Raw genomic sequence first — 144,179 nt, 5'->3', positions numbered from 1 at the left:
AAACGAATTTTATCTTTTTTTATTTTTTCTGTATATCCTCATAAATTATTCGAAATCATAGGGAAATCCCGAGCATAGCTCTCTTCAAACAATTCACGTAAAAAGGCGTGTTAGGATGTAACACATGTATAACATATTTAACAAAGCAATAAAAATGGAGTCCCATTATAGTCTTTCATAAAACAAAGGAATTATTTATGTAAGTAATAGTATTTTATTATATATTATTAAAATAATAATTTAGTTAATAAAATGATAATATGGAAATATATTTGATTCATTTATTATTCTAATGGATTGTAAAAGGTCAATAAATAAATAACATATTTCCAGGAGTTAATTTTTAATCATTTTTCTCTCGTTAAAACTCACTTCCATGGAACAGAAGTGGTGTGGAGATATTCGATATAAAAAAATTATTATTCTCAAAGGAATATGGAGCCGGTATTAAACCTTTCTAAATAACCGTCCAATTTCATTACGAATTCAGGAACTTTTTCACTACTTTCATAACAATGTCGATTGTGAAAAGTTTCAGCGCAGGTTGAAACCGCTCCGGCGAACGCTGAGGTGACCAAACATTTGCGTTGGCAAGTTTTATAACTGCCGATGCATGCATGAATTAAATTCTGGCAATATGCGCACAGTGGCCGACGTTAACTGTAATTTTATGGTCGACCTATTAGCCAGACTTCTTAAGGGGAATACCCGAACCTGAAAATGCCTGTAAAATTTATTATAAATATTTCTTATGAATTATAAAAAATATTCATTATATAAGATTTAAAATTAGAATTACACATTTATTTGACTCGATAAATTTCTTCACCAATATATGTATATATATAATTATTTTCAATTCACGTTATTACTATATATGTATGTATGTATGTATGTATTTATGTTTGTACTAAGTAATTGTGTTGTCAATCAATATATGGTAAACGGTATTCATAAATAAATAGTTTTAGAAATAATATATAACTTTTAAACTTATAAATAATTTAAATCTAAAATAATATCATTAAATATATCTTATTATAGCGTATAAGAATTTTTATTTGATTGAAATGTGTGGAACTTGGTTTATCGACTCATTTACACGATTGATATTATAATGTATACGTGAAAAACTGTTATTTTTCATTTAAAAGTGTTTATGTTCAATTTTTCGCCGGCTCTTCTTACCAGATCATTTCGAGTCGGTGGTAGCTTATTACTCATAATGTTAAAATAATCGACATTTCAAAAAGGCGTGTAATTGCCTATTTGCTTTTTGCAGATAAATAAGTTATATATATATTTTATATATACATATTTATCTCTTAAAAGTTTTAACGGTTATAATCCATCATCCTGTATGTAACAATATTGTTACTACTTTGATTAATATACGGATTATTATAATGTTACACGTTTATTAAACAAGTTCAAAAGTGTATTGGTTCATTTAACTGAATTCCCGTTAAAAGGTAACGCCCGGGTAGATTCGAATGGACGGCGTCGCCGGCGCTCCCTGGCGGATCGGGCATGATAATTTAACGAACGTCTACCACTGTCGACCACGTCTACCTCAGAGGTAGACTGCATCTTAAACTTATTTCTTTAATCGCCAAGGAGAAAAAAAAATGAAAATTTTCTAAATACTAAAAGTGTATTTTATGTGAAATATTTCTATTAACTTCCTCGCATGCAAACCTACAATCTCTATCATTATCGTTGTAGTCAAAGGGCGTCCATAACTAGATAAAGCTGTGATGACATTTTCAAAAGGATGGGTTGAAATACCTGCGTTCAGTGTCTTTCAACGACCTTTCCAAAGCCTCTCTAGAATCTTAAGCCTCCAGTGGTCATCTATCAGCGTTATGTTACCTGCCCTTGTCATACCATATGCAATTGGTCATATAGATAAAGATAAAAGATATAATTCATTTATTGAACTTTTACAGGACTTAATTTGATCGTCACCTTTTTTAACTCTAATTTACTTCTCAAAGGTTAGTTGTAAATAAGAAGCAGGAAGAAACACCACAACAACACATGTTTTAAAATAGTTTAACAATATAGATTTATACACATACATTTTGTTAGATATAACCTAATTGTAATCAAAATAATCGAAATCATTGTCAAGGATACTTGTCATTTAAATATTAGCATTATTGAATAATACGCCGTTTATTTAGTTCGACCCGTACGGAATTTATTAGTTTGGGTCAAAATTAGAAAATGAAATTTAAGCACCTTCCCGTTGTCAGATTGATCTGAAATTTGGTACAAACATTTAATTTAGACGACAATACAATATAATAAAATCAATAATATTATAAATCTAAGATGGCCGCCGATACAAAATGGCGGATTACATATTTTTCCTTCACCCCCTCAAAATGGGTATCAAATGAAAGGGCTACACTAGTAAAACACGATGATTATGTCAAAATTAAAAATTCAAGATGGACGCCGTTCCAATATGGCGGACAAGGTACATATTTTTCCACAACCACCAAAATTTGGGTATCAAAAAACCGTTTAACTTAAAAGTTTTTTAAATGTATTTATTATAGGTAATAATTTCAAGTAAATAGTAAAGTGAATAAAATTAAATAAATATTATAAAGAATTCGCGATTTAAATGTGACAGTTCATATTTCAAAATATTAAAAAGAAAGTATTTTTTACGCCTTTCTAGATTATAAAACAGTTTTAATTATAGAAAGTAAAGCATTATTTTATAAAATATCTTTTGAAACAATTATTGCAGACCCTGGGGTCGGTTTTAATAAGTTCCTGCATCATCCGGACGACGATTTCCTAACTACATTTGGCTTCAAATCTAATATTTTCCACTCGAACGAAAATCGAGGGTGCATACCCTTCTGCACGTAACCCTTGCGTCGTTACTAAAGCGAAGATTCATTTTAAAATTTTATTAACGTTCATAAATAAATCTAAACAAGTTCAATATGTTTTAAATCATTTTATAATTTTCTTTATTGATATACATCCAAACAATTTGATTAGATTATTGATTATTTATCTTTTAATTTAAATAATGAAATTTAAGCCTTTGATTGCAAGCCTGTATGTATAGCAGTGAACTAAAAGATCCTAATGATGAACTAAACACTTGGTCATTTCGTTACATTTCCCTAAGTGAAAAAAATTATTAATGGTTATTCATTCTTTAACTCATTATTCTTTCTATGTTTCTTTATTCTTTTTCCTTAAGAAGGAACTAACTTGGATCCCACTTACCTTTAAGTGAGATCCAAGTTAGTTTAATATTTTTATTTATATTTGTAATCATATGTATGTATTATACTATATTTATTATAAGTATATTTGAATAAATGTATGCTATATAAGTATGTTTGTTTGTATGTATGTTTTATTTATATGTACACGTTAACTACTTATTATTTATCCTTTTACTGTTTCAATAATTTGAAGTTAAAGTTGTCTGGAATAATTTGCATCATGAGATGAAACTATTGCTTGCACTTTTTTTACTCTTATACAACTATATGTATATATTTTCTAGCGTGTACAGTAAAGAGTATTACTTCATTTTAGTTTGTAATAGATACTTCATGAACTATCCTGTTTCGATAAAAGTATCTTCTGGATGTGTGAAGCTTATTGATCGCTTAGGCAGACGCTCTATGGAGTGACTAGGTGCATGGCCCCCTCCAGATCCTCCGCCAGCAAATATTATTACAACTTTAGAAAGCGTTAGCGCTAGAGATTTCCTGTGTTTGCAAGAAATAAATGGTAGTGGGAGGTGGAGTTGAAGGTAAAGATAGAAGTAACACCATCGCCAAAAAAATAAAGAAAGCCGCCACAATTTAAAAAATATTGTTATAAAAAATAAATAAATTAATAAAAAAAAATTAAATTAGATATAAAATTAATTTGATATATAATTTAATTTTTGTTTATAAGGTTTATAATAAAAGGTTGAGCAATAAAATAATTGTTTAATAAGAAACAACAATAAAAGAAATAAAGATAAAAATTAAAAATCAGATCTAAATCGTGATACTAAAAGAATGCGGCAAAAGAAGAGAGGCGATGTCTGTAAGGATTGTGAGCAAACAAGAATATTATTCAAGAAAATGTAAAGAAGTAAAGTAGATATAGTAAAAAATCTTGTAAAGTATGACATAAGAGAACACTAATAAAAAGGATACTAAAAAAATATTTAAAAGAAAAGTTTTTCTCATACATTTCAGATAGAGGAACGAGAAGTCCCAAAAAAGTAGAAAAAAAAGAAAAAAAGCGTTAACGCTAGAAGAAGTTGCAGAAGAAACTAAACGGTATGATAGCTCGTTTTTGGCGAGAGTCGCCAAGATTTGGAACGACCTGCCTGGGTTTATTTTTCCTGACAAGTTGAACTCTGGAGTCTTCAAGAGTAGAGTGAACAGGTTTCTTTTGGATGGACATACACCACCTTAGTGTTTCTCTTGTCATCTACACTTTCTATCAGGTGATATGGAAGACAAACGTCTATTCCATGATATTAAGAATAAAAAAAGAAACTAGAAATATATAATTACATTGTATTACTTGGTGTTGTTTTATTTTTAAAAGCTTATTTATTTATAACTCGTTTATATATGTGATATTTCGTATAAATACTCATCAAAGAGATAAAATTGAAATGACAGCCAGTGTAACTAATTCAAGACGAAACTTCTTTAGCGTCTAAAGGTCTTTGTACGGAAAATCATACATTTGATTGCAGTTTCGTGCACCGCCCTCTCCCTAAAGGGACGTATATGGGTCACCTAAATAGGGCCCTACTTGTAGGGTGACAACACCATTAGTCGGATAAACATTTTTGATATATACGCACAGATAAAAATAAAACAATATAAATAAACATTATTTTTTATTTTTGTTTTAATTATTGATGATTAACATATAATTATAAAATAATGTAAAAGTGTTAATTTTTGCCATTTGTATAAAGATCAAAAATTAATTGTAATTTTGAATAAAATTTTTGTAAATATATTTCGTAAATAGAGATAGCGTTGAACTCGTGGTGGCGTTAATTGACTTCTGATTGGACTAATGACATAGATAGCCAAAGTCGCGGTAAATCGTTGTATGTGGTAAATTTATAGTGACGATCTACGGAAGAGGCCTCAAATAAAAATATTAAATCGAATCATTCATATTAATGTAATACATCTACCTTGCTAGTACAAAAGATCACCTAAGAAGACACGTCAAAATTTATAACCTTTACTTAAATTGATAGTTCAGTTATTTCATTATCGGTCTCTCTTATAGGCTAGCATGAAGTCTTAGAAAAAAAGAATCTAAATCAATTAGTTGCAAGAGTAGAAGAATAAAGGGATACAATAGAGTTTATATTCCTTCGCGTAGCAGCATGCTACAATTTTATAATTCGTAGCCATGTCTACGGCGTAGGCCTAAAGTTGTGTTTATGTTATTTTTGACATATATTAGGGAACCCGGCAAGTAATGTGGTTTTTTCAACATACTTTACAGAAAAACTGATTGATTTTTTTGCTACGGCATTGAAAATTTTACTGATGGCAAAAGATTATTGATAACGAAGGTGAATATTTTGTTTATTCGAAATAAAAACTAGCTAAAAATGTAGTCGTGTGAATTTAACTTAAGAATGCAACTTAACTTTCGAGTCCGCCTGGTATATTAAACAGCTTGTTAAGACGATTTTAAGCAGATACATCTCATTTGACATAGTGAAAGTAAACCTTATCATTCATGGACTAAGGTTCAAAATCAAGTAAATTATTTAAAAAAAATTAAGGAAATAATTGAAGTGATTTTCACTTGTTTGAGTACGCACAAGAATGATTTTAAAAAAAGTATTGTAGTCGTAGTGGCCAGCAATAGGACGCGTTCTTACGTGAACGTCACAAATTCAGGACTTATATGTAAATAAACACGTGTGTTTACCCTACTCTACATACAGATATACTTGTAAACCACTGCAGGGGTTTAGAAAACTGCGCAATTGCAGGCGCCATGTGGGTCCCCAGTTCGTCGACCCCCATTTTCGTAGCACATCAACTGTGCCATACTCGACCTTATCTCGTTCATGCGACGGTCTCGGATGACGGCATTTTTAATTTATGGGCACATCCCATAGATATACTCTCGTGGTTTACGTACAGATTTTCTATTTTCAACTCTAACCCATCTACATAAGGATGTAAACATAAGCAAACTCAACGGTTGTTGTCCTCATATTCGCAATTTAGTTTTGACATTTAAAATTATACCGTATGTTTTAGTTTTAAGGTTGAAATTGCAAAGACAGGAGCGTTCGCTTTCAATTACTACGCAATTGATATGAACCGGAGTTGAAAATGTACGCATTATATAATGATAAGTGACACGGCAATGTTTACGAGTTGCCGCATGTGTGAACGCGCCCTTATTACGCGTGCACTTCCGTATACGTGTATTACGAAAGAGTGGTGGAGTACTCTTAGGCAATATACATACATATAGTGCTCCTTGCCTATTTATTAGCAGAGGGGCTAGCATGATTTTATTTAAGTGTCCAAAGGATAAAAGTTACTTTCAATATACTGTATTATCTGTTTATTAGCCTTCCGTCCAATTTATTCTTATCTCTTCATCTACCTACATTCGCCAATTGTTCTGAAGTTGATATCTTCGTGGAATCTCTCGTTAATTTTAGATTTGTAAAACGATAAAAAATATCAGAGGAAAATAAGCGATACACTTTCTTAAGTTAAATTCATACGACTACATTTATATCAAGTTTTTATTTCTAATCAACAATGTAATCACATCCGTTATCAACAACTTTTTGCCATCTAATATACAAATATCGTAAACATCGCAAAAAATCTTGCTAGAAGAGGAATTTTCATTTTTATATATATATGTAGATTCCTCAAGTTAATATATTCTATATAAAGAGTGTTCGAAATTAGCTATTGGCTGATAAATGAGCACCACAATTCACTCTTTTAAACCTGTATCAAACATGTAACTAATCTGAATAAACTGAGTCATAAACACTTTATTTATTATATCGTTGTAAAATTTATAGTTTTAACATCATCCTGTATTTATAGAGAGATTATTTGATTTGTCAATTCGTATCACAAAAGAACAATGTATGTGACACGGGATACAATGTAGAAAGCTTCAGTTGCAACCTCGACAGACAGGCAAATACTTAAGGCGCATCCAAACGCGAGCCTCTCTAATATTGACACTGTGGAAAAAGCACTCTAGTTCGCTCAAATATTGGCGTGTTTGCTTGCGCTTGCGCAGCTGCGATTCGATTTTGTAACGTTCGAATTCACCTGCACAAATATTTGTTGTTTGTATATTTTTCTACCGATTTTCACGCGCCATCTGTGGGAATGTAATAAAACCGTAACGTAATATGTTTACAACGTTTTTTTTTTAAATGTTTTTGTTAAAATAAATGGTCTAACATACAGGATGATTCATTATAGGTATAAAAACTCTAAAGTTGTTAATGTAACATATTGATTACTAATCAGTAAAAATATTTAAAAAAATTATACATATTTATAATCACTCTGTATAATTTATTACTATGAAATTTTATAACTTGAAGGAGATGTATAATTATAACATGTATTAATGCAAGGTTACCGATGTAGCTTGAAGACCACTCGTCTGAAGTCGCAGTAAATGGACCACATTGTACCGATGGCCGTTGGAACCGAAAGGTTCTTGAGTATCTACCACGAGTAGACGCGGCAGGTTGTAGGTTGCAGGAAGCGCAGGACCGAGGTTGCAGTGGGAGTGTTTCGAATAAAAAGAAGAAGAATTAGAAATGACTGAGAGAATAAGCTGATATAATGACTCGCCGGATGCAGCGCTAGACCAGTTATTGTATCGAACTTTGATGCGTGGTCAGTAAATCGACAGTATATGCATTAATTAATGTGTGGATATATATTCTACGTTATATAAATAAATGTTGGGGCCATAAAGTTCTCGATAAGCGACAACGACAACGTAGTCGCGGCATGGATAGGCCCATCATTCTGAATTATAAATTTTTGGACAGGTTGTACAACATATTGACGGCAAACAAGCTATACGATCACTCCTTTAAAGATTTTACACCTACAAACAAACACCCTGTATGTATTGACTATGTATTATTATTATTTCACCAGAGTTTTTAATAAAGGTTTTCATAGTTATAAACCAAAAAAATTTAAACACCAATTTAAAAAAAATAACTATTGGCAAAGTATGGAACATACGTTAAAATTTAATGAACTCAGCCGTCACTGCCTGTGAAACTTGCATACACCAATATTTGGGTACAGAAGCGCATGTTAACAAAGCTGGCATATTATATTAAACCGTGCTAAACTTTCAAATTTATGACAAAAGATCCCGGCGTGCTTTTACTCATATCACTGTTGATTGACACGATAGTATTAATAATACACTGTACATTAACGGTTACAAGTCGAAGCATTACAGGAGTTTTAGTACCAGCGCATCAATGTATGTTGAAGTAGAATAAGGTTCGTAAAATTTGTTAGTTGATTGAGTTGAGTGGTAGGGACAATGTTTTTGAGGCGACGTAAACTTTGGACAGCATTTCCAAGACATGAAGGCGAATGTAAACGCGATGGCTCGGCGCATCGCTTTTAGGTTACTCGTTAATGCATGAGAATGCCTTTTTTGTTATAGTTTTTTTTTAAAAAAGAACTCCGGCGTTGAACAGCGTTTCGTGTAGAAATACATTAGCAGTTTTTTTCCTAAAGGTATTTTAAATATAGAACTCTAATGCAGAACATGGTTTCGTAGAGTAATAAATTTAAATTGTTTTTTTTAAAAAGTTTTCAATAAAAGAACACGAATGTCCAACTCTTTTACATTAAGAAAATTGTATGTGTACTTATAACGTGGTCAAATAAATTGATGTTGTTTTTAACTGGTATTTTAATAAACTCGAGTTTTTAACTATGTTTTTCAAGTCAATTGATTTACATGCTTTTTTGAGGAAAATTTTCTTATATCAATCATAACAGTGAATAGGAATCTGCTTATTTAGCCTTTTTTTTTACATTAATTTTAACAAGTACACGAGTATTTGCCTCTGTTTTGCATAGCATATCCTATATCTTTTCCCGTTTTTTTTTAAAAAAAGTGTTTAAATGTAAAAAGTCGGAACGTAAAGATAAATATTAACAGGTTTTTGAAAAAAGAACTTGAATGTTGAAAATCTTTTTTTAAATAAATATATTATCAGGTTTTTAAATAAAAGAACTTGAATATTGAAAGTCGATTCGTAAAGAAATATATTAACAGGTTTTTTTTTTCAAAAAATTGAATGTTAAAAGTCGTTCCGTAAAGAAATAAATTAACAGGTTTTGAAAAAAAAAACTTGAATGTTGAAAGTCGTTCCATAAATAAATATATTAATAGGATTTTAAAAAAAGAACTCGAATGTTGCAAGTCGTTCCGTAAAAATAAATTAAGTTTGTTTTAAAAAAAAAAGAACTTTTATATTGAAAGTTGTCCTGTAAAGAAACAAATTATCAGGTATTTAAATAAAAGAACTTGTATGTTGAAAGTAGTTCCGTAAAGAAATTAATTATCAGGTTTTTAAATAAAGGACCATGAATGTTGAAAATCGTTTCGTAAAGAAATAAATTAACAGTTTTTTTTTAAAAAAGGAACTTGAACGTTGAAAATCGTTCCGTAAAGATATATTAACAGGTTTTTTTATAAACACAAACACTTGAATGTCAAAAATCGTTTCGTTAAGAAATAAATTGAAAGTATTTTCCATAGTTTTAAAAAAAGAATTATGGTAATAATATTATTTTATATAGTAAACATTATAAATAGATTTTTGTTAGTCTATGTTATGTTTATGTTGATGACGGGTTTTAAAAAAGGAACTAGACGCATCACCACAGTTAATTCAAACCACATGTGGGATCGTTTTATTATAAGTCATTTCTCACGACGACATCTCTGAACCTCGGGCATGTAAGACCCCTAGGGAGCGAATAATGCCCGTCATATACCCTAAAGCTTTGGCGTTTCCGCTTTTAAAGAGAAGAGAAGGGGTAAAATGACGTCACTGATTGCTACGAAAGTGCTACGAATCTCTACGTTGATACATTTTTTGTCGATTTTCCTTAATTCATTAGGTGAAAAACTTTATGGACTCCGATTATTGATTGAGACAATTGATATCTTATACAGGTTGATTGGTTTTAGGTTTCATACCTAAATCTTTGCTTCTAAATAAACGTATAGTCAATTTGTCAGCGAAAGGCAATATAGCTTTTACACTTAAAATGAATCATCATGTATAATATTAATTCGATGTAAATTATTCAAGAAGCTTTTTACTTAATTTAAACAATGAAAGGATTTTTAAAAATTCTCATGATTAATTTATTACACATATGACTCATTATTATCCATAGACAACTGCAAGGCAAAGGCCTCACGTGACTCTGCATACAGTGACTTTCCACTATGTAGTCGGTTCGCCTAATAAGGGGATTACCTTCGTCTCTTTTACCGGCTCTTGGTCGCCACTCAAGGACTTTATGGCCCCAATGGTCATATATATAACGTAGAATATATATCCACATACTAATTAATGCATATATTGTCGATTTACTGACTACGCATCATAGGTCGAACCAATAACCGGTCATGCGCTGCCCCCATAAGGCGACTTCCCGCGACCATAACTAAGGTAAGAAAAGGACCAATATATAGCCACTTCCGCACATGCAGTCGTAGTCGTGCAACAAAGTGCACCGCCCGCTAGCCCGCTGACAAATGCGTATGCGGCAAACAATGCGAATTACACAACTACCACCGTCAAATCACTCAACACGTGTTACACCATCCACAGGGTATCTTCTAGAGCTATGTTACACCGATTAGTGCTATAAATTGGTCTTTTTCTTACTTAGGATGGACTTCCGCAAAATAACGCCTGATTCCATTAAATAACTGATGTGTCGATCCACCTAATTAAAGGGGCTCCTTTCACCACTTCTACCGGCTTGTGGTCGCCACTCGAGAACCTTATGGCCCCAACGGTCATATATGTGACGTAGAATATATATCTATATACTAATTAATGCATATATTATCTATTTACTGACTACGCATCAAAGGTCGAACCAATAATCGGTCATGCGCTGCCCACATCCGGCGACTTCTCGCAACCATAACTAAGGTAAGAAAAGGCCCAATATATCGAATTACTGACTACGCATTAAAGGTCGAACCATTAACCGGTCATGCGCTGTCCGCATCCAGCGAAAGTGGAGCATATCCATGCCGCATCTACTGACTCGTGGTCGCTACTCAAGAACCTTACTGAATCATAATATCCATATAGTAATTATTTCATATATTGTGGAATTACTGACTACGCATCAAATGTCGAACCAATAACCGCTCATGCGCTGTCCGTTTCCAGCGAATGTGGAGCCTATCCATGCCGCGTCTACCGACTCGTGGTCGATACTCGAGAACCTTACGGTCCCACGGTCATATATATATAATGCATAATATATATACATATAGTAATTATTTCATATATTGTCTAGTTACTGACTACGCATCAAAGGTCGAACCAATAACCGGTCATGCGCTGCCCACATCCAGCGAATGTGGAGCCTATCCATGCCGCGTCTACCGACTCGTGGTCGATACTCGAGAACCTTACGGTCCCACGGTCATATATATATAATGCATAATATATATACATATAGTAATTAATTCATATATTGTCGAATTACTGACTACGCATCAAAGGTCGAACCAATAACCGGTCTTGCGCTGTCCGCATCCAGCGAATGTGGAGCCTATCCATGCCGCGTCTACCGACTCGTGGTCGATACTCGAGAACCTTACGGTCCCAACGGTCATATATATATAATGCATAATATATATACATATAGTAATTAATTCATATATTGTCGAATTACTGACTACGCATCAAAGGTCGAACCAATAACCGGTCTTGCGCTGTCCGCATCCAGCGAATGTGGAGCCTATCCATGCCGCGTCTACCGACTCGTAGTAGCTACTCGAGAACCTTACGGTCCCACGGTCATATATATATACACATATTAATTATTTCATATATTGTCTATTTACTGACTACGCATCAAAGGTCGAACCAATAACCGCTCATGCGCTGTCCGCTTCCAGCGAATGTGGAGCCTATCCATGCCGCTTCTACCGACTCGTGGTGGATACTCGAGAACCTTACGGTCCCACGGTCATATATATATATATATATAATGCATAATATATATATATACATATAGTAATTATTTCATATATTGTCGAATTACTCACTACGCATTAAATATTGCTAAAGTAACTGGTCTTGCCCATATTATGTCAACAGTCCGCGCAGGACTAAGAAATCCATACTCAAAGAACTGAAGATAACAAACCAACCAATATTTGCCTGTGGAGGAACTTCAAATTTTTCGTACCCGGAAAACCTGGTGACAATTTCCAAAAAACTCCAGCACCGTTGTCGCCAGCAAAGTTTAAGTTAAGACACCACTAACTTGTATGTTTCTGAGGCCGTACACGTCTAGAAAAACTGTCGCATATAATTGCAACATAGGAATACACGACGTAAGGAAATATAGTAAATATTAAAACACATTCAGATTCATACAGTGAGCATTCTCCTTTATTTTGTTTTCGGACGACCAAATCTGCATTACTGCAACGAGTCCGTTTAAATTTCACGCCTGTTTTACTAAAATAATTTGTACTAGTAGCTACACCAAATATCAACTAATTATCACTAATTATTGTAAACAACCCTTTACATTAACATAACAAATATATATTTAATGGATTCAGGCGTTACATTGCGGAAGTCCATCCTAAATAAGAAAGGACCAATATCTAGCCACCTCCGCACATGCAGTGGTGGTCGTGCAACAAAGTGCACCGCCTGCCAACCCGCTGATAAATGCGCATGCGCATGCGGAGTCATCACTCTGTGTTTGGCACTAATCGGTTTAACATAACTCCTGAAGATGCCCCGTGGAGGGGTGAAACATGTGTCGAGTGATTTAACGGCGGTAGTTGTGCAATTCGCATTGTTTGCCGTATGCGCATTTATGCATTTATGCGAGGTATTTACATATAACAAATTATTCGGTATTACTTAGGTGGAACGATTTGATTGTTAGGGGGGGCAATTTGAAAATGAACTCAACCAAGCTTACACTTTAACTTTAATAAATAAAAATTATGTATTTTATATAGGGGAACGTAAGTTTCAGAAAGGCTTAGGGTGCGGCATCGCAAAAAGGTTGAGGACCCCTTATAAGACCGTCATTGGTCTTTATATTAGAATGTCTGACTTTATATTAGATTGTTATTGGTCATATTAGAATTATAATAAAATTTATATTATAAACAATATAGGCAGTACTGTTACAGGCATTAAAGTTTTAAGGTTTTCCATCGTAGCGAATAAATTACTGCAGTTGCACCTGATAATTATATAAATTGGTAGTTGGATATACGAAGCGATATCACAGAGTTTACTTCAACTGCTTCAATTATAATAAATTAATAAATAAATCTTTGAACCGTAGTAACTCAGTGGTTGAAGACTGAGAAGATCGAAGGTCATATGTTTGATTACCGGGATACAGTTTCGTATAATTCAGAATTTATTTGGATTACACTGTTAATAAAGAAGTTTCCAGAGGATGGTCAGCAGCGTATTTTGCGTACCGTGATATAGCCTGCCAAGAGTTTCAATTATGGTATATATAAATATATATATATAATGTCGTTATAACTTATTATAGTATATCATATTTTTCAATTGTTCGATATATAAACCTGTTATCTACATATATGAGCAATTCAAAGAATAAACTTAAATCCAAACAACGTTAAATGGTCGTTATATATAAAAAGTGAAAGCCTTAAAAATGCCTTTATAAATTGAAAAATAAAATATTTCACTCGCGGAAAATATTTAAAAGAAAAACTTCCGCATTAACTTTGTAAAGTCGCAATGGTAAAAGCTTATCCGTCGGTTGGATCGATCTTTTCAATTCAGGTAGCGTCAGCATAGACCACTTCTCGTAGTACGGTCCGAAAAAAAAGATTGTGAAAAATTTAAAAGGAAGCTCTCGCGGCGCGAGGGAAAGTCTTTTTAACATCGTTGCCATGGCATACAAGATCTTTCACGCAAATATCTTTCGACATCCTTTGATTTGAATCTTTATAGGATTCATTCACATTTTGAAATGTATTTTTATAAAAGAAACTCATTGAAACTTAAACACACTTTCAAACAAAACTAGATAACCCTTTATAAGATTTTTTAATCATTATATAGCTTGGTATCACAGTGGTTGAAGATTTTTTTTATGGTCCTCGTTATTGGGGACGTCTCTTTCCCCTATCTCGTGTGGGACAAGGACTTTTAATTTTTTATTAATATATTCACACACTTTTATTTATTTTCATCCTCTTCTTTCATATTTCTTATTATCTCTCTTTCTTCTTCATTCTTTCTACAGTTTTTCCAGTCTTTCACTTCCATTCCGTTATCCTTACATCCAATCTCAGCCATTACATGCTAATTCTAGTTTACAATTTTATTTTATTTATTATTTATTACAAATTCGCACCTTTTTATTTATTACCCATTTTTATTTTACAAATTAATTAATTCTACTACTATTTTTACTATTTTGGTGCTTTCTTTACAATATAATTTCTTGCAATATCTGAATCATCTATATCGTTTTATTTTTATTTATAGCATTTTTAATTACCTCTTGGCAGTAGCTGATGAAGCATCCTCTCTCTTCTTCATTTTGCATTATGGCAGCATTGTTATCTTCTTGTATCCTTTTGCATATCCGGCATTCGGAATCTGCGCGCAGTCTTCCGAACGCCGGACAGTGGGCCACAAGGTGGACCACGGTCTGGCCCACGCCCGGTTCACAGAAGCGTGGTTGAAGATTTAGACTTGCTATAGTAGATCACAGGTTCGATTCCTGATGATACAACCTTATAAAATTCACATTTTGTGTATTAATTATATGGGATTGCCTCTGATCACAAACACGTTTTCATTTGATGGGCAGCAACGTTCTTTTCGTAACATAATACCACATTGCAATCGCCAACCCGTCTACCAAGCGTGGCGATTATGTCTTATCCCTTTATATGTATTATTGGGGAAGACATATGCTCTCAATACTGTGTTAAAGACATGTGATCATAAATAATATCGGACTGAATTTGTAATTGGTTCTCTTTTGATAGACCTGTTTACTACAGGCCTCCATCAAAGATCTCCCAAGCAGCCTTCATTATTTATTGCAAATAAAAATATATTTGTATTCATATATACAAACATTAAATGTAAGCTCTTTAATGTTATTACATTTAGAACGAATCATCCTGTATATATATACAAAGATTTTTACCATATATAAACATTATATATGTAAATAAAGTGACAAACTATTCACCAAGTAAACTGGGGATAAATAAGAAACAAAAAAAGTTCAGTTCTATTCACTTAAATATGTATTTATTAAGTGGGTTCCAAAAGAACGCCCACGCTGACGCAAGTCTAGACAGGGGCTAGGAAAACTCAATATGAAATTATGATCCCAATGCACCTACCAAACTTTATTATATTGACTCGATTATTGTTACTTGTTAATACAATTTTAATTTATTTTTAATTGCCATTCTCATTACAGTACCCGGCGATAAATATCGCACATCGACCTTTGGAAAGAGACAATCGGCTAATTTCTTCGTAGAGCACTATCTCTGTCCCACACTACCTATGTGACGTTTTGGCAGTCGTTGTATTTCGTGCGACAGAGATAACGCTCTACAAAGCCGAAATTAGCCGATTGTCTCTTTCCAAAGGTCAATGTGCAATATTTATCTATAGTGGTGAGGTGAGCTATCGCACGACCAAGTTGGCGAGGAAGATGATAACAAAGTGTGATGAAAATATATTTACATATATTCAATGAGTATTTACAATTTATACGACCTCACTGCAACAGCAGCGACCTCATCACTCATGGCGCCCGAAATCAAATCGGCATTTGAATTTGAATTCAAATGCCCATAAATTATTTTACATAAAAGTATTTTAGCCGTAGTACCCAGCACATGACATTGTGACTTACCACTTTTGTGAGGTAGACGTTTCTTCTAGGTAATATAAAAAACCCTTTTATATAGCATTTTTAAGTGCTAATAACGCTTAGGATCTAATACAGTTTAAAGACGAAGGTCAAAGACCAATGTGTGTTTTCGGTGATGAATTGTGGATCCGAGACGTGATCACTTACGACTGATCTCATAAGACGGTTCCAGGCTACCCAGAGAGCAATGGAGAGGGCTATGCTAGGAGTTTCGCTGCGAGATCTAATCTGAAATAAACATATCCGTAAAAGAACTAAGATCACCGACGTAGCTCGAAAAATTGCTCATGCAACTCATAGCCGATAGGTGATGGGTGATGGGAACTGATGATATAGATAAGGATGCGAGAAGTCGCTAGGTGCGGACAGCGCAGGACTGGTGGTAGTGGTGATCTTAGAGGAAAACGTAAGCCTTGCATCCATCAGCTGAAAAGAAAGAAAAAGAAAGAATGTGGCCACCAATGCGGAGAGTGAACGCTACAAATTGTTATTGATATAATTTACAACTTATTTTATTGTTTCATAAATTTACATAGCACGTAGCATAGACAGCGGTCGAAGACGGACCGGTCGATGATAATGCCTCTAACACTATGTTGACTGCCCATTTCCCACGATATTTGCGAGCGCAATAAACCTAACGTGTTCTCTAATTGGTTTTAACGGGAATTATTAAAAATTTATGGAGGACGCCTATGTGCAGTGGAACGTACGGCTAAAATAATGATGAAGGAATAATTATTTTTTTATTCAAGCTTATTCTGCTGTCTACGTGGCTTTTGCAGATTTCGCGTGTTCGAGGAAACATATCGCAGAGGAAGCTTAGTATAAAACCTCTTTGAAGTTGGTGAAGTTTGAAGGCTCCTTGAGGAATACAGAGCTGGGTTACATACTATAATTTTATTAGATTTTGAGACAGTTGAGCTCATGGATACCTTGGTGTGGACGCTCTGGAAGCCCTTAAAAGAGTACCTTGGCTTAGACTGTCATAGGCCGATATTTTTTTACTAAAACACAGCTATCTGTGATATGCATACAGCTATTCTGGTAGGATAGAGTCAATTCCGGATTTGAGGTATCAGTCAAAAAAAAAAAGAAGAAAGTGAAGACATAGCCAGAAGAAAGAGTAACTAATTGTGTTCTGTCATTTACTGTCTAATCCGGTTTCCTGTATATTTCGCTTTGCTTTCTTTTCGTTGCCATGTGTTAGCATTCTCATCTGATAATTTCTGCTATGTCAAGTAATCTGCTGTTTCACGTTATGGATCTTTATATACTTGTATTATACATAAATATGTTATGTTATAGATATATATTTACGAACATATCCCTTTAGTATTCAGACTCAAGGGCGTTCGACAAGGCTGAATTTCGATATGGTCAGTTGCTAATTGAAATTACAGAAATTTTACATTACCCTCACCATGGCTATAGCATCATGGTTACAGCCTTGCCAATGAGGTTCGTAGTGGGAAACCAAATTTTGGTTTACAATACTGAACAAAAATCTGAATATCGGTTTTTGATATTTGCAATTTGAAATATCGGGATACCGGTATTAAAATCGGTATTATTAATTAAAAAAAATACTAGCTATATATTTACTTACCTCTGTTGTTAATATTGACTTGTTAAAAAATAATATATGAAATCCAATAAATATTGTTCTGAAATGAGTAGATATTATTTATTTTATTACATAGAGAGTAGGAGTAGATAGATACAAAAACAACTTGCATATAAAAAAGTGCATATTAAATTCTATGTTACATTTTACATATTTTAGGCTTGTGTTAAAAATGTGGCAAAAAATATAATTAAAATAAAGGTATTTATAAAATAATATTAATAACTTGCTTTTTGTATGTATAATGTAATACCAAAATACCCGTATTTTTACATAAATACCGGTTTTTAATACCGGAAAAAATTCGTCCGGGATTCCGGAATCTCGGTATTTTAAGAGAGATATTTGTAGAGAAGATATTTGGTAGTTCCCCGAAAGCTGCCCATCTGAGTATGGATAAAAATCATTACATGTGATGCAAATGAAAAACAAAAATATTATTCAAAAAACCCTCCCATTCAAGTGATAACCGCACGTCTGTTCTTCCACACCCCACTAAGTGATTCACGATAACGTGTTAGCGCGTGAATAGCCGACTTTCGCGCCCCATATGGATATGAAGGGCGTTATTCAAACCGCGGGCGGTCCCCGTACACGACAGGGTAGCTATCTGAAAGATATTTGCCTACGTAACGGCTTTCGTATTTAAGATTTAGGTCAGTTGGTGCCGATGTTTTTTTTATGGGCCAACGGTTGACGTGTTTATGACGCAACTCAAAGAAAAAAACTCACATATATAATTTGTGCAAAAGTAATCCAGGAGTTTCACTGCAAGGTCGAATCGGATATGAAGACATCGATATCCAAGAATTGGTCGTTTATGTGTAGAGAGTTGCAATCGAAGCCGCACTTCGTTCGTGCAACCAATGTGGCAGAAAGGTTCTGGATTTAACTGATGCTATAGTTAAGTTCGCAAGAGGTCGAAAGAGGTTTTTACTTTGCAGTGGGCATCCTTCGGCTGAAAATAAGAAGTAGAAGCCCAGCGGTCAGGACAGAGACTTGTGACCGCAAGTCGGGAGTTCGATTCCTAGGATATAATCTTATATAATTCATACTTTGTGCATGTATATACGATTTATATTGAGCACAAGCAAGTTTGTATAAGAAAGACTATAGCATCCTCTGAGTACCATACTACCACACTGTAATCGCAAATCCGTTTGCCAAGCATTCCGTCTATTGTATATGCCCCTTTAGATATCTTTGGGGATGGCTTATGGAATATGGCCTTACAATGGACGTCTAACAACACTACGTAGCCTGCCAACTGCTATTAAAGGAGTTAAAATATTTTTAACTAAGAAAAGAATTAATATATAGCTACTTCCGCTATGCAGCAGTAGTCATGCAATAAAGTGCACCGCCCGCCAGCCCGCTGATAAATGCGCGTGGGGTAACAATGCGAAACACAACTACCACCGTTAATTTACACTACACGTGTTTCATCCCTCCACGGGGAATCCTCATGAGATGTTACACCGACCAGTACTAAACAGCGAATGAGCGGGTTGATAGGCGGTGTACTTCATTGCACGACTACTGCTGTATAGCGGAAGTAGCTATATATTAGTCCCTTTCTTAGTTAGCATGGACTTACGCGAGGTAAATCCTGATTATATTAGTTAAACTATTTTTGTCAATTCTTTTCAGTTTCTTGATGTATCTATATATGAAATGGTAATGAAACATTTTACAAAATGGCGCATATAAAATATAATATTAAAAAATAAAATATTAATAAAAATTTTCAACACGAAGAAATCTTTCATTGAACTTTATTACTTTTACATGTAAAATGCAGTCAATTGTAAACTTATATTAGAATTCTTGTTGAATTCCTATCCGACAATTTGCAAAGCACTGAATCAATCTCACCGACGCAGTCTGCGACGGATACGAATGGTTTAGGATGTGTACACGGTACGCGAAATAGTATTGTAGCGATATTTAATAATGTCTCCTTGAAAAAGATCCAATTATAAATAAATTGAATCATGCTGTAGGTTTCAAATAAGGATTACTTGCGATATATAATGATCAGTTTAACTGCATGACGTCTACAGCTGTATGTAGCCTCACCTTTCTAAAAATTAGAAGATCTGATCTAAGATCCGAAGATCTTAAACAAGTTATCTGCTCAAATTACTAATGGACGTCCTAGGCTACGACAGCAGGGTCGTGATCTCCACTCCAGAACCTTAAATCCCAAGTGGCAGTATATTCCACACACTATGCTCCTATCTCCTGCCACTTCAACCCGTCAATTTTTGGGCTGTGTCGGTAAAATTTATTCATCTACGTATTTCCTCATTCCTTGCCAAGGTTCGTTTAATTTTGGACTTATTGACAAACTCACAGTTTTCAAAGTCCAAAGTGAAAGACCATGTTTTATTACCGAAAGTAATTACTAGTGACTCGTAGAGGCAGTAGACCAGGGTTTGATTCACGGGATACAATCTGTTATACAGTAATACCCCGCTTTACGCGACCCCGTTATACGCGGTTTCACTATAACGCGAATTGCAAATTTCGCGCTCAAATGCCTCGAATTACGCGAAAGAGTGCGTATAAATATAATGTAGTCATCAATTTCTCTATGGTGTCTTGACCATCTGTCAAACAATTAAAAACAGTGTTGAGTGTTATGAACGTATTTTACAAGAACGTAAACAAAAAGACAATAGATGTATTTTTCCGTAAAAAATAAGAGTATGTATTGCATAAAGTGTTCCTAGAATTAAAGTGATTGATTAATATGATTTGTATTTTTTGTAATAATTTTTGACTATGTTTAATCATAAACCTCGTTACACGCGAATTTCAGTTAACGCGATTTTTTTGGAACGTATCCCCCGCGTAAAGCGGGGTATTACTGTAATTCGTTTTTAAGGCATTAATTGTATAGGATTGCTATTTACAATCAAGCTTCTAAATGATACCACACTGCGATCGCCGACCCGCTAGGTAGGCGTGGTGACCATGGTATATCCCCTACAGATGTCTTTGGTCTACCGGTCTATGTCTTCCAGTGGGCATCCATGACTTGAAACGATGATCACTAGTAACAAACAATTAATTGATCAAAAAATATCTAGTTATATTGGGTCGGGGCCCAAAGCTCTTACAACTAACGCAGCATGGATAGAATAAATCGTTTATTTATTTCAATAATTCAAATAATTAATTTAAAACAAAATAAAAAAATATATCATGTATTTCGAACGCAATGCAGAAATCAATTTATTTGATTAACAAATTGTTGTCAGCCACAAAATGAGCAGGAAAATATTTTGAATGCAACCAGCGTTCATTTAATTGAGATTCTGCGGTTTCATGTTGATTGTTTAAATACACTGTTCACGTGAAATACAGAAGTTTAACGTTGGATTTATAAAACAAACTATTTGATACTATAATATATACGGTTTTAAAAATAGTGTCAACCCTAATGCAAAGTAAAGATGTGTTTATACTGTAGTAATAATTTAATTTATAATATTATTAAGGCTTGAATACAATGCGTTTAATTTAAAAATACCAAATAGACGTATATTCGATAAATACGCAAACACTTCTATGTAACTCAACAAACACTTACTTCGACAACTAATAATGTCTCGACTATCGCTTCGCTGTCACCCTGAGAGGTCCCGACGTTAAGTACCTTAGGCAGGTAATTTCTAGACACTTCCACACCGGGTAGTAAGGTGTGGATACCTGAAGTATAAGCTTCTATTCCACAGTGAAATATGCAATGAATAAATGGACGCACAATAGAATACTCATAACTTTATTGCCTTAATTACTGTACCTGTACCTTTTCGATATCTCGCCGTCAGCCCCGATAGGCTCGATTGTGGAATACATAATAGTTCTTTATTCCCGGCGGTATCTTTTTTGTTATATATTTCGGGAGTCAATAACTCTCCAAATATTTTTCTAAGCTAGCTAGAGCATTACTCGACCAAACTAGTTCATTATTTATATTTCTTTAAGAAAGTAGGATATTACTTGTAAAGAGTATTTTTTTTTAATTTAAATTATTCATTTACATTTTTATGTATTTCCGTTAAAACACTAGGATCGTGCTTACAGAAACAAAATTTTGATAAAAATAGCAAAAAAAAACACATGGTTTCCCATACAAAGCATGTAGTGATATAAAATATGTTTATAGCTGTCCACTACGCCCTTTAAAGATTTAACATCTATAAATGCCCGATGTATATATATATATATATAAATCTCGTGTCACAATGTTTATACTCAATGGACTTCTAAACCATTTAACCGATTATAATAAAATTCGCACACCATGTGCAATTCGATCTAACTTGAGAGATAGGATAGTTTAAATCTCAAATTATAGTCGCAATTTTAATTTATTGCTAATTATTGTCTGTTATTATTTGACAGTCACAATTATCTGTTAACTCCAAATGATTCTAACAGATGTCGATACCTTTCGACTGGGTTGAGTAAGTAATCAATAGATGGCGCTGCTATGGTAAATCTACGAACGTGTCATATAAGCTACATTTTAACAGCATAATTACCACGTGTTGTTGACGCTATAAAATTAATTAAATTTATTTTGTAGTGAACGAAATACCGTATAATTCAATTATTTCCACTTTTTAAATTTTCACAGCAACGCGTGGTCGGGTTAGCAAGTATATATATATATATATATATATATATATGTTGGTATAGTTTTGAAGACATTGTCAAACATATATATATATATATATATATATATTTCTATGTCGAGAAAATTTGCCGTGAAGATTTTCGACAATATCTTCAAAACTATACCAACATTTTCGTAGTAATTATTTAAAAATTGCTACTACTCATGCCCACATCCTACGGTCGTAAAAAATCTATCGCTTATAGACGAATGTACCATTGCTCTTGTCGTTAGGAATGATTAATGTTTCGATTCCACTCTTTTTAACCGTCTAGACGCGCGTGCCCTCAGATGCCGGTTTAATGTGCCTTTTGAGAAGGTTTTTTACTCTACCAGTTACATGCAACTGTTGAATGTATGACCTATATAATCATACGACTAAGTTGTCTTACTTAAAATGCGGTGACGTCATTTCGATTGAACTTTTTTAATCTTTCGAAAAATTTGAATTGTACTCAAATTAAAATTTAAAATATATTTATTTATTCATCTAGTTATTTACACGTATACATTATGAATAAACAAATTGTTTATTTATATTGGTTACTAGATTTACATTCTATAACTTCCGTTTCTGTACTAACGTCGTAGATTTTAACATTTAAATAAATTTCAACATTATTTTTCTGAAATACAAATTCAAAATATCTTTATTCCTGTAGACATTAACAAGCGCTTTTGAATTGTCGATTTTTTTAACATTATAACTAGTAAGCCACCACGGGCTCAAAACGCCGATCTGTTGAGAAAAGTCGGAAAGAAAATCATTAGTTGCTAGCTGCTTGCTGTTTTTCTAATGTATTTAATGGAATCAGGCGTTACCTTGCGGAAGTCCATCCTAAGTAAGAAAAGGACCAATATTTAGCCACTTCCGCACATGTATGCTGGCGGGCGGTGCACTTTGTTGCACGACTACCACTGCATGTGCGGAAGTGGCTAAATATTCGTTCTTTTCTTACTTTTCTAATGTTATTTAATAATGTATGATGTATAAATTATAATTTCAACTATAAAAATTTGGCAAACCAAGTTCTATATAACAACAATAAAAAATTCTTGAATGCTATAATAGAATTTAATTAATAGTATACTTTTGTTTATAAATTCAAAGCTAAAAAGGCCAAAGATATATTGTGGAACTTTATTATAAATGCATATATTTGGACCCTTAAAGGGATTTGTTAATATAATACTAAACGTGAGCGGTGAACAAGATTTACTTGTAACGGAATTGAACTGTCCAGTATTAGGTGTAATGGCTGTATATGCAGGTTGTACCCACGTACTACAGAAGGTATAAGTGCAGATAGTGGAAGTGAAAGAAATGGTTTATGTTCATGAGGAATAAATAACCCAAACTAAATCATAAAACTAACCTAACTAGATACGCTAAGGTCAGCTGGTCAGGATATAACAGATTACAGCATACTCTTGATAGATGGCTATGGGATATATCACAATCGCCACGCTTTTGCACGAGCGCGTTGGTGATTGTAGTGTGGTATTGTGGTACGCAGAAAACGCTGTTGCCTATCCCCTAGAAAATTGTCTATATAGTGAAAATCTAATGGATTCAGGCGTTATTTAGCGGAAGTCTTTAGTAAGAAAAGGACCAATATATAGCTACTTCCACCATGCAGCAGTAGTCGTGCAATAAAGTGCACCGCCCGCCAGCCCGCTGATAAATGCGCATGCGGCAAACAATGCGAAACACAACTACCACCGTTTAATCACTCAACACGTGTTTCATCCCTCCACGGGGCATCCTTAGGAGTAATGTTACACCGATTAGTGCAAAACACAGACTCACATGCTCACTCTGCATTGGCGAAAGTGGTTATATATTGGTCCTTTTCTTAAAAAGAGAAAATCATATATAATTAATGTACAATGTAAATTATATAAGATTGAATCCTGGACCTCGAACCTGTGACATAAGATCGTAAGTTGAAGTCCTCAACCACAGAGCTACCACTGCTCAAATACAAGAAATAAAAGAAAATAAAACTGGTGATGTATTGCGGGAGCAACTAAGTTATTTCTCACAAGATATTTTATTTTAATATTTCAATGCACTTTATTTGCATTTCTCCTAGAAACATTTTAAATTGTTACAAAAAAGGGTTTTAATTTTTTAATATTTTACTGTACAGCTATAAGACACGCGAGACTTTTCTTCTGAAAATTCTTCTGAGATATACCACTGCGTAATTTTTTTGTAATATCAGATAGCTAATTAATTATAATGTTAAAATAAACTTTAATATCGACGATTTAATATTGCGTGTTGATGCGTACTTAAATAGAAATATATTGAATTTGAATCTAGATCGAGATTGCGCTCAACATGCGTTTCATCTCGGAAATAATCTCAGCTTGAAGTTAGAGCTGAATTTTCTCGCTCTTTGAGGAGTATAATTTAAAACGTTATATGAAAAATAGTGACAGGCACATGATAAATGCAAGAAATAAAAATAAACTCATAATGCTTACATTTTCTCTTCAACTTGTTAACAAATTCTTCATGGGACTGAGTGTACACATATATAATAAAGTTTTACAAGGAATTTTAGATATAACATTTCTTAGTTTTAAATCTTATTATAGAATTTAAGAGTTTTTAGTTAATATAAATGTGTGGTCCTTGGTTTTTTGACTCATTTATAAGATTGATAATATAATGTATCCATAAAAAATTGTTAAGTGTCATTTAATATAGAACTATTAAGTTCCTGGCTGGCTCTTCTGAACGTATCAGCGTTTCGAGCCGGGGGTAGCTTATTGCTTTTCGGTTGCAGGAAAGAATAGAAGAGAGGAATATCACCATGCTGAAAGAAGACGAAGAAAGACGTGACATCTTAGAGTACTGCAAAAAGGTTTTAAGTGACGTAAATAAAAGGAAAAGTTTCTAGTCGGGTAAGAGAAGAATGAGATATAAATTGAGAGATTATGGGATATAGAACTAAACAAAATAAAATAAGAATAAATGTGAGATAAAAACTGAAATACAAAAATAAACAAAAATCAGTATTATGAAGATGAAGGTGATGTACGAAAGGAAAGTAAAAACGTGTTAAAGATATAGAGAAAGACAGAAGATGAGGAATGCAAAGACGCATGTTGTAAAAAAAGAATTTGAATTTTATTTTGAAGTGATCGTCAATATGTCTTAGCTATGAACGGTAAGATGCTGTATCTTGGCTACAAAAATAACAAAGCCTGCAGATGATGTAGTTACCGCAAGTAAGTATAAGTAAATTAAAGTTTAGTACTTAAGACAAAGATATGAAGTTACATCCAGTAATATATTACAATATTAACAAATATACGTATGTATATATAATTTTAAAAGTAAGTGTTATATTTCAAAATGCAATGAAATGATTCAGTCGTATAATCGTAGAGAATTTCAAAGTTCCAAAAAAAATGGTTAAAATTCCATACTTAACATAACGTCACACTGAATAAGTTAAAGACACTATGTTCAAGTTAAACTTTTCTCTTACGTCTACATTTAAGTTATAAATTGCTTGTTTTTTGTGGATATATGCTTATATATATTTATGTCAATATAAAAATTTTGCAAAATATTCAACGTATATATGTAAGAGACCATTATAAAAAGGAATAAAACTGAGGCGAATGAATAATAAAACAAAACAAATGTAAATAAAACACTAAATGATAGAATAATTTAAGTAAAAATATTATACATTTTGAACAATAAAATAAACCTGAACTGTGGAACTGAGGATAGGATGTAAGGTGATGAATAAAAGGAATAAAGATATATGAATAATGTATATAGTAAAAGAGCAAAAGAAGAGAAAGAAACTGTACAAAGATAGAAAGAGAACTCCTCGACTAAACTCTGTTCCCAACAAAATAGGGGGTGGAACAAGAGGTCACCCAATAGATTAGTAAAAAAAACGTATAAATATTATTTAAAAGCGAAAAATACAATGTTTTATATGCTTGTTTCCTATATAAGATATTTTCAATTTATAAAACATTTCCTATTCACGTATCGCACGTAGACGGTACGTTATTGGAAATACGTAATAATAAAATTATTATTTAAAACGTTAACAATGAATGGACGCGTGGGCGGCGGAAACGAGACCGTGGGGGAGGTAGACACAGTGAAATTATTGATTGTACACCCGTAGCGAAACCGTAGAAATGTCTGTGCATCGAAATATATTATCATAATAACGTTACAAATTGAATACAAAAGGTATGGAGTCGAACGGTTTTAATAGTTTCCGCTTGTAATAACGATAAAGACAGAAATACCAGGAGAGCACAATTTTATAGTGACAGGAATCAGATTTAAGTCCCTTTAATGGCAATATATAAATATATATACACACGAATGTATATTTAAATTTCTTAACATTTACTAATAGTATAAATAACCATTGTAAAATCGTATATTAGTTGCTGTTTGGTTAATGTAGGGTAGACATAATGAGAAGTGATAATGAGAAAACAAGAAAAGTAATAACACAACTAAAACTTGCGATCTAATGATGTGGCTTCTATTCCCTGGATATAATCAAATATAATTCAGCTTTTGTTCTTTAATTATATAGAATTAGTGTGTTTTTTATTAGTGTTTATCGGCCATATACGCGCACTAATGCTCACAGTAAAACGAAGGAAAATCGCTTACTTGGGACACGTTCTTCGACACCAACGATACACTCTCCTTCAACTTATCATGATGGGAAAGGTCGCTGGTAAAAGGAAGGTTGGTAGGAGAAAGAAGTCGTGGCTTCGTAACATTAGAGAGTGGACCGGAATCGCCAGCGCTGCTGAGCTATTACGCAGAACCAAAAATAAGGAAGAGAGCAGGAAGCTGATAGCCAACCTCCACTAGTTGGAGAGGCACTTCAAGAAGAAGAAGAAGTGTTTTTTTGCTCTCCCTTTCTGTATATCTACACACATATATATATATATGTAATCAAAAAGTAAGATGAATTTTTTAATAAAATATCAATTCAGTATTTATTCTTCCAAACCAATTTCATCACCATCAAAGTAATCCCCGTCCAATAAAACGCACTTTTATCAACGCTTTTTCCACCTCGTATTTTCCACCATCTTCTTCGATGTCAATCGTGTTTTACTAGATAGCCAGAAGTTGCACAGAGCCACAAAGATACGGTTGTTGTGGAACGATATGAGTCGAGTTTTTGGCAAAGTCGCGAAGAATCAATGCAGTATGACATCCTTCAAAATGGTTTCAATTCCCGGGATACTATTTTAAATGATTCAAATTTTATTGATTATATAGAATTGCCACTGCTTACAAAGAAGTTTCCAGATGATGGACAGCATCCTCTGCATACCACACTATCACACTGGTATCTCCAACCCGCCTCCCAAGCGTGGTGATAATGGTATATCCCCTTATAAATATCTTTGGACTACGCCTTGTCTTGTCCTTGTCTTTGGGCTGAAATAACAAACTTCACTTTTATATTAATATGTAAGAGATTTCTTTGTTACAATCAAACTCGATAAACAGTTAAAAGTATATTAATATACATTGGATCGATTTTGTCATATATAAAATAAAGACGAAGGCGCTAATAAGTGTTTGGCTGGTGGTGCAGCTGACCGCGATTGAATGATGCTCGTTAGACATAATTTCTCGCTCAGCGAGACTACCTCGTCGCGCGGGTTTGTCTCTGATTTTTGATATTTATGCTTATGTTACTGTTGAAGTTTATAAGTGTATTACATACATTATTTATTTTTATAACACGCTGATGTCCAACGGTGGATGACACCTACATAATATAGATACTTTTAAAACCTTAATGGATGGTAAGGTTTTCATATTTTTTCGCACATGAGATATTAAATGCAGACGCGACCAGGGGTAAAGGCTAGCGAAAAATAATTCTCAATAAAAGTCAAAAACATCATTCACCCTCCACATTTCATGCCAACGACGTACCGTACCAAACGGTACGAAATTTACGTAATTTAAAATAAAATATAACATGTGCATGTTATTGTAATTCAGGCTTGTTTTCCAACTTTTGTTGATTTTTATATATATATATATATATATATATATATATATATATATATAAATCTATTTGAAGTAGGGATAAGCTTAAATAAAATTACTAACAAAATGGGTAAAATTTCAAAGAACTTTACATAACAAAATTGACATAATTTTCTAAGAGACAATGTTCCACGATCCCTTTTAAATTCCAAGCATTTTATTGTTGCGATGTCAATGGAGATATTCAGGGAGAGTAAGGTTTAATATAAAGTTTCTGAAGTCGTTTCGTTTCAGTTACTTAATGTCATTTGAACAAGGTTGAAGTTGTGTGTCGATGCATGTTTTTACGTAACAGAATTGTGAATTTCAATTTTAAATTATTATTAAGCTATTGTTGACAGTTGAATTCAAACGAAATTTCTACTCACTAATAGATTTAGGATAATCTTGCAATAATTTTATTTCAATTGTGGTCGTCACTCTTAAACCTACGTATGTTGTCAGCTTTTAAAAAGACGTTAAAAGTTCACTTCTTTGGCCTCTGATGTTTTGAAGCATTTGCACATACATATATATATATATATGTATATATATATATATATATATATATATATATATATATAAATATACACACACACACTATATGTATATAAATATGTGCCCAAGCAATACAAACCACCGAAAACTGGCAAAGATGGCGTAACAATTACACACAAATATTCCAAAAAGGATCATGATCTTAAGTGGTGAGGAAAAGGTCACAACAAGGACGATATGTAACCAATATGGAAATTGTGATACTATAGTAATAACAACGAAATTTTATCTGACGTATGTTTGTTCAAAAAATAGTATAAAACAAATTAGTGGCAAAGTACTTATAAATCTAAAATCTTTTATGAAAAATAGTGACAGGCACATGATAAACAAAATAAAAAAATGAACTGAAACACTTAACAAGTCCTTAATGGGTCTAAGTGTACGTATATAGTAAAGTTCCACGTGATATCTTTGACCTCCAGTTTCTTAGTTTAAAATCTAAAATTAAAAGTATATTATTCAATGAATCTTATTATAGCATTCAAGTGTTTTTAGTTGATTAAAATATATGAAACTTGGTTTGTTGACTCATTTACATGATTTATATTATAAAGTACACGTGAAATATTGTTAAATTTCTGTTAAAAGTGCAACTGTTGAGTTCCTGACCATATTTGTGTGTAATAGATGAGTGTTCCGAGTCGGTGGTAGCTAACTACTTATAATGTTAAAATAATCAACGATTTCAAAAACCGATGTAAATGCGTACTTGAATAGAGATATTTTGAAAACTGAAGAAGTTGAACCTAAAATTATTGAATAAAGCATAAATAGCCTTTCCTTTTTCTATCTTGTTTATGATATACTTCGAAAAAAGTACTTCTAAGATGAGAAGAGATAAGTGTATGTGATAAGAGAAGAAGAAGAGATAAGTGGGTGATGATATATATAAATAGATTTTTTTTAAAAATTAGAATTTTTATTTCACAGACATTGGCGTCCGTTCCTTTGTTTTACAATCTCATATATTTTCCACAGTTTTTATGACAGTGTTTACTAAGTCCCGTAAACTATGTACTAACTTAAATCGTAAACTGTTTAAAACTAAGTTGAAAGAAGCTTATTGTAATGATGATAAAAAAAAAAAACAAGTCACCAATCTTTATTTGTTTTTAATGACGCCCTAATAATATATATATATATATATATATATATATATATATATATATATATATATATATATATATATATATATATATATTTTGTCATACATGATCTTTAAATACTTGCAAAAATTGTTTGCTTAAACTAATTTCGATTGAATACATTGCGTCATCAAAAAGAAACGTAACGTGAGTAACGAATAAACCAGACTTTTTGGTATTGAAGTTTTTGAAAAAAGAATACACATGCTTGCATGTAATACATATATATATATATATAATACATATATATGTATATATATATATATATAATACATATACATATATATAAATAATGTAATAATTATATGTGTCTGTATGTATATATACACACACACACACACATATATAGCATAACAAAAATTTTCATTATTTTTTTATATAATTTTATTTCACTAATAAAATTTCATATAGATGTTTATGTATCAATGCTCTGTTTTAAAACAACTTGTTAAAAAAGTTGTAGTTGAAAAAAACTTTACATTATGATCGCTCGACTCGTGTACCGCGTTGTACAGAAGTAAAACACAATAGCCCTTTCATCAAAAGCATCATCCATATATTTTCACAAATCGTCAGTTTCACCGCAAGCATGGCCGCTCTGGAAACGCTTTTCACTTGTTAATATTTTCCAGGCTTCATTTTTGAAATGCGTTAATTAATAAATAATAATGAGTTCATTAATTATACTTTTAATTTTTTAAAATATATCTTTTTAATTCTACCAAAACCGCTATAGTGCGCCGTTGAGGACGACTCACTGTATAGAGCGGCTGATAATACCCCCCGCCTCGTCGCACACACCCAAGGCCCGGTAGAGCGGTTTCGGTTGCACTGATTTCATTTAAAGCTTGAGTGAGTTGTGGGTCTTGAATTTCTGTCTAATTCTTCTTTCATATATCTTTATCAATATTTGTGACATTTAGTCTTTATAGATATATATCATTCCGTCATTTTTAAAGCCTTCTGACATCCTTTCTCATAGTGTACTTCTTCAATTAACGAAGGTTTCAGATTTACTCTTGAAATCCAAAAAAAATTGAAATATGTTGCATCAATTGTTTTTTTTCTATTGAAATGTGACAGACTGATCATTTAAAGCTTGCAGAGAGAGATAGTGAATAAAAATGTGTATATATATATATATATATATATATATAATGAGACATACATATAGTTATCAATGTTTTTTATTATTTCTGAAACCAGTGACTTGAAAGACAGGGCGTATCATATACAAATTAACAGCCAATATGCTATATATTAATCCTTTTAAAGCTATTTTCAAACATCATATACTCTTGGATACATTTGTGAATTACAAAAAAAACTATTACAATTATATTGAATATAAAAATATACGAAATCGGTATAAATTATCACCCCATATATTGACTTTGTAACATCAGTATATTTTCTTGATTTTCACCGTTTAAAATATCTACATTCATAACCAATCATACTGTATAGATTTCGACGATTTTTATAAGATTTTTCAACAGTACAACTTTACTTTTAATACAAGAATCACATCTATCATCTGTATTAATTAACGGGGTAAAGAAAATTCAAATTACATGAAATATTTCATTTATGAGATTTTTGTTTACATAAATATCAAAACCCTTAGCCATAAGGCACTTAAAGTTGAGGATAACTAAATGACTCTAAAAATTGGTCTCACAGGGAAGTTCTACGACGTTCGTAGACCAAGTGCTACGCCTTCAGTAATTAGGTGCTTTAGATTCCCAGCGACGGATGCGCACAAATATCGCAGCGGGAAAGTTTCAGCGAAGCTCGCCTCTCTCGAATTTCCCAAGCGTACCGACAAATTTAACTTTTTATCATTCAACACCTTCATCACAACGCTGAATTTAAAACTTCCTGTAAATAAATCGTTTTACCGCACACAGGTTGATTGGTAAAAGCTTTAAAAGTGTCAATCTATACTTCATCTGCGATCGATTCGTTTATGGTGCAACCTATGCGAAAATCGGGTTTTCAGATATAATATTTAACCGTTTCATGCATAGGCCTCCCACAAAAATAGCTTCAGGCTACAGTGACTTTAGTTCTTATACGTATCTCCTTATTTTAACTCGATACGAGCATAGGTCTTACTTTTGCTCTCCGTGAGACTTTGAGTCTTGTTATAAAGCCCACCGTATTCATGTTATTTAATAATTTGTTTGATTTGATTCTTATTTCGAAATATATAATTATTTATTTACATTAAACTGATGCGTTGCAACCGTTTTTTTTTTGTTTTTAAATACTCGTTCCCTCTGCTCTGTTTGGAGCAAGGATGTTACAATGCGAGTGTGAATAATTTTGTTACTTATATTTTTATTGCTATTTCATCTTTCTTTCTTCACAAATTCTTTTATTTCTTTACGTTCTAATCTTTCAAACGTCGCCGTTCTTTTCTCGTCTAAATCAATATTGTTATGGTTACAATCGCTGTTGGGAGGGCTAAATCATGAATGATGATATCAATTGCCATTAATTAATAATAATTCGTGAACAACCTTCTTGTGGCGGACAGACTAACATGTTAAGTGTATCTAAGTACGCTGGATAGTAGTTTCTTTTTTAAATGCATACTTAAATGATAGTATAATTGCATCAAGTTGTAAATGTGTGGTATAATTACTTTTTATTTCCCAATTAAAATAAGCTGAAACATAACTTACCTCGATAGGCAGCTTAACTAACTTAAAAGTTAAAGGTACTAATAAATACTTGTTAATCCACAGTTTGTCGTCTTAATTACAGTAATAATACGAGTAAGGTAATGGGTAGTCTTGTCAAGCGGTGCTCCCTTTAATGTTGGTAATTATTCACTGTTTAAAATGCCAACCCTGTGTATAGGCTAATCTTCACACTGTATAAATCAGGCTGTTGAAAATTTTAAACGAATTTCTATTCTTAGGAATCGTTTTAAACCATTTTTTTTGATTTGTAGTGATTAAGTTCTGAAGCAAATACGATACAAGTCAGTTTGATGTTTTTATTCATAATTGTATTTATAATTATGTATTATACCGTATTCAATTTAAGTATATTTGCTATATACATATGTATATATGCTTTGTCTATGTGTACATGTTAACTACTCATTATTTATCCCTCTACTGTATCCATACTATGGTTGTCTAGAAAAAATTACTTCGTGTGATAAGACCGCCAATTGTGATTTTTTTATTATATTATTGTACAGTAAAGAGTATTTATTAATTAAAAGTCGATTAGTTCTATAATTTTCATTAATTAAAAATCAATAAATTAAAATAAATTATGTAATGTTAATTAATTAATTTAATCACAATTAATTTAAGCTTGATTAATTAATTGAAAATTAATTAATTTAATCTTAATGGATTAATTGAAAATTAATTAATTAAATTTAAAAATTAAAGTGATAAATGTATAGTTTATTTGCCGTCAATTATTGTTTGGTACATTTTATCCCTCATACGATCTTTGGGGGAGGTCTGTCCCCTACATTGGGCGTCTATTACCTGAAAAGAAGAAAAACATATTTTACATTTATAAGTGTTTCAGAAGTAATAAAAACCGTGCTGATTAAATAGTAAGAAAAAGCATTAGAAATTCCAATAAAAATATATTAAAATTTATTACGCAGTGGTAGCTTAGCGGTTGAGGACTGACTCTTGGTATGATAGCTGTCGGGTTCGAATTCAGGGATGTAATTTTATATGATTCAAACTTTATGCATTAATTATTCACAATTGACATTGCTTACAAGTTTTCAGAAGACTGGCAGCGACTTCCTCTGTCTACCATGGCATGACAATTATAATATATCCTCCTATAGATGTCTTTGAAAGAGGCCTATGCTCTTCAGTGAGCGTCAATAGGAAGTTTACTTCCTGTTCCTGCAAACTTTGTAATGCTAAAAGATATTGGCCTGTTGCATGTGTCGCATGTAATTTAAAAAAAATAATGTGTTGGTTTCTTTAGGAACCTATGTGGTCTTTAAATTTGAATAAAACCCAAGATAATGTTTAATTTTGTATTTCCCTTTAACGATTTTACAATAGGCCTTTAGTCGATGAGTGCCGGATGAGAAGTGGTGTTTACCCATGCGTTTTCAATAATATAAGTGGTTGCCACATAATGTAACATAGTTAAATAAGAAAAGGACCAATGTTTAGCCACTTCCGCACATGCAGTGGTAGTCGTGCAATGAAATGCACCGCCCGCCAGCACGTGTTTCACCCCTCCACGGGGCATCTACAGGAGTTATATTACATCGATTAGTGCCAAACACAGAGATGATATATGTTAAAGCTTCAAATGATTTATTTAAAATAGTTTTTAATAAAACAAAGTGTTTCAACAGTTTTTATAATATTGCAAATATGTATTGTATATCGGGCGCGTGTGTTTTCCCCCTCACCATCCATTTCCCGTTTAAAGTCAGGTGTTTTTGTTTATGTGCACCGAATCGCAAAGATTGATTTATTGTTTGTTTTTTAAAATGGATGAGCTTTTAGGGCGGGCGTGTACAGCGAGCTGGTGACATATCAAAGACATTTCTTTATTCGCATCTTAAACATTTACTTAGCGGAGCTTTTACTTAAAAGTATGTTTATATACGTTGACTTGTATAACAGAGTATGTGACGTTTTGATACATTTGTTTATTTTAAGTAAAATACTACATTTTTCTTGGCACTTTTATAAAATTAACTGATAGATTAAGCTAAAATATTCTATACTCCATAATAATAAGTCATTTAAAACTTGTTAACATAGAATTTAAACAAGTATACTTAATAATAAAACAACACAATATATTTACATAAAAAATCGAAATTGATAGTTCAAATGGAAATGTCAGGATGATTCATTAAAAGCGAAGCTGAATAGAAGAAGATTATTACAGAAAAATGCTCCAAAGAAGTGACGGAATAGTGACCTGGATGTAATAGGAGAAAACATTGTTGGTAGGTGGTGTCTTTACGACGTGTTATATATTTACAATTACAAAAAAAAGAAATGTGCTGTGAAGTGTCAATATTGTCGCAGAAGTTGAAACTGTTAACTCTATGAACAAACTTTCTTTCGTTTACCATTATTCGTAAACCTAGATACTAACTGCATCCACGTCGCGTATGTTTTACTATGGAACAGACAATCAACGATATAGAATATATGTATATATATATATATTTAAAAACTGTTTAACGAAAGTGTGTCGAATGATGCTACAACCAAGATCTAGATCCGCGCCGCTCTCAGGACTTTGAGGAGAAGGAATCGATGCTGATACGGTCAGTTCCTTGGCCCTTGGCTTCCTCTCTTTCTATTCTCTTTTCCTTTTATAACAAATTGACACTACGTAGTATTTCGTACCTATATACCGCGATAAATATTCTTAACCCGCATTCGACCATGGAGCGATAATTAAAAATTAAAATCAAAATATTCTTTATTTGACCCGTCTATTACAAGTAATTTTGAATAAATCAACATAGAACAATCGATCTTTACAAATATATTTCTAAATTGTAATATAAAAAGTGCTTTGTCGTGCGTGTGGACCGTATAAACAGATTAAATGAATAAAAAAGGTAAGTGGTAATTTCATTATTATTTTGCGAATCTAGGTAAAAGTTGAATAATACGTAATAATATACTACTAGAAATATGTCTAGGTTCGTTGAAAGGTTGTGAGCTTCAGGTTATTGAAGCAGAAGTAAAAAAACATGTTCAAAACAGTAACACAACGGCTAAACCGTTACCGACATAAATAAATACATTTAACACGTTCACTGCGACTTGAGGCCGATTCAGCCTCATGGTAGACTCTGCACTGGTGCGGCGCGTAAAACTCGTGTTTTCTCTCTAGTGCGGCGGCTGTTTACACTCAACCGAAACATGAGGCAGAAAAGGCCTCAACCGCACCACTAGGAAGTTCAGCTTGAGGCTGATTCGACCTCAGCCGCACCAGCTGAAAGTTCTTCAAAATTGGGCCCGCAGTGAACGTGTTAAAAAACTTTTAAATTAAACTGTTTTTTGATACCCAAATTTTGGTGGTTGTGGAAAATATGTACCTAGTCCGCCATATTGGAACGGCGTCCATCTTGAATTTTAAATTTTGACATATTCATCATGTTTTACTAGTGTAGCCCTTTCATTTGATACCCATATTGAGGGGGTTAAGGAAAAATATGTAATCCGCCATTTTGTATCGGCGGCCATCTTAGATTTATAATGTTATTGATTTTATTATATTGTATTGTCATCTAAATTAAATGTGTGTACTAAATTTCAACGGGAAGGTGCTTAAATATCAATTTCTAATTTTGAACATATAAATTCCGTACGGGTCGAACTAAATAAAAACGTTTAAAAACTACGATCTTCACTAGATGACGGTACAAACTTTGAGAACCTATGAACACCTTTATTATTCTCACGATGTCAATGTTGATTATGACGCAAATGTAACCGTTACATTACCTTTCCACTTTAGTTGTTACATATCACGTGAAAGTAGACGCGCAATGTATTGCCGTCATAGATAATAACTCCCCAATGCGATTCAACATGAGTCCCCCAATGGGAATTCCACGATTTTTATAAATAAATATATTACCGGCACTTCCGGTGCGCGCGCCCATAAATCCACAATGAACACGTGTCAATTATCATTTGTTGCCGGCATTGGCTGCGCTGAGCACTTCGCGTTGGCTTAGTATGGATACGACTTTTTCTTTTTATGTTACGGTAACTGCAATTTACTTTATACGGTACTTTTTTGTTCTCACCCCTTACAACCAGTGTTCGAAGGTCGACGTTTCTTTAAGGACATGAATAAAAAACTTTTTATAGTACGTGGAATTTTTTAAATGAAGGTCTTTGACCAATGTGTGTCTCCGGTGATGACATATGGATCCGAGATGTGGTTATGACGGGCTTCATAAAAAGGATCTAGATCACCCAGAGAGCAACGGAAAGGGATATTCTCGGAGTTTGTGTTGTGTATGATACGCAGAAAACGCTGCTGCATCTTCTAGAAAATTGTAAGCAGTGGAAATCCTATATGATTAATGCAAAACGTGTAATATTATATATCATGTACAAAACTCATGTAAACAAAACTATACGAACTATATAATATCATTATTAAATTCCACGTGAAGCAGGGGGCACGGCTAGTCAAAAATAAATTAAGAATTTAAATTCATTTTATAACGTTGTTATAAATTAAGGAATTTATTTTATTGATATATTTTATATGAAAGACTTTTATATATTTTAAAAATTATTTATATTACTATGTATTATTTTATAATTATCCTTCTATATTTAATTGAGAACTATATTACTGGATATTTGAAATAGTCTAGTAGATTGGCTAGTTGAAGTGACAATTCAGAAGCCTTATAGCGCGCAGCACAGATGGCTGTTGGACATGGCACGCCCACTGTTGGACTATGACCAACCCCATAGATATAAGAAGTTGAAAGCTGCACTTAGTGTTTTCATCTGTCCAACTTGTGATAATTGGAGAAACTGGCAACAGCGGTAGTCTGTTCTATGGTGAATTAAACTAATATTAATAGGGTATATCCACACTATTCTTACCTCAGTATTCGAAATGGCTTCAGATTTTCTTAAGATAAAAAGAGAAGTTGAGAGTCTGCCAGTTGAGGGGAGTATTGGTAATGGTTTCATCGCACTGTCTCTCCCCAGTCGACGATTTTCTATTGAAACAAATTGAATTCAACCAAAGCATATCAACAAACCACTTGCACAGAACAGACTGCCACTTGTGTTCTTCCGCAGAAATTACGTCCACTGATAGGTCAATAATTTCTTCGCCATATAATTCAAATTAAAATTATCTTTATTCAAGGGATTATAAATTGTAGTTTATTTTAACATTATAAGTAGTAATATACCAATGACTCGAAGCGAATCTGTTGAGAAGAAGCATAAATTCAACAGTTGCTCTTTTAAACGAAATTTAACAATTTTACATGTATAAATTATGACATCGATCAAGTAAATGGCTCAATAAACTAAGTTTAACATATATTTTCATTTTAGATTTAAAACTAAGATATTAAAGGTCTAAGATATCTTGTGCAACCTATTATATGTAGTTTATGCATACTATTTTACAAAATATTTGGTCCCAGACGTAAAATATGTAGTCTTATTCACTAACAATAGTGTGATTAATGTTTTATTAAGTAATTTTAGGTTCAAGTTTGGCAGTTTTTAAAATATCTATATTCAAATAGGCATTTACATGTGTCTTTGAATCATCGACTATTTTAACATTATAAGTAGTAAGAATTCATCGCCTTGGAACGCTAATATTTTGAGAAATTTTATAATTTTTCATGTGTATATTATTATATCAATCATGTAAATAAGTCAACAAAGCAAGTTACACACATTTCGATTAACTAAAAACTTTTGAATGCTATAATAAGATTTATTTAATAATATACTTTTAAATTTAGATTTACACTAAGAAACGGATTGTCTAAAATATAGCTTGAAACTTTATTATGTACATACACACACCCATGAAAAATTTCGTAACTTTTTTGAAGATGAAATTTAGTAGTTGCAAGTTTATTATTTCTTGTGTTTATGATTAGTCTGTAACTATTTTTAATATTAGATATTAAATTATGGTGCATAGATAATATATTTATAGAAATATATTGCGTAGCAACAGTTACAATAACAATTTATTTTAAAAAAATTCTCAGAGTATCTCCAGCTTAAATTATAAATAGTCCGTACAGCTTATTTCTGTAAAATAAATATAGAATTAATATCGGCGGCATTTTTAGGAATGTTTTGTATCATCAACGCGTGTGTCAAAAATGCACAATTTTTTGGGAAAAAAAGCGACAAAAACTAGACTCACACAGTTCCGCAACCTTCGTTTTCATTTGATTTAGCTCCGTGTGAATTCAGGCTATACAGAAAACTAAATAAGTCAACGTGGAGACTTCGTTATAACACGATTGAGAAGATGAAAAAAGAATAGAATTTCTTGAAGGCTATACCTGAAAAAGAATATTCCGGACGTTTCGAGAACTGAAAAAAGAGGTTTGTCAAAACTGCATTTTATTAAACACAGATTAATTTAAAGAGTATGAAATTGATTTGCAGGAATAAATTAAAAAATTTACATTTTGTAAACAAATTCATTAGTTTGTTCACAGTATTATATGTCTACCATACCATAATCACATCAAAAGCCTTCATTATGCCTACATACTTAAGTACTATAAATATATAAAGTATCGCGCGTTCAATAAACGACACAATTAGGCTATATCAAGTATTCTTATCCCTCCATTTTTCAAATTCAATTTGTTCCAATCGGAAAAGAGTTCGCGAATTAGGGGCATGTTAGAGCTGGTGCATTGAGAGCATCATCAATACACATCCCCGCAAACTCGGTGATACAGATTTATCCGATATATTTCCTTTTTACAGTATCCATATAACGAGCTATTTGTTGACCGTAAGAATAATGTGGATGTGATTTCTTTTTATAATTACTATATATGTTGGTAAGATCTTTTGTCAGCAAAATTTGTACATTCGGAAATATGCTACATTATTTAACTTTTATAATTAGAATATGACAGACCAATATCTTCTGGCAGTACAGTCTGCATGGATAGCTAGTAAACAATAGTATGATATTACATATATATTATCTCTAACAGATTGATTTTTGGGTGGGGTGTAGTATACATTGATTGGCTGCAAATGACCTATATATTAAATGCATTAAAGGTTTTATACCTAGAACTAATTTAACTATGTAGTGAATTTATTATTTTGTACGTTTACAATAATTATAATAAATTGAAAAAATAGGTGAATACCATAGTGTATCTACAAGGCATTGTGAAAAACTGACTGTACCTAAGTTTTACAGAAAAGAATCTAATTCATTTGTAATAAATAAACGGAATAATTTTATTATTATTATTATTTCGCAAATAAATATTGGATTACCATTTACAAAATAAAAAGTAAATTAAAGGAAAAGGCTTATTATACAAAACAGTAATGTTTAAATAACAAGAATCCTTGGCAGTGATGTCGCCTGATTATTTTAATTTAGGCTATACCTGATAGTGTATATGTATAAATCTGTATTGTTAAATTTTATTGAAAGATGTGCTATTGTGGAGTTTCAGCTATGAAACCTTGCGAAGCAGACAAGATTTAAGAAAAATATAAGTTGATTATAAATAAAAGTTCTGTAAAAAGTTTCAATGTTGTATAAATGAATTTTATCTTCATTTAGAAATCTCCGTGATATGTGAATATGAAAACAATTGATATAGTATAATAAAAGTCATATCTATGTGTTGACAACGTTCACTGGAGCAGACTGTGGTCGCGATATCGATAATTGACGCGAGCGTGCTGGTGATTTATAGCTTTCGACGGTAGCTCGAACAGCTTGCCATCTTGTAGCTACAACAACACTAGTGGTCACCTCTGACATCCTCTGTATTATGTCACAGTATTATTAGTAAGAAAATATATATTTTTTTAATATGAATTACCATAAAAGTTCAAATTAATAATCAATATTTACAAGTCATTGTACACCTAAACTCTATATATAAAAACGAAAAGGAAATGTAACAAAATAACATAGACTTTAAAAATTGAAAAAGAAACAGTTTATATAGAGGGTCTTATCGCTTAAGGCTGTATCTACGAGACAACCTTTGGATGGGGATGAGAGACACGATGGCGAGGGCATTTATGGTGTACATACAAACAAATACATACATTACTGTACACACATACTTATACACAAACATATTTATATATACATACATACAAATAAATACTTTATATATGTATATAAATAAATAAATAAGTAAACAAATATATTTATATATATATATATATATATATATATATATATATTATTACGTAGAAAAGGTATTGTTAAGTGTTGAAATTAGTCATTAAAATAATATATATATATATATTGTTAAGTGTAAAGAACTTATATATACACGCGGGACGTTGTTAGTAAGATACTCAAAAATAATATGTTTTTTAATATAATGTCTTCCTGAATAATAAATCATTACGCAATAATGTAAAAGTGCAAAGTACACTACAAATTTAGGTTAAATTAAAAAATAAATAGATGAGATAAAAAGATACCTATCGTTCATCGGAGACTATGCTAAAACTGCAGAATTAAAACGCCATTGGACTGATTTTTAGCTGTGTTAATCTCCCAGCATTTCCAGGTCGTTCTATTTCCAGGCGTCCGCGTCGCTTCCTATCGCACGGTGCTTCCGCCTTTTTATTACTCCAGCGCTACACTTCTAGATCTAAATTACACGCTTGTACCGGCTCCGTAGTGCGAAGAGTTCTCGTCGCATTAAGTGCGACTTAGTAAAGGAGCCAAGTGGCAGAAAAGGTGTTAAGAAGTAGTTTTCTCACAAGACTAAGGCTTTCACGGCCTTCACTTACTTTAATTACACACAATGCGAGCTGATTTCTTTTACAAAATGTGTGCCTTCATGTAAAATATATACCTTTTTATAAACAATTAGGTGTACTTTCTCACACGTTGTTATGTTATGCATATAATTAAAAACCTTAAAATAAGGCAGTATTGATACACGAAACATAAATTGATAAAAAATAGTTTTTAAAAACCTTCCCAGTGATATATTTAATTTTTTACCAAATTTGTGATTGGATGTATGTTTTTTAAATCTTTTGCGTACAGACACACATTCAATTAAATATAAAAAGGATTTTTGACAATGATGTCGTTTCATCTAGGCTGTACCTGTAAAAAATATTTGTGCATATGCATATATATTAATTTTTGCCTAAATATGATATGATGTAAAATTAAAAATTAAGTGAATAATGTTTCAATAATAAATATTTATAAATGTTATAAGAAAACCAAAAGGAAATCATTTTCATAACATATCTTTTGTAAAAACGAGAAATACGTAAGGGAAGCCATAGGGTGGCAGTGCCAGACGGGTCATAAGCCTTGCAGTGGAGGCTTACTGGCTGATATGATGATGACAAATGAACGAAAGGTAAATATAAAACAAAAGAGACATAGGAGATTGTTGGTAGGTCTCAGAGACTCTCTAATATGTGGAATTGGTAACGGCATAAAATAAGTAGAGTAGAGGTAAGAAGCAGAGAGTGAGGGGGCAAAAGAGAGAGTGAAGGAGAGAGTGAGAAGAGAAAAAAAGAAGGGAAGAGTAAGAGCGTTTCGATATTTAAATCCGCGCTAGAGAAAGACAGACAGTTGTTATATATTCAATAAAGTTTGATTGAATGATCTTACACATTAATATGTGTAATTTCAATTTCGGTATTTGACGAGCAGGGGGGCGAATGGTGGAGGCAGAGGGGGGCCTGTGTTTGCCGGGTGCATCATTTCTTCCCACAGACGCGCTTGAGACGTGTCGCCGATGTTTTGCACAGTCTGAAGCACTTCGGTTACTTAAGCCCTTGCGAATAATCGAGTAGCTGTCGTTTTATTACAAAATAATAGGCGAATTGGACTTATAAATACTAAATAAAAGATTATTTTTAATTAGAAACATTGTAAAATGATTAAAATATTCATATATGTTTCAATTGTTACTCTGTGATCAAAAAGTAAATTGAATTTTTCAAAACGTAAATTCTTTATTAATTCTTCTTAATAAATTTTATCTTTTCCAAAGTAAACCCTGTCAGATTAAACTGATTTTAGCCAAAGTATTATTCAGTCTTGAAAACAATACAATAAACCTTTATTAACAAACAAATTACAGAAAATTTATAGCATTATGCTAGACATCGGTGTATGGGTGTTGGTTTCGATCGTTGGTTCTCAGTCGAGGCCTGCTTTGTTTACTTCACATCTCATAATCATGCGCTTTTATATATAATATATAATTACGTAAAAACAAAGTGGAAGATATTTATTTCTTTATATATTTGCGATATTATAAAAGCTTTAAAGGCTATGTTTAGTTTACTATGCTTGAAAGGTTTTCTGTCTTGCGTAGTCCTTATTCAGGGACTCTGGCGACTTTGATTATATCCTTGGTATACATGGAATCTTTCGGCACCAAATGCTGTTAGTTGTACCAGTGATTTTAACTGCCTACTGCCATTTCAGACGGGTGATTTTTCCGGCTACATTGGTGACTTTGTTCTTCTGTAGATACCCTCATCATCAATCATCCTGTTTACAAATTAACAATAAAATATTTAATTATATTAAAATCTATCATTCGTGATTAATTTAATTTGGCGGAGTTCAGTGACGGTGTAGAACAGTTCATATCGCGGCTTTCAAAAGCCTCACCACGCTCCGCAAACGAGAGCTCAGCAAAGATATTCATTTCTTAAAGAATCTCCGTCTGTGCGGCGCTCGAAGCGAAATATTAAATCCTCGTTATAATGAGGGGCTTACAGGTATGCATTTCCTCCTTTAGTCATCCTTTCAAAAGCGGTTCCACGAGCACAAAGCTCCCGCCGCCTGGGGGCCGTCCTCAGAGCCGACTCGGGCTGAAGGCGATAACTGTTGCACGGTTACGAAACACGCTTTTCTAAGTACATGTGCTACGAGCTCTGGCTACGTAATATCGCTACGTACACATGCTACGAAAGTGCTACGCTTTTTTGCTACGAAAATTAATTGTAAATTATCTAAATAATTATATCATTATTTCTTTATATCTTTATTAGGAGAATTTTAAATGATAATTATATATTATCAAGAGGATCGTTTAAAATTATATCTATTTTTAAAAAGGAGAATACTTGAAACTAAAGGTTTACATGTTAGTAAACATAACGAGATATTTTGTTTTTAATATACATATTTATACGACTTCCATAACATAAAACAAACTACAATAAAGTTTATATAACAGTGAGAATGTGAATGATCCAGTCATGAACTTTAATATATATTAGAATTTTAAAATATTTAGCGATTTCTAAATACATCGATAAAAAGCAGTGCGAACTAAAAAATACATTTTTAATTTTTTTAATGACTTAAGAAGACACAAGTATTATATAGCAAATAACTTTTTATGACTTACATATATGAAAATATTATATTTATAAAGCGCGAAGAACCGATGGTTGCTATGTGGTCAATATAGCCCTGGAGTGGTGACCACAGACCGACAAGCGCAGCGAAGGATGTTCAGCCACGAGGTAGACAGACTCATTAAGGTCTGATCCTATAAGAAATTTACCTGGAAGGTCTATGTCCAACAGTGGACGTTCTGAACTCGACAGGCTTCGTACCTTCAGAAGTTATAAACCTTAAGTCGCCTGCTAAAATTAATTGTAAATTGTTTGTTTAAAAACAATATTTGTATTTTTAACCATAGTTATGTGAATCAAATAGAGAGATTGAATAGGAGAAGAGAAATAAAGATCACAATGGCTTAAATGAGAAAAAAAATTGATACAAGAAAAACCAAAAAATTAATTAAAAGAGATACATATACATCTTGCAAAGTACCATGGCCACTTATATACAATACTCTAATAAACTGAAAGGTTTTGGATTAGTCGTAATTACTCATTTGTAAGTTTTTCAAAGTTTTTCGAAACAAAATATTTCTGTGATCCTTCACCTATTGATGCCTAGTTTCACCGATAGATCGCGCTGAAATAAATTTAACGATAAACTTTTATAAGAAGAATTACGTATCATTGTTATCGTTTGTTGTAAAATTTTAACTGTTTATTAATTTATACATGTGGTTCAATGAATTTGTTTAGGCGTAAAATGGTAAAAATTAAACATCCAAACGTTCAACATAATATTTTATTTAATTAAAAAAAAACTTACTTCATTTTTATCTATTAAAGTAATCATGTAAATAGTTATTGGTTACAATTATAAAATCTTTAAAGGGGTGAAAGTATTGCTCATTATAAAACATATTAAAAATATGTATTAAAAATCACCTTCATAAAGTGATCACTTCGAAATATGATACATTAATTTATTTTATATTACAATGCATGCATGTTAAAAACTTCTGTCTGTATAAAGTCTGCAAAGACAGGTAGTTAACCATAATTGATTTTAATATGTAGTTATTTTTTTAACGTAAACGTTTTATCTTATTGTATTACCATTACATTATTTACCATGCGTTGGTTGCAAATGAGTGTAGTTGATACATTCACGCATTTAAAGCATTCACATTTATTCCCAACACCCTGCATATTTTGTAACAAACGAGGCATATATAATATTTAAATTAAAAATGGTTTAAATTTTCTTTTAGAAAGTTTCTTATTTATCGAAGCATAAAAGAAAAACGTGGCATTTGTGTAAGAGAAAAATATATTAGAAATGAAAATAAATATCTTTAAAATGTTTTTTGATTCAACTTCGCATTGCTGTATGACAATGTTGAAATAATAATTTTTTTAGACGCGTTCAAAATTAATATATTTTTTTAAATTATTTAAACTAAAGGTTCCCTGATGCTGGATTTTTATAAAAGATATTTCGTATATATTTTGATCCGTTTTTAAACGGTTTTATTTAGTTCGACCCGTACGGAATTTATTTGTATCAAAATTAGAAATTAAGCACCTTCCCGTTGTCAGATTGATCTGAAATTTGGTACACACATTTAATTTAGATGACAATACAATATAATAAAATCAATAACATTATAAATCTAAGATGGCCGCCGATACAAAATGGCGGATTACGTATTTTCCCTTAACCCCCTCAATATGGGTATCAAATGAAAGGGCTACACTAGTAAAAACGATGATTATGTCAAAATTTAAAATTCAAGATGGACGCCGTTCCAATATGGCGGACTAGGTACATATTTTTCCACAACCACCACAATATGGGTATCAAAAAACCGTTTAACTTAAAAGAAGCCAAGTAGGGGGGTCACTTACGAGGATATGTGTGAGTCCCGTAGGCTTTTTAAAAGTAAGCTGAAATGGTGCCAGGACCACGAGGAACAGATTAAAATGGACAGGTTGGCCGAGGCACATGACACCAAAAATTTCGGAAGGTTCTGGCACCAGACAAATAAATTAAATGTTCGGGCGAGCCTTCCTGTTGAGGTGGGAGGCACGAGTGGATGCCGAAATATAGCTAATATGTTTATGTCTCATCTTAAAGTTGAGTCACCGAGTACATCTCATCAATTCGAGGACGTAGCTCGGGACACCGTGGATGTAAGGGAGGATCGGGTACGCTTCTCAGCAAGCGAGGTTAGTAGTGCTGTAAAGCGTATGAAGCGTGGTAGATCTCCGGGACACGATGGCCTGAGTGTTGAGCATCTACGTTATGCTGGGGTGCACCTATCCGGGGTCCTAGCCATGCTCTACAATATCAGTATTGACCATAGTTACTTGCCGGAAGCAATGATGAAGACAGTGGTGGTACCTTTGGTAAAAAATAGGACGGGTGATGCAGCAGACAGATCCAATTACAGGCCCATATCCCTCGCGACGATAGTAGCTAAGGTTCTGGACAGTTTGCTTGATACGCAATTAAGTAAATCCGCGAATATCAATGACGCGCAATTTGGTTTTAAACCCGAGTTGTCAACTGAGAGCGCAATACAGTGTCTCAAGCAAACTGTCCGCTACTACACAGACAGAAAAACTCCGGTTTATGCGTGCTTTTTGGATCTGTCCAAAGCATTTGACTTGGTGTCATATAAAATTCTATGGCACAAGCTTAGAACCGAGACCAACTTAAGGCCGGAACTGCTATCACTTCTTCAGTACTGGTATGGCAATCAATTAAATGTAGTGAGGTGGGGAGACGCAATGAGCGACCCGTACAAACTGAATTGTGGAGTAAGGCAGGGAGGGCTGACGTCGCCGAGGCTTTTCAACCTCTACGTCAACCAGCTGATAGAGAGGCTCAGTAGGGCGGGTGTCGGATGCTCGATTGATGGAGTTTTTATAAACAACATCAGCTATGCTGATGACATGGTCCTGCTGAGCCCCTCAGTCAGTGGCCTCCGAAAACTGTTGAAAATATGTGAGGAGTATGCCGGGGTGAATGGACTCAGCTACAACGCGAAAAAGAGCGAGATCCTTGTTTTTAGGGGGAATAATAAACCTTCGAACTTTAAACCTACTTTCATGCTTTGTGGATCCCCCCTGAAACAGGTGGCTGAGTTCAGGTACCTCGGGCACATAGTTGACGAGCACCTCAAGGACGACGGCGACATAGAGAGGGAACGGCGGGCGTTGTCGGTCCGGGGCAATATGTTGGCTCGCAGATTTGCGCGATGTAATAAACAGGTAAAGTTGTCACTGTTTAGAGCATACTGTCAGACTTTTTACACGTGCAGTCTGTGGGCGGACTATGGGCAGCGGACCGTCAGAGCCCTTCGCGTGCAGTACAACAATGTGCTGAGGGCGGTGCTGGGCAAGCCGCGCTACTGTAGTGCATCTGCCATGTTTGCGGAGGCGAGGGTGGACGACTTCTACGCGATCATCCGCAAGCGTGTAGCGTCGATGATGAGACGGGCGGTGGAGAGCACTAACACCCTCCTCAGCACATTGGCGTATAAGTTAGACAGCCCTCTCTGGGCCTGCTGGAATGGTGCACATACACTCGCCAATAAGCGTATGTGTATTTAGTATGTAAGTTTTCTTTTATACTTAATTTTAATACTAACATAGGCTAAGTTTATCTTATTACTAACCCATGTGCTGTTCTGTATGTTTGTATGTTTGTAAACAACTAACATAGTGTAAGAATATTGTACTAACATAAATATGGACTGAAAATATGGTCTGAATTAAAGATTTATTATTATTATTATTATTATTAAAAGTTTTTTAAATGTATTTATTAATTAATAACATGCATAAATAGTACTGTGATGCTTTTTAACTATGTTAATGTTGTCGTAGCGCGTCGAGTCGGACTGCAATCTAGTGCAACCAGGTACAGGGTCATTTTCCTTACGCCTTCAACGATACTTACATCTATCTCTTACAGTAGAGTACTAAGAGTAGAGTGTTCTACATTGCTTAAATTAAAAAAAAAACTACGCTTCCAAACAATTTTTTTTTCATTATTTTTGAAACCATTGATATTGGGATACATTCTACCATAAAACAATTGAAACTAAATGTTCTTTAAAATCACCTCTTTAAAATTCTCATGTCTATAACTAATCATGCTGTATATTTATGTATTGAAATCTATATTAGAAATCTATATGTAATATATAGTTCATCATTTATACCTTATAATTTACAAAAAGTTAGTGTCATTTTTCATAATTAACAGTAGTACAAGCTTACTAAAAACCTTATATACTAAGTAGGCGCTTATTCCACGTATTGCAAAACATCAACACCTGTTTTAAATATCTTTAAATTTCGAATAGAATATATCTCAATAAGAACTAAAATTTATTATCTGCACATTTAATATTATACTATTTGTAATTTTGAAAAACAAATGCCAATTAAAATTTATAATTAGAATAAAAGAATAAAAGCCTTTTTATGTTATATTTAATCTAGCTATTAATATTGTTACATATAATAACACAATTCTTATTATGTGTAATGTTTATTATATTACTTTTATAGTATGTTTGTTTAATATATTTATACATAAAACCATTAAAGATATATAAAGCTTATTCGAAGTGATCTCGATTGGCTGCAATATAACCTTATAAACGTTGAGGTCAGTTGTAAATAGCAGCACAAACTTTTTCTATGGGAAAAGTTCTTCACTATCAATCATATGGATTGTTTTATGGGCTCTAAATTATTGTGGCCTTTTGAGCAAGCCTTACTTCATAAAACTGATCATAAATCATAATCCAGTGAATAAAGATCAAAATTAAATGATAGCCAGTCTTCAGTTCTGATGAAGAGACTTGACTAGTTTCAACAAGAAAAGTATCTTGATACACATGAGGTGATGTTTTCATACATTTTTCACAGAAATATGACTCAATCAATTCTTCATAGCTAGCACGCTACCAAACCATCAATGAAGTCAGATAGTACCCATGTTGTACTCTGTTGACTAATTGGAAAGCTTTTTAAAAGCTTTCAGCGTAAATATGGTCAATTTGTTAATTAAAATATAGCTTTGTTTTAAAAAATATTTCTGTGACCTCCCTTTGCGTAGCAGTTCAGTAGTTGTTTCAGTTTTACCGCCCTATTATTTTTCAAATTATCGGTTAAGAAATGATCAGTGCAACTCTTATGCTGCAAGTCCTAAGTCATCTTTTAACACGTTCACTGCGGCTTGAGGCCGATTCAGCCTCATGGTAGAATTTGCACAGGTGCGGCGCGTAAAACTCGTGTTTTCTCTCTAGTGCGGCGGCTGTTACAACTCAACCGTATGAGGTATGACAAAGACAAATATAGCTTTCTTTATGTCTGCGAAGCATTGACTCAATATTGTAAAAAAAATTATTGAAACATGAGGCAGAAAAGGCCTCAACCGCAGCTGAAAGTTCTTCAAAATTGGGCCCGCAGTGAACGTGTTAATATACGCGACACGGTTCTAGGTACTGTCTTCATCTTCCGAGTATATAATCTTTAGCCTTCAAGTAAAAAATTTCTTCGAATTCTTTACCTTACTGCTTTAGTAGCCTTTTTCGTATAAACACCACATGAACGGCCAGATCCTTTTCTGTCACAAACAGAGATGGTTTTATTGTATCTATCAATAGACTAGTACACAAACGTTGACTAATACTAAGCGTATGAAGGATTATAAATATAGATAAGAACCATACCTACATTACGTAATGCAATCACAGAGATTCATTATAATGATTTCATTGTAATGTCACAAAATGTTTGACAATATATTAGCACGAAAACAAAAAAAATGAACAATCATATACAAATGATATTCCAAATTCAAAATAAATATGTTTTTTATCTATAATTATTACAGTTTTTATAGCCAGACTAAGTATAGTTCGTCAGAGACGATCAAAACAGGAATAAGGAGAACTATGGACAAAGGAACACCCTGTAGGTTTGATTGTAGAAGTGGCAGCGAGCATGCCACACAGTGCAAAAAGGATAGTCACTTGAACCTTAAGATTATAAAGTTAAGACCACGGATCAGTTTGTGCAGCGTAGGATTCCCACACACTAAGTAGAAACAGTCAACAACAAGTCAAAGTGAAATAGCTTTATTATATAAGATCATTACAATCATTTAATAATCGTCAGCTTAAAACTAACGTTTACTTTAGTTCGTAACGCGTTACTTACTTAGAAGAACTTACAAAGAACTTTGTAGGGTTTGCATTTTTTTTATTCAACTGTTTTAACACCTTTTTGCAGACAGAACAGATGATTAAAACCGATCGTCGTACATTAAAATGGTACTTAAACATAAATTGTTTTAATACCTTAATTCAAAATTTAGCAGTCATTTATGTGTGAGTCAAAGTATTTTTAAACGGTAGTAAGTAAATCTAGATTCATAAAAACTAAGTAACTATTTCAGTCTAAGCCAAGATAAATATTTTTAAGTGCATATTTCGAAGTACGAGTTACACAACAGTTGCGCTAGGAATTTAAGTGTTAGCTAAGTTAAAAAATATTTTAACGCATTACTCTTACACTTTACAAACGTGCTACGAATTTCAGTTTTACTTACGCTGAATTTTTTTTTTCGTAGACACTTGCTACGCGCTACGAAGTATGCTCGTAGCATTCATGCGTTTCTGTATCAAAAAAAGCTCGCACAGCGCCGTCGTTCGGGCCGCGTCTCGCTGGCGACTCATTAAGGCTGCCGAGAGGGGACGAGCGTGCGGTTTATTTGCGCCTCACCCCCGAGACTCGGGGCATGTTTTCACCGTCTGAAGCACACGGGTTAACGACGCTGTTAATAATGGTCGTGTGTGACGCGGCCTTTGTACAACGCCCTATTGTTGGGCGGTGGGGCTTTTTTTTAATTCTTACGCGAGACGCCCTTTGCGGTGGCCCGGCTGTTTATTTGATGACGGTGAATTAATGCCAGCTACGTTGAACGTAGCACGTGGTAGAGAAGATTGACAGGAGGTTTAAGTCTGGTTTTTATTTAAATTATATATAGTAAGAATAATCTGTGGATAAACATAGATCGTAGATTAAATATATAAGTCTGTAAGAGAACGCTGATCAAATTTAAAAAATCAGATGACGTAAATCGGAGGTTTTAAATAGAGGACAGGAAGACCAACTCTCCTGTCTATCTTTTCAAATGGAAATCGCTACATAAGCAGGATATAGAGGGTGATGTGATATTACAAACTAGATGAAGGATAATAAAGGCTGACTCAGTTTTGGAAATCAACAACTATCAGGGATAGGAGTATAGAGTACTGAAAACTGTAAGAAGTAGATGTAAGACCAAAGGCAGAAGACCAGATTGAGGGCATTTCAGGTTGACTTCAAACGTGACTTGATATCGCAGTGGAGACCGTTTTAAAATTGGTTCTAGTTTTGAAAAACCTTGATTGTATATTTATGTATTTCACAGCAATAATTACAATGACATAAAAAAGCTTGATTATTTATTTATGTATTTGACAGCAATAATTACAATGACATAAATAAATAAAAATGAAATAATTTTTTTTTATAATTTTCAAGACAGTACATCAGCTCGAAGTTTCGCTGCTAGATAGAATCCGAAATGAGAAGATCCCGGAAGAATCAAAATCGTCGACGTAGCTCGGAGAATTTCCCGTTTGAAGTAACAGTGGGTGGAGCATATTGCTGGTGCAACCAATGGCACCCATGAACCGGTCGCAGCGTGGATAGATAGCTAAGTAGACATGGTAGACAGGTAAACAGAGGATATAGTTAAGGTTGCGGGCATCGCAGGACCAGTCATCTCTACCTATGCCTTCAGTAAACCTATCTTGGCTGAAAAGTATAAAAATTATATTAATTATTGTTTATTATCCGTCTTGCAGACTTTGTACAGCCAGAATTTATTTGCCTGTCGCATTCTAAAAAAAAAATAGCGTAACTTATTTCAGAATGGTCACTTAAAGCTTCACACCTTTAGAGCTTTTACACTAATAACCAGTCATCCTATATATCGTTATCTAATATATAAAATTCTCGTGTAGTAGTAGGTCTGAGAATCGTCTTCTATCTATTTTTCATACCACTAAGTGATAGGGGTTGTTCATCTTTAAATTTTTATTTTTTATTTTTTTCATACCCCTAAGTGATAAGGGTTGTTCACCCTTAAAATTTTTTTTTATTTTTTTGACGAAATTTTTTGTTTTTATTTTTTTATGATACAACATACAAGAATACATACAACCATAAATTTTCACCCCTCTACGATCAACCCTTATTTTTAAATTGAAAGTTAAAAATATTTTTTTTTGCAAAACAACGTTTGCGGGATCAGCTAGTATTTTTATAATATTATTACACCAGAGCGTAATTAAAAAAGCAACGTTCCGTTATTAATTAGCGTCAGTCCAATAGCATTATTATTAATGCCCCGCAGTAAAGCCTAGTATTAAATGTATCCTAATTTAGTACTAATTAGCGTCACATTAGTACGGCCCCCGGCGAAACGTCACACGTACAGTATTCATAATTGGTGGAGATGAATTAGCTTTCACTTTGCCATGCTATAGCATATAGCCGGAGACTGTTAAAAATAGCATTTAACATAGCATTTAATTTAATTTAATATTATTTATTGTATACGCTATAAAACATATAAATATTTTGATAATAATAAACAATAAAGTACAATAGCCTCTTATCACAGGAGACAATTTCTTTCAGACAACTATAGTATGTTTAACGGAATCAGGCGTTACCTTGCGGAAGTCCATCCTAAGTAAGAAAAGGACCAATATTTAGCCACTTCCGCACATGCAGTGGTAGTCGTGCAACAGTAGTAGTTAGTATATTGTAGATAGGCCAGCGGTGAACAGTGAGACTTGTAATCCTAGGTCACGGGTTCAATTCCCGGGATACATTCTTATATAACTCACACTTTGTGCATTAATTATATAGAATCGCTGCTGTTCACTAACAAGTTTCCACAGGATGGGCAGCAGTGTCTTTTACATACTATAATATCACACTGAGATCGACAAACCGCCTTACATATAAATATTTTTAAGGAAGACCTATACCTTGCAGTAGGTATCTATAAGCTGAAATAACATGATTGTAGATACGGGATCGGTAGGTTTTTACGCGTAGATAGAAAACAGTTAAGTTTGGCTAAGTCGCTGAAAAGTAGTTTTCTCACAAGACAGGCTTTCACGGCCTTCACTTACTTTATTAAATATGATGCGAGATGGTTTCTTTTACAAAATGAGTGTCTATATGTAAAATATATACGTATTAATATCTATTTATTAATAATTAGGTCGTTATGTTAGGCGTCTTATTAAAAATAAAGGCATTATTGATACTTCAAAAATAACCTGTTAAAAAAAAAACAATTTTTTTTTAACAGGTTATTTCTTCTCGGAGATGTATCTAATAATTTACCAACTTATCACTGTGACTTGATGTGTGTTTTATTAGAATCTATCACGAATGGACAGATTGATATACACACACACACACACACACACACACATATATATATATATGTATATATATAAAAAAATCGAAAGGAAATAACTAATGGGTAGCATAAGACCGTTCGTCGTTGCAATCTTTTTTGCCACAAACTTTGACTTGCTGGCGTTTATAGGCTGATAGGAAAACTGGTTGAATACGATAGATGAGAAGGAAATTATTTATAAACCATTGCTTACAAAGTACTTAAAATATTATAATTACTTATTTGCACTATAAAAGTAGCACTTAACACGATGACGTTGGTCAGTCATCTTTCAAAAGAGACAAACAGTTCCGTTCTTGATGGACGATTATGTAAAATGTATGTAGGTCCGTCGGGCCATAGCGGTGGCGTATTAAGCGAAAGTTAATCCGCCAACCCTCGTCTGCGTTGAAAAGATTTCCCCCGAGAGTGGCTCACGTGTGATGCCCCAGCTGTCCAAGTCACGGGAAACTCCCGAGGTTAGACCGACTGTACAACAAGTTACTTTTTTAAAAACTAACCATCTCCTGGGACGTGTTCGAACGAAAAGAGATACGGGGAATGGAAATAAACAACTGGGCTTTTTAAATATTTTTTTGGAATATAAAATAGGTACAAGGTGTTTTGACATCGTTTTAGAAGTTTGAAAAATGTCAAAATGTCTCTTATTTGTAAGCAAAAAACTTTATGACTTTTACACCTATTTCCATTTACCTTATTTAATGCGATCACTCTGAGATATGTTAAATAATTTTTAGTTTCTATCGAAATGTGACTGGTCTATAGACAAAAATGTAAACCTATAGTATTCTGGTGAAAAGGAGACAAAAGTGAGGTGATGAATGAAAGAATTTGTAAAGAAATAAGACGAACGGTTAAATGAAAACGAAAGAAGATGAGAATGCAAATAATAAAATATATGAAAATTTTTCCGAGACGGGGACCATAAAAAATAAATTTTAATATTCAGTAATTCGAATTTTGAAAACGATTTTTCTTACTATACTATCATTACATTATTTATTTTTTATAAATTTAGCTAATAGAGTATGAATAGAGTAACTTAAAAGAGTATATCAAAAATTAATTGATAGGAAGTAAACTATACATTTACGCATTTAAAGCCTATTTCCATTCGACATATACATATGTAATGTTATATACCTTTCTCTTGGCTACATAGGATTAGTATATCTTTTGTGGGTAACTATGTATAGTATTACAATACACTACAATGTAATATATATGCATTATCATGTTATACCATAAAACTATATTTGAACAGAGCATTATATATATATATATATATATATGACTTATATAATAGTTGACTTTCTCTTTGGTTCTTCTCAGCAGTACTGCCTTCCAAACCGGTGGTAGCTTCCTGTAGGGACATCAATGCCGGCATTTTATGTTAATTGACGATTCGAAAATATTTGTAGTCTATTTGAATGTAGAATATTCTGATTTTAATTTTAAATAAATGTAAAATATTTAAATGAAAAACAGTATAATATCGTGTTATGGTTAAGTAAGTCTTGTGTTTAAAACAATTTCGTATTTAAAGAAATATAAAAGAAAAACGAGGAAGCGAAGTATATCAAGAAATAAAAATAAATATCTTAAGAATGTAGTGTGATTTCGCACCGTTATTTTAAAATATAAAAATAATGCTATTTTTTAGATCTATAAATAACAGCTACATTTCTTTTATTCTTCTATTGCCATTTTAACGTTTCGCATGACCGCTCATCTTCGGAGTCACCTATATTTATAAAAATATCTCTAAGATGAAATAAATTTGTACATTAAACTAACATTTTTAGCATTCATTATTGAATGCATTTGTCAAAAGGTAAACATATAAACTTCGCCACAATGTATGAATGTAACGGTGAATATATCTGTTTCGCTCACACAACTCCGCCATATTTTCATTTATGTTGACGTAAACAAACGATGGTATCATCGAGCTAGTGAAACTGAAGCTTGCGATCGTAGGTCACGGGTTCGATTCTCTAGATATATTTTTGAATGGATATATATATATATGTGCGTAAAAAATTTATTAGCCTTTACCACTAACATAAATATAGTATATATTGTATAATCATGTATTAGTTGCTAATTAAGCAGTGATGGCTTAGCGGTAGAGGACTGAGCCTGCGATGGAAGTCCTGGGTTTGATTACCGAGATACAATCTTACATAATTAAACATTGTGCAATAATTATATAGGATTACCACTGCTTACAAACAAGTAACCAAAAGATGGGGCAGCAGCGAGATCTGCGTTCCAGAGTGATGGTAGTGTGGTATAACTTGCGATAATCAGATGGCGTTACTTTGTGTGTAATGACTAAAGCTATACTAGCAATATATTTTGTTTTTATCATTATCACCGTATAAACCTTTATACGCCCACTGAAGGCATAGGCTATTTAAAGATAGCTACGACCGGTTTTGCACTGCATCCTGCTAATTTTTTGACATTAAATAAATATAAGTTTGACGTATACGTTCTATAAAAACGCTGTCGCTTATGCATTGTACCGGAAGTATATCACACAAAAACCGAAGTAATATTTTAAGCGCTCGAAATCATAGCCCCAACTTCTCGCTTCGGCGTATTGTGCTCGCAACCGTGGAGGGGGTTAGTTCCGCGCGCGGCAAGGAGGGGGGGAGGGATGACGTTGACAGCTGTCAAAGTGCAAGCGCGCGACGCCACGAGTGTTTCCCTTTGAATGAAAGACGTAAGAAAGGACCTATTAGATGATTTTAATATCTTTTAGGGGAGTTGAAATTTAGGGTTACTTTTATAAAGAAAATATATCACATTTAAAGAGAGTTAATTATATTAGTTTAATATCGTATAGTTTAAGTAATGTTAAACAGTAAGTAAAGGTTATTTTTAATTGTTTTTATTTTCACTTAGAATATTATTTTTGGAATAATTGACATTTTCAAAAAAACTTTGCACAGGTACAGATATATATTACATAAATCATATAATAGAAGCGAAGCGTCAAACTAGTCGATCAATTAAGGAAATTTTCTTTTTCACATTTTCTTTAGGGTTCGAGGAAGAATTTTATGAAAATTAAAGTTGAAAAAATTGCATGAATGCAACAGAGAGTTAAAAGACCTGTGAAACATATGACTATTCAAAATGTTCTTTAGGATTAAATATTGCAATTACGTATTAAAAAAACTATATTTAAATAACCCTCATTTAAATCAATAAATATAAAAACACACGATAAATACAATAAATAAAAATAAATTTGTAAAGCATTAAAAAAATTAAAAAAAAATTCTGTAGCATAAAATATGTTGTCGAACATTATCATACGTGCATTTCTTTTCTTTGTTATTTTTGGTTTTAATTAATCTTCTTAATTAATTAGTAATTATTTATAAAATGTAAATTTATACATTAATTATAAATAAGTAAGCATTTCAGATCAAAATGAGTAATAGTAAGTTTGTTGACTTATTTACATGATTATTATTATAAAGTATATATATATATATATTAAAAATTGATAAATTTTATTTTAAATTAACAACTGTTGAGTTTCCGGTATATTCTCAGCAGATCAGTTTTGCTAGCAGATGGTAGCTTACTACTTATAATGCTAAAATAAAAGCCTTTCTGTAAGTACATGTAAACCTACCAAAATAAAGATATTTAAATTTAAAAAATTAAGTGATCCTTTTGAAATTCGGATTTTTTATTTATTATTTCATTTGGACTGCAATATGCTAACTATATCTAACAACGAACGGTATGTCGGCTAGTTAGTATGTGTAAATATAATTATTTTAAAAGCATTTAATGGCGCCCAAGAGGTTCAATTTGTCCCATATCGTGTACAGGTAATTCGACGGCGAATAGACGCATCCATCTTAATTAATAACCACAATGGCTTTGGTCGCAGTGTTGCAATCGATTTCGTTGATACTGACAAATCGAGTTTCACTTAGACAGTGTTGCCATGCGAAATATAGCCGACATCAAATTTGCATTTCGATTTTGTCAAACAATATCTGTATAGGTATACAGTGTAGTTGAAGGTATATCTCATTTGTTAGCAAAAATTTACAATCACTCTATATAAAATGATCAGTGATAAACATGTTAAATTTGTTAATTTTTTTCCATTGAAATTTAATTGGTGTTAATGTACAGATAATTTGCTGTCAATTATTGTCTGATATACTCTATCTAAAAATCACAGGTTTCAGAAAACAATAGTTAAATTTAATATACGTTAAAATTTATTATTGTTACTGTCAGAAGTTACTGACCTGTTGCATTTCAAGGAAAAACAAACAAACAAATAAATTTATGAAACTTTTTTCAGATTGATCACTTTATACATAGTGGTTGGAAATGTGTGTAAAAACTTAAAAGCTTTTTTCTGACCAATTAGCTAGCTATTCATTCGCCTTTTAAAAGGTTTTAGACCTATAACAAATCATATCGTATACCAGCGGTAAACTTTTTAATAAATTAAAATATATTTTCATTTTTCTGGAATCACTGCAAAAAAGCGTGATCTTTAAAAAAAGGACGCATCCTTTATACGCGATAGTTGTTTATAATATTTGAACCTGGTGTCGTTGGACTCTGCTGTGTTTTCGGACGTTAGGAAATCTCGTTACCTGCGCCACCGGCTAATCCGTTCGGCTTAACCGAAATGGCTTGAGACGCATGGCAGGCATCGATCGCTTTGTGAAAATACTGCTTCACGGCGCAGAAATATGGATCGTAAAATAGAGACAGCGAAAATGATTTCTGATCAGGTTTCAGAATATTTACAGTACTTTGATAAGTAATAAGGAATGGAAGAGAATGAGAAAGAGAACAGAGGAATGAATAAAAGAACTTAATTACGACAAAAGATGATCGTGAAAAAGACAAAATTCTTTAAAAATTTATTGTAAATAATGTCCCTGCTTACACATTGCAAGGGAGTACGACAGGTCGCTAAATAAAGAGAAAATCATACAAAGCAATATCATTATGGTTAAAAAACAGTTAGACTAAATTAAATTTTTTATTTGGTTACTAGCGCCATCTGTTGGTAAAAGTTTAAAGCGTACAAATTGTAACACTCCAAATATCAACGTTTAAAGTTATCGTTTAAACGTAGCAACTGAAAAAACTGAAAAATATGGCTGCCGTAAAAGACAAACAAGTTTTTAATTTGAATTTATTTAACCGGTGCTCCAGTAAAAATTGACTTCACGTCCCAAGTGCTCTGACTTAGTTAAATATACTCCTGTAATTAGCATATTTTCGTATTATACTTTTTTTTTTTCCCCAGCCAATTTATATAACCGTACACGCTGGTAACAGGCGGTGGCGAAAACCGGGAATCTTTGGCGAGGCGTAATTAGCAGTTCATTAAAAAATACAACATTAAACGTGTACGTCTGTCTCTTTTTAACACGTTGGTAATATCGTTTGTCTCTTACGCACGCCCTTCGCGGCCGAGGTCCTTAATTATATCCTTAAGGGTGTCGTGTGCCGACATAATTACCCTATTTCTAAGCGGAAATAAATTTCAACGCGGTATTCAAAAGATGTGGATATGTTAGGTGTTCTTCAGATGTAGTTTCTACTTATACTTTTATAATATATTATATATTAATTATATTTTTTTCATCTGCGTATAGCACAGATTTTTTATTACCTACGCAGTTATTCTGTGTTCTGTCTATAGGTTTGGTTATAGGAATAAAAGCCTTAAAGGTACACCACGTATAGCTTATTTGATGTTAATTAATGTATGGTAGACCCTTTCAAAATTAATGATTTCAGAAATTATAAATATTGTATATTAATAATAACAAGTAATAATAATAATATCTATTACTGTAGACTTTGTATTGATAGAAATTATTGCCCTGTCGCATTTAAATATAGTTTCAGATTGTACACTTTATATAGAGATTGTAATAGCTGTAAAAACTTTAAAGACTTTTCCTGAGATTTGCGATATATATACATTGATTTTAAGCTCTTGCACCTATAATAAATCACCCTGTATTTATTATCGATACATTTATTCTCCTTTCAGACGAAACAGAATTGAGTGTAGTTAATATAATATTGAAATGCAAATATACAGACGCTATTAAAAAGATTGTCACACTAACTCCTCGTATCTCATAATCTCAAAACATAAAGTTTAACTTTTCAATATGTTTAACAACAAGTAACGCAACAAAATCGATTTTAAATCAAAATCAAAATATTCTTTATTCGTATAGGCTATTACAAGCACTTTTGACTAATGAGTGAGAATGAAATAAAAATTAGCCATTGTTGCCTCTAGTTGAAGCTACCACCGACTTGTAAGATTGTTCTGTAGAGAAGTGCCGGCGAGAAACTAATAATGTATATCTTGTTATATAAGTTTATTGTGAAGAAATAAATATTATAAGCAAATGCATAGTTTTATTTGATTAAAATATAAACTATCATTTGTATGAAAGTGTGGGGTGAACAGATATATACATATGTACCACTTATATGTCATCATCACAAATATACTCTGCTTCATAAAACTGAACCAGAATATTCATAGAAACAGACAGAGAAGACTAGTAAGTAAACGTACTGAATTTTAGTTAACGTATAATAGAAAAGTTTATACAGCCTTATATGACTAGCAAATATGTTCGCATAGGCTTCTCTTAAAGATTTCCAATATAACAAGATATAAGTGACCCGTATTCATTGTAATAACGAGGTCTATAAAACTATATAAGATCAATAATATATGTCAAACCTTACTCTGTAACTACCATGTATCCAATTTAAAAACTTTTTGCAACGTGTACACATCCAAAAAGACTAATATTTCCCGTCGCACGGTACTCCTGAATTAGCCGTTGCATAGTCACGGCACGAATTCCGTGGAAATTTTCCCACCGGAAAGCCGCTGAAAACGGGAAATGGGAAAAATTGGCGCCCGAGCTACGACCGAAGCTACGACGGTCTACGGGCCGTGCTACGGTCGCCCAATAATGGCGTCGTTTCGAGTGTCGCCAATTAGCGGCCGAGCCTCCTCTGCCACTCTTGCTGACTTTTCTGAAAAGATATTGCCATTGTTATACCTTTTATACAACTTTCTAACCCTTTTAATGTTCTCGTTATTGGAACAAAAGTATCCTTTTAGATTGTATGAACAAATAAAAGAAAACGTAGAAAAAAAGCAAGAACATATTTAAAATCAATTTTTGTTGTTAATATATATTTTGCTGTCAACAGCCTGATAATTTTCTTCTGCTTAGACTCAAGCGTCAAGTATACGGCTCGAGATTAAAAAGTCAAGTTTAAAATTTGTTGTTGTTGTAGTCATAGATGTTGTTGACAACAGTCTCATAATTTTCCTTTGCTGAGACTCTACAGTTAAGTATACGGACTGAGATTAGAAAGAAACCTTCCTTATTGCTTAACAAAGCCAAGTTTAAAATTAGTTGTTGTAGTCATAGACGTTGTTGACAACAATCTCATAATTTCCTTTGCTGAGACTCTACAGGTAAGTATACGGACTGAGATTAGAAAGAAACCTTCCTTATTACTTAACAAAGCCAAGTTTAAAATCAGTTGCTGTTGTTGTCATAGCTGTTGTTGTGAACAGCCTTGTATTTTTTTCTGCTGGTGTTCTGTAATAAAGTATCGACACGAAGATTAGAAAACAAACTTCCTTATTTCTTAACAAACTCAAAATTAAAATCAATTGTTGTTGTTGTCATAATTGTTGTTGTCAACAGCGTCATAACTTTCCTCTACTGGGGCTCTAGAGTCAAGTATACGGACTGAGATTAGAAATATAGAATACAAAATAGAATTTAAAATCAATTGTTGTTGTTAGTATTGTTGTTGTTGTCATCAGTTTCATTATTTACCTGTGTTCTTTGACAATAATTTATCTACAGTTTTATTTACGCAAATATAAATATTTAAAAGTTCGAGAAAATTCTATTTTAGTCTACTACCTACAACCGTATAATTCCACACGTAATAAATTACTCAAACAGTATTTCGATCATCTCTACCATTGGTAGAGCGGATGCGGATTGCCGCATGGTATCCGGTACAAGGAATAATACTTAAGTTAACTAGAGAGTGATCTAAATCTACAGATAGATAACTTAAGTAAAACCGAGATGAACGCGAAGTAATATATATCCCGGGAAACCCGAAAACGTAAGGAAGGAAATGCGTTAATTACCCGGCTAAACTAAATTACGGAAAGACATGTCGCTAAGTACATATTCGGGCCACGAAGTTGGCGGGAGAAGGGTAAAAGTTTTAAAAATCCAGTTTTACATATATAAGTGAAAATAACAAAAACAGAGTCAATTACGTACTTATCTATTATTAGGGGGACGGGAAAGTAATGTCGCTTTCTTAAGTTAAATTCACACGACTACATTTTTAACGAGTTTTTATTTCTTATCAACAATATATACCTTTGTTATCAACAATCTTTTGCCGTCTAGTATACAAATTTTTAATGCTGGAGCAGTAGAAATCAATCGATATTTTTGTAAAAAATGCTGAGAGAAACGACTTTACTTTCCGGTCCCCCCATAATATAAAATTTATGTCACAGTATAAGTTGCAATACTACAGATTTTACTAAAATTCCATATGTATGTTTGGAAATCCTTAAAAACGCTTTTAAACTATATTTTGAACCCCTTAGTGATAAGAGTGACCATCCCCAAGAATATATATTTTTTTTTTTGGACAAAATTTTTTATTTTATTTTATTGAATAAGGCATTAAAAATACACACAACCTTTAATTTCGACCACTCCACTATCATTAAATATTTTTTATAATAATATTACTACTTTAGTAACAATCTCCTCATGGCGGTTGATATAATTGATCGCGTGCCATATACACATTGTAGCATTGAGAGATTGATATTGTTTTTTAGTTTTATTATTGTAATTAATGATATATATAATTGTAATGTATAAATTATAATAAATAAAAAAAATGTTTTTTATTTTTATATTTCATTATCTTTTACAGCACTTAGACGCTACAGCATACTACATTTGTTATTACATATATATATATATATATATATATATGTATACCCGAAATATTATATACATGTCAATATAACGCCTGCAAGGTCAGCTAGTAATATATAAATGTCAAAATCTTTTATTAAATTTGAATGAAATCAATTTATACACAATATTTTGATTTTGATAGATTGATTTGAATCGTATATTAATTTTTTTGATTCTATTTAGTTTCAAAGAATTATAATAGATGGCGTTGTAAACAAAAACAAAAAATCGATTCAGATTAATAACCTTTAAGAATAAATAAGTAACCAAAATATCGGCAGACGCGTAACCGTGAAATTTAGTGTGCTGTCATAAGCGGATCGATAAGCGTAGCGGGGCCATTCTACACGGGATCTAAATTACTGAAGCCTCCTTGAAAGTATAATATTCGCTTGAATCCAGGGTTCTTACGTAGATCCAATCTGAACCATTAGCCAGCCTAGGAGGCTAGAATTATAAAATGTTGCAAAGATAACACCTGTAATCTTTACTATCTAGATGTATAGCCTTATTGAGATCATCGGAAGACATTTCATAGATGATTATCATTGATGATGGAGAAATAGCTCGAGTTTCATTGACGACTCGAGTAACAATTTTAGTATTTCTTAAAACATTTTTAATCGTAGGTAAATAACGAACTAGGAAGTCCAATACTACCTAAGCTAATATATTATTTGATTAATACTTCGTAAATAAAAACGGGCTTACGTTTCAAATGACGTTTATATTGAATGAATTGATCTTTCGTTTAATCATATTTACAATTAAATTGATTATAAATTCTGTAATATAAAACGCAGTTTTCGTGGCCACAACGCGAAGGGAATTCGTTTCCCTCGACACGGAACGCAACGGATCCTGATTTATGTAGAATCCATATAAATGCAATCTGCTTAATTGGCCCTAAGCGATAAGGTATTGCGAACGCCTAGGTATTTGCCCACGGCGTCTGCCTCTCTTGCTGAATTCAAAGGGTTACGAAGTTATATATCCTTAGCTTATAGAGAACTTAGGAGAGATATCACACTCTATATTCGACTATAGCCGTATTGGTGTATGTTAATATATGTATTTTAATCTCTATATCGTCTGAGGTAGTTTTTAAATTCAAAATGATTATAAAAATCACTGTTGCTTATCAATCAAACTAAAAAAGGAACTAATATATAGTGCACCGCCCGCTAGCCCGCTGATTAATGTGTGCGGTAAACAATGCGAAACACAACTACCACCGTTAATCTACTCTACACGTGTTTCACCGCTCCACGGGGCATCCTCTGGAGGATTCTTTGCAACACTACTTCTGCATAGCGGAAGTAGCTATATATTAGTTCCTTTCTTAGTTAAGATGATCTTCCGTAAGGTAACACCTGAATCTATTAGATGCATATCAACCAGTTTTATCTCAGCAGATACAGGCTTACTATAAGGCATATACCCCCACTCCCCCCAAAGGTCGTTGCGTTGCTACGCTGCCTGTATCTAGGGACTTCCTGCGACGAAATTGCATTACTTTTATAAAACATTAAAATGTTATTCCGGTTTTTTTCTGTCAGTTCCTAATAATTAAATAAAAATTAATAAAAATACAATAGTAGGTTCGATTTTCAGTGTCATATTTTGCTACTGCTCACAAATAAATTTTCAGAGAAAAACCACACCGCGTTCGCCAACTCACTTGCATAGTTATTATAATATATCTCCTTATAGATATCTTTTGATGAGTCATATGTCTTGCAGTGGGAATTTATCAGCTGTAAAGAGGTCGACAAAAAATAAGAAACTTCTTAGTAAGATAAGTTTTTTAAAATTATTTTTAGCGTAAATAGCTGTAGAAAAAAGAATTGAGTTTTGACATATGTCAAAAGAAGAGTAACTTTCTTGATGTAAACATTTTCACGACTTGTTTACACCTTGCTTCCGTTGTTCCTTTTTTTTCGTCTATTTTTACATTTTGCACTCACACATTAGCCAATATTTTATTTGTTATAATCGTGATTTATAAGAATCTGATATCGTACGGTCTTCTTGATAAAATTTCTCTCTCATAGTAATTTATTTTGGTCGCTTCAATCTCGAATGCTGCTGCCATATGTAATTATTTCAAATTCTTTATTTACGTGTAATATATATATGAAGTACACTTGGATGTATTTCAAAGTCACATAAGATTACTGAAATGCAAACTATCAGTGTTCAGTTTTAGTTTTCTGAATCGAAATACAGTATCGTCAGCGCTTTAAAGCTACCGCGGTCGCTGTTTCCCGGGCGCCCCCATAAAACTTGATATCCACTGTGGATTTTTAAAGGTTCATTTTCACTGTGGAAACTCAGCGCGATTACATCGGAAGGTTTTATGCGAGCTCTGATATTTCTCTATGTTTAGCTGAAACTATTTCGAGCGATAAAGTCCTGGCTGTAAATTTGATATTACTTCACCGGGTTCTTTATTTTTCGTATTTTACGTACCAATCGGGGGTGTATTCTGTTATATACACAAGGTTAGCCAAACATGTGAGAGCGTTAAATGGGTTAACATCTAGCTTATTCGTCAACAAAAAGTTTCACAGCTTTCACACTTCTCTTTTATTATCTTGTACAAAATTATCACTCTGAACTCTATTAGAATACGAGAAGCAAATAAATTTGAGCAGTATATATTCTGCAAAGACAGTAAACAATAAAAGATTTTAATATCTAGTCGTTGTGTCTATAATATCTGAAGTCATTGATTTTTAGATTGTGTGTACTATAACTTTAATGATAGTAAATGTAAGAAAAGGACCAATATTTAGCCACTTCCGCTCATGCAGTGGTAGTCGTGCAACAAAGTGCACCGCCCGCCAGCCCGCTGATAAATGCGCATGCGGCAAACAATGCGAATTACACAGTTGCCACCATTAAATCACGTGTTTCACCTCTCCACGGGGCATCTTCAGGAGTTATGTTACACCGATTAGTGCCAAATACGGAATCACACACACACAAGGTAACGCCTGATTCCGTTAGATAGTAAATGCGCTATACATTTAAACCTTGAAAGCCTTCATACTTACAATCAATCTCGCGGATCTCTTGTTTCCGAAGGCTTAATACCGATGAAGCTGCACAAAGCTAAGAGGCTAGCAACTTCAAACAACAATGCATTTTTGTAGGAGGTTGTTATCGATACAATGGCTATTCTAATATTATCGTGTCATAAGTAAATAATAAATACAACCTGTACATAATAATTACAAAATGTCAACAAAGCTAAAATGAAGTAGATTCGTTCTGAAACAATTCCGCTTATTGGTTGATCAAAATAAATCTACCAATATGCACTGTCGAGATCACTTGGCTGATATAACTGAAAATTATCGTTTTTAATAACTTCCAGATAAGCTTACAGTGCCATCGCGTGCGAAGGCTTCGCGGCAACTTGTGTTCACCGGAAGGGTATACTTTTAAAGTTATTTGTAAGTTGTTACATTGTCGGCATGTAACGCGGAATTATGAGAGCTTTTTATCTGTTCACGAAAAGCTTTCATACTCTACCGTGTCATTTGTTATAGGTATAAAAGCTAGTAAGAGGCTAAATTATAGCTTATTTATAAATGAAAGCTTTTAAGGTTTTACATCTATTTCCAATTGTCTTGTATAATGTGATCAATCTGAAATATATTAGATTTTTATTACAATACGATAGATCAATAACTTTTGGCGTTAAAAATCTGCAGGAACAGATAATAAACAATAATTAATTTTAGGGTAATTCTCATGAAATCTCGAAAAAATGTAAATTAAATTATTCAGAATTATTTTAGTTAATATCTATTAAATTTATCTTAAATTTGTACTATATGTGTTAGTAACTTTAGGGAATATAGTGGTCCCCAGAATAAACGAGTTTTAAATGAAGTAAATCAATATTGATAAACTTTAAAAGTGAGGGAATGATGACTGTGGTGAGGAAATGATGTTTATGTTAGTTTATTATGAAAAATTTAATTATTTATTTTTTGAACACATGTATAACTTTAGTAGGTAATATATATATGAAAATTCTGGAGTTATCTAATAACACAGCTCTGAAAGTGACTCAAATTGCTTACAGCAAAACTTGCTTTCATTTTTATATTAATTGCATTTTCTTTGCAACATGAAACTTAATTAATAATGACTAAAAATATTCAACTCATTTAGAAATTTTCAAAATCTCTTATATAAATCCTAAAATATTGTTTAAAACCATTAATATCAACATTTAGTCTTAAAGTAAACAATATTATATCACACAAGTTAGAATATAATAATATAATAGTCTTTTCCGAATCAGTCTACAATAGAATACCTTGCAGTCAAGTCTTAACTTTTACAATTTAAGCTGATTTATTTCCTTTACGGAAAAATATCCTTTTCTGATAAATTTTGGAGGTTCAATTTTCTGCACAACATCAGTCCAGGGATACAATGCTTCATCCTTGGGTGTAGGCCATCTCCAGGATTTAATTACTCTTTCCATACAATCTACCACAGCGGCATCATCAGAAACTGAAGTTATTTTTCCGGGATAAATTGCGTCGTTCCACTTGATGAGAACGAAATCGCCTATATCATAAGATTCATCAATTTGGGAATCATTATCATTGAAAAAATTATTCGCAGATTGTCTACCACAAGACCGCGTTTGTACTTTTCCAAGTCTTTTTTCAACATGAGGAGTTTTCGAAGATAAGTAGTATCCCAGGTGAAAATGGCTACATTCTCCAATACATTGACAGCAAGAAAGGCTTCTAAACTCTAATATATCACTAGCGAACACAAATTGGCGAATTTTTTGCGTTCCACGGAAAGGCGTAACAGTGACACCTTGAACGTTTTTCAAAAGTGCTGATACTTTAGCTTCAGGAGAGGATAAAACCTTTTTATTTCGCCTTTGAGATCTCTTCTTGTACTTCTCTTTTTGTCGAATTTGCTCTTTTAATTCTTTTTGTAATTTAGCAATTTTTGCATATTGTATTGCTCTACGTTTTCTTAATTGCTTCCTTCTCAAAACAGCTATCATACTTTCACGCTTATTATTATTTTGAAGAACAGGGTCTGCTGCAAGTCTAGAACTTGAAGGTGATACTTTAATGAGGAGACTTGTCAGATTCTTACGGACTTGTGCCTTTCGGTGTCTGTACGATTGACTGTTTTTTTTCCAATTTTTTCTCTTTAATCTTCTTTCTCTGGAACTCATGGCAGTTACAGATTTTATTTGGCCCTTCTGTTTTTTTTTAAGATATGAAATTCGTTCTTTCTCGCGAAGTTTTGCTAACACTTCAGGATTAGATTTCATTTTTTCTCTACGTTTTCGATCATATTCTTTTTTTTTCAATTTTGCTTCTGCATCAGACAGTTTCTTTCCTCGTGCCATTTTTTAGCTCTAAAACAAAACAGAATAGTAAATTTAAGGTTGACATAAGCAAGTTCATTAAAAAACTAAGTTAAAATAGTCTAGACGTCATTACCTCATTAGTTGTCATTCCCTCATTTTGAAATGAAATGAGGGAATGACAAAATAAAACATAACCCCAAAAATCTCCAAATGTAGTAAACTGCTGTATGTAAATTTTTCGGTGATTTTACTGCTTCTAAAAACATACTTTATTTTTAAATTTATATTCGAATATAGTAATTACCTCTTTGTTTTCTTCTCAGTGATGGAATGACTGTCTGAAATGTAATCTTTGAAAAATTGTAATTTAATCTTCTTCCAACAAGTACTCCGACAATTTTAATACAACTTCGCCATTCTGAGCAATTGTTAGTGTCACCAACTATCAAAAATTAATAGAAGTTCCAATAAAAAATCTCAAGTACGCTAACTTATCGACTGTCGGTAATGGTGTGAGGGAATGACTATTTTTTAAGGGACACATGTCAAATCAACATTTCCTCATTTATTTACGATCTATAATCCTAAATTCGAAGAATTTTTAAAATTTTGATGTATTTTTAATAAAATAGTCACACGCGCAAACATAAATTTTAAGCAATTTCTAGTTAAAAAATTATAACATGTTTTATTTTAAAGTTTGGGACATAGTGAGGGAATGATTTTAAGGGTATTATATATTTATTATTCCTTACAGATATACATAAAGTTTTAAGGTTATTACCAAAATTATTAGCCTAAGTGATGTTCTTTAAAAAAAAAAAAAAAATACCACCATGAATAGTTTCGAACTGTGTAAAAACTAAAAGGACAAGAATTTCGAGATTCCATGAGAATTACCCTTTAACATTTAGTGATATGAATTGAAAACGTTTTATTTATTATATTATCATTACGTCATGTAATATTTCTGAAACAATATTTCATGCATTCACGCCTTTAAGGCTTTATTATGTTATATCCTATATATATTGTGACAAACATAGTATAATTAATATTGAAGTAAAAAAAAGCTTTAAATTTTCTTTCAAGTTTCGTATTTATAGAAGCATAAAAGAAAAACTAGGCGATGGTGTAAGAGAAAAAATATGAAAAGATAAAAATAAATATCCTAAGAATGTATTGCGCTTCGAATTCGCTCTACTGTTTCTCAATGTAAAAATTATGTTTTTCTTTAGAGATAAAAATAAGTCTTATAAATGTAGTCATTATATATATACTATATATATTGGCTATATTATATATATGTGTATCCCACGAGGCTTTAATTACCGATGTATAAGATATTGTTAGAAATTTAAATTCAGTGGTAGTCCAGTGGTAGATGACTGAAACTTGCAATTTCAGGTTGCCGGTTTGATTCCCGGGATACAATATTATATAATTCACCTGCTTTATCTCTACTCACTGTAATTATTACAGCTCATTACCAAGTTTCCAGAGATGACAGCAGTGTCCTCTGCAAACAAATAATGTAAATAATATATAATATAAATAAAAATGTAAAGAAATAAGACTTTAATTAGGAATAAATTAAAATGTAATTAAATAATTGAATTAAAACTGTGATAAATATACCTATAAGAAAGTATATAAACAAAAATCTGTGAAAAACTGTAATAAAAAGACTAAACTGCAGGGATGAGGATGAATGAATGGGATAGAATAAAAGAGAAAGATAGATAGAATTGTAGATTAAAAGAATGGAAAGATAGATAATGTGATGCATGGAAGAAGAGTATTGTAATCAAAAATGAAATGTGAATAAATTAATATAATAGAAATAAAATCCCTGTTTTCACATTAACAGGGTTGATAGGATAGGTCCCTAATAGCGAAGGTCAAATAAAAACGGGCAATGCAAGACAGATTATTGTGATGATCTTTGAAGAAGGCATATGTCTTTACGATTTTCAGCTGACTGTACCCTTGGATGCATATTAATCTAGTTTCATAACGAAACTTTACTCAGCTATACACCATGAACGAAGTCGCGGGCTGAAACTAATTATAAACATTGACGTTAGATAAAAGAATGTAAACTTTGATAGTTAATCGAGTTTAATTACTTGAAACGTTGTATTATGAGAGCCGAGCACGCTCTCTGAAGTATTATAACAGTTCTGTAATAATACAGTAGTTGTTATTCATACTTGTTTTACTTTGTTCGCTGTAGTGTTTACATTGCAATATGTACACGACAGCAACTTGACTGCAATTTTTCATAAAAAGATTAACTGAGTTATTTGTGCCTAGATATTTTTAAGTACTGTGGGTTCTGGCTAGAAAACACCACTGATTCACAAGGAGTCCTTTATTCACAAATCAGATGGTCACCCTACTTTAACACAAAGTATATTTCGTAGTACAAACTACGCTTCCAAATCGCATAAGAAATCACTGTCCAAATAACTTACCAAATAGTCACTTTGTATCACTGATCGTAGATCTTAATCTTATAACTCGAAAAACATCACTGCACTGTTGACATGGGTAGTACACTTATACTATGGATAAGGTTCTAGTAAGTTCGAGATAGTACTCGGTTAGAATTTCCGAGAAACGTACACAAAAATTTATAAATAACTTCAAAGTCACGCGTGTTTACGGCACTTCTTAATCCTAGGGTTCCGTGTTTATTATTTAGACGGTTCTGTAACTCGTGTTTTGTAACAATATATCATCAAATTTATGAACTTTATCTATACATATGTTTTACTTATTTTCAAAGATCATCGCGATGCTCGGTGCTGCTCTGCTGCTGCTAGTAGAGTACCTACCCAAAGATTAGAAATAAAATTGTACCTAGCCACCTAAGAGTAAAAAAGATGAGAAAAGGAAGACGATGAAAGCAAGAAGGAATGACAGAACAAAAAAAAACGCAAGATATTGTGAAGGGTGAAAGGAAAGAATAAAAGAAATTGAGAAGAATTAAAGTGAGCGTAGAATAAAGATAAAACCCTGAAAAAATTATTTGTAAATAAAGTCCATATCCCAAACAAAATAGGGGTACGAGAGGCTTCCAATAGCGGGGGCCATAAAAAAAGAGTACCTACCTACACTGCTGTACCTTTCGATAACAACGGCTATCTATTGCATGAGCGTCATTGATAGAGAGATATATATATTTAATGGAATCAGGCGTTACCTCGCGGAAGTCCATCCTAAGTAAGAAAAGGACCAATATTTAGCCACTTCCACACATGCAGTGGTAGTCGTGCAATGAAATGCACCGCCCGCCAGCCCGCTGATAAATGCGTATGCGGCAAACAATGCGAATCACACAACCGCCATCACCAAATTACTCTTGTAGAGTTTTTACTCTACAAGAGTAATTTGGTGGCTTTAACTCTGTATTTGGCACTAATCGGTGTAACATAACTCCTGAAGATGCCCCGTGGAGGGGTGAAACACGTGTTGAGTAATTTATAGTTTATCAGCGGGCTGGCGGGCGGTGCATTTCATTGCACAACTACCACTGCATGTGCGGAAGTGGCTAAATATTGGTTCTTTTCTTACAGATATATATTGTAAGCATAAATTGCTTTCAATCTTGATATGTAATGAGATGTACAGCTTTACGTTTTAAAGTATGTTTTGTTGATATTTATTTAAAGCGCTCCAAAGCTAAAAATGCGCTCATTAATTTTTAATTAATGATCATTTTTAATCTGCGTATTCCTTCATTATCTGCGGTGCATTCAGCCCGAGCACTTGGCGCCGCCCGACCTGCCGTCTGCCGAAATAAACCCCCTGTTTGTTTTCAATGAAAATCGAAAAAGAGACCCCGAGTTCATTAGTGAAGGGTGTAACTTATACGGGATTCTTTATGGGGCCTATTCTGAAAGTCGTAATTTCGAAAATCTTTTTGTTGATTTCACATCAAAAATTTTTGGTAAAAGTTGACCAATGTATTTCATTATGCTTCTTTTGTTTCGTCTAACAGTCAATGAATGAGTGGATTTTGAATGATCAAATTAACAAATCAAGACGGATCTTGCAGGCTCCGAAAGAATGCCGAAATTCAGACTTTAGTAGCACAGCCAAATATCATTGGCGAATATAAAGCTCAACGAATCCGCTGGCTTGGTCACTTGGAGCGAATGGGATCAGTTCGGAGCGTGAAGGTAGCGTACCTGGAAAAACCGAGGGGTCGAAGACCAGTGGGTAGACCCAGGTATCGCTGGATCGATCGCGTTGAGGCAGCCTCCGCGAATTGAATGTCAACCATTGGCAGACGATGGCGCAAGATAGAGAAAAGTGGAAGTCTCTCGCTTCGGAGGCCAAGACCCACTTTGGATCACTGAGCCAGCGGAGTAGTAGTAGTAGTATATTAACAAAAAAATATTTAGTTAATTTTTTTTAAATGTAAAAAGATTTAAGAAAAGCTATAAAATTAGTCCTGCTGCTCTTTATTATTATTAGTATCTATAATCCATATACATTAACACCCGTGCCTTTGTTTTTACATTTAAGTTTAATATTTCCAATTTTTTAAGTTTTAGTATGTTACAGAGTTTACTAAGTCTTTAATATATTTTAATGATGCCTTGACATTGTCCAGTTTTTAAATCATCATCTGTGCGTTGGTCGCCGTATTCGCCACATCGATGAACCTTGCCATTGCATCTTGAGTTTCATCACAATACGCGCACGAGTTCTTGTGACGTGATATCGCTACCACCGCATGATGGACACTGTTATACAGCCTGAGGGTGTCTGTTATTCGTCGAACAACGATCATCACCTCGCTCTCTCTTTGTCCCCTGAGCCTTATAGTTCAACTAATACGACTTAGTTATATATATGTAAATGAATTTATAGATTGTAGTTCTGTCTGTTATGTTTTAAGCGTTAGTTTTTGAATGGTATACATTTAATATTAAAAGACGTTATTTTACATTCAAGACCTGTTGAGCGAAGATTTGACTTATATATTACACTATTTTTATAATATATGTATGTAACACGTATCCTCTTATATATGTATATGTTATTAGTAGTTAGATGTTAAGTATATGGGTTTAAGACCCGCGTAGCAGGGTTGAGAAGGCCTCTTTACAATGTATTAAAATTCAAAATATCTTTATTTAAGTAAGCATTTACGTGTGCTTTTGAGTCGACAATTATTTTAACATTATAAGCAGTAAGTCACCACCGGCTCGGAACAACAATCGGAACACAACTCAACAGTTGTTCTTTTAAATGTAATTTAACAATATTTCACGTGTACATTATAATATCAATCATGTAAATGAGTCAACAATCTAAGTTACACATTCTGATCAAATAGAAATTATTTAATGTTATTATAATAATTATTTAATAATGTAATAAAACATGACAACCTTTCGAAGGGTAAATGACTTTCGAAGGGTAAATGGCTGCGATACAAAATAAATTAAAAAATGTGACAAAGAAATAAGACGTGATATTAAAAGAAAACAAAAACTATAAACTATGAACTGTAATATAAATCGTAATGAAGCAGCTGGTGAACAAAATCGTGAAGAAAAAGAGGTTATATATGAAAGAGATGAAAAGGAATGGAAATAAAAAAGAGGAAAGAGTGCGATATATTGGGTCGGACAAAAGAAGATTTAGGAAATAATAAGAGAAGAAAAAGAACAAATTATTAAAAATAACTGTCACTTTGAACCCAAGATAGGAGTTGTAAGAAAAGTTCCCAATAGTGAGGACAATAAAAATATTTTGTATATATGTAATATATAATATGTATAATATAGATGTATATAGATATTATATACACTATAGATAATAAGAATAAACAATTTTTATACAAATGATGTCTTCATAAAAAAGTTAATGTTTTGTTTTTTACTTTTAATTGTAGTGACTATCAATAGATGTAAACTTTCATAGGCTATTTTGAAATTATTAATAACACTAACCTTTAGACGGTAAAAAAATGGCCCCCAAAGAGTCCTGATACGACCACTACATAAGTTTTCCTTTGTTAAAATATCTTGGATTTCTCTGCTGGATCCAATAAGGAATTAAGAGATCGTTAGACGAAAGAAAGAAGTAACTTTTATAGTCCTGCTGATTGATAGGTTTAAAGTAACCTTGGGTAGACTCCATAGGAGCAGAACAAATGCTGGAGATTAAAGGTACGGTAGAGGAAAGCACAGATCGAAAAGCTCAACGTATGACTTCAACCCAGCAGTTGATCGCGTCCTACCGCGCGCTCCGTAGCATGGAGGTGAACGCAATCTTGGCCCAGCTCTTCATGGGGCACCGGGGGTTCTCTGAGTACCTTCATAGGTTTAAGCTCAGGGAGGACCTCTCCTGCTTCTGTGAACCGGTTTACCAGATCGCGATCCACCTGGTAGCAGATTGTCCCCTATTTGGATACTTGAATTGTTTGAGGATGTACGAAAGGAATGGAATGATTGAGAAAGGAAGATGGAATTGTAGAATGATAAGGAGGAAAAAAAAAGTTATCGTTTACTATGGAAGACGAGAACGAAATTAAAAATTCAAGTGAAAATACTATTAAGAAATACAAAACCCTGTTCGCAATTAAATAGGGGGTGGAAGGAGAGGTCCCTAATAGCGGGGGCCAAAAATAAATAAAAAAAAACCTAGAAGTTGGATACACGAATATGTTATGGTAGTAGTAAACTCTGGTAGATAGCTTTCTACAGATCTTTTTGAAAGTCTATTGCTATAGAGATATATATCCGGCCGTGGACGTCTTACAGCTGAAATGTGATGATGATAAACGAAGTGTAAAGATTTGCAAATAATAGCTGTATCTTCATAGTGTTGTAACGAAATAGTGTAATGAGATATGGCATAGTAAATTTAGGTAGTAGTGTAATTTTGGTATTAAAATATGAACAGGATAGGACCCCGGCCTTTTTTAATTTGTACTTCAAGTAAAAACCTGAGGGCACACGAGATGGAGGATTCGCGCGAAATGGTAGAGAGAAAAAAAAGGTATTTGTTGCGACATAGAGAGGGTCGGAATCGGGCGGGACATGCCCAATGTTGTGTCAAAAATATTCGCTGTCACGCGAAAATGGGTGTGCATTTTTTTAATACCTTCTCGCTTTTTCGCACCGTAGACCAAGTTTGGTTAATGTATTTTTACGTCTATCAAATTTACCTGATTCCTGAAAAGTCTTGTACATGAATGTACAGTTCATTTGTGAGCAAAAATATTTAAAGCCTTCTACATCTATTTGTAATCACTCTGTGTAAAGATGAAATCAATCACGTCCAAAATCACTTTGAAATATATTACATACATACATAGATGAGTAATTTGGCGGTGGCGGTTGTATGATTCGCATTGTTTGTCGCATACGCATTTATCAGCGGGCTGGCGGGCGGTGCATTTCATTGCACGACTACCACTGCATGTGCGGAAGTGGCTAAATATTAGTCCTTTTCTTTTCGTACATATATTACATCGATTCATTTTTTTCTATAAGCATACGCTTTGCCAATAGCTTCTAGCAGTTTAAAGTCTGCAGGGAAAGGTAGTAAATAATAATTAATTTTAATATTTTCTCTAATTGTTGTCGTTATTTGAATCCACAGGCGTGTACTTCATGGGCTTATCCCATATATAAGTGGAGGGATATCATAATGATCACGCTTGCCGGCAAATTGCTGATTGTAATGTTGTATTATGGTAAACAGAAAACACTACTGTCATCCTCTGCAAAACTTGTTTGTGCAGTGGCAATCCTATATAATTAATATAGGAAGAGTGAATTATACAAGATGATATCCCGGGAATCGAAACCGCGATATATGATCGCAAGTTTTAGTTCTCCACCGGACTACCACTTTACGTTTTTGTCTTATCAAACCAACACTTTATTAATGATCATTTGTTTGATATTTTCGTCAAAAACTTTAAGAATGTTATTCATGTTACGAATTGACAGTGAATACCGTTATGAAATTTTGTCGTTTTATAATAAAATAATGCAACATCGTCGCAGATAGTCCCCTGAAAAGTACGAAAAGGGACTTGCGATGTACGAACCCAAGTTTGATTCCTCTATCGCCGCTCTACTATTGCTCATAACTGCTTCTTGTATAAGGTGTTTGATCTTTTTACGTGGCTCCGATTTTTGGCTTCTCCACCAACTTCTATCATTGGTGGCCCTGTCCACGTTGTGTCTGTATTTACTTCATAATTTTTAACATAATTTTAGTAAATTTGCATACTCATCCTTCGTTCTTCTCAATATCTTTCATTCTTTCCTCTAATTTACTTCGCAATATCTTTCATTCCTTTCCATACATAGTCTCACTTTCTACGCCTTCCTTCCAGAGTTTTACTATTTTAATTATTTGTTTGATATATACTATTACATACTTTACATTATCTACATTTATAACTAATAAATTATATTCATAACCGATCACTCTGTATATTAAATTCCATTTATGTTCAAGCCTTTTTCAAATTTTCATTTACTTTACTTTAAGGTTTTCAAGTAAAGTAAATGAAAATTTAAGTAGAGGGAATTTTCTGCTGACATGGGACAATAACGACTTGTTATCTCAAGACTCTATGTAGACTGGTAGAGAATGATCAAAAAGTATAAAATCCGCTATTAGACAAGCTATAAAGTGTGAAATACATTTAAAAAAATCATGTAAAGAAATAGTTTACACGCTGCGGGTGTGATGAAATAAAACAATGGGATAGCTATGTACTTCGATTGTGCATTAACATAATTAAAGCTATTGGATCAACTTTCGTAGGACAATATACCTTGGCCTTTTCAAATAGTCCAAGGATATTTGTGCGCAGCATGCTGCCTTGCAATCTCACTTACAGCGTTCGCTTGCTCATTTCATCGTATTTTGTGGCAAAGAATAGTTTATAGAATGGTCAATGAAAATATTCTGCCTATAGCCTTGCTACATAAAATTGAAAACTACAATATAATGTTAAAAACTTGAAAATTCTCAATATATGTGGTAAAATTTGAAAGATTTTAATAGAGTAATGATACAGCTTGGAATAATTATCTTCTTGACACATGGTGGACACGTTGCCGTGTATTTATAAAAATCACAGGCGTTTTTATTTATATAGGGTGATTGTTGTTAGGTGTGAAAGTTTTAAATGAGTAAAAAATAACCATAAGGCTTCCATTTATTTACTTTTTTACAAAGTTTGTAATTGCCGACTTAAAGCCTTTTGATATTCTCTATCAGTAAATCCATAGTTTTGCAGAGACAATTAGTAGGCAGGTGATCAAATGATGTAAAAGTTAATTGGTAATGGAAATATATGGTATTTATGTAAATACTATACTAATAATAATAACGTATATAGTAAGTTACACATACATAAATAGAAGTATATATAAAACAACTAGCGCCATCTGTCGATGCCGGCCGAAACTACAGAATTCCGATATATATATATACATAATTGTATAATACATAGTGACGATTCTTTCGCCTACATGTCTCGAACCTTATTTTTAAACTAGTACCGGTTAGCTGAATTTCAGATGCTGAAAGGAAGCCCATTCAAGGCAGAATGCTTCTACACCTATATCTACTCACATAATATAAAGTGATCACTCTGAAAAAATTCTGCCACACGTTAATAATTTCTGTTTGTAATAATTTGCAGACAAATAGTACATAATAATTAATTTTAATATGTAGTCATTTTAAAAAGTGTTTTATTCTTCGTATGTTATCAATATGTTGTTTATTATTTATTAAACCATAAAATTAAAGCACATACTATGCCACACATCCTTTTAACGCTTCCATATCTATAACCAATCGATCTATTTATTATTAGGCTTTGTACCATAAATATATCTTATAATTAAACTCGCATATTATACCCATCTTCCAGTCTGTAAATTTATTTTTCTTTGTACCCCCTAGGAATTGTACTCTGGCATGCGGGGTGCAGCGGCCTTGTCCCTTTTTAAACAAGGTCCATAATATATTCAGGAGCTTTTCGCGTTCGCTCATGCAATAAGGTTATTAAATGTCAGCATGCATCAGATACGGAGCCGGTTGCATGGTTTTATCCAATTAAGAACGGGGGATATTTTTTTAAAAATGGAACTTCGATACTTAGTCGTACTTAATAGCTTTCGAGATAACTTCAAAGGAGCTTTATGATAATTAAGCATTCTAATACTTACTTAAATGATGTCTTTTATATTTTTAAGATTACCTGTTGTTTTAAAATAAAAGTAGCTTAATTTAATCTTATAGCGCATTGGTCAAGTATGTAACGTCGATAGGGCTTACAATACCGGGATTCCGGAATCCCGAATACCGGAATCCCGGACGAATTTTGTCCGGTATTAAAAACCGGTATTTAAGTAAAAATACCGATATTTTTGTAATACATTATTCATACAAAACGCAAGTCATTAATATTATTTCATAAATACTTTCAATTTAATTATATTTTTTGCTTCTTTATTTATATAATGCATTACGAAACTATTGTATGTAAAATGTAACAAACATTTTTTTTTACTTGCACGTTTTTTTGTATCTGTCTACTCCTACTCTCTATGTAATAAAATAAATAATATCTACTCATTTCGGAACATTATTTATTGGATTTCATATATTATTTGTTAACAAGTCAATATAACAGCTGTGGTAAGTAAAAATATAACTAGTAAAATTTTTATTGATAATACCGGTTTTAACACCGGTATTCAGATTTTATTTTGGTATTGTAAGCCTTAGCGGAAATATAGGTATCTAAGAAACAAGTCATAATTTATTTTTGACATAAATTAGTGTTGCGACGTGATACTGATTTGTTTTACAAATATCACGTTTATTAATGCCTCTAACATTGATAAACTTTTCAACTCGCATTTAGTTTAGAAGATCATAATTGTTATGATAATTTAACGCTACGAATTTTATTTTTATTTACAAATTTTTATATCAATTTATTTTAAGGTGTTTTTTTAATTAAGTTAAATTTTCTTTTTAATACACTGCAAGGTGATTCCCTTTTCATATTTTAGCCGATGAATATTCTCTGCAAGACAAAGGCGTGTCCCAAAGATCGCTACTATCAAAGGTCCTGCGCTGCTTGCATCCTGCAACTTCCCGATACCTTAACTTTTTCGACGGTCCATCTAGTAGAATGCCTGGGAGAGAGAATGCTTCCTCAGCTACTGCAGGAAGGTGGTGATAAATGCAATAGGTAAAAATAAAACAAACACTAAAATATAGAAATAAATGAAATATAGTACCACCAAAAATAGTGCAATAAACAGTATAATATAAGATGATAATTATAAAGAAAATACGTGTTAAATATTTGAACAATAAATGTAAAGTTGCAAAATAAAATAGTAAGGAAACATAGAATGTAGTGGTTGAGGATGGATGTATGGCTAATGGCATGAAAGAGAAAGACTGGGAAAATTGTAGAATGAAAGAAACAGTACGACAGATAAGATGATACATGAAAGAGAAGAATGATAATAATAAAAAATATGAATAAATTACTAGAAATAAAAAGTCCCTGTCCCACACGAGATAGGGGAACGTGAGGTCCCCAACAGCAAGGACCACATAAAAAAAAAGTAGAATGCTTATCCACGCCGCGTCTACCGGCTTCTGGTCGCCTCTAGAGAACCTCTAAGCCTTGACCACCATCGGTAGCATGAGCGACGTGCCCTGGCCACTGCCACTTTAAACGAACAGTTCTTAGAGCTACGTCGGTGAAATTGTCTTTTCTGTGGATTTACTCATTTCTTCATCTCGCAGCGAAACTAACATAGCCCTCTCCATTGCTCTCTGGGTGACTTTGAGCTTCATGAGGCCTGTCGTGTTTCATGTCCTCTTATGTAGTATTTCGTAGCAAGAAGTTCCTCCAGCCCAGGTATTTTTTCCAAGACATACAAGTCGGAGTTCACTAATACTTACACACTTCCGTTTGTGGGGTATAAAGTTCGCTTTGCGGGTCTTACCTCTCGATATGTTATCGCTATTAACCTGATTGACCTTTGGGTCCCAACGGCCATCAGTCGCACGTACGATGTGCTCCACCCACTGGTATTAAAGACGAGCAATTCTTCGATCTTCTACGGATCTCTTCATTTTTGATTCGATCTAACAGAAAAACTCAGTGCATCGCCCCATTGCTCTCCCGGTGACTTTGAGACTTTTTATAAAGCCCGTCTTACATAAGGGTGGACTTTTATATTTAGGTTTTATTATAATTAAAATAAAAAGAAAAAAAAAGTTTTTTTTCTTCTAAATGTTTAACAGCTCCTTTATGGTCGTTTATCTTCATTGCTGAAGGTCACACTCTTCTTGGAAAGCCTTGGTCGAAGATTAGACGAGTTTCCTTTATCATCTCTGATCTACTTTCCTATGCGCTTTTGTCACTGTGAAACCGGTGTCCACTCGCATAGAGTCCGCCCATCAGGTTGGTGATCATTCTGTTGGTCTCTTTTTCTCTACCTTTTTACCACGTTTATTGAAATCTATTTGAATTAACACTGTTATTTGTTGCAAAAAGGCGCTGGCAAATATCTCGTAATTAAATAAAACGTCTATTTGCGTTATTTAAGCTAATCTATAATGCCGTATCTAACAAAATAATCGATGACGATAATCTACGTTGCTCTATGTAACTGCTCACGCTACGAATATCGTAGCACCGGATACCATCGACAAAATAAAAGGAGACGCTAAACAAAACGAGATAAACAGGAAAACATTTCTTAATCTACATCAACAGATATAATATTCAAGAGCTTTCACTAACCAACGTAACATACTTTCGTACAAACAACAATCAGCCTTATTGTGTAGGTAATAAGCTTGTTTTATCGCTATTACTGTTCACTTAGCAACACCAGTCTGATAGAGCTTTTAAATGTAAGTAGTAGAAAAGAAGTGGCGGGTCATGATATATTTGTCGCTCCCTTTCAAATAGACTTCAAAACAAAGCAGGGATTGTAAGAAAATCCCACTCGGGACCCGTACCTTGCATTCGCTTCACCAAATTACTGAAATTTCATTCAGCTTGCGGACTCTAAGGGAGATGTGAAGCTAAGAAACCATGGAGAAGGTATCTGAAGATATCTATGGGGGAATATATCATAATCATCACGCTTTGCAGGGGTTACTGATCTCAGTGTAGTATTATCGTACGTAGAGAGTGCTGCTCCGAATTCGAGTGCCGGTCTGGCGTTAAAATCAGGGAGGAGTCAATAGCCTCCCTGATAGGTGGAAAGGATACTAGGGAAGAATTCCTCTCATACTGCAAGGAAATAATTAAAAAAAGTGATACAAGAAAATAAAAATTAAAGAAAATGAGAGAAATTTTAAATAGACAATAAGAAAAATGTGATAAAATGTAACTCAAAATGTGATAAAAATGTAAACGAAAAGAAATAAAGATAAAATGTAACATGTAATGAGGGAGGAATGAAAGGTCACAGAGTAAAAGGGAAAGATAGCAGAAATGTGGTATGAAAGAAAAGATTGAAAGAATATGTGAAGAACGAAAGGAGAGAATGGAAATAATAAATAACTATTTGAAAAAATAAATTGCCCGTAAAGTCCCTGTCCCACCAAAGATAGGGGTACGAGAGGCCCCCAATAGCGGGGGCCATAAAAAAAAACAAAAAAAGATAATGCTGCTACCATATTCTAGAAACTAGTAGTAACAATCCTATATAATTACGGTGCAAAGTGTGTATTATAAGATTGTATTTTGTTAATAGAACCTACATTCTATAATTGAAATCTGTATCTCTGGGTTACCACTTCTCAGCCTACAATTATCAATAAGCAACTAGTACATGATATTACAATGGTCTTATAACAAATACCACTGAAGTAGCTCGAAGAATTGCTCTTCTGAAATGACAATAAGCGAGACACATTCTTTAGTTACCCTTCGGATTTCTCCTTTGCTCTCTGGGTGAAATTTACCCATCTTATTCGTCTAATTACAGATTAAATAAAAAATAAATAAATGAATAACAACATTTAAAATTGAATACTGTGTAGATTACATGTCTATAATTTTCAATAATATAGTTGCAATAAAAATAATAGAAGTTATAATAAGTTTCCCAATTGCCGCATCCAAAGATTAGATGGTCGTGTTCACGTGAATTTTGTGTAGGAATTTACCCAGTTTTATAAAACCAAAGCGGGCGAAATGAGCTTAGCGGTGGATCGTGCAGCGACGCTGAGTGCCCGTCTACTTAGTGGACTCTATGTGTACTTATGAACACGGGGAGAACGTACTACGTTGTATTACTTAGTTCTACGTTCTACGTTTAGTCGATAATTATAAAGATTTTATAAAGGTGCTTGTATTTTGGAGCGTCATAAAAGGAGATTTTCAGCAAAAAGCTTTTACATCTATTTACAATCATCCTTTATAAAGTGATCACTCTGAATATATTGAAATACGAGAGGACAGTAACAACATGCAGAATAAAGTCTGTAAGAACAGATAGTAAACATTAACTGTTTTTAATATGTAGCTGATTTTAATTTGTAGCAGTTCGAATTTTGAAAATGCTTTTTCTTATTCTATTATCATTATGTTTTTTATTATGTTTTAAACCTTTAACTAGTTAACTATCATAGATTCTTTTTCTTCTTTTCAGCTGATAGACGCCCACTGCAACGCACAGTATTTCCTTAAAGATCGCTACGATGATCTGTTTTGCACTGTTCATATCAACTTTCGTCTTTTGTCGGTCCATCTAGAGCAGAGTTTCCCAAACTTCTTTGTGTCGTAGACCCTTTTGATATTATAAGATAGTATGATGTAAGTAAGTTGGTACTGAATATAAATATATAAATTAATATACCTATGTAAGTTTTTGAGTACAATATATCTCGTAAGACTTAGACTAGATTTATGGTATATTGTACTATCTAAAAAGTGACGTAGGTAATATAAACAAAACTTATGAAAACTGCAACTAAAACTCAGTAAATGAATGGTCTCACTTCGCCAAACACAATGCGATGCACAGCTAGAGCAGCGGTGGTAATAGAACTAACCGAAAGAGGAAGAAGAAGTAGGCAATATTGTTATTCATATATTGATAATTCTAAATGTATTTTTTACTTAACACTACCCATTACATTTGAAAGAAAAGATGTGTGCCATTAGATATTAAGTCTCTCGTATCTATTTATAATTTAGTCAAAATAAACAACATAGGAATCTTCCTATTACTTTGGAAATAGTTTAACATTAACTTTCTTAAGTTGAAGCAGCGACACATCCGCTGACGGAGGACTAAACAGGTATACAACTCGGTTCATCATACAATATTAGGTAAATTTTTATTTTTACTGAGTACATACAAGGCAATTTAAACCATAATATAAATATAATATAAATATATAAACAAACATAATATAGATGTATAAACCGTAGTCCTTGATCCCTGTCTAGTAATGTATTTATTTTTATTTGTTTTTTCATTGTTTGACTATAAATCATTAAGTGTTCTCAGTGAGATGGTTATAAGGTAACAACTGTAATTAATTTTATATTTCTAAGCTTCTAAGTTTGTACTTTCTTACTGCCTTTTGTTACTGTCTATCTCCTATAAAGTAAATAAATAAATAAATAAGTAAATAAATATAAAATTACTTATTTAGTTTACATATTACAGAAACCGAAAAGTAATGTTGTTTCTTTCTGTATTGAATTGTACACTAGACGGCAAAAGGTTGTTGATAACGAAGGTGAACATGGTGATCAGAAATTAAAACTTGTTAAAAATTTAATCGTGTCAATTTAACTTAAGTAAGCGATATTACTTTCCGGTCTCCCAAATATAATTAGTATATATGTATATATATAAATGTACATATATAAATATATGTTTGTACGTATGTATGTATACGGTAATAGCTATTTTTTCTTATATTTATATATTATGGTTGTCTTCAAGAAATTATTTCGTGAGATAAAACCACTCATTGTTATTTTTCTTTACTATGTTACTATATATTTTGTAAATAGTACAATAAAGAATATTAAATTAAAACTAAGTGTGGTGGTGGTTGTTGTTAAAGAATATTAAATTAAATTAAAACTAAATGTGATGGTTGTTATTTTTTTTAGCGGATAGATGTCCAGTACAAGACGTCTCCCAAAGATCACTACAACTGCTCCTGCGCCGCCAGCGTGCAGCAACTTTCTGAGAGGAACATATTCACGCTACATCTACCATTGAGGTCGCCACTCTAGAAGCTTTCGACTCAGTCCGTGTCATTATATATATATATATATATATATATATATATATATATATATATATATATATATATATATCATCAACATCCTAGTGATACAAATTAGAATTAATAAAAAACCATAGACGTCCACTGTATAGGCCTCTTCCAAAGATATCTACAGTGGATATACTATAACTAAGTAAGAAAAGGACCAATATCTAGCCACTTCCGCACATGCAGCGGTAGTCGCGCAATGAAATGCACCGCCCGCCAGCCCGCTGATAAATGTGTATGCGGCAAACAATGCGAATCACACAAGCGCCACCGTTAAGCCACTCAACACGTGTTTCACCCCTCCACGGGGCATCTTCAGGAGTTATGTTACACCGATTAGTGCCAAACACAGAGTCAAAACCCTGCGTATGTTATCAGTTTTTAAAAATACAGTGAAAGAGCTCTTTCTTGACCTCTGAAATTGAATATTGTTTAGCATTTGTTTTTATTCATGTATATATATGTGTGTGTATATATCTTCCGATCCGATTAGTGCTAAACACCGAGACTCGGTGTTTAGCACTAATCGGATCCTGTAACAACTCCTGAAGATGCCCCGTGGAGGGGTGAAACACGTGTTGAGTGAATTTACGGTGGCAGTTGTGTAGTTGGCATTGTCTGTCGAATGCGCATTTATCAGCGGGCTGGCGGGCGGTGCACTTTCATGCACGACAACCACTGCATGTGCGGAAGTGGCTAGATATTGATCCTTTCTTATTCTCCAAAGATATCTATAGTGGATATACTATAACTGCCACACTTGACAGGCGGGTTAGCAAACAAATTGGTTTTATGGCACAAACAGGTCGCTGCTGCATATCCTTTAGAAACTTGCTTGTGAGCAGTGGTATATATCTAATATATAAAATTCTCGTGTCACGGTGTTCGAACTTGAACTCCTCTGAAACGGCTTGACCGATTTTTACCAAATTTTACATGCGTATTCAGTATGTCTGAGAATCGGCTACTATCTATTTTCCATACCCCTAAGTGATAAGGGTGGTCCACCCCTAAATTTTATTTTTAATTTTTTTAGACAATTTTTTTGGTTTTTATTTTATTATGATACAGCATACAAAAATACATACAAACCTAAATTTTCACCCCTTTACGATCAACCCTTATCTTACATTTGTTAATAAAAAACTCTAATTTTTTTTTGCAAAACAACGTTTGCTGGATCAGCTAGTATATATTTATATATATATATATATGTATGTATCTTTTAATTATAGGTAAAGAGTATTCCACAATTCGTGTAACGGGTTGTACGGTCTCCCAATACCTGGTGTAGACGGTTTCGTTTAGACAGAAACTTTTCTTTGTCGGGCCTGCAGCGGGCAAGTTCGCGCTAAGTTACCTCGTTAGTTTGCAACTTGCCCCACCGGAGAAGCCGAGGACAACCTCGGTTTCTTCCGGTTTTTTGTTTTTTTTTTGTACTACCTTCGGAGATTGTAATACGGTAGTTTGTGGAACAAATTATGAAAATTTATTTATTCACTCTTTTTATACCTTGCGTAATGTTTAATAGGCGGTCTCTATCAGTGAAGCTAAGGTTGCGGAGAGATAATTATTAGGCAAACATATATATGTTATAAAAAGTTAATCATACCAGCCGATAGGCTCCCACGGTAATGCTAGAGCCTTCCCTTTAGTTCTATCCCTCTATATACATAACAAAAACTATTCTCATATGTTTATTAAACATAATTAAACATATTTCAACATAATTAAAAAAACATTATCAGGCGAGTCTTAACATATGGCCATACGATCCAAGTGGCAAAAATAAAGATGCTTCGATGTATGTACGGAGTGATGAGACTCGACAATATTCGCAGTAGTACGAATACATTCGCGGTGGACTCGGTGTACGTCACATCGTCGATAAGCATCGAGAAAGCAGTCTACGTTGGTTTGGATACGTAAAGAGGAGACCCCAGAGTACGTATTTAATGGTGTTTGGCACTAATCGGTGTAACATAACTCCTGAAGATGCCCCGTGGAGGGGTGAAACACGTGTTGAGTAATTTGGCGGTGGCGGTTGTGTGATTCGCATTGTTTGCCGCATACGCATTTATCAGCGGGCTGGCGGGCGGTGCATTTTATTGCACGACTACCACTGCATGTGCGGAAGTGGCTAAATATTGGTCCATTTCTTACCCAGAGTACGTAGGCAACGTCGCATCCAATCTCAACATACCAGGTTCCAGACCCAGAGGGCGACCGAAAACTAAATAGGTGTATGTGGTCAAAAAATACATGCAGTTCTGCAACGTTTCCGAAAATGAGACGCCGGATAGAGCGAAGTGGAAGCGAAAAACCAAGAAGGCAGATCCCACCAACAGATAGGAATAATAAGTGTCAAAGAGAGAGAGAGAAAGAGAGATATATTTCAGTCTCATGTTCCTCAAATACGACAGTGAGAAAATAGAAGAAGTTACAAGAAGTAGAAGGTATAGATGAAAGACATGTCGGGTAAAAAAATTTTACAACAAAGAAAATTTAAATGAAACAAAAGATTAAAAAAAATGCTACAAAAAGGATAACATAATTGTTAAAATATAAACAACTCAAAAAGTGCTATAGAAAAATATATAAAATATTAGAAGGACCGGAAAGTAATGTCGCTTTTTTAAGTTAAATTCAAACTACATTTTTAACAAGTTTTTATTTTTAATCAACAATATATTCACCTTCGTTATTAACAGCCTTTTGCCATCTAGTGTACAACGTCTTCCAAGTATGTAATGAGCTACCAAATGACAATCAAATATCGTCATGCGCAGAAACAATATTAGTTTCCGGTTCCACTAATACATAAAAACTGTGAAAAATGATCATATCTGTGATATTTGAGAGGTAAGAAAGGAAATGTGTTATGCATGAGAATAGAAGATAATATGTAATACGGAAGAAGAGTGAATATGAGATCATGTGATAATTAAAATGGAAAAGAGAATGGAAATAAATAAAATAAATCAGAGACATCGTCCAATTAAAAGATAGGTGGAACAAGAGGTCCTTATAACGGGACCATAATAAAATATAATACATACTTCAAAAGAATAATGTTACGTACATGGTTCTGGCTCAAAATGAATGACCACTGGTTCACAAAGAGTCCTTGATTCACAAATCAGGTGGTCACCCTACTTTAACACAAAGTATACTTTCGCTTACTACAGAGGTCGCTTCCAAATCGCTCAAGAAATCACTGTCCAAATAACTTGCCAAATAGTCACTTTGTATCACTAATCGTAGATTTTAATCTTATAACTCGAAAAACATCACTGAACTGTCGATATGGGGAGTACACCTATTTATACTACGGATAAGGTTCTAGTAAGTTCGAGATAGTACTCGGTTAGAATTTCCGAGAACCGTACACAAAAATCTATAAATAACTTCAAGTTCACGCGTGTTTACGACACTTCTTGATCTTAGGGTTTCGTGTTTATTGTTTAGAGCAGTAATTCCCAAAGTGGTCTACGAGTATATCGACCACTAGGGGTCTATGATAACCTGCAAGGGGTCTACGTCAGCGAAAAAAAATTTGGGGGTCCATGAAATGAAAATGGGGGTCCTCGATAGTGGATCTCAACACATACACTGATAGTACCTATTTACTTACATCATACTATCTTAAAATTTTTTCCATCGTCATACCTAGTGGAAAGGGGGTTCAGCGCTGTTACCAATCTCCTAACGAAAACAGACTGGACATCATTAGCCGAGGAGATTTCAGATTAACCCTTACAAAATTGACGCCAAATGTTGATAATTTATTAGTAAAGCTTCAGGTTCATCCTTCTCACTAAAATACTGACTAATTGCTTATGTTATTTTATTTATGTTTATTTAATGTTACGTATATTTTACATAACACACACAAAATGTTATTTTGAGTAGTTTTAATTTAAATTCAATTAATAAATGTATAAATTAACATGTGTTTTTACTTTAAGTTTTTAACACTAAACTTCACTACAGTTAGAAATTTACAGGAAATCAATATCAGGTAAGTAGAGGGTCTACCCAACACGGAAAAACATGGCAAGGGGTCTACGATACAAAAAAGTTTGGGGAACTCTGGTTTAGAAGGTTTTGTTATATACTCTACGTATTTAGCGGCATATAATTACTGATTCTTCCTTAAAATTAAAACCGAAGTTAAAAGAAACGACTTTGATACAATTCGCGACATTGGAAGAGATACGTCTAAGCACCTGCATCCATTAGTGGAATCAACTTTGGGATAAGTACATCGCTAGCCAAGGAGAGTACTTCAAAGGAGATTTATTTAAATTTGATATTAACTTCATACTTTGTTCGCAATAAAATTAGTCACCTTTTTTAACATACCTAGTATATATAAATTATTAAATAATATTATTAGTAATATTTATAATTATAAATATACCAATACTTGTAAACATTTTAAGCTTTTTGATCACTCCATTCATTTTATTCTTAGTTACATATAAACAATAAATGAATAAATAACAACATATTGGATGAATAGATTAAATAATCTATTATATAAGATTGTTTATAATTTGTTCCACTGATGATTATATTGAACAATCGTTTTGAAATATAAAATAACGAAATTAAAATTATCGTTAAAACGCAACCCAAAGGTTGGCAGCCACTGCTTGATGACATGAGCTGTCAATAGCAGCTAAGGTGACAACACGATGACATATGACATTTTTCCGGTTTTAATATACGAGTATTATAGTAGATATATCTAAACTATTTCGAATGTTTAGTATTCTTCAAAAGATTTTGAGCAAACTTGACATTGTTTTCTCATCAAGATTTAACCATATAAATGACATTTATAATTCAGTAAAAATTCAACGTAATTATGAGCTTTTTCTATATGAATAAAGTTGCAGAAATTTAAATTTTAGGTGGCTTTTTCTATTCAATATTGTATAATTTTAAAGGCTGTTAGTACAGGACTTGGTTAAAACAAGAGAGCGTGATATTTCATAAATTCAATGAGTCCTTAATAGTCATAAATGTTTAGCGGAATACTAATATCATATCGAGGGTACATTCCATGATCTCATCGGAGCCCAAAATTCAAGCTAGAGGTACCTCGAGAGCCACGTTTCCGGCATTAAACCTAGAACAATTGTCACGCTGTACAATATTATCTGTGTTATCTCACGAGTGATGTGTCATCGAGTTTTTATAATTTTGCGATCTGAAATCTATGAGTGTTGACGTTTAAATGAGTAATGTTATTTATTAAAAATAAAATTTCTTTATATTTACAATTTTACAATATGATCAACTTTAATTTCCAAGCTTTTTAGATTTTTTTCTATAATATTTTAAAATAAGCACAACGTATTTCTTCGTAACATAATTGAGCAGGCAATACAAAGTGCTACAACTTATACAGTATCTTGAAAGATTAAGGTTTAAATTTTTAATTAATGACTGTCGATTTATAAATATCTTCGATCGTCAAAAGTTCGTAGTTCAGTTTCCAGAGAAACGTTCGATAGCGATCCATTTCAAATATTGTACTACGAAAACTTTGCAAAAACAAACAAGAATAAAACGTATTCAATCATTCCACATACGATAACTATTGCCTATTTATAATATTACGGTATAACCTAATATAAAACAATGCAAATATTGAAAAAAAAAATTCCCACTATAAACATATGTGTCAGCAAAAAGTTCAAAACTCTATCTATACACTCAAAATACACATAAACATCACACGTATACATAAATACATTAATGTAAAAATAAATATTAGATGCCTATATTGTAACACGATTTTGAAATTGAGTTATATTTTTGGTTTATGTAGTACATTTGTACGAATTATTCAATTGTTTCGCCACTTAAGGAGAAGAATGATGACATTTGTAACTTAGGTTACAGCCAGTACAGCCTCCAAAGAAATGTAATATTTAAAATTGTATGAAAATAACATAAAAAAAAATTTGTCCTCAAAAATAAGTCCGAAGCGTGGTGATCCTACAATGTATGCTATATTTAATTAGAGATATCATATGTCTCGCAACACAGGCAGTACACAAACACGATAGCATAATTATAGTGCGGTTCGTCATTATAAAGCCACGTACACATTGCAGTGAAACCTTATGAAAATACAGATCTCATTTCATATATTAATTAGTAAATTCATTCATGAAGTCATTACCTTAATTATATTGACCTATTTTTATTTTATGAAATATTCCTTAGTGCCTAGAGTCAATGTGTGATAGAAGTAATGATGAATCGAAACGAAGCCTCATTTGCTATAGAGGGGATAATACTTGGTATTTCTCTACGAGATACAAAGAAGGTTACTTAGATACTCTAGCAGCTTGGCAAGTTGAAGTAGTGGTGGGAAAGATACAATAGGTTCAGAAATGAGCGCCCCTACAGCCTTTTGTTACAGTCTACCCACAAGGTGGACACAAGGAACATGTCATTGGAAGTGGTCATTGAATATAGAGGGAGGTCTTTGTCCACCGGTGGACTTTTAACTTAAGTGGAACATTGATCATTATTATATTAAATGATTATAATGTGTAGTACATACATTGATAAGATTAAAAGATATAAAGTCGTGTTTCATGTCTGAAATGGTTTTCGTTAATGTCTATATCAATGTAATATAAGAAATTATAAACTGTTACTTATTTTTAGTTTAAAACTTAAATGAATAAATAAAATGTAAAATAAAAATCAAAAATTAATTGTTAGAATCGTCACTATTTTCTGTAGGGAAGATAAAGCAAGAGAGGCGATGTATGAAAGGTAAAAATGTATGGAATAAGAATGAAAGAGAATGAGGACAACAGAGGAATGAATGAAAGATTTTAAGAAGAACAAAAGAGAATCGTGGGAATAATAAAATTCTAATGAAAATTTATTGTAAATATTGTCCCTGCTATACGGCAGGGGAGTACGAGAGATACCAAAAAAACGGAGCAAACGATTTTAAATAGCCGTGGCATGCTTTTGAGATGATAAAGAATATATATAAGTAATATAATGATCATAGTTAAACTTACGCGTGTGAACACGACCTTTGTACATGCAATCGATGTTCAGTAAACTGGAAAGCTATCGTCTGTTGAATTTGAATTCTCTATTAACATTAGCGACATCGGGCGTCTCGAAGAGAGTGCGGAGGATACTAAACCGGGTTAAATAGCTGCAATGTTGTGAGTCTAGTGTATATCTATGCGGTGTACATTTTATTAAATGTATCATATCTGTTATTAAACGGTTTTATTTAGTTCGACCCGTACAGAATTTATTTATTTGGGTCTAAATTAGAAATTGAAATTTAAGCACCTTCCCGTAGTCAGATTGATCTGAAATTTAGCACACACATTTAATTTAGATGAAAATATAATATAATAAAATCAATAACATTATAAAACTAAGATGGCCGCCGATACAAAATGGCGGATTACGTATTTCTCCTTAACCCCGTCAATATGGGTATCAAATGAAAGGGCTACACTAGTAAAACACGATGATTATGTAAAAATTTAAAATTCAAGATGGACGCCGTTCCAATATGGCGGACTAGGTACATATTTTTTCACAACCACCACAATATGGGTATCAAAAAACCGCTTAACTTAAAAGTTTTTTAAATATATTTATCTTTTATACAGAGCATGAAATGTTTAGCTTATATATCAAAAAATGCTTAACTTTTAAAGTACACGTATTATAAAACATCTTATATAAAGCATTCACTTTTAAATATAGTTCATGAATTTAATTTTTCTAATGGAATACGACTGGCCTATTATTTCTGGCAATGCAAAGTTTGAATTACATATAATAAATAATAATAAAAATTTAATTTATAATACTCCCAATTTACAAAACACTTATTCTTCCTTTATTATTTTTTGATGTTATTTAATATCCTGAAATCATTACTTTCTTATTATGTACTTCCTAAAAAGCATTGTCCTTCATGTCTCTCATCTGCATTCAAAGGATGTCTGGTAGAGATCGCCTCAAGCGATAAGACCGCCTCTAGTATAAAATGTGATTTTTTAACTTTTAATGTAAATTTTGTTGTAACATAATGTGTAAATAAATAAATAAATATTGTTAAGGGTATACAAGATATTAATTGACAAGTGTGTGATGTATTGATAAAGCCTTTATACCTATTTCAAATCATCCTGTGTATATAGGCGGATGCGAGTGTATGAATGCAACCTAATTACGAACGAACCTCACTGGTCGTGTCCAATGCCGGCTTTGTGGATACTGCTACGTTTGTAACATAGAACAGCAAACAACAGAATGTCCATTATTTAAAAAAAAAATATATTTTACGAATCGAATAGTAACAAAATTTGCCTTTAAGTCACAATTAGAGGTCACAGAGAATAAAAAGGTTTCATTATATGTTATATAAGGACCACTGATCGACTACCTAAGAGCCGCGTAGGAAGAAACATAACGCGGGAAACCTAATTTCATTAGTTCTTCAAAAGGCCAATAAGGTAGACAACTACCAACTGGTCTTATTAGACGTTTTTCAAGGTTGAAGTGATGTTTTTGATGATGAACACTGTCATCAATTGCAAACAGTTTTGATTTATTTATTTAAATATACATAGGTGATAATGTTCATTTACGCTTTAACATACAGAAAATCGACACTTTGATGCGTCTATATTTTTAAGCTATTGTTAGAGTGGGACTTGTTCTCTCTCTCTCTCATCTTTCTTCACGATCTCTTTCATTCTTAACACTTCTTATATACGTCGACTCTTATGCTTTTCCGCGATTCTTTTGATGTCTCAGCTACAATACAATCATTATTTTATAATCCTTTGGTCTTTATTTCAGATTACTTTTTTACCTCCTAATTATTTACCTTTTTAATTTTTTACCCTAGTCTGACTTATGCTTATCTATCTTATTTATTTTCTTACTTGTTCTACATTGTTCTTTAGGCTATGTATTACTCAACTTATTTTTTATAACTGCTTTGCATTATGTCAGAAAACTAGGGAGATGTTGTTCGTTTCTCACTAGAAAGGTGATGTTGGATACCTCAACTCTAGCATCCATCTCTATTTCCGCATCTATTCGTATTTCTTCGAATAAGTAACACCAGGTGCACCACGATCTGGTAACCGCAGTCACAAATGCCGAGTTACTCTCTTTGAGTTAAACTAATGTAGATATTCTGAGGATCGCCCGTGTCCTATACATACTTTGATGTCTGGCTACACAAGGCTTTATATATATATATATATATATATATACATATATATGTGTATGTGTGTGTGTGTTTATAAACTAAAAACTAATTATTTATATGTAAGATTTGAATTCATTGAGCAGGACATCTTTCGATGGGAAATATAGAGTTTTGTTGGCAACGTTGATTATTTCTGGCAAAACGTATATATATGAGCATATCTAGATTTAAAAAAAAAACTCAAAGATCGTGTGTCTGTTGCGCTGCTAATCTGTTTTTACCCTCATTTCAATATCTATTAAATATATTAGAGGGATCGAAAACTAATGTCGTTTCTGTCTAGATATTTTACAGAAAAATCGATTGATTTTACCGCTACGGCATTGAGTTGTATGAATTTTACCTAAGAAAGCGGCATTACTTTCCAGTATACGAGTAAATATATATATATATATATATATATATATATATATATATATTATAATTTGAAATATATATACATAAACATTATCCCAACTATTGTAGATTCAATTTAACTTAACCATGAGATATAATCTATATTATGTTGAATAAATAACTAATTTTTAATAACGAATGTGTGATAAATACTGTAGTTTAAATATATTAAAATTATTTTTACAATAAAAGTGTTGAAATAATTAAAATTTATTTGTTACTGCTCTATATATATGAAGAGTTTTCGTCTGTATGTTTGCGGTTGTATAACTCAGTTAAAATAATCGTGTTACAAGTGAGATTAGATTCTGCGCCATTATCTCTTTGTAGGTCCGTGGAGTTATTGCGTGCGGTGCAGCCGTAACTGAGTTTGGATCGTTAGAACATCTCGTGTCCGTACGCGCGCACAAAGCGACCGCCCAAAACTTTATACGTTGGGCGGAATTTAAATGGGCACAATGCTTTCAGCTTATAAGTAATTATTTTCTTGTGATGCCTCTATATTTATTGATAATTGGCAGCTTATATAACTTAATTGACTTAAGAAATAAATGGTTTTTCGGCTTGGTTTAATGAAATAAAGTTATTCTGTTTGGCCTTCTCAAAGTGGTGATAAGTTCTTTTTTATTTTTTTTATTATATTAAAAGTGGCCATAAAAACGGTTCTAAGTTTGTTGTTGCCTTGTAGATGGCGTCTCAGTTTAATCTGATTCAAGTTCTAATCAAATTGAGCTTTACCATTCTTTTCATAATCTTTCAATTTCTTTTCTTTTCTCTTCTTACCTTTTCATTTTCTATTCTTTTCTATTCTATCTGGATAATAAAATAAATAAATTCACAGATATTTTATTAAATACGAAGAAGAATTAAAACTAACAATTTTTATTTTGTTATATTTAAGTAAATAATTTATTTAAAGTTACGTCAATAACGACAAATACATGTTACGTTGAAAGAAGTTCGCTTTTAATCAGTCCTGTTGAGACTTGATGGCGCCCAAAGGCTAAAATGATGATAATAATAAATACACTTAAAAAACTTTTAAATTAAAAGGTTTTTTGATACCCATATTGTGGTGGTTGTGGAAAAATATGTACCTAGTCCGCCATATTGGAACGGCGTCCATCTAGAATTTTAAGTTTTGACATAATCGTCGTGTTTTACTAATGTAGCCCTTTCATTTGATACCCCCATTGAGGGGGTTAAGGAAAAATATGTAATACGCCATTTTGTATCGGCCATATACATCTCAGATTTATAATGTTATTGATTTTATTATATTGTATTGTCATCTAAATTAAATGTGTGTATCAAATTTCAGATCAATCTGTCAACGGGAAGGTGCTTAAATTTCAATTTCTAATTTTGACCCAAATTAACAAATTCTGTACGGGTCGAACTAAATAAAACCGCTTAAAAAACAGCAAATATTACTTTTGTTATAAATTATATCATCTGGCGATGAATATATCAAAAAATTGATAATTTAGTTTCATTTTCATATAAAATTATTCTTGCTTTTAATTACGAACGTGAATACCGGAGCAAAGTATTTGACGTGACGTAATTTTTAAATGAACGGAGTATTCGCGATAAATTACCGGCCGGAGGACGGAGGCGGGTCCTCTCGGAGGACGCTCGCACCGCGGATCCAATTTCCTGAGGGGGCCCCGATCGGAGGGCGTCATTTATTATTTATTTAAACGCCAGCACTGCCTCGGAAATGTAAGGCTCCAGTTGATTCCAACGGCGGAGATAGTGATGCGATACCGTTGCCGTGTCTGAAACTTGGAGTTAGTTTACTGTGTAATTTATTTAATAAAAAGATTCTTACTCGAGATACGCTGTCGTTTTACACTTGGACCTAATTTTCAGTGCTTTAAATCAAAATTTTTGTTATTATAATAGGCTATCACAAGCATTTTTGAATCGTCAATCAACATAAAATATCACTACATGAAGCTATCAACAGCTCGGAAGGCAGTTCTGCTGAGAGCCGGCAAGAAACTCAACAGTTGTTCTTTTCAAATATAGTTTTATAAAAAGTCCGCGACAGTAATTAGCTTCCTAAGTGAGCATCAACATGTAATTCCACGCATTAATATCAGTACAGTATTCTTGGATAGAATAATATACTTTCATCAATATATATTTTTTAAAATTGGTTTTAAATCTCCAGAGGCAGATCTGAAAATGAAGGCGTTATTTTATTGTACATACGTACATCTTGTTCTATAAACATAAAATAAATTAAGTAAACGAATATAGATTTATGTCATTCATCAAGAATTATTTATAGTCACTACTTAAATACGTTATAAAAAAGCTAAAACTTAATTTGGTAGGAAATTGCTTAACACTGAATTCCTCTGTAAAAAAATCTTTCAACTTAAAGCTAAGAAGGTTCCAAACACTCTTTAATCTGATAACAGCCTTCAACTAACTCAGACGCGTGTTTTATTCACATTTACTATTTTTATGGGTCGTGAACTACTCTAGTGGTGATAACGAGGAAAATGCGGCAAGATCCTGGATGTGGTCAGAGCAAGAACGATCATCGTGGTCATCTTTGTTGGAGGCCTGGTAGCCCATTTTTTCTTATGGCCCCTGCTATTGTAGGCCTCTCTTACCCCAATTTGTTGGGATCAGGGTCTTTGTTTACAAATAAGTTTTTCAAATTTTTTCATCTTTATTCTTCACTCACTTTCATTCTTCTCAATTTCTTTTGTTCTTACCTTTTTTCCTTCACAATATCTTTCATTTTGTTCTTCCTTCTTGCTTTCATCGCCTTCCATCATCTTATTACTCTTAGGTGGCTAGGTACATTTCTTTTATTCTTTGTTTTATTACTTATCCTATTTATTTTATATCACAGTTTTTTTATTTTTGGGTTTGACTTTTTTTAATACAATACTACTTTGTTCTTATTCTATTTTTAGTTTATTTTTCCTGTTATTAATTGACTAGTTATTTGTGCAGTTTATTTTGTACCTACTTATCTGTACTGTTTTATTTCTTTTAACAGTATCACTCACCACCCTGAAAGCAAACGATCGGAATTAAGGGCGAAGGTTGTCGTCGCCCATCATTAAGGCGATGCTCCTCAAATCTACTTTTAGCTTTACTTCCGTTTCAAGGGCACTGCATGTGTGGGACAATAGGCCACAAATAGCCCATAGGGTTAGCGATCACATTGTGGTATTATGGTACGCAGTTAGACGCTGCTGCATGTTCTCTGGGAACTTATTTGTGGACAGTGGCAATCCCATATAAATTATGTATTCACTATATATAATAATTCATCATGATTAAAACGAAGGGTGAAGGCTACTTGACAAGCTGACTGAACCATCACGATATTTGGAATTTATTATTTATTACATTTATGTGAATAGTATCTGTGGATATTTAAATATATGTATTACATTATAGTTAGTATAGCCATTAGTATATTTTTATGAGGTGTTTTATTTTATTGTGACATTCCTTCTCATTTTGATTTTTCCTTTCCCCTCTTATGTTTACTTATTTCATCTACGTTTTTTAATTTATCTCTGCGCCGCCCAAGCGATTTACTGGTAGAAAATGCCTTCTAAATTATGTTAGTTGTTATACATACATTGTATAAGAAGTGCGTGCAATAGAAGCATTTATAAATATTAAAATTTTATTTATATATTCTGGTTGCTCCTAATGAAGACGGAAGTTATCTATCTGTTGCCTTCCAATTAAAAAATATAAATTCATGTTGCCTTATTTCAAAATATTTATTTTATTTACTGATTAGTTGTGAAATTATAATATTTTTGTCTTACATAATAGGTGCACATGACAAGTGTTATATGGAAATTTAGATTTATACGAGAACTATCAAATGTTCGAAGTTCACAGTGAATGGTTATACGAGCAATGTTTATGAAATATTTATTTGAATTTACTAATTTTAAAGATCAAGTTCAGCAAGTAAAAGAGGCTAAGTTGGGCAGGCGACTTTGAAAAAATGACCATCACCAGGACTGTTAATATCATCTTCGAGTGGACCTTGTAATAAAAAAGACTCAGGTAGGGGTAGCTGGAATGTACAGAGGAAGATCTCAGGAGTACTGAAAGGATTAAGCGAGATAGAAGAGGATTGTGGAGGAGGTCAAGCCTTTTTAATGGTCGTAGCAACACAGAAAGAAGAAGAAGAATTTTTTTAAGTTTCTAAGAATTTTTTTGTAACTAACTTTTACAAACTTTTAGTAATCTTATAAAACAAAAATGCATTCAATTAAGTAGTTTTCAAGTTATGGAGTGATCAAAATAATTAATTCTTTTGAATATGGATTAGTAAAACCATTTGACATTATATATCGAGACAGTTCTAAATCTAATTAAAACACACTTAATACTTAAATATGAGTTTCATAAGTGAATTATTCGTCAACATAATCAAATTACGGCGTAAGTTGAAACTAAGTTTTCGCCAAATTGCTCAAGTAACAACCAATTACTGTTACGTCAGGGCGGGCATACCCTGGAACTGCAATTATCAAGACGTAACGCGGATTAGCATAATGAATTCTGAAACATTCAAAGGCCTAACTGTTCTCTGTTGAATAACTGAAAGTTTGAACACAGTAAAGATAGCCTTTTAGTGATAGACGCTCGGACATTCAATTTTACAGTATATATAATAAATCTTGGTAACTTATGGATTGGTGCACTTGAGGTAGATAAGAACTCTACTCATACTATCGACATACTCTCTCACCTTAAAAACCTTGTTTTCTTGCGTGACTTACATGATAAGTTGCTTAGATCATCGGAGAACTTGAAATAGATTATGCCTGTTCATTCTACTATATCTATAGAGAAATCTTTCACTGTTGTCAGTGTTAAGTTATGGAATCAAATACCAGAAGCAATAAGATGCGCTAAATCGCTGTCAGCTTTTAAAAAGATGGTAAAAGAGCACTTTCTTGTCCTCTAAAGTAAAATGTTGTGTAGTATTTGTTATTTATTATAGTATATATATAATTTTTTTTCTACATATAAATATGTATATATATATATATATATATATATATAGGTATATATATATAGGTAGCGAAATAATCACTGTTAAACTCAATCACATATGTAAATATTTGTTACATATGTATGTGTCTAAAGTAATATATGTATTTGTATGCACGTACACCCTTAAGGTTGTCTGGTAGAGATCGCCTCGAGCGATAACACCGCCTCTTGTACGTTAATAGAAATTGTTTATTTATTTTATATTTATTATCTATGGTGCACAATAAATAGAAAATAAATATTTAGGTAAGTATAATAATTTACAAGGCTTTGTTAAATAATTTTGGCTCGAATTCACAATGCCGAATTCGGACACCATCAGTGATATGATCGCTGCTCTTGTCGGAATTGTAAATTGTAAATAGTCTATATATACATGTAAATACACAACCTCGATCAAAGTCCTCACCAAGACCTGGGATTTTTCAATGAATAAATGCCAGGGGAACCCCCACTTGATAAAGAAATATATACATGCTCTATATGTTTATCTACATCATGCTAATTGCGTAATATATTCGCGTAAAGACATATCTGTTCCTTGCTCGGGAGGTAATTAACCTCCCGCTGAAGACAAAAACTCGGTTTGAAATATTGTTTTAAGTTAATTTTCTTAAAGTTATTTAATGAACGTAAATTTATGTGATATGAATATTAGTTGATTTGCTGTCTGTTTTAATCACTCATTTATTTAACTTTATAAATAAGTTATATGAATTTGTTTAAGTACGCTAATTTTTACAAGACAGAAAAGATACATTTGGTGATAATAAAATCATAGAAGGGTTTATTAATAATAGTATAGTATACATAATATATTAAATCAATAGAGTTGTGATAGTCCAACACTAGTGGAACAAGACTTGCGATCGTAGACCACAGGTTCGATTTCCTGAACTGACAAATTCCTGCTATTTGTTTTCTGTACTTGTTGTAAATCTTGCATTTACATATATATATATATATATATATATATATATATATATATATATATATATATATATATATATATATACATAGTTAGAAGTTCGTTAGAAGACTGTGTCTCGTAGGTCGCGAATTCGATTCCCGAGATAAAATCTTACGAATTGACACTTTGTTAGCGTTAGTTATAAAGGATTGCCACTACCATCGTCATGGAATCGCCAGCGCTGCTGAGCTATTACGCAGAACTAAAAATAAGGAAGAGAGCAGGAAGCTGATAGCCAACCTCCACTAGTTGGAGAGGCACTTCAAGAAGAAGAAGAAGCCACTACCATCATACCGTACTATGATCGCCAACCCGCCTGCCGAATGTGGCGATTATTGTATCTATCCCCATAGATATCTTTGGGATAGGCCCATGCCTTGCAGTGTGCGTGTATTAGCTGAAATGACGACTACATATAGTAATATATAAACAACACAGAATACCTTACATAATATGTCGATTTTTAATGAAATTCTTGAGATAAGAAACGCTCCGTTAAGATATCAGAAGGCTTTGTCAATTGTACAATAGCAATAAAAATTGATAATAATACAATGCTTCAGACGTATTCATAAGGACAAACTCTCCCCTCCGACCGTGGCGCCCGTCGTATATAAGGTCTGACGTATCAATTAGGGACGGCATTTACGTAAATTATTAGCCATTACCTACTGTAATTGAAGCCCTACGGATTATGATATATTTCACGTAGCACCGTAGCTACGTAGCTACGGTGCTACGCGGCTACGAGCGATATCGATCCAGTACGTTGAGACGCAACCGATACTACTCCATCGGGGTTCGTGAATTTGTTAAATTTGAAATACGAATACATTTAGACGCGGCGCCTCCCGCGTTCCTATTTCAAGTCGCTGTCATTTATGAAAGGGCTAAGGAGGTTTTAATGTATTTAATGCGTCTTGCGAGTAATACATTAGATGATATATCTTTCAGATATTATTTAGTTAGTTATTAATTACAGTTTTTGCTGCTTTATTACGTGTTTTCTTCTTTGTTTTTTTCATCATTTGTGACGATTATCTTTGTCTATTTTTTTTCTTCTCATAATTAAAAAAAATAATCACATTTTAGATTGAGACGAAAATAAATAATTATATAATAGTATTTAAATGTCCATGTAAGACAAGGTTGCAGTAAAACTTCCAGTCTGTGTTTATATTTTTTATAATCCAGTAGTCCGCCTTTGACTTCCAATTCGTCTGTTGGAAAGTCCGATGTGGTCGAAGATGAAATAAGCCGGTTCAGTAACTACCTGTTCACTATGACCTTCAAGATCTGGGTTATATTTCTCAGGAATTAAGGAAGCCTACAGATTGCTGCATACTCAAGCTGTGAGGATCTGAAACGTAGAATTGAAAGGCTTAGCACACCTTTAAGAGAACTCAATCGTGTAAGGTTGGTTGTGTTGAAACGGTGATAGTGGGATAAGGTAGAGAAGTTCCGCAACGCATTTTCCAAAATAAATTCTGTAGGAAATTGATAGACTTTCTGCTAGCCGGCGGTATTTAATATGTAATAGAATCAGCCGTTACCTCGCGGAAATCCATCCTAACTAAGAAAGGAACTAATATATAGCTACTTCCGCTATGCAGCAGTAGTCGTGAAATGTAGTGCAGTCTCCAGCCCACTGATAAATGCATAGGCATCATCATTAGATGGTCTAACATCTCCTGAGGATGCCCCGTGGAGGTGTGAAACACGTGTAGAGTAGATTAACGGAAGTAGTCGTGTTTCGAATTGTTTATCGCACGCGCATTTATCAGCGGGCTGGAGGGCGGTTGACTTCATTGCACGACTACTGCTGCATAGTGGAAGTAGCTATATGTTTGTTCCTTCCTAAGTTAGTATTTAAGGCTGAGTAGTTTAGAAAGTAATTCATTGTCACTTATAAATCAAATAGCGCCTTTTTATAAGCATTTCTATGTCAGTTAACTTACTTGTGTAAGTAAATATCTATGAATAACTAGGTTAATAGAACAAACGAAAATGTAAATAGAAATGTGATATATGATAAAAATACACGAAGGAGTAAATGAAGAAAATTGTTCTACTGAATAACGAATTAAAAAAATTAACAAAATATATCATGAGATAATACAATAAATAGGCTTACTGGAAATAAATATTTATTTTTACATATATGTAGGGGAAAGATAATATTTATACAAATACGAATAATTAAGAGATGCTACACAATATCATATTTTAAAGGCGAAGGATGTGCTCCTTAACCGTTTTTAAATGCTGACAGCGATTTAACGATTACATATATATTTATATATTATATATACATACATTATTATATTATTATAGATAATAATGTATGTATATATATATATATATATATATATATATATATATATATATATATACAATATAATATATATATATATGAGTATACACATTTATGTCTTATCTGCATATATTATACAGTGTAATAATGTAACAAGATACACATGGAAAAAAATATGTTGTAACAAAAAATAAATAGGTAACAATAAGTTAAAATAATCCTAAGTAATAAAATATTTACTAGACCAATTATTTCTTCTTTTTTCTCTTTTTCTTTCTCTGTTTCTTTATTCTTTCTCAGGTAAGTAAGATCCAAGTCAATTTGATGTTTTTATTTACTATTGTATTATAAAAAAGTATTATACCGTATTTATAATAAGTATATATACTGCATGCTTGTAAATATGGTAATTACATGTTATTTATATTTCTACTGTTTTCCATACTATGGTTGTCTGGATGAAATTGCATCGTGTGATAAGACCGCCCATTGTACTTTTTTGTTTACTATCATGCAACTATGTATATATTTTCTAGCATGAACAATAAAGAGTTTTAACTAACTAAATATTTTTAACATATAATAATGATGCTGTGATCCCGGAGGCTTTTACAATTTCATCAGAGTTGACTTCACGGAGCGGAAGGGTCCATGAACTTAAAAAATGTAAGTACTTACTTACTTACTTACTCCGCTGGCTGCTGACCCAAAGTGGGTCTTGGCCTCCGAAGCGAGAGACTTCCACTTTCCTCTATCTTGCGCCATCGTCTGCCATTGGTTGACATTCAATTCGCGCAAGTCTACATCAACGCGATCGATCCAGCGATACCTGGGTCTACCCACTGGTCTTCGACCCCTCGGTTTTTCCAGGTACGCCACCTTCACGCTCCGATCCGATCCCATTCGCTCCAAGTGATCATGCCAGCGGATTCGTTGAGCTTTATATTCGCCAATGATATTTGGCTGTGCTACTAAACTCTCAATTTCGGCATTTTTTCGGAGCCTCCAAGATCCGTTTTGATTTCTCGCTCCAGCACATTGGGGGTTGTGCGGAGGGCTAACTACCCTCCCACGTAAAAACACAACTGTTACGAAACCGAAGAGAGAAAAAAAAAACGTGTGCAATATTTTTGTAGAAAATAACTTTATAGAAGAATTTAAAAAAATACTGATTTTTGAAATGAAAGCTTTTTGAAATTGGAAAAGCGGTTGCGCCGTTATGTGCTAAACCGCAACAGTACGGCACGAGCTAAGCTTTTTGCGGCATTCGCACAGCTCGCTCAGCTGACAGTAAGCTGTGTCCGCGCATTAATCAGCGGCGGGGGGACGGAAGGGGAGGCTCGGGTGGAGGCTTTATGATTCGTAATGAAATCGCTGGTTTAGTGCACGGCGCTACACAAGCGACTCTAAAATTAGTGCCTGTCAGCTGTTTCAATGAACATTCAGAAAATAAACAGAATTATACGTGTTCAGGCAATTAAGCTGTATCTGCGTATCCTTATTAATATCTACTAAGGATATATACGAAGGCTTTTAATCAATATTGCCGGTGATGACATATGGATCTAAGATGTGGTTACAGTGGATCTCATAAGAAGACTGAAGACCTCGCAAAGATTAATGAAGAGAGCTATGCTCGAGGTTTCGCTGCAGAGATTAGGATATTCACAAAAGATCGTGATAGCTAGCTCGATAGACATAGCTCGAAGACGAGCAAGGCTGAAGTGGCCCTGGGTTGGTTACATCGCATGTGCAATCCATGGTCGTTGGAGTCTAAAGATCAGAGGTACTACAACCGGTTTTATCGCTCGAGGTGATCTCTACCAGACAACCTTTGGATGGTGATGAAAGACATTAGAAATAGCTGTTTAGGGTATATATAATAAAACATCAATATATAATACACTCTTCGGAGTAATATACACTTAAACATATACAAACACATATAAGCACGAGTGATAGGTAAGCGGTATAGAAGTGAGACTTGGGCTCCATCCCCAGACACAATATACATTGCATTCGTACTTTGTGCATTGGTTACACAGTATTGCCACTCACAGAGAAGTTTCCAGAAGATGGTAACAGCATACTCTGAGTACCATAATACCAAACTACGATCGATAACCAAGACAAGTTATCGAATAAGCGTGGCGATTATTATATATCTCTCTATAGATATATGAGGGGGAGGCATATGACCGGCAGTGGGCTTTTATGGGCTGAGACGACGATATTCATGTAAACTTACATACTTGTTCACATACACACACACACACGCGCGCACGCGCACACATACACACACAAACACACACGCGTGCGCACATACACACACACACAAACACATACACAAATATATGTGTGTGTGTGTTTTAGTTGTGAAGAAAAAGTAGGACGAAACTCCATAATAACACATCTTTTAATAAAGTTTAACAACCGCTTTCTTGGCACGGTTTATTGTGGCCCTGAACCGTAAATAGCTTGAAAGGTTCTCTTTTGCAAAACTGTACATTGTTATTAACATGTATAGATTCTTTGGTCTAATTTTCCATTCTTACGCGCACAAATGATACCCTTTATAGTATTTTTGATTGTACAATTTGATCTAATATTGCAATTTAACTAATATTTATTCTTTCACAAATGACCACAAATTCATGAATTGTTGCTGGAGGCTGTCAACCTTACTGGCTTTTACAGATTCTTCGGACTCGGGGCTCGAGGGTCGGAAATCCGCGTGGCAGTAAAATAAAACAAAATTTTAAATCTACAACTAACATAAACACACACACACACGACACACACATATATATATATATATATACTAGCTGTTCCCGCAAACATTGTTTTGCAAAAAAAAAATAGGGTTTTAATTAACAAAAAAAATAAGGGTTGATCGTAGAGGGGTGAAAATTTAAGGTTGTATGTATTTTTGTATGCTGTATCATAATAAAATAAAAACCAAAAAAATTGTCTAAAAAATAAAAAAAATAATTTAGGGGTGGACCACCCTTATCACTTAGGGGTATGAAAAATAGATAGTAGCCGATTCTCAGATCTACTGAATACGCATATAAAATTTGGTAAAAGTCGGTCAAGCCGTTTAGGAGGAGTTCAAGTGCGAACACCGTGACACGAGAATTTTATATATTAGATATGTGTGTGTGTATGTGTGTGTGTGTTTATGTTGCATGGAAAAGTATTCCATAAATACGAATAAATATTAAATGCTATACAATATCCTATTTTAGAAGTCAAGGAAGTATATTGCTTTTTGATAAACATGACAACGTCATTTGTCCGTCTTGTGGTTGGAAGCCGTAAACTGCGCTTAACAATCAGTAGTGTCCACTCTGGAACCCACAATCACCAGCTCTCATTTATCTTGCGCGCTATATGGATCTGTGTCACTTTGACCTTGCCGGATCACGTTCTCTACTCGAAAAGTAAATAAAATAAGTATAAAAGAATCAAGGCGGACTTCCAAAATTTTTCCCAGGTGACCCGTAGTATCTTAATTAGCCGAAAAACAAATCTTTAAGGCAATTAACTTGATTCATTAAGCAATTTTAATTTGCAGTAATTCATCGTGCCCGTGCCTCCCTTATAAATCGTAGCAGAGCGGCGCGGGGGGATGGAGGAGAGCGGAGAGGGGGCAAGCGACCTCCCAGAGAGATTTTTTTCTTCGTATATTTTCCCAGTACACGAATAAGGGGTTTATAAGCGGCTTGAATGAAAATCCTATAATTAATGTTTAAATGTCTACATTTAAAAATTATATTGGGCAATTAGTTATAGATATAAAGGCTTTTAGGGGTGTTTGTTTAACTCATTTTTAGCAAATAACAATATGGCTTTTCGCCTATTTTATATCACTACGAAATAAATCACATTTATTGTTCCTTGTAATGCGATTGACCATTAACATACTTCATAGAACTTTGTACTATGAAAAGATAGATAGTAAACAATAATTCATTTTAGTATATATCAATCACAATTTTTAAAAAGCTTTTTTTAATTATAATATAATAATGATATCTATTGTTAATGAAGTCATTTGATTTTTGTATAGGGTGTATTATTGATCGCAAATGCTTCTATACCTATAACCAACCATCCTGTATTTTTGAATAAAAAGTTTAAACAATCCGATATGCTAGAATAATAAACGTGAATAATAGAATAATAAGCGATCATAAAAAAAAACCTGACTGAGTTTGTTGTGAGCTTTTCACATATCACGTTGCGTTTGGAAGTCTCAAAGAACTTTGGAATTCTTTTATTTATAATCTATAGAAATGTGAGCATCATATAAATAATTAAGGTATAGGGTCATATATATAAGCTGATTCGACGTACGGGAAAAATATCTTCATTACCGAAGTCTTCTTACCTTCCGTGCATCTTCTGTTCCATTATTCGGACGTCTCCCGTCTGAGCTAATGTCTGACGAATGAAACAGTAAAACTAAGTTAATGGCTCTAATTACATTTTTAAGGATATTTGTGAAAATGATAATAAAAACATCCGTCGGAGTTTATTGTGATTTGTTATCAGAACACGTTGGGTTTGGAACCCTTTTTTTATCTGAAATCGAAAGATGATTTGAGACCATATTAATGATGATGTGAATGCGATGTCTTAGATGTCTGGGAGTTAGGTTCACTATACAAATTTAAAGTAAATAATCTAATAAAATAAAAAAAAGAAAGTCAATTTAAAACGATCCATTAGACTAAGAATGTTATATAACACAGTTAATTAAAGATAAAACATTCCTTGCAGTAAATCGTGAAAGATCGAAACGGAAGCTGCGAGACAAAAGTTATTGGATCGAAATCAAAGTGCGAGATGTTCCGACGAATGCGTTATCAATTACAAAGTAAATCCGCGATCTGAATTCAGTGCGGTGTTTCACTGATAAGATCCGAGCCAGGCGGCGTCGGCGCAAAAATTAATATTCACTTCGTGTTCTGCATTATTAAGGATCTTCAAGATGTTGGCATATTGGAGGCAGTAGTTACGAAGTGCGTATGGGGTTCGATTCTCAACGATAACTAAGTTTTCTTTATTTAATTATTCATATTACCATCCTGAATCACAAATTTTAAAAAGTCGTCCTTGTCATGATTTAGTTTGTAAGACGTCCACCATTTGTACTCTTTTTTAAGGACCTCTCATTCTATTATCATTTTTGGGTCAGGAACTATGATATCACAAAGTTTTTCAGTATAGTTTTATATTTAATGAAATCAGGCGTTACCTTACGGAAGTCCATCTTAAGTAAGAAAAAGACCAATATTTAGCCACTTCTCACAGACTCTGTGTTTGGCACTAATCAGTGTAACATAACTCCTGAAGATGCCCTGTGGAAGGGTAAAATACGTGTTGAGTGATTTGACGGTGGCAGTTGTGTAATTCGCATTGTTTGCCGCATACGCATTTATCAGCTGGCTGGCGGGCGGTGCTCTTTGTTGCACGACTACCACTGCATGTGCGGAAGTGGCCAAATATTTGTCTTTATTTGTATTTATTTTTCTTCTTTCGTATTTCACAACATCTGGCATTCTATCTTCTTCTTTCAAATTTTGTTCCTTTCTTATTGATTTAATTTACATACTTTCTATACATTTCCACATTTATCATTTTATGTTTCTTCTTCACATTTTATTTTACAGATCTTATTTGATTTTTATTTAAAAGCACTTATTTATAATTCTATTTATTTATGTTCTATTTCTGTATCACAGTTATATAATCTTTTTTATAATCTTTTCTACGCCGATACGTGGTTTTCATTTCAAAATATATAGGCTCCAGCGGCTATCTGTTCTACGGATAATGTGATATACCCACTACCACCCATGTTGACTCGTGAACAACAAACCTTTTAATGTTATTTAACTTAAGCATATGACTCAGGTACTTATAATTCTATTAACTTATTCATCTGCAAAAGGTTGGAATTCAATTATAAATCGAAATCGAAGTAGCTTGAAGAATCGCTCGTCCGAAATGGCGGTGGGCGGCGCAAATCGCTCGTTTAACCGATGGTCGTTGTGTTTTGAAAGGTTCATGAGCGGCGACCACAGTGGGTAATCGCAGTCTGGGTAGACTTCCCTCTAGGTGGATAGTTATGGTCGCGAGTGGTCGCTGAATGTGGGCAATGCAGGACCTGGTATCGTGACGATTTTTTGAGGGAGAGGCCTTAGAGTGGGCGTCTATCAGCTGAAAAGAAGAAGTAAGAAAGGGACCAATATTTAGCCACTTCCGCACATGCAGTGGTAGTCGTGCAACAAAGTGCACCGCTCGCTAGCCCGCATATAAACGCGTATGCGGCAAACAATGCGAATTACACAACTGCTACCGTTAATTCACTCAACACGTGTTTCACCCCTCCACGGGGCATCTTCAGAAGTTATGTTACACCGATTAGTGCCAAACACAGAGCGAGTCACTCTGTGTTGTAATCGGCGGGTTGGCGGGCGGTGCACTTTATTGCACGACTACCACTGCATGTGCGGAAGTGGCTAAATATTGGTCCCTTAATGTTTTGTTTCTTTTCTCCTCCTGTTGCCCCTGATGATGCTTCTCTATTTACATATCTATCTAAATGACTTCAGAATGATGATTCTTCTTATTTTTGCAATTCTTCTTTTTATGAAAGTTAGATGTCAGCTCTAATTAGATATCATATTAGTCTAGATGATTTATGTAATTAAAGTTTCGTTCCGGAGATTTTTAAAAAGAAAAATCCCTTTGTGTATGAAACTGTACGAAATGAGAGGTTTATTTTGTACAGCGAGACTATGCGACAGCGTACCTTATCGATGCATATTTCATCACGTAAATATGAGTGGAGGAAAACACAGCGGCAGTAAATCAATTTTACCCATAGTTACCGATTTTTCCCTCGCGCAACTTATTCAGATTTGATCTTAGATTATGGCTCGGACAGCGTTAGTTATCGTCTTATTATACGTGCGGGGAGATCGTAATGTATGTCCATAGCGTACCGCGAAATATGGCAAATATATGCGGGACAGTCGCGCTCGAAAGTGATTTCGTAACAATTTTTTTAATTTAATTTATCTTGATATTTTTATTGTATCAGCTACACATTTAGATTCGCTGAATCTCAGGAGTGTTCTAGTTCGATAAAATGTCCAAATAAACCGTGATTTAGAACTCGAGCCTTCGTCATGGATGGGTAGTCTTTATTTACATAGTTATTTTTGTCCATACTCATTTTTCGTTCTTCTCAATATCTTACATTATTTCCTCTAACTTCCTTTACAATATCTTTTATTCCTTTCAATACATCGACTCACTTCTTTTGTCTTCCCTCCAGAATTCTGCAATTTTACGTTTATTATTTTTAAAAATGTTTTTATTCTTAATTCTTATTTTATTGTCTTTCTTTCTATATTGCACTTAATTGACATTTCTGTTATCTGCTATTTTGTCACACCTGTTTACAGTTTTGTTCATTTTTGATTTTTTTTAAACATTTTATTTATAGTTTTTTCTATTAACTTATTTTTGCGTCAAAAGTTGGAGCGAGATGAAAGCAAAAACCAAAAAAATTGAACTGAATTTACTATGAATGCTGTCTACCTCATCACATATATCTGAATATATCATCATCACCAATAGATCTCTCCATCATCTAGTACAGTCGGATTCTGGGCTACTTCCGCCACATAAATCGGAGGCAAATAGAGTTTCAATACGTTGGCTATCGTAGGAAAAGTAGAAGGAAATAGACCAAAAAGGCGATCACCAAGAGTGCTTTGTGTAGATGATGACGCCCTTACAACAATGGAAGCATTCAAAAAAGCAAGTCATAAAAACCTATAGAGGCAACTTGTTGAAGAGCGTGACCTTCAGCAATTAAGTTAAAGAACCAAGAAGAAGAAGCATTAAGTATTTTAAGTGGGAATTTCCCTACTGGACATAGGCTTTCCTCATATATGGGTTGGTAGCGGTAAATTTTTTGTTGTGGTTCGACGAATACGTGATGCCTGTGGAGGGTGTTCTTGATGTGTATAAGTAGCGACTAATTGAGAATACAGAAAGAGCTATCGCTCTAACCACTAAAGCCTAATGAGCCTAATGAGGAATAAATGAAAGGCGATACAAAGCGAAAGGGAAAGACAGAAGAATTGTGGAAAGAATGAAACGAATGAAAGATAATATGACGTATGAAAGAAGAGAAAGAAAATAAAATGTCTGTGAAAAAATTAAATAAATGTTAACTAGTCCCTGTCCCAAACCATATAGGTGGTACCAGAGGCTCCCAATAGCGGGGGCCCAAAAAAAACACCCACTAAAGCCAAACTTTCAGTATCACGTTGCAAGATGATCATAAAATTTTACGAAAATATGTTGTATTGGTTATTTGTTAACAGCAAAATTATGAAATACAAGGTGATTTGTTATTGGTGTAAAAAACTTAACGGAGTGAATGTATAGCTTATTTATCAGTAAAAAACTTTGAAGGGTTTACATCTCTTTAAAATCACTCTGTATAAAGTGAACACTTTTTCCTTTTTTTCTTTTATAATTCGACTGGATAATAACTTCTAGCAGTACAAAGTCAACAGGGGTGGATAGTAAAACAATCATTTATAATATATAAACATTTGTGCAGATGATGGTAGGATGTACAAGGTCCAGGAAGACAGATAAACAATTATTGTTGTATATAATTATTTATTTTTTGTTGAGTACTTACAATATAGAGTGATTTTTAAAGAGAACAAAACGACGGTAAATCAGTACTGTTTATTAGGCTTGTTGACTAGCGCCATCTAGTAGAATTTTAGAGAAAATATGATAAAACAGTTCTATGGATTTACTAAATTATTTTATTATGCTGTAATACCGATATTTATTATGAAAAAATATTGATTTTTAAAAAGGCTGTACCGTACATCAATTGACAGAAAATGAGCTATATATTTACTCTTTTAAAAAATTTTCAACTACAGGGTGGCCCATAAGTCCTTTGATATGAAAAAAAATTATTAAAATAAAACTAATTACATTATGAATTAAATTTTTATTTACAAAAAAAGCTTAAAAAACGGGAATTATTTTTTGAAAATAACATCTTCTAAATGTAATCCGTTGCGATCACGGCACTCTTGCAAACGACGTCTAAAATTGTCGATGACTGCGCAGCACGTCACTGCTGAAATGCTTGTCATTTCTCTGCGGATGTTTTCTTTTAGGGCCTCAATTGACCGCGGATTTGTGTCGTATACTTTAGCCTTAAGGTAGCCCCACAAAAAAAATCCATCGGGGTCAGATCTGGACTACGTGGAGGCCAGGAAATGTCTCCTCTCTTAGAGATCACTTTGCCAGGAAAAAGTTGACGGATAACGGGCATAGCAGTGTTAGAGGTGTGAGAAGTGGCCCCATCCTGTTGAAACCACGTCCTGGCATTAAAGCCTGAAAAGTTTTGCAATTCTGGTATGAAAAACTCTTCGATCATAGCCACATATCGCTCCGATGTAACAGTAACTGCGCGCCCTCTGCCATCCTCAAAGAAGTAAGGCCCTAGGATACCATGGGCTGACATAGCGGCCCAAGGACTTCTGATGCTTAAGTTTTGGATTGATGGGGCTCCAATAGCGGCAATTTCGTTTACTAACATGCCCGTTAAGATGGAAATGAGCCTCGTCAGAGAACATTATGTTATTGAAGGAAGTAAACCGATTCAACATTTCATTCGCATAATTTTGTCTTTGAATACCGTCAGTTTCCTTTAATTCTTGAACCAACTGAATTTTGTAAGGGTGCATATGTAAATCTTTCTTCAAAATCCGTTGTAACGATGTCCTGGATACGTTTAATGCTCTGGCGCGCTTACGAGTTGACCGTGTCGGATTTTCGCGAATAGACTGTGTCACTGTGTCTATGTTTTGTTTCGTACGTGACGTCCTTGGGCGACCCAACCGCGGTTTATCTAACGTCGAACCGGTCTCCTCGAACTTAGCAACCCAGTTCTTAATCGTTTGAAGAGTTGGAGTGCCGTCAAAGTTGTGTAAACCTTTGTGTTCTCGAAATTTACGCCGCGCAACGGTTACCGAATTGTCGTTTTTATAAAACTCACGCACACAAAACGCACGGTCCGCTCCGGTAAAATGCTCCATCGCGACTAAATTCCCAGAAACCGAAGTTACTCCCCCCGCTACCCCTGCATCGCTCACGCGCGCCCTCTTCGTTTTATTCAAATTTTACTTTTCAAAGGACTTATGGGCCACCCTGTATAAACCATCGTCTTTTATTATAACTTTACGTTCACGACTGTACAATTGTCTGCGTAATGCGCAAGGAAATAAAAATGTTAGAACTAGGTGCTAACACTAGTTAAATCATCCAGGGAGAAATTTATGGGACCCCACTGTTTATATCCCTCTATCTCTTGGTTACTATAGTCCTGCGGGGAATGATAACGGCTAATGTGTTGTGACATTTTTCGTAGTATTTATTTATACTTGGAATAAATTGACCTAAGACCGGAAAAGTTAGCTGCAACGTACCATACCATGACCGTAATAGGAACGTATCAACAACATGTTTTATACAGGGTGATTGGAAATAAGTGTAAACGCCTTTTAGGTTTATATATATAGCTATATGCCTATCATCAAACATTAACATCATTATCATATTAGCCGGCAGACGCCCACTGCATGATAACTTTGATATTTTTAATCACCCTGAATACAGTTATCACACTGAAACAAGTTGTATTAAATTATTTTTTAAATTCAAACGCGATGGACCAATTATTTTTTACAGTACACGGATATATAGTAAATAATAATTAACATGTCATCGTTGTTTCAGTCCATAGAAATAAATTAGGGCATAGGTATCTACCAATATATCTATGAAGGGGATATTACCGCGTTTCGCAAGCGGATTAGTGTTGTATTATGGTAAGTTGAACGCTTTGCTGCCCATCCTTTTGAAATTTGTTTGTTCGCAGTGTGATGGAGGTGTACAAGGGCATATTTTCGTCTAAGTAAGAGGTGCAATTCCTGCGTAGGTGTTTTTACTCTAGGGAGACTATTCCGAAACAGAGAAACATCTTGATACACATTCAGGCTAATAAACAACATCTCATTAGCGAAGGCTATAGTACAATATTAGTTTCAAGGACGCTCATCATCCATGAGGGTCAGGGGCTGAAGATCGAGGCGGTTATCGTTGTCAGAAACAGACACCTTCAGGCTGTATAACAGTTATCATCACCCGGTGGGTAGTGATATCACGTCACACGAACTCGTGCGTTGTGCCGAGGCGCAAGATGCGATCGCAAGATTAATCAATGTGTCGAATACACAAATTGAAGATAGAAATCATCATACGTACTGTTAAAAACTAGATCATGATAGGGCGTTATAAAAACACACAAATAATTACCAACGAGTAATAAAAAAAATAAGACAAAAATATTAAAACAATATAAATATTAAACATTTAAATTAGTTTAATTTAAAATATACCAATACCTCACTTTGCGTCGTGGTTACGTTCCAAAAAAAAAAACGACGCAATGTGAAAACGCAGACGTGTGAATTAAGATTTTCTATAGCAAATTATGTAAAGATCGAAGATAGGTTCCAGGGTCACAAAAACACTACTTTTTACAAAAATAATATACCTCTGCCAATAAATTTGAATAATATTGACCTTTTTATAACCAGAAACCATACGTAAAAATTATATAAATTTATAATTCTCTTTTAAAAAACCACATTACAGCACACTACGTAATTGAAACTGAACTCTAAAATTAGCAAAACAAAGCGAAAATAAAACTGTATTAAAATTGCGTTGATTTTTAGTTAGAAAGGGAAGCCCCGTGTTTTAATAGCATGGCGCTATTAGAAACAAAAGTGCTGCCATCTTATAGGAAAAAAAACCAAAAAAAATTTAAGACTTGAGCCCAAAACTATGCAACCTCGAAAATCTGACGATGCACAGAGAAAATTAGTACTAATTAAGCAGCGACGCAACTTCGAAAAAAACGCAAAACGAAATGACGCAAAGCGAGGTATTGGTGTAGTTTAATTTTTAAGTTACGAAATAGTTTAAATTAGAGTAACTTTGCTTGGTATATACACGAAGTGTGAGCAAAAGAATATGTATATATTAACTTGTTATTATAAAAATAAAAACATGGACGCTAATGTCTGTGAGTTAGATTCAATCTTCTTCTGCCTTTTATTCTATCGAAGCCCTCTGCAAGGCATACCTCTCCCCAAAGATTGCTGCTACGACCGGCCCTGCACTACCCACATCCGGACTTCACGCGACCTTTACTATATCATTGGTCCATACTTGAAATTCTTCAAACGAATTCCTCCATTAACATTATAATAAAAAGCGTTCTGCTTTAATAAAAGACAGTAAAAAGAGGTTTTTATTTTATGATCACATTTGGAAACTGTTCGGTATTTTACAAAAATATCTAATGTTTATCGCTAAAGTAATAAATATTTTATGTTTTCCTTTTCTAGTTCTATAGGAAGCAATGGATTCGAACATTTTCACAGAATTTATTCTTTGTTTTTCAAATATCTATCAGCTCTGCGACCGAGTGGATGCAGCGTTGGATTTTGGACCGGCGTTATATGAAATACTATAATGACCATCTTGAAATATAGTTTCAGTTACGCCCGTTTTCCTTATACTTTCAGTTATTACGAGTTCGTTTGATATCATATAGAGCTGTATTTACACTATTTTGGACTTTTCATTTTAATTTATTTATTTTATTATTACAGTCGATGTTCAACACGCAATAGCGTCCGTGCATTTGTTTTATATTTACGATTTTTTGCTAAAGTTTTTGTATGTTAGTATTTTTAGGAATTCTCTTAATCTATTTATACGCCATGACAATGTCCACTTTTTAAGATTAAGTTTCTTGCGTCTACTTCCTCATACCTACTCCTTATTGGCATCCTTGAGTCTCGTCACAATAAACGCAGGAGTTAGTGTGACGTGATATTGTTACCACCGCGTGGTGGACATTGTTATACAGCCCGATGTTGTCTCTTGTTCGACCGACAACGATGACCGCTTCGCTCTTTAACCTCTGAGCCTCGTGGATGGTGAACATCCTTGAACCTGTTTCTGTATTGTAGCCTTGGGCAATAAAGAACTTGGATATCGGGTAGGATAGGAGGTAGATACAGGGTGTTTCTCTGTTTCGGGATATTCTCAACAGAGTAAAGACAAGACGCTTTAGTGTACCACCTCCTGAGCCGATATGCTCTTAAAACTTTATATAAAAGAGATTGTTCAGGTACCCTTAGGCCTTTCTACTCTAGATTTCATATCAAAGCCGCATATACAGCAACACATTCCGTCATATATAATACGTCAATCTAATGTATTCGTTAATTCATAACAAAAGAATAAAATGGATTTAAATTATTAATTTATTTTAGAGTATCTTTGTCTGGGGCTACGTCCGCATAGAATTTAGCAAAAAAAATATTTAGTTATCTGTTCGCTCGAATTTAACTAAAATAAAAGTTGCCTAAGTTACTCCTTATTACACCAGCTACCTGTAGTATAAGTCCCATCAAAATCAGTAAAGCCATTTTAGAGATTAGCCGAAACAAAGAGACAAAATGTTAAAAAAAATGATATATGTACCGTATATTATATATTATGCATGTAGAAAGTGATTATTTTTTTATATTACAAATAGACACTTCAATCTTATTTATTTGTAAAGATAAAAGATTGTTTTTTATAAATAGAAGAGTTGTGTCAGCTCTATCGATTTGCATTATTTTCTCGTACTTTAGTTCAAATTAGCTTCGTACGTGACTTTGCAATTTCTGTTAAATTATTCATATGAATCTCGTCTGCTCACGGCGAGTATACAACACTAGGCGCCCCGGTCGCACCTGCCGCTAATTGTGTTATTTTAATCAATTCCGGCGCTGCCTCTTGTTACGTTTCATTCGTTCGTACGTTGTTTGTGATGTATTTATGCTGTCGAGAGATATATAAATTAACTAGATGTCGCCGCAAGCGCACAACCTTATAACGAACCATTAAGTGTTAGCCTTCTAGGTTATAGATAGCTGTTGGAGCTTATGGTACTGGAGAAGAGATCATGGTGAAGAATAAAAAAAGATATGTGTGAATGACATTGAGAAGTAAAAAAGAGGTCCCTGTGTACCCAAAATAGGGGAATTACGATAGGCACCCAAAAACAGGGGCTATTTAAAAATTGGTCACCATGGACCAGCATAGATTGCTGATGCTAGATGCAGGCCGCTTTCAGCCAGTTTGAGGAAGGCCTAAGTACATAGGCATACGTCCTAAAGGTGATACGATAATGACCAGCTGTTCCTTCTCCATTTCGAATAGCCTGATGTAAAAAGTGATATAAAAATTAAAAAAATCTATTTTTCCCTTCATCTAGACCCTCAAACAAACACAGTAATATTATAAAAAAAATCACTTTCGTTAATCAGGCTACTAAGGGATAAATTTTTCTGAACATCGTAACAAGGTTGTCTTCTAAGTTGATATCCCTCGCTTTACTTGCTCCTTGTGCGTCTTTTCTGCGCGCTGTGTGACTAGTCCACTGTTACTTCAACATGCCAATCTGGACTATATAGGTTACTTGCTAGATCTTGTAGATAAATAGATCAGATTAATTATAGCGATAACATATCGAGAGGTAAGATCCGCAAATGAGCAATGGGGCGATGCATGGAGTTTTGCTGTGAGATCGAATCAAAAATGAAGAGATCCGTAGAAGATCGAAGAATTGCTCGTATGTACCAGTGGGTGGAGCACACCGTATTTGCGACTGATGGCCGTTGGGACCCAAAGATCATTTGGGTTAATAGCGATAACATATCGAGAGGTAAGACCCGCAAAGCGAACTTTATACCCGACAAATGGAAGTGTGTAGGCATTGGTAGATTCCGACTTATATGTCTTGGGAAAAATACCTGGGCAAGAGGAACTTTTTGCTTCGAAATACAACATAAGAGTACGTGAAACACTTACGACGGGTCTTATAAGGCTTAACGTCACCCAGAGAGCAATGGAGAGGGCTATTCTAGTTTCGGTGCGAGATGAAGAAATGAGTGGATCCGCAGACGAGACAATATCACCGACGTAGCTCTAAGAACTGTTCGTTTAAAGTGGCAGTGGCCGGGGTACTTCGCTCATACGACCGATGGTGGTCAAGGCCTAGAGGTTCTCTAGAGGCGACCAGGAGCCGGTAGACGCGGCGTGGATAAGCCTCCTATAAGGTGGACTGCGTGGTGTCACGGGAAATCGCCGGATGCAGAACAGGACTGCTCAAAAGAAGATATACCTGCATTTCTAATCAAGAACAATCTTGATTATTTCAGTATATTTTAAGAATGCTCCAAGAAAATAACAAATCCCATTGAGTTTTCAGTTTTCCTCAACAGATGGCGCTTTACGAACTAACTTAAAAGATGACAATTATTATTTTGACTTTTGATTTGCAGAAAGGTAAGTTTATTATAATTTTTATTTATTATGACGGGTTTTACTCTTAATATGTTACACTAATAGAAACATTACAAAGTATATACATAATATTTATTAGTCAGGATTTTTTTTTAATTGATTCAATTAATTGTATAGCTGTTGTCGATGTATGAAATGCCAGAATATTGTTGTACTTGTTGATAGATCTACTCGATGCTTCGGTCTGGATATTTTACTGGAATTTTGCTATCTTCACAATTGTACATTTTAGATTACTTTCAAAATTTACTTTGTATAATTAAACTACCTGATCCCGCAAACGTTGTTTTGCAAAAAAAAATATTTTTAATTTTCAATTTAAAAATAAGGGTTGATCGTAGAGGGGTGAAAATGTAGGGTTGTATGTATTTTTATATGCTGTATCATAATAAAATAAAAACCAAAAAAATTGTCTAAAAAATAAAAAAAATAATTTAGGGTTGGACCACCCTTAACACTTAGGGGTACGAAAAATAGATAGTAGCCGATTCTCAGACCTACTGAATACTCATATAAAATTTGGTAAAAGTCGGTCAAGCCGTTTAGGAGGAGTTCAAGTTCGAACACCGTGACACAAGAATTTTATATATTAGATATACCTCCTTGTATGTACGTTAGATGTTTCTAGAACAGTCATTTGAACAATGTATTCCGTACATTTGAATGGTAAGAGTCGAGCCGCCGTCTTGTGGGGAATGAATTCGCGGCACGTATCTAGCCCGCAAGCACCGGCGCCGACTTCGGGCCGTAACGTATCAAAGTAGATGCGATTAAATTGAAAAACATTCACTCAATTTCCTGGCCGAAAGGGGATCTCTCTGCCTCCTACTGTGTTAAAGCTACCGTCGGCAAATCAATCGAATTATTCTTAGATCAGTATTAAAATTACGCGCCGATAGGAGGTAGTATAACTTAAAAATTTTCATATTATATATATAGTCTTTTTAATTTTTTGCCTGTCTGTTTCAGATAATCTCTGAAATTAAGAAAAGGACCAATATATAGCCACTTCCGCACATGCAGTTGTAGTCGTGCAAGAAAGTGCACCGCCCGCCAGCCTGCTGATAAATGCGCATGCGGCAAACAATGCGAATTACACAACTACCACCGCTAAATCACTCAATACGTGTTTCATCCCTCCATGGGAATCTTCAGGAGTTATGTTACACCGATTAGTGCCAAAAACACAGAGAGAGACTCACATGTGCAGAAGTGGCCAAATATTGATCCTTTTCTTACTTAGGATGGACTTACTTAGGATGGATAAGTAAATATTTTTTTATTAAATTTCTTGCGTATGAAGCTCGAAGAAAGAGAAAAAGAGTAATCGACTTGTACAATATTCAAAATAGTTAAAAAAACACACATATCTATGTATTATATATATATAAATATATACACAAATAAATAAAATTGGAGTGTATGTTTGTAATTTTAAAATAATCGCTTTATACTACATGTATATGTATTTATACGGTATATTTACCTAAATAATATTTTGTAATTTTTTTTCGGTCTGTTAGTTCCGAATAATCTCTGAAATGGCTGAACAGATTTCTGCTGATGTAATAAGGAGTAATTTAGGCTAAATGTAATTTAAAAAAATCTTTAACTAAAAAAAAAACAAGTTAACTGAATATTTTTTGGTAAATAGCTTTCGGACGATATACCCTTCATATCAAATAGTATATAAAATATACTCATATTTTTGAGTAGTGATGGTCGTGCCTGGTCATAAATAATATTTAAATGACAAGAATCCTTGGCAGTGATATAGCCTGATTATTTTGATTTGATACAGGCTATATCTGATAAAGTATATATGTATAGTTCTATATTGTTCAACTTTATTACAAAATGTGTTGTTGTGTCGTTTCTTCCTGTTTCTCCACAACTATAACACCTTGCGAAGCCGAGTAGAGTCAATTATAAATAGTTTAACAGAAATAGGTAGATAATATGTTGACAATCAATAAGATTTCTGTTAAAAGTTCCAATGTTGAATAAATTAATTTTATCTTATGAAAAAAATTGTTAAACCTTTGTATAAGCAGTCCTTCATGAAGGGAGTAAATAAAGCGTCTCTAAATATAGGCACCATTAAAAATAATCAAAAAAATTAATTTTACATAATTTGCATTTTTCATTGATTTTTAAAAAACAAATTTGTTTAGAACACTGAATTCCCTATTCCGAGAGAATTGTGTATATGTAAATAAGTACGTGTGTGTATAATTAAAAGTTTTGAGGAAACTTAACATATATATCATATTTATTAAAATATACTTCCAGTTACTGTACAAATAGTGCCTTTTGATTATAACCTAATATCACATATATGTTGAACAGTAAATAATATAATTTGGTTTAAAATAATTTCTAGAGATCTATGCGAAAATAATATTGACAAAAAATATAAAAATGAACACAATTATGGTCTTAAACACTGATAATAACGTGATCACTCTGAAATATGTAACATTGTTTTTCTTTTTTTTACAGCGTGTCATGTCTGTAACTTCTGGCAGTACAACTCTACAGATACAGATAATAAAGAATATTTAATTTCAAAATGCAGAAAACCGAATTTCTAAAATACTTTTCTTACTAAATTTCATTACGATATTTGTCATTTCTGAAACCATTGATTTTTGCGTAGAATGTATCATGTATTAAATCACAGCAAGTGAAATATACATTAACTCTTTTAAGGCTTTTAAACATGTTACCAATCGCATACACGCGCACATACGCACGCACACAAACACACATATATTTACATAATAAAGTGTGTGTGTATATATGTATATATTTATACCTGAAAAACAGTTGACATCTTTTTCACAATTGTATTCGTAAAACTCAAATACTGTGTGTAATAAAACCGCTTTTTTTGTTTTTGGCGGTATAATAACATATAATAATACATATTAATAGCGTCTTTATTGTTAACTTCTCAGTCTTTTAATGCCTAGGCCTATATCATAATCTTCTCTAGCTTGGAAGGTTAAGTTTTTCACTGCTTTAAACAGAGTTTTCTACTACTCTATTTAGTTGTTTTTTAATCATATATATCTTTAATAGGGCGTTGGTTTGGCTCCCACTAGGGGGACTAACGACATTGTCCAAATGTTTGCTTTTATTTGCGATTAAATTTCTTTTTAATATTTTTTCAATCATTTTGATGTGATCTTACCTTTTACAACGTTGTACGAAGTAAATTTATATTTGTCAGATACAAAAGAACACATTATACAACCATTATTTATACGGTAATTTTAATGTAATTTTAATTTATTTGTATTGCTGGTGTACTTAAATAAATATGCTTAGCTGTAGGTGTCTATCAGATGACATTATGATGTTGGTAATGAATATTTAAAAAAAAAATAAAGTTAAAAATGGGTCTTGGTTTGTTTTGCCGACGGTACATAGAGGTACGAATCGACCTGCCGACTGACAAATCTATGGCGGCTTCGAGCCGCTCTGTAAGACGTATTTGCCGACGCTACTCTCCACTATCGAAGCCCGAGGGCGCGGATACATTTTTTAAGTTGCCACCACTGCAATGGCTGCCACGGCCGTTAGCAATTTGCTGACTTATTTTATTTTAATGAACCGGGATGCATAAAGGGGGGGATGCATTCGTTTGATAGAATTTTGCAGATACAGAGGGTGGGTAATTGGACGTGGTTTTACAGATTAAAAGCACTCCCGAAGTACTTTTAAAAATTATTCTTACATCGACATAAAAATCGGGAAGATAATGGAAAGAAATATTCTTTGAAATGGCAACCAAATATATATATATGGAATCATTGGTTATATATGTGAAAGTATTAAAGGGGTGAATGTAATATAAACATAATGATAGTATATTAAGAAAAATCATTCAAAATTTGGATAATTACATTTTCAAATTAATTACAATTTATTATCTAATTAAGAAAAGGACCAATATCTAGCCACTCCCGCACATGCAGTGGTGGCACAGAGTCAAAGTGTCAAGAGAGTCAAGTCTCTGTGTTTGGCACTAATCGGTGTAACATAACTCCTGAAGATGCCCCGTGGAGGGGTGAAACACGTGTTGAGTAATTTGGCGGTGGCGGTTGTGTGATTCGCATTGTTTGCTGCATACGCATTTATCACCTACCTATCACTGCATGTGCGAAAGTGGCAAGATATTGGTCCTTTTCTTACTTAAGATGGACTTCCGCGAGGTAACGTCTGATTCCATTAAAAATTTATTATCTGTATCTACAGAGTTTGTATTTCCAGAAGCTATTGATCTGTCGCATTCGAATAGAAGTAAAAAGTTAATATGACATATTTCATTTAAAAAGTTAAAATGTCATATTTTTTTTTAACCTTATATTGAAAGCTAATCAAATATATAGCAAAGTTTATTTAATTGTGACTCATTGAAACGGAAAATGTTTAGAGTAGATGTAGAGAGTAATTCTATTTTTTAAATCATCCGCTATCCGGTGAACAATTGAAAATTAAAATAAAAGTCTAGAAAGGCTTTTTAGCGACCTGAATAATATCAAAACAACGATTAACAAGCAATTAATCGTGGATTAGATTTGGTTGATTTATATTTGTGTCAGTAATAAATTTTGAAAATAGAATAAACAAATCGGTTTATTCTATATTCATATTTTATTTAAGACAAGAGGTTTTTATGGATGGATATAATAGAACAATTTACTTTTACTATACATAATAAATACCAAATTTAAAAACCTTTTTGGTATATTTTTATCATCATCATTTTAGCCAGAAAAGATCAGTTTTAAGTTACATCCAGTGTTTCCTGACGACCTTAGCAATGAGAGAATAGAGCTGGTAAGTAATGAGTAGCATCGCCAGATCTTTCTGTATTTGTATAAAAAGGCTATAAGAACCGAAAAATAACAGGTAATAAATAATAGGTACAAATAAAACTGATTAAAAATTTCAATCTGAGGTAAAATTTGTAAAGTCGTGATAAACTTAATCTGTGATATAGCCCGTAAGAAATAATAAAAAATAATAATAAAGATAAATGCTTAAAAGAAAAGAAGTGAAGTAATTAAATAAATAAATGTAAATGTAGAAACAAGTAGAAAGGCGATAAAAGTGAAACGATGTATATATGGAAAAGAATGGGAATGAATTAAAGATAAAATTAAGTAGAAAAAGGAGAACGAATGGTAGACATAAAGAAGGATATAAGACGAAAAAGAAAATAAAAGATTACATGAAAAAGTTATTATTGTAAAATTCTCTGCTCACACGTGGTAGAGAAATACGAGAGACTTCAAAAGGTGCCATAATAAACCTTAAAAATGTGATTTTAACATTTCAATCTGAAATACGTTTCATTGATTTATGTTTGTGTTGCACTGTGACTGATAAATACTTGATACCACATTAGCAATAGTGAGCAAAAAACTTTCTGAAAAGAGTCAGGGTCCTCAGTAAAAGATAACTTACAAGAAGTGACAGCCATTGTATGCCATAGGTAGTGTTATTATATAGAAAAGATCAATATTAAATGGTTCAAAAATGGATAAAGAATTTACATTCGTTTATAATTTTAAATATTCATGACATATTCGAATATTGTAAACAATAGCAACAAGTACACAAACAGCGCAATTGCTCTTCTGTTTACACAGGCGCATCCGACAAAATATTTAATATTCGCCCGAAATTCGAATTGCACGGATAAATAAATAACTGTAGTTTATTTCGTAGAGAAATATTAGTTTTATTCGATGAATTCATTGGCTTTATGTGATAATTTTTTTTAGTTATTTCATTTTTAATTACGAACCATGAGTACTTTTTGATGAATTTTTTTATAATTTATAATCTGTGGCGACTCTCTCCAACAATCACCATTCAATGATACCTAACGCGAAACTAAACGTACCTGACGTCACTCATTCTTCAATAAACCTTTGGAAGTTTTGACTATGATACGAAATGAATGATACGCAAATTCCAAAATGCTGAAAGATGTAGGCGTTTATCGCTACATGTATATAAAACAAATTCATTCATTTGTTACAACATGTGTACTTAAAAAATTGCAGGAAATTCGTGATTTTTCGTTTTTGAATTTGTTTTTTTGTGTAATATGATATTAAATATTAAAAGATTGTATATACCTATTAAAAATCATTAAAACATTAGTCAAAACACCAGTATAGCTGTCAAAAAAACGAAATATAATCCTTTTTAATTTAAAAACCCAAAATATGCTCATATACTAATTATTAAGAGCAACAAAATTTGCCGGGTCAAGTCAAGTTTATCAATGCTTAATGTACACCATTTTAACCTTGAATATATAGTGAGATATCAAATGTAATAAAAATAACTTAACTATAAATAGACAGGAAAAAGGACATTTAATTTGAAATGACGAGCGACAGCTCTGAGGGTAAACGTGTTAAAATAGCAGTGGATAGGTGACTCTCTATCCTATAAAATAGTAATATGTACGACTAGTAACCCGAGCTTAGGTTGCCACTGGAGCCTTTGGACTTCGCTATTTTAAAAGATGTCTTAGTTTAGATGATGTCAGCGCTTCGCCACTTCATACCTGATGAATCCAGTGGCAGTCCACCTTCAGCAGTGTAAGATATCTACCTAAGAGTGATGAGATGTCCTTTATAATATCTTAGAAAGATGCTAAACACAAGTAACTTTCTACCGATTGGTGATCTCTTGATAAGGTCCATTTCCAGCATTGGACATCCTGCTTTTAAAATGATAATCAAACTTAAGGTACAGAGAAGATTATTCCTATACTCGTAATTTTCTTTCTGCAAAAGTGATATAAACAACAGCTGCATTTATACGGTTAAATTTGATCACAAAAGAGAGTAGATATAGTCTTTTTGTCATAAAAATATGAGAGCTCATTATTCACAATAATTTTTTTTAATAAAAATAGTGTAAAACATAAAATTGATAAAATTTTAGATGCTTTAAATGTGAACAGATTTATTATGATTTATAGCATTGTTAACCTTGCAGTTTCGGGTTAAGATGGTACAACCTCACATGTAAGGTAAGTATCGACAGCTATATGACACTGCACTATGCATATTCTGATTGCAGTCCACTATCACTTCTTCTTTTCAGACGATAGGATCCCACTGCAATGCACAGGCTTCTCACAAAAATCGCCACCATGATCTGTCCTGCTCTTCTCATGTTCAGCGACTTCCCGAGAGCTTCAGCCAGTCCACTCAGTTGAGGACTTGCCCATGTTGCTGTTACCAGCTGGTGATCGCCATTCTAAAACCTTCCAGCCCCAACGACCATTGGTCGTTTACGTATTGTACAATTATTGTAAACGAAAAACTTTGTACACATGTTTGCAAAACAAAGCGTGCGGTATTTGATCAAAGGCGGCATGCATACGGGCGTATTTTTAACCAATTTATACGTTTACCTATAGCACGCAGGGTTGTCACGACAAAGTTTTAAAAATTTAGTTTAGTCGTTATTTATTTCAAACACCATTATATACGTAATAATTATCTCTATTGTAGTTGAGATAGTACGACGCAGAAGACGTTTAACTTAAATCACTTTTTTACATTTAAACCCGTGGAGCTCTAGTCGTTGCATAAAGACTACTTACTTACTTACTGGACTAAATGTAGAACGTCTAGACAGTGAGTGATATAGACTTTATTACTATGTTTTGGTACATTATAATATTTAGATCAGACTGCTTCCAAGATATATAATTCTAACAGAGTGCTTTCATAATACACTGTTCTTTCAGAGTACTCCAATAAAGCACTGTTTTCTTTGAGTGCTTACGAAATTAAATGTTATATCACTGGTTGCACAATAACCTGTTCTATCAGTCCTCGAAAAAGAAACAATTCTAAAAGAGTGCTTTCGAAATACATTATTTTATCAGATTGCTGACAAAGTACACTGCTCTGGCAGAGTGCTTTCGCAATGCACTATTATATTACGGTGCTTTTAAACTTCACTATTCTAGATGAATGCTTCATCAATATTTTTTACAGCCAGTGTTTCTTCAAATTACGTTTCTATCAGAGTGTTTCATAAATACATTTTTCTGTGAAAAGTTCTATATTTTGTATATTTTTCTGTCAGAGTGCTTCCTTAAATTACATTTGTATTCGAGTGTTTGCTATGTATGTGTGCTTTTCTATGATGGTGCGCCCACAACACAATAAACTATTCTATTAGAGTGATTTTAAATTTTATCGTTTAACAAGTGTGCTTTCTTAATATATTTTTCTGCCAGAGTGCTTTGTAAAACTACATTTCTATCTACTGAGTGTTTTCTCAATACCCTTTTCTATGGTAGTGAATTCACAAAACAATACACTATTCTATAAGGGTGCTTTTATACTTCGTCATTATATGAGAGTGCTTCCTCAATATTGTTTCTGCCAGAATGCTTTCTCAAAATACATTTCTATCGGAGTTCTTCTTCGAGACATTTTTCAATGTAATTTTATTAAAGTTCAGATGCCATATATGTCGATGGCAACCCTAACCGAAAGCTACCAGCCGTGCTTATTTATTATTTATCGCGGACCACAGTCACGCTAGCCTTTTTTACACTGACTACTCACGTGCTTACTTCGGGGAATAACCTTTTAGTAAGAAGCTTCTGTTTTTAAATTTCATCTACCGGGTAAAAATACTGTGTCGTATCGTGCTATGTTGGGACTTGTTATAAACATTATTGATATGTTTAACTTAAATTTGCTTTAAGTCAGTGTGCGGTGATAGCACAGTGGTAGAAGACTGACGCTTGCGATTTTAACTAGCAGGTTCGACTATAGGAATACAATCTTATATAATTGACACTTTGCGTATTAATTATATAGGATTTCCACTTCTCATAAACAAGTGTTTAAAGGATGGACAGTGGTGTCCCCTGCGTACCATAATACCACACTGCGATCGCCAATCCGGCTAGGAAGTGTGGCGATTATGGTATCCCCCCCCCCATAGATATATTTGGGGGTCTATGGACTGTAAAAACAAACAGCGGTAGCTTTTTATATCTGTCATCGATAATTATATTGAATGATCTTGCTGTATGATATTCAGAAGGTCTTAATTACTGAACTAAATAAAAAAAAATTTATGGAAACATATTGTAACGTTTGCATCTGAATTTTTTCAAATAAAGTTAAAGTCTCTGTGTTTGGCACTAATCGGTGTAACATAACTCCTGAAGATGCCCCGTGGAGGGGTGAAACACGTGTTGAGTGATTTAACGGTGGTAGTTATGTAATTCGCATTGTTTGCCGCGTGCGCATTTATCAGCGGGCTGGCGGGCGGTGCACTTTGTTGCACGACTACCTCTGCAGGTGCGGAAGTGGCTAAATATTGGTCCTTTTCTTACTTAGGATGAACTTCCGCAAAATAACGCCTGATTTCATTAAATATTCAAATAAAGTTGTTAAAATAATTTCTATCTTCTTTTCAGCTGATGAACATCCACTGGTATAAGTCTCCGCTAAATATCGCTATGTTGACAGGTCCTGCGCTGCTTGCATCCGGCAATATCTCCCTAGTGCCTGTCTACCCACGCCGTATCTACCGTCTTGTGGTTGCTATTCGAGATCCTTTCAGCCCCAACGGCATTCATTAGAACAAGCAACGTGCCGTCTTCTACTATTTCAGACGAGCCATCAATTCAGTATGTTTAAATATTGATCTAAATATAATAAAATACATTATATCAATACATAATATATATCTATTCACATCGACCTGAAATTTTGTAAAACGAAAATCGAAACCTTTTCAATTCACGTTAAATATATCAATGTTATTGAATACACTGCGACCGCCAACCTGCATGTTTTTAAAATAGTAAAATATGTAATGAATATAAACAAAAGTAACAAATAAAATAGGTAAAACAATAAGAAAAAAAATATAAAACAATATCTATGATATAAACTGTGATAAATGGTAAAATAATCAAATTGTAAAATATAAAATAGAATATAAGATAAATTAAAATAATGTAATAAACGAAACTTGTGATATTAAACAAGGCGAAGGTAGTGAGGCAATGAATGAACGATAAGTAATGAAAAGAAAGATGTAGAATGTAAGTAGAAGAGAGATAGATCATGTGAAGAATGACTGAAGATTATGGAAATGAGAAAAGAAAGTGAAAGAATTATTAATAAATAAAAAACCTTCCTGTCCTAGAAATAAGATAGAGGAACGATGCCCCTAATAGTGAAGGCAATTAACAAAAAATACCTTCCTGTTTAGGGCAGCGAGTATATTGGTTTTCGCAGATGTCTTTTGGGGCGGAAAATGACTTTTAGTGGGCTTCTATGAATTGAAACGAGGTTTCAGTAAGAAGAGCCTATAGGAACGCCTATAGTTATATGACAAAGATGAGAAGGAATAATATTTATATAACTGTCGGTAGATTTAAAAAGTTTAAACATTCTCGAGGTAGTATTTATTAATATTATTTTTATTTGGTTCACAACAAAAATTACTGGCTAATCCTCCGAACTGTATTAAATACATTTCATTGGGCGCCATCTTGATGAATTTCTAAGTGTTGCCATATATATTCCCCAAGCGCCTATAAATTATTTATTTGTTTTGCATTTAGATTCATCTAGGGTGTACATTTTTCATTAATGGAAGCATCTAGTGCCATTATCTATAATATTATTCGTATATATTTTTATGTTTTCTGTGTTCATATGACATAAATATAAAGTTAAATAATATGTAGTTTTTATTAAACAGGCGTCTTCTTCCATTTTACCTTTTTATACAAAATATATTTTAATAAATTAATTATATTTTAATTATAATTATGCTGTTTAAAATCTGGGAAAGTCTATGTCCAGCGATACACATCTTGCGGTTGAAATGATGACGAAGATGATGAATGTTTCGAGCATAAACTTTGGTTTCCAATTTGAAAACCTCTACTTATAAAGTCGTTGCAAAGTCCAACACGACTTATCAATTGCGATAAATATTTAAATGTGTCTTCTCGAAAACTTGTGAAGACTGCCGCCATATTGGTTTGGCATCCCATCCACTTTTTGCGCTTGCAATTTTTTCAATTTTCCACTGAAATAAATTAACATTGCTAATTGCGCGTGCAAGCTTTATACGGAATATGCAAATGAACGCATTTGTTTTTCGTACAACCCGACATCGATTTGCGACGATTAGTCCTTAATTACGTTTAATGTACAACGCACGTGCGATTCGCCCGGTAAATATTTGCGGCGTACTGCACCCGGCAATGGATATTGTAATTTGTACAAAAACCGTACGAATATGCGGCACGTATGTTGAAATGAGTAACGTGGAACGTGGATTGGGTTAAAAACGCGAAGAGGATTTGAATGTGCCGAGATATTTAATTTTATTTCGTCGGCCATTTTTTTTTGTTATTCACAGAGTGATGTATTTAAAATGTTTTCTATTGCATAACTAAATGCATTTAACAACAGATTATAGTTTTCGTTTTGGAAATTTAAAAAAATAAATTTGCTGAATACAGAATGGTTGATATAGACAAAACTATTAAATGTTACCTATCGTATGATTTTGATATAGGTTCTCCGAATAAATCAACTTGGAACCAAGCTCTAAGTTGAACTTGCTTATTTTCAGTTGATGTTGATGCTGTGATCCCGGAGAAGCTTTTACAATTTCATCAGAGTTGACTTCCCGGCGCGAAAGGGTCCATGAACTTAAAAAATGTAAGTACTTACTTACTTACTCCGCTGGCTGCTGACCAAAAGTGGGTCTTGGCCTCCGAAGCGAGAAACTTCCACTTTCCTCTATCTTGCGCCATCGTCTGCCATTGGTTGACATTCAATTCGCGCAAGTCTGCCTCAACGCGATCGATCCAGCGATACCTGATACGTGATCACTGATGAATAAATGAGGAAGTAAATACTTTAAAATAGTAAACTCTATGAAGAAATGGTTTTAGAAATAATAAACAACGTAATAATAATGTAGCTAGAAAAATCATTTTCAAAATTCATATTTCTACATGTTAAACTTAATTATTTTTTATTATTTGTCCCTGTAGACTTTGTGTTGCCATAATTAACCTAACATATTTCATAGTGAATACTATACAGTTTGTTTGGAAGTTGTTGTTAAAACTTTTAAGTTTAAAGACGCCTTTGGAGATAGTTGATGACATTGGTCTGAATCGGTAGACCAGACTCACACTAGATGGATGGTGCAGGGCATGCGGGCAGCGCAGGACTGGTCATCATTGCGATCTTTGAGTGAGGAGTATGCCTTGCAACGGGTGTCTCGCGCTTTCCCACTTCCCCACGAGATAGAAGGAGGCAGTGGTCGTAGCATTGCCGAATCCAGAAAAGGAAGACTACACGCACCCGAAATCCTACAGGCAAAGTCCTGGAAAAAATGATGGTCCGTAGGATCCGGTGGAACACTGCGCCGTATATCAGTCGCCACCAATACGGCTTTACGCCGCAGAGGTGTACCGAAGACCTGGAGGGAAGGACGTACCAGGAGATCCATTGACTGAAAAGTAAAAGAACAAAATTTATGCGTAATTTAAATATTTATTTACCAAATTAAAAACAAACTACTAAACTATTACTTGTACTTTCTCTATCTTCATTCTATGATTATATGTAAAATATTGGGAAAGATTTTGCTTCGAAATAGATGTATCTCGTATGATATAGTGATGATGTACTTAAAATATGTGATATATAAATAAAAACTTAAACTAATCTGATCAATCGCTTTTAACCCTTTGAGGCACGAAATTTTAGAAAATAAAAATACCCATGTGGCACAGAAATTTTATTTCGCTCATTTTTAATAAGGATATACAATGGTATAAAAAATAATTCTTTTATTAACTTCTAAAAATTTTCGGTTTCAATGCTTGATGAACCTGTCATATGATGATAAACCTTGCCAGCGCGATCGAGTATATTTTTAACAATGGTGTTGCCAATTACTTTAAATAATAAAGTTCAGTAAAAATGTATGATCAACTATTCCAATATTTTCAGGTGGGTCGAGAAATGTCCCACCATGCATCAAAAATGTGGGACATTTTTAATACCAGCATGCCCCAAATGGTTAAAGGTCATTCCTGAATGTTGAAAAGATACTATAAGATCGAAATCACAGTAGCATTCTAGTAGGTGTTGTACCGAATTGAAACAAAGCAAGATTTCGAGCGCCATCACAAAATAGGCATGAAAAACTGCATCGAAAGCGCGAGAGGATTTCCACTAAGCACCTCCCAGCCGCCTAGAGTGGGCTTACACAGTTCTATCAAATGCACCCATCACATAGAACTTTCAATACTGGTACAGTGTCCCAATCATTCTGCATCATATAAGATGTTATTCCCACGCGATTATCAACCTTTATTAGCTGATGTTTAAGGTCATTATACAGTGAGGTGTAGTGAACAGCTTTGCGGCACGCTGTATACTATATCGTAGACATAAGAGGATTATAATATTGAACACGGCTGCCGCCTAAGTCCACTATAGCAAAATTGTAAGGCAAAATTGTTTAATAAACATTTCGCTAAGACAGAATCTGCTCTGTCGCAGTTTCAGCCGGGGTTTATATTGTTTATTCCTTATTTTAAATTTATTTTAACAGTGAAAGTAAAGAAAAGTTTATCTTATAAAATTAATATTAAAAAATTGTACTTTAAATTTAATCTTTTTATGTACGATATGGAAATCTACTGAATATTTTTGTTATGTAGTTATCTTAATATATAGTTATTTGTAATATTGTGTCCGGGGAATCGAATTTGCGACTTGCGATCTCAAGTAGAGGCTGGGCTACCAGTGCATTATATCATAGTGATATATATAGAGATAGTGTTTCAAAAGTAATACAGCGCCATCTAGTATTACATATCTTAAGGTTATAACATCATTGTAATTGAGTTCAATTTTATTGTTAACTTAGAGCAGATGTGCCTTCTAGTGAAGAATTTAGGCTTTCTATCGCAAATACAAAATATTTGTATAATTTTATTTATCTAAATTATTTTCTATTTTTAAATTATTATGTTTACAAATCGTTTACTTTAAAATAAGAGCTAATATAGATAGTAACTAGTATCAATAATTCTCGTGTGTAATAACATAACTGAATTTAAATTTGTGAAAATGTGATAAAATGCATGTTATAAAAGCGTTCTGATCTAAGAAAATTAATAACAAAGTCTATAGTTCATTATTATATTAAGTTTTACAAACATTCTTAACAGTATTTTATTACAAAAATTTTCACTATAATCGTCATAGCCGTAGAACGTCCACTTCTATGCATAGGCTCCTATATGTCTTATATATTTCAATTTAAGTAATATTGATAAACTTGACATTTAAAAATAACATGACATTTAATAACACAGTACACCATGTGCATCAGAAATTTGCCCACATTTGTCTAAGTCCAACATGTTACCGCTCGACCGCCCCGTTTTCTTTTACACTCAACGATGCAACGTTTGTTTTACTCCGCCAACTGCTTCATACACTTGCGTGCACTTGTAACGTGCCGCACGTCCTTGCGTTTAATTTGTAAGCTTCTTTTTAATTAGTATAGTTTAAAATGTTATTTGCTGTCAGATTAAGACCATCCTTTTAAGTATAAATGTACAGAGTGAACGTAGGTCGCAGATTTGATTTCGAGGATGCAGTCTTATATAACTCACACTTATTCATTAATTATATAGAATTGCCACTGCTCACAAGTTTCCAGAAGGTGGACAGCAGCTTCCCATGTGTACTACTGAATACTACACCGCGATCGCCAACTCTCTCTCTCTCCTTAGCATTATTAATCCCATCTGATCATGGGGTCTGCTTTCCTTATCTTCTTTCTCCACCTCTCGCGATTGGTCACGTTCGCGGAAACTTTGCAGGCAGTCATGTCTTTCGCTATGGTATTTACCCATCTTGTTTTCGGTCTCCCTCTTCTTCTGGACCCAGAAATGTTTAGATCCATAGCGACATTCCCGATGTATTCAGGATATCTCCTCTTTACGTGTCCGTACCATCTAAGCCGACTCTCTTGTAGCTTATCGGCGATGTCACGTACCCCAAGGCTACTGCGAATGTACTCGTTGCGTATTTTATCGAGTCTCGTTACTCCGCACATCCACCGAAGCACCTTTATTTCGGCGACTTTTTTGTGTACGATTCTCTGAAATTCTAACCGAGTACTATCTCGAACTTACTAGAACCTTCTCCGCAGTGTGAATAGGTGTACTCTTAATGTCGATAGTTCAGTGTTGTTATTCGAGTTATAAGATTAAGATCTAAGATCAGTGATATAAAGTGACTATTTGGACAGTGATTTCTTGAGCGATTTTAAAGCGTAGTTTGGACTAAGCGAATAAACGACTCCTTATAAATCTGAATCAGAACCCACAGAACGTAACACTGCTATTTACAAATTGCGCTAACGGTGTACTTTATTTTAATAATATTGATATAAGTTTTATTTTATCTGACAACTGAGAACGAGGCCGTCAAGACAAATTTAATATCTGTCTTGGTAAAAATCAGTAACAAAAAAATTAATAAATATTTATCTTCGTCTGTTATTCAATAAAATAAATCTTTCGTTGCATTGTTTTAATTGGTGTGATATCTAAATAAATTTCTACTGTTTGACGTTTCCGTTGAGCAACCGTAATAAATTACTGTGTTACATCTAATTACACTCCGTTGCAGAATTATGGGGGCGGTGATGAAAAATGTGCCAAATTTATTAAGTTCAACCGAAGACATTTTATTAAACACATTTGTTAATTTTATTGACATTTATTATCAAGTGTAATATATTAAATTTTGTCAACTGAAAAGATAGTCTGTTTTTTATATATATAGTGTGAGAACATTGTGTTATTTTTATAAAACTGTCGTTTAGCCTTGAAGAAAGAAGGTATAGTAAAATATTATGAACAAACAATTCACCTGATTGTTAGTACCTTTTCTATAAATTAATAGATGTTTTGGCCAAATTGGAAGGCCGCTAAGCTTATAAATATCTTCAGCGGATACTCCATGAAGTATTCGGGTTCTAGGGCCTCGACGAGGGTACCTTGGTTTAGTTAAATCATAATAAAAAAATAATGCTAGAATGATATAATATATAATATAATCAATCTTAATTTGTTTAAGTGATTGCAATTTACCATTAAAACATTAACTCAATAAATGAAGTGAAAAAATTTATAGAACAAAGGCGGTTAGGTAAACTAGCTTAGATACACCTGATGATGGATTGTTTTTTGTTTTTCAAATACAACTGAAATTATTGATAATAATATATGCGATATAATAAGTTAAACGGTTTTAAAAAATATCTTAAATTTATTTCTAATGAAGGCGATAGTTAACACGTTCACTGCGGCTTGAGGTCGATTCAGCCTCATGGTAGACTTTGCACTGGTGCGGCGCGTAAAACTCGTGTTTTCTCTCTAGTGCGGCCGCTGTTTACACTCAACCGTATGAGGTATGACAAAGACAAATATAGCTTTCTTTATGTCTGCGAAGCATTGACTCAATATTGTAAAAAAATATTGATGAACATGAGGCAGAAAAGGCCTCAACCGCACTACTAGGAAGTTCAGCTTGAGGCTGATTCGACCACAGCCTCACCAGTTCTTCAAAATTGGGCCCGCAGTGAACGTGTTAATAAATATAAAAAAATGATTTTCTAACTGGTACGATTTATTTGCATTCAAGTGTACAGCGGCCATGTTTCGTGCACGATTACAGAAATGATTTATACACTCGTTCCACGTTTAACACGATGTTCTGTGTACGAAACACCGAATGCACGTCCGAAATGTCTAGGTATTGCTTTCGTGCTCGGAAGTTGGTTTGGCCGGGCACGGCAACAGAAAGCGGGATTTTCTGTTTCCCGTCATTTTTAAATGTCACATTATAAAGATTATCACAACAGTTTAATAGACGTACTTTTAATATAAAGAAACAGTATTCAAATGTCAAATTATCTTTAACCAAGTAGGAATTAACATGCACTTTTGTATCGATAATTATTTTAACATTATAAACAATAAGCTACCACTGACTTGTAACGCTGATATGAGAAGAGCCTACCAGAAACCCACCAAAAAGTTGTCCTTTTTAAATGTACTTTAACAGTAATAATATTTATTTAATAATGTACTTTGAATATAATATTTTAATCTAAGAAATGAAACGTCGAAGATACTTCGTAAAAATTTATTATACATGTGTACACAAATTCATGAAGGAATTATTTACTTCTGTAAGATGAAATTCAGACGTTACTAGTCCGTATTTATTTCTTATATTTATCACGTGTATGTTACTATATTTTATATTTATATGCGCATATAAATAGTATGTTATAAAATATTTATTGAAAAATAATCGCGGAAACTCCGTTATTAGTGAAATTATTTAAATTACTAACAAAACACCACTAAAGTAGATCAGTCTAGATAATACTCATTTTACATTGAATGGAATCAGGCGTTACCACGCGGAAGTCCATCCTAAGTAAGAAAAGGACCAATATTTAGCCACTTCCGTACATGCAGTGGTAGTCGTGCAACGAAATGCACCGCCCGCCAGCCCGCTGATAAATGCGTATGCGGCAAACAATGCGAATCACACAACCGACACCGCCAAATTACTTAACACGTGTTTCACCCCTCCACGGGGCATCTTCAGGAGTTATGTTACACCAATTAGTGCGTTTGTTTAGTTTCGTTAGTGTCGTTACTCTGTGTTTGGCACATTTATCAGCGGGCTGGCGGGCAGTGCATTTCGTTGCACGACTACCACTGCATGTGCGGAAGTGGCTAAATATTGGTCCTTTTCTTACATAATACTCATTTTACGTTTAAGTGGTATGTTGCACTTTTTTTTCACTACGTACTTAAGTGTTAAAAAGTTATAAGAACATATAAAATATAAAATTTTTCTTTGTATATATTAAACAGCGGATTTAGCACCGGTGCAACAGTCTAGATTCGGTTCTGACAATCAGTAATGAATATTTTGGTCAGGGTTTGTCGTGCTCTGTTTGTTGAAACGCATCACGTACCCCGGTTGCAGTGTACGTAATCCTCTTACGTGTTCCGGGGACGGCGTACTGATAAGTCGCCGCCTCGATTAGCTGTATCAATACAAGCTTTAAGATGAGCTTTAATCGAATCCTGCTATGAAAGCTTCTTATGTACGCTTTCTTTATCTGCATAAATGAATATAGATCGAAACGTATTCCTAGTTTAAAATTCGACAATGGTTCCATATTTTTATAAATTCACAGCAAAGGTTATTAAAAGATGGAAAATAGTGAAGAACATATTAAAAACCACAGTTTTTTTCTCCCATAAAAACTACCTAAACTAACACTAAATAATTATTGATTAACACTCACAGCGCCAGATCCCATAATTGGTTATCAATAAAAATATTTTTTTTTGTTCGGAAATGTTTAAAACAAAATAATAAACATATATTGTTTTTTACACCCCTTTTTCGTTGGATTTTTGTCCGTGTGACATTTAGATACACGTGGCCTGAGAAATAGTTCATTAGAAATTCATACCACCTAGGCCAAAAAAAAAACGGTCGACCAGGAAAATCAACTGATGGAAAACAACGAAAATCTTCCCGAGTGGTATCAAAGTATTTTATTTGGAAGTGACCTCTTGTAAAAGTTGTTTCAATGTTTCATTTCACTAATTGATCAATTCACTAATTTTTTGTTTCAAATTCAATTGCTTATAATTATATTTTTTTACTATTTAGTCTTTTCCAGTGCCATAATAAAGATATTTTATGAAATAAAATATTTAATTTTTGTGTAATAGATGTGTAGAAAACGTGTTGATACACGGCGTGTTTACTAAGTAGATGTGTTTACTTTAGAATACACAGTCATCCAGACACTGTGTGACAAAAAGATACAAATGGCGCTTAAGGTGTTAATCGATAGAACTGTGGTATCCCAACGCTAGAGGAGTGAGACTTGAGATCATAGATCGCAGTTTCGATTCCTTTAACTGCTAAATTCCTACTACTTGTTTTCTACTTGGTGTAAATCTTGATATATATACAGGGTGATTGGTAATTGGTTAAATAGTAAAGTGGTAGCCCAGTGGAAGCGTTCGATTCTATATATATCTAATATATAAAATTCTCGTGTCACGGTGTTCGAACTTGAACTCCTCCGAAACGGCTTGATCGATTTTTACCAAATTTTACATGCGTATTCAGTATGTCTGAGAATCGGCTACTATCTATTTTCCATACCCCTAAGTGATAAAGGTTCCCCCTAAATTTTATTTTTAATTTTTTAGACAATTTTTTTGGTTTTTATTTTATTATGATACAGCATACAAAAATACATACAAACCTAAATTTTCACCCCTCTACGATCAACCCTTATCTTACATTTGTTAATTAAAAACTTTATTTTTTTTGCAAAACAACGTTTGTGGGATCAGCTAGTAATCTTATATAATTCACACTTTATACATTAATTATATTGGATTGCTACTGTTCTCTATCAAGTTTCCAAAGGATTGAAAGCTTCCTCTGCGTACCATAATATTACATTGAAATCGCCAACCCGCCTGCCAAGTGTGGCGATTATGGTATACCTCCCATAGATATCTTTAAGAGAGGCCAATGTAATGGGAATTTATGGGCTAAAATAACGAAGTAATTAACTAAAATATACATAATAACAATAAAGAAGAAATAAATGTTAGTCGTATGTCGTATAACAGGTTTTAAAGTGAGTTTAATTTTTTTGTATTCATGTAATTAAGTTGTATATATAATATAACTAGCTGATCCCGCAAACGTTGTTTTGCAAAAAAAAATTAATTAACAAATTAAAAATAAGGATTTATCGTAGAGGGGTAAAAATTTAGGGTTGTATGTATTTTTGTTTGCTGTATCGTAAAGAAATAAAAACAAAAAAAAATCGTCAAAAAATTAAAAAAAAAATTAAGGGTGATCAACCCCTATCACTTAGGGGTATGGAAAATAGATAGTAGCCGATTCTCAGACCTACTGAATACGCATATAAAATTTGGTAAAAATCGGTCGAGCCGTTTCAGAGGAGTTCAAGTTCGAACACCGTGAAACGAGAATTTTATATATTAGATTATTTAGATATTTAATAAGACATAACGACATACTTGAGTAACATATCACAATTATAAATAAATAAATAAATATAATTTATATTTCATAGAAATGACAAGTGTATATTCCCTGGTTGTGTATATAGTCTTTGCGATCGCTGGTCGTGGATTCGATTCCCAGGATTCAATCTTATATAATTTACACTTTGTGCGTTAATTATATAGAATTGCCATTGCTCATAAATAAGCTTCCAGAGGATAGGCAGCAGCATTAGCGATTATAATATATCGTCCTATAGATATCTTTGACCAATGCCTTGCAGTGAACTTCTATGGTTTTCAGAGACGACTATACCTTGGTAAATATATATGCCTAAACATCATACTAAGGTTAATAAAATTTGATGATGGAAGGAAGACGATGAAAGCAAGAAGGAATGAAAGAACAAAATGAAAGATATTGCGAAGGAAAAAAGGTAAGAACAAAAGATATTGAGAAGAATGAAAGTGAGTAAAGAATAAAGATAAAAAATTGAAAAACTTATTTGTAAACAAAGATCCTGATCCCAACAAATTAGGGGTACGAGAGGCCTCCAATAGCGGGGGCCATGAGCCATAAAAGAAAAAAAAAAGGTTCATAAAATATTAGGGGGACCGGAAAGTAATGTCGCTTACTTAAAGTTAAATTCACACGACCACATTTTAAACAAGTTTTTATTTCTAATCAACAATATATTAACTTTCGTTATCAACAACCTTTTGCTATCTAGTTTACAATTCAATGCCCGAGCGGTAACAAATCAATCGGTGTTTCTGTATAATATTTCTACAGATACGACATTATATTCAGGCCCCCTGATATACTCGTATAGTTAGTTATATTGCAGTAGAGATAAAACCGTTAGATATGACAACGAAATCTCTCCATAACCTGCTGATTCAAGCATATCAAGAATTAGCTTCTAATCTTTGGAACAAGTTTACTAAAGTAATACTAGCATCATTTTTAATTTGTTTAGGTATGTAAGAATCAGGTCGCCAATGCTGGGAGACATCTGTAAACCTGCAAATGGGTTGCCAGCCCAAAGCTCTGTACTTGGCTGATCTACCTATTTCCCAATTAACACGCATAGCGACACTATGGAATACTTAGAAGTAACATCTCTGTAGTTATATATACCTCTCTCCATCACTTGTTTTACAGTGAACTTTTCAATGAAAAGTGAGAGTCCACGTTTTAACGCAAATGATCACTGCTAACATAAATTGGTCGGTGTTTGGAGGACTCCATCTTGGTCTCGAGATTGAAATAGGTGGGAGAGTAGGAGTAGAAAGAGTCGTCTCTCTTATGGACGATAAATATAACTCTACCTTTTTTAGATTCTCCTAGTGAAGAATAAAAATAAATGGTCCAGCAACCCCGATTACAAAACACAAATTAATAAATAAATAACAGTAATATAACACACAAAAATTGTAAAATAAATTGTTAGGAAAGGAAACAAAATGAAAAGTTGCTGTAACAAGAATCAAATTTAAGAAGAAATCTAGGTGAAGGACATATGGTTATGTGTAATAAATCAAAATGTGATGAATGAAATGAATGGTGAAGGATGTAACGAAATTGATAAAATGTAAATAGTGAAAAAATACAAAAATCTAAATAGTAACGTCCCTATCCCACAAGGGGGTGGGGGTATAAAATATACATCATATGTATCATCTTTAAGCAATGAACGATAATACGCTCAATATAAAAGAAATGAATTTAAAATAGTCTCAAATAACAACAATACAAAAGCGAACAAATAAAAATGTGAAACAATTTCGAAACGAAATAAATGTAGCGTGACATATTTTTTTGCTCGCAAGTGTACCTCGCGCAGTTGGGGCCAACAAGTGATAGATACACCTAAATCGTGCCAAGCGGCACGTGTCGACTTCAGAACGTACACTCATTGTCAGATGTCATCAGTTCACGCGAATACGAGTATCAAATTACGTGTTTTATTTTATAATATATATATGTCAGTACATGATACTTGTCTGTTTGTAAGAATAATAATAAAAAAAATTGAAATGAAAAAAAACTTTTTCAAATATATTTCAAGTAAACCTTGCTTATATCTATATGAAACGTTTTTTCATATAAACACATCTTTACAAATAAATATGATACAATAATGCCTACATTTTATGACTATTAAAAAGTGCTTAAATAGCATAGGCTATTTAAGCACTTTTTAATAGTCATATACGTCATTATACGAATAGTCGTATAAAGAATATTTTGATTAGATTTGATTAATTGCGCGAATTGAATGTCAGCCAATGGCAGACGATGGCGCAAGATAGAGGAAAGTGGAAGTCTCTCGCTTCGGAGGCCAAGACCCACTTTGGGTCACTGAGCTAGCGGAGTAGTAGTAGTAGTAGTAGATTTGAAGATATATATAATCAATGTCGTGGGAAATCGCTGGTAGTGTAAGATCATCGTGGCGATCTTTGATATGACGAGTCATCTATAAATCCATCTAAATATTGCATCACAGCGCCCTGTTATACATCGAGTGCAATGAGTTGAATTTATCATTTTCATTTAGCATTTGATACATCGCCTAGCTGAGCTGTTTGTCAGTTGGACGTGTGACAACTAGAGTTATTCAACTCATTGATCACATCACGAAATCGATTCATGAATACATTTATTTTTTCTATACTATTTAATGTCATACACAGAAAGATTATTTGTAGGTTATATTGTATCATTGTGTCGACTTTTATTTCCGTATGTCTGTATGCGCAAAGATTTATTTTATAATTTTTACTCCGTGGATTTCCTGTTTCCTTCAAAATCCTAGATCGGCTAGGAACATAACTTCATACACATAAAATGAAATGCATGCAATAAAAGATTTTTATATATCACATTCTTAATATACTTTTATCACCAAAATAATGGGTGGATGACAACCATGAAGGCGCAACGCAGGTTTTTTTTTTCTTTATGGCCCCCGCTATTGGGGGCCTCTCGTACCCCTATTTTTGGTAGGACAGGGACTTTACGGGCAATTTATTTTTTCACATAGTTATTTATTATTTCCATTCTCTCCTTTCGTTCTTCACATATTCTTTCAATCTATCCTTTCATGCCACATTTCTGCTATCTTTCCCAATTACTCTGTGACCTTTCATTCCTTCCTCATTACATGTTACATTTTATCTTTATTTCTTTTCGTTTACATTTTTATCACATTTTATATCACATTTTGAGTTACATTTTATCACATTTTTTCTTATTGTCTATTTAAAATTTTTCTTATTTTCTTTAATTTTTATTTATTTGTATCACTTTTTTAATTATTTCCTTGCAATATGAGAGGAATTCTTCCCTAGTATCCTTTCCGCCTATCAGGGAGGCTATTGACTCCTCTCTGATGACGCGCAACGCAAGTTCGATTAGACCCGAATCACGTAGATTTCACCGTAGTCGAAGCAATACACGATATCGGCATAGATGGCGTACTATATACGCGACGAACTTTCCAAAGAGCGTGTGTACGTATGCACTGTGAGTAGTAAGTAAACGCAAGGAGTTTATTTTATCATTACAGTGTTTATATGAGTAAAAAAAGGACCAAAATTTAGCCACTTCCACACATGTAGTTGTAGTCGTGCAACAAAGAGCCCCGCGGGCCAGCCCGCTGATAAATGCGTATGCGGCAAACAATGCGAATTACACAACTGCAACCGTTAATTCACTCAACACGTGTTTCACCCCTCCACGGGGCATCCTCAGGAGTTATGTTACACCGATTAGTGCTAAACACAGAGTCATTCAGCGGGCTGCCGGGCGGTGCACTTTGTTGCACGACTACCACTGCATGTGCGGAAGTGGCTAAATATTAGTCCTTTTCTTACTTAGTATGGACTTCCGCAAGGTAGCGCCTGATTCCATTAAATATATGTGTTTATATGAGTTAGATAAGATTTTCAACCCTACTGCAAGGTATAGACCTAAGATCGTCACGATGACAAGTCCTGCGCTGCACGTATCCAGCGACTTCCTTCGACCTTCGATTCCCTGCGATCTGTCGGCTCATGGTCATCACGGCCACTGCCACTTCAGACAAACAGTTCTTCGAGCTTCGTCGGAGCTAACAAAAAGAGCTATGATAGCTAGCTAGCCTCGCCTAGTTGCAAGCCCTCTCCGTTGCGAGAACTTTTCGTTGAATAAGGATATCACTTTTCAATGTTATATTATATTTCATTAAATATAAATTTCCAGTGTTTACATCATAATGGTTGAACATTGAAAGGGAGCCTTTAATAACTAAAACGCAAATATACGAGTATATAAAAACTTGCTGATCCCGCAAACGTTGTTTTGCAAAAAAAATTAAAGTTTTTAATTAACAAATGTAAGATAAGGGTTGATCGTAGAGGGGTGAAAATTTAGGTTTGTATGTATTTTTGTATGCTGTATCATAATAAAATAAAAACCAAAAAAATTGTCTAAAAAAATTAAAAATAAAATTTAGGGGTGGACCACCCTTATCACTTAGGGGTATGGAAAATAGATAGTAGCCGATTCTCAGACATACTGAATACGCATGTAAAATTTGGTAAAAATCGGTCAAGCCGTTTCGGAGGAGTTCAAGTTCGAACACCGTGACACGAGAATTTTATAAATTAGATAATAATCGTAATAATTTGTTGACTTTAATTAAGTTTTAAACAGTTTAAGATCGAAAAGATCGATCGTAAGAAGTTAGTAAATATTATAACAAAAGAAATTGTAAATATTAAACGTAATTGTAAAAACAAAAGCACGGACGCTAATGTCTGTGGAATATAGATTCTAATAAAAACACCACATTATAATGAAACGTATTTGAATATAAGTATTTTATTTTTGATATAACAATATTTATTTTTACGAAATATCTGAGAGAAAAACATAGAGACATATAACATTAAAAGAGTAATGAGCTCTTTAATTATTTGAGTCAATTTATCGCAGCCAACCATAGTATTGGTACAGAATGACAAGTGGCGGAATGTTGACGTGAATGTTGTATGATATAGTTTATGAATATGGTTAATATACTCGAAAAACAAATTCATATGATGATAAATTATTAATTACTTCTATACACATACGTACCTACGTTACACACACACACACACACACACACACACACAAATATATATATATATATATATATAGTAACGACATCTACGAATACGATTTAAATTTTACATATGTACATACAAATAAATAAAATTGGAATGTCTGTTTGTAATATAATAAACAATCGCTTTTTATTACATGAATACATGAAGTACGTATACAAAAATGTTATATTTTTTGTTTTAGTTTGTATTTATTTAAGTCACCTGAAATCTTCTACCGTTAAATGGCAGAGATCTTCGCATTCATTCGGGGAATATCATTAGATTAACAAAGATGAAATACTGGCAGCAATATAAAAAAATAAATAAAACTAAACCGCCGTTAGTGTATTCAGAGGATTAATTGGAGGTTCGCAATTTAAAAACATTAAAGGCAAAACCTTTTGAGCTTAATAACTT

The sequence above is a fragment of the Battus philenor genome, unplaced genomic scaffold, assembly GCF_028537555.1.
Source record: "Battus philenor isolate CCGP_79_NKW_IND1 unplaced genomic scaffold, ilBatPhil1.0.hap1 SCAF_19, whole genome shotgun sequence".
In the NCBI taxonomy this organism is placed as follows: Eukaryota; Metazoa; Arthropoda; class Insecta; order Lepidoptera; family Papilionidae; genus Battus; species Battus philenor.
Note: the sequence above shows the minus strand (reverse complement) of the source record.